This window comes from Nomascus leucogenys, chromosome 5 (genome assembly GCF_006542625.1).
Source record: "Nomascus leucogenys isolate Asia chromosome 5, Asia_NLE_v1, whole genome shotgun sequence".
Taxonomy (NCBI): domain Eukaryota; kingdom Metazoa; phylum Chordata; class Mammalia; order Primates; family Hylobatidae; genus Nomascus; species Nomascus leucogenys.
In genome coordinates, this window is record NC_044385.1 from 33,410 (window position 1) to 175,980 (window position 142,571).

Genomic DNA, 142,571 nt, shown 5'->3' on the forward strand with positions numbered 1-142,571 from the left:
CCATGCGTGGCCCACGAAAAATAAATGTTATGAAGACAAATATGCCCTCCACATGGACCCTTTTATGTGTATAAAAGAATTGGCAGTTTCAGCAGTCTGTAAACTGTATAGTTCAACAGTGACAAAAATACAAATAGCTCACATTTAATCTTAGCCTTTGTAATGGGATGCTAAGATGGAATTCAAGGTCTCAGACTGCAATGAGGTCACTAAAGGCAGAGAACCAATGTTCACAGAGAACCCCTCCTTAAAATGTTAGCACTCCTTTGCAGCACTTACAAAGGAAGGGGCTGGTGACTGTTTTTGAGAGAGTTGGCTCATTCCTTACCTAGATGATATAAGAAATTAAAGAGAGCCTGAGAGATTTATTTGGAGATGGTTATTGAAGAGCTGGGCATTGGCAGTAATTTCATTTTATTATTTTAAACAAGATCAAACCAAGAGAACCAAAAATGTTCTTGGGTCTCAAAGTGAAACCCAACATTCTAAAAGTAACCAAGAATTACAAGACCTTTCATTCCCTTGGATGAAATCACAAGGATTTTGCAGATATCTATTAAGGGACCATGAGGAAAGGATAAAGTTTGTTCTCGATGGAGTCCTGCTCTTTTGATGTAAAAGTTACACATTCATTAATGAGTAAAGTACCTGGGACACCTTCCTTCCTACCTTACACCAGTCAGACAAGTATGCTGAGTCACTGATACTACAAATCAAAAGGAATATGCACAGGACACACTGGGCTCATCCTAAGGGTGTTCATGTTTCGACACCATGCCATTCGAGATATTTAGGCTGCAGAGGAGAAGGCTGGGCTAGTCAACAATCATCGTATACCAATAACAAACACACAAACAAGTCCCTGAGATGATTTCAGAAAGTGCCATGAAGAAGATACAATAGGGCACAGTGAGGCAGAGCATGACTGAGGAAAGGGAGCTTTCTGAATGAGAGATTTTATAGCTGGGTGGGTGATCTTATAGCCGAGATTTACATGATGAGAAAGGAGCAAACATGAAGAACCGGGTGGTGGGCTGGGGGATGGGGCGGGGGCTGGGGGGAGAATTGAGTGCTCCAGAGACCAAAGAACTCCCTCCAGGATACTTGGCCCACTTGAGAAATAGCAAAAAAGGGGAGGACAAAGTGGGAAGGGTTGGGGGATGACGCCAGAGAAGAAGCCAAGGGCCCAGTTAAGTAGGGCCTTGAGGCCGTGATAAGGATTTTGGATTGTGCCACTCACAGATTTTAAGCAAAAGATTTGATCTTTGAGGAAATCTTCCCTGCTTTTTGAGGGTACAAGTTAAAGTAGGAGGCAGATCCATTGGAAGATGTAGCCATAGTCCAGGTGAGAGATGATAGTGGTATCGTGGGCTTAAAAATAGTCCTGGAAAAGATATCTCTGTCCCAATCCCCAAAACATGTGGAGATTACTTTATTTTATTTTTATTTTTATTTTATTTTAGATGGAGTCTTGCTCTGTCACTCGGGCTGGTGTGCAGTGGCGCAATTTCGGTTCACTGCAACCTCCTCCTCCCGGGTTCAAGCAATTCTCCTGCCTCAGCCTCCCGAGTAGCTGGGATTATAGCCCACGCCACCACGCCCAGCTAATTTTTTTTGTATTTTTAGTAGAGACAGGGTTTCACCATGTTGGCCAGGCACATCTCGAACTCCTGACCTCAAGTGATCCACCCGCCTTGGCCTCCCAAAGTGCTGGGATTACAGGCGTGAGCCACCGTGTGCAGCCGATTACTTTATATGGCAAATACTTTACAGAAGTAATTGTCTTAGGATACTGAGATGGAGAGATTATTTGGATTATAAGGATGGACTCTAAATGCATTCACAAACATCCTTGTAAGAGAGAAGCAGAGGGAGATTTGACACAGAAGGAGGCAATGTGACCTCAGAGACAGATTGGAGTGATGTGGCCACAAGTCAGGGAATGCTGGCCACCATTAGAAGCTAGAAGAAGCAAGGAAGGGATTCTCCCCTAGGGCCCTTATATGGCCTGTGGCCCTGCCAATGCCTTGATCTGGATTTTTGGCCTCCAGAACTGTGAGAAAATAAATTTGAGTAAAGGGAGCAAGTTTGTGGCTGAAAACAACACACAACACAATTTGTTACAACAATTACAGAAAATTAATACCAGTGGCTTGGAGTAGGGTTTTAGCAATTGAGAGGGTCAGAAGTGATTGGATTTAAGATAAATTTTTGGAGACAGGACCAACAAGATTTGCTGATGTATATGGTTTAGGTGTCATAAAAGGCAAAGAATCAAGGCTGATTCCCTTTTTTCTGAGCAAGTGGGTGGATGATGACATCATTTACTGACATGGGGGAGGGTACAGGCGTTATTGTTATATGTTTGCCATATTTATGTTGGAGAAAATATCAGCTATCATGTGCCAGTGCTCTCTACATGCCAGGCACTGTCCTAAATTCTTTACATGTGTTAGCTCAGTTAAGACAGGTAAGTCAAGTGGGCAGTAAGATGTATGACTGGAGTTGAAAGAGGGCTAGACTAGGAGCCATCAGTGTATTCAAAGCCATGGAACTAATTAGATCACCCAAGAGAACATATGCAGACAAGAGAAGATCTGGTTCAAGGCCTGAACCAGGGCACACTTCATCTTTTGGCAGAACAGAGGGAATGGATCCAAAAAAAAGGAAAGAAGGAGCCAATGAGGAGGGTGGAAAACCTGGAGCGTATGAAGTCACAGAGGTAAAACTGGGGCCAAAAAATGTAGAGGGAGCCATAAGGATGAGGAAGACGAGAGCTACACAGTCGCGCTCTTTCTAGGGCAGAGAGGCGGACAGAACTGACAGCTACTATGTAGCAATATGACCGTCCCAAGTGACCTTGTGAAGCGCCACTGCAGTGGCTGGGTGGGGAGGAAAGCTCCATCAGAGCCATTTGAAGAGAAGAGGATGGGAAGTGAGTGTCCACAGAGAATGTAGGCAACTTTTAGGAGGAATTCTGATGCTAACAGAAGTGGGCTGTAGCTGGTGGGACTCTGCGGTCCACAGAGGGCTCTAGCTGGCTTTCAAAGTGACTGATTCTGCATCATGTCTGCGGGTGGCAACTGTGAGGGGGAAATCGAAGGTGAATACAAAACGGGAACAAGTGAAGAGGCAACGTCCCCAGACAGGCCGGGTGGGCTGGGGTTGGAGCACAGGAGGCCTGACCCTGTCTCTTCCACTTTCCCTCAAACCTTTGGTCACCAAGCGCAGACGCTCACCACAGAAGCCACCCAACCACAACTGCAGCGGGGCTCCGCGACACGCGCGGGCGACTTGAGTCGGGGAACCACGATTCCCGGCGGGCGTTGCGCGGGGCACGCAGTGCGCAGGCGCACGCCGTCGGCCTCAGACTCGCCCCTCCCTCTGGGGCGCGGGCCTCAGTTCCGGGCTACAGCAGCCGTCACCGAGAGGCACCGTTTCTTCTTAAAAGAGAAACGCTGCGCGCGCGAGGTGGGCCCCTGTCTCCCAGCAGCTCCGGGCCTGCTCGCTAGGCCGGGGAGGCGCAGGCGCAGGCGCAGTGGGGGTGAGGGCGCGTGGGGGCGCACAGGTAAGGCGGGGGTGGGGGTGGGTCGCGACGGGGGCTCTGGGCAGCCTGGGAGCTGCCATTGGGATTGGTCTGCTCCACTCACTGTCAGCATTAACTGGGGGTGCCCAAGACAGGGTGGGGGGCCCTCTAGACCTCTGACCCCGGCCTCACCCCACTCGACCCAACTATGAAGAGCGCCCCCAGCTGCACGCCAGGACACGACCTTTCCTTCCCCTAGAAACCAGTAAAGGCCGCTGCCCTATTCAAGATGAAATGTGTGGACCCCCCCAGCCCAGTTGAAATTTCCCGTGAAAGTGTCTCACCCCTTCCCCACAGCTCCCCTTCAGTGGACTGGAGGGCGCAGGCCTTTGTTCTGACTGCTTCTGTCTGCCTGCCTCCCACCCGACGACACCCACGTGGTGGCGCTGAGCTTCAACACCCTGTATCATAGAAGGACGGGGTTTGGCTCCACACCTGCCACTGCTGTTGAAATAGTTTAGTTTTGCCCCAGTTCACTGATGAGGAAACTGAGGCCCTAACGACAGGTGGGGCCGGGTCCCCGACCCCCAAGATCGGCTGCGCGCTGAAGACGTCCTTTCCACCCTCCAGCCTCTGGTGCGCATGGCTTCCTCCCCGGCGGTGGACGTGTCCTGCAGGCGGCGGGAGAAGCGGCGGCAGCTGGACGCGCGCCGCAGCAAGTGCCGCATCCGCCTGGGCGGCCACATGGAGCAGTGGTGCCTCCTCAAGGAGCGGCTGGGCTTCTCCCTGCACTCGCAGCTCGCCAAGTTCCTGTTGGACCGGTTAGGGGCCGGGAGAAGGGCTTGGGGGAGGGTACCCAGGCAGCAGCCCCTAGCCTCCTCTCCAGGGCCTGTCCTGCTGCTCTTTTCCACCCTCAGGTTTCTCACTTTACCAGGACGGCCTGTGTGACTTGTGGCCTGCGAGGGTCCTGCTCCCCTCCTCATGGTCTCAGCGAATAGCGGCCCTTAGGGCTGGCCCCTTACATGTGTGAGTGCCCAGGGCTAAGGGTGGCTGGCCACCTGAGTCCTGACCTGCCTCTTCTCCTGCTGGCAGGTACACTTCTTCAGGCTGTGTCCTCTGTGCAGGTAGGTAGGGGATGGCAGGGGGTGAGAGCCAGAGGGAAGAGGGACCGCAGGGTGACCCAGAAACACCCTCCTTTCAAAGGGAGCCCTGAGTGAGTTTGGGAAGGGTGGGGTGAGTTGGGGAGCACAGGGTAGTTCGATGGCGGCAACCTCTGGGTGGGGAAGGGAGCAATGTCTCAGGATCTAGTGTGTCTAGGTTCTGAAGAATGATAAATTGGACTGGGGCTGAGGTTGCCCTGGGGTTTGAGGGAACAGGGCTCCCTGGGTATGGCTCTCCAGGGTGAGAGGAGGAGACTTCCCAGTTCAGCCTGACTGCTTCCCCCACCCCTCCAGGTCCTGAGCCTTTGCCTCCAAAAGGTCTGCAGTATCTGGTGCTCTTGTCTCATGCCCACAGCCGAGAGTGCAGCCTGGTGCCCGGGCTTCGGGGGCCTGGCGGCCAAGATGGGGGGCTTGTGTGGGAGTGCTCAGCAGGCCATACCTTCTCCTGGGGACCCTCTTTGAGCCCTACACCTTCAGAGGCACCCAAGCCAGCCTCCCTTCCACATACTACCCGGAGAAGTTGGTGTTCCGAGGCCACAAGCGGGCAGGAGCTTGCAGGTAGGCTGGAAAAAGCAGAGTCGTGGAGAAAAGGGAGGAAAAAGGTTTCCCATTTTCTATAGCTCAGAACCCTGTTCTCTAAAAATGGTCCTTTTTCAATGGAAAAACTCTATGTTGACAAAGAAATATATCATCAAATACATTGTTGGGCATGAAAAGCAAAACAAAATACAGTGTATGGTATGCTATCATTGGTGAAAAATACAAATAAGGGGAAAGTGAATGTGTGTATGCGTGTGTGTAAGTACTTGCGAATGTATAACATATCTCTGGAAGGCACATAGGAAACCACGTTGCCTGTGGGAAGAAGTAGGCGATGGGGGACAGTATTGGAAAGGAGATTTTTGATTGTATAGTTTTGTGAACTATGTGAATATCATCTCTGAAACAGAACAATCCCTCCTACTCCAATAGGCTCTGCTCCCTCCTCCTCCTTAAGAGTCTCTGCCTGGGTGTGGCGGTTCACGCCTATAATCCTAGCACGCTGGGAGGCTGAGGCAAGAGGATTGCTTGAGCCCAGGGTTTGAGACCAGCCTGGGCAACATAGTGAGACCCCGTCTCTATTTAAAAAAAAGAGGGGTCTCCCATCACTTCAGACCTTAGATCTTTACGTGTCTTCATCCCGTGAGTCCAGAGTTCCTCCTCTTTTGACTTTGCCTGTCCCACAGATTTGGAATCTGAGCATGATGAGAAGACTCAAGAGGCCAGGTTGCCCAGGTGAGGATGTGGGTAGGAGGGAAAAGGCAGAATTGCATAGGTGGGAGGATGAGGGAGCAGGACCTCAGGCCTGCCTTCTTTGGGCCTGCAGGAGGGTGGGACCCCCACCAGAGACCTTCCCACCTCCAGGAGAGGAAGAGGGTGAGGAAGAAGAGGACGATGATGAGGATGAAGAGGAGATGCTCAGTGATGCCAGCTTATGGACCTACAGCTCCTCCCCAGATGAGCAAGTTGGGGTTGAGGGAGAATGAGCAGAGCAAGAGAGGGAGGCAGCTGGCCTGGCAGTTCATGGCTTTGCAGACTAGAGGGAAGGGCTTGTTAGTGTGGAAGGAAGGGTGGGTTTTGGGGAAGGCAAAAAGAACTAGAGGCTTTGAACTGAGGGGGTGAAAAGGTGAAGTCAGGCGCAGGGAGATTGAGGGCTGAAAGCAGATATGAATGGGGAGCCTAGGGTGGGGGTAGGGTTGTTTCAAGTTTGAGATCTTTTCAATTTAGGGGCTAAGGTCGGGCAGGTGATGGCTGACTGCCCAGAAAGTTAATGCCATCTTCCTCTTTGTTCTCCTTTCAGTAGTGAGCCTGATGCCCCCAGACTACTCCCTTCCCCTGTCACCTGCACACCTAAAGAGGGGGAGACACCACCAGCCCCTGCAGCACTCTGCACTCCTCTTGCTGTGCCGTCCTTGTCAGCATCCTCATTGAGTTCCAGAGCCCCTCCACCTGCAGAAGTCAGGGTGCAGCCAGAGCTCAGCAGGACCCCTCAAGCGGCCCAGCAGACTGAGGCCCTGGCCAGGTAACCTGATGGCTGAGACAGAAAGGGCAGGGGCGTCCTGGGATGTGGCCCTCCCTCGAGGCCCTCTGCTCCCTCTTTGCTGCCCGTAGCACTGGGAGTCAGGCCCAGTCTGCTCCAAGCCCGGCCTGGGATGAGGACACTGCACAGATTGGCCCCAAGAGAATTAGGTAGGACTTGGGGAGATGGGGTTCTGGGGAGGGCCGAGAGGAGGGAGGCAGAGAAGGGCAGGCAGGAGTCTTCCTGCTCCTCTCTGTTCTCCTCAGGAAAGCTGCCAAAAGAGAGCTGATGCCTTGTGACTTCCCCGGCTGTGGAAGGATCTTCTCCAACCGGCAGTATTTGAATGTGAGGGGCACAGGTTGGGGCCTGTGTGGCTGCTGGGGTGGGGGAAAAGGGCTAAAAGAAAAACTGAGGAAAAGGATCTTAAGGCATGGGAGGATTCAGAACCAGGAAGCAGAGGGTACTTGACATGTATAAAGTCTTTTGGTCCTCACAATATCCCCATAGATTAGGTGCTGATATTATTCCCACTTTGCAGACAGAAAGGTTAGGCATTGCTCAAGGCTCTTCAGCTAGTGTGTGTTAGTGCTAGGGTTCTGAGCCTGGTGGCCTGGCTTCAGAGTCCATGCCTGGGCTGCCTCATATCCTGGCTTGAGAGGGTAGTCCTAGAGTGAAACGGGCTGGGAGATGGTCCTGTCCCCAGTCTCATTGCCTGAGAAATTTGAGGCACAGAAGGGGAAGGGTCCAATCCCTACAGTCAGCCAGAGCACTTGGCACAGCAGGTACCAAGGCTGGGGAGGGCCACAGACACTGGGATGGTGAGGTGAGGGTAGACAGACGGGAGAGTGCCGCCCACAGAAGATGACAGGAATCAAGTGAAAAGGGAAAACGACCCGGGATGATGGGGAAGCTCTAGGCTGAGAAGAGCATTCGGCAGGGCATGTCAGACATTCTGGAGTCTGTTATGGAGGAGATCAAAGCAGCCCCTGGAAATTTAACTGTGGAAAAATGGGATTCTAAAGAAGGGGACAGCCCATGCAATTTAATTTAGTGAGCCAGGATGCCAACTTAGGTCAGTGAAAAGAGAAATACTTTGATATTTACGAGTTAAGGTTGAAGAGCCTGTTACCCTTAATAGTGTTCTAGGTTGAGCGTGCGTGTGTGTGTGTGTGTGTGTGTGTGTGTGTGTGTGTGTGTTTCCAAAGCAGATTTAGAAGAAAATAATATATATATATATACCCATGGTGAACTATTAAAAAGCAAGCAGGTGGGGAGATACTGTTGTACGTGAATACTGACATCAAATAGGATAATCATACTTACCCAAACTGCTTTCCCCTCCGCAGCAGACAGTGCATTCATGATTAGGTGAATCAGGGGTGTCACCCAGAGTGATACTTTGTACAGGGAACATTGCAGGACATTGCAGGGTGAGAGTGTGACAAGGAGGTGAGATAATGGAAGTCAAGCACAGAATTGGGTGACAGGAGAGTTGAGTGGTCAGGTGGGATGGGTGTGGTGCTCATGGTGTAGGTGAGGACTGAGCCTCAAGGAAATGAGCAGGCCATGACAGGGAGAACTGCTGGGGCACAGGGGCCAGGAAGGGGACAGGAGCATGCTTGCTGGGTCAGCTCAGTTGATCTCTCTGTGGAAGGCGGCTATCCTTTTGCCCCTTCTCTCCCTACCACCCACTTCCTTCTCTAGCACCACAAAAAGTACCAGCACATCCACCAGAAGTCTTTCTCCTGCCCAGAGCCAGCCTGTGGGAAGTCCTTCAACTTTAAGAAACACCTGAAGGAGCACATGAAGCTGCACAGTGGTGAGTGGTGGAACTCCACCTTTCTCTGTGGGACCTTTTACCTTCCTCTGTGGGTCCCGTCACCCTGGGCTCTGTGGATTTCTTCACCTCCCCCTCTACAGGGTCCTGTCACCTCCCGCTCTGTAGGTTTCTTCACCTCCCTCCGAGGGATGACTCTCCCTCATCCTGTATGCCCTGTGTGTTGAGCACCTGCTTGTTTTAAACTGTTCTGGGTACTGGGTATAGCAATGAACAGAGCAGGCAGCGCTAACCCTCTTGAGACATCCACTTTAGTGATACAGGGCTATGAAGAAATGTGGAGGCAAGGGAAAGGAGGAGAGCATAAGGAGGAGTTGCTATTGTAGAAAGAGAAGATGCTTTGAGCAAAGACTTAAGTGAAGTGAGGAATGGAGACCTGTACCTTACAGACTACGGACAGCACCTGTGGAAGGGCCCTTAGGTGGTATCTGGGTGACATGTTCCAGGAATAGGGAAGAGGTCAGGAGCTGAGAAAGGAAGAGAAGTCACATAGTTGGTGGAGGCCTCTGAGACCATCCACAGGACAGTTTGATGTCTGCTTTAAGTGAGATGGGTGCCATCGCAGAGTCTTGAATGGCAGAGGGACATGGCTGACTTTTTGAAAGATCATTGTGGCTGCTGTGTGAACAGGGGGACCTCAGATGAGCAGAACCAGGCACTCAACTGTGACATGACTGCAGAGATGTGCAAGAGGGCAAGGTGGTGCCTGGATTTGCTGGTAGCAGCTGAGTCAGTGAGGAATGGATGGAGGCCAGTGTGTGTGCAGACGGAGCCAAATGGGCTGCTGTGGGAAGGATGGGTTGGCTACAGTCAAGTGGGCAGGGAGGAGTTGGGTAACTTGGAGAATTCCAGCCTCAGCAACTGGGCAGCAGGTGATGTGATCTTTCTGAAAACAAAGGAGAAATGGGCTTGGGAAGGGAAACTTGATTTGAGACATGCTAATTAAACATCCAGGAGATGTGAATGTGGAGATCAGGGGAGATGTCAGGCAAAAATATAAATATAAATGTGTGGGTCATGAGCATATGGGTGGTATTTAGAGCCATGAGGCCAGAGTGTCCCTACATAGAGGAAGTGAGTGTCATGGCACTCTAGCCATCAGAGGGCAGGCCAGGTGAGTAGTGAGGAAGATGAAGAGAGTGGTATTTGAGGAACTGAGTATAGAAAATGCTCCAGGGAGGAAGGGGGGATGATTGCCAGTGTGACAGGCCAAATGTGAGCTGAGAACAGGCGACCAGATGTGGCAGTGGTGAAGCCACCAGGTGACAAGATGGAACTGACAAGAGGGGCAGTGGAGCTGTGGGGATAGCCAGAACGGAGTGCATTCAAGGCAGAGTGGAGACAGCAAGTGTGGACAACTCTGTTTTGCTGTGAAGATAGGCAGAGAAATGGAGTCTTAGCTGGAAGGCTGTGGGCTCAGGGCACGGAGATGGGAATGATTCCATAGAGAAAGGCTTGCTGCTGATGCTGGAGTGGGGTGGGGGACCTCAAGTGAGAAGGGGTCGGTCTTGAGGGGCACAGTGGAGGCTGCCAGGGGGAACAGTTTGAGCGGTTGTTGACATAGGCACAGATGCAAGTTGAATAGTGGATTTGGTGGGCAGAAGATGTGGGTGTTCTAGTTTCTTGGCGACTTTAGAAACAAGAGCACTGCTGAATAAGGCTGGTAGGCTGGGGGTGTTGGAGGCTGGTGGAGAAAGGTGGTGGTGTGAAATGTCTTTTGTATTTCTAAAAAGTTGGAAAAGTGAACTGATGAGGGAAATGCAGACACAGTAGGGCAAGAAGGGGGCCTTAAGACTTGTGGTTTTAGATGAAAAGAGTGGCCAAGAGGCAGATTGTGCCCCCTACAGTACACACGTGCAGGGCTGGAGCAGACCAAAAGTTGTCTATCCTGACTTGGGCTTTAACCAAGCAAGTACAGTTGACGGAGAGAGGGACGGAAGATTGGTAGTGTGAATGAAAGAAGGCAACAAAGATGGCTGTGGAAATGCAGCTGAGCGGGGAAGGGGCTCAGAGGGAAGATGGTGGGGCCAGCGGACTGGCCTGGAATCATGGGATTATCATAGCAAGAGGACAAGGTAGGAGGCCCTGGCACGAACCAGGATGTTTGAAATCACCATTTCTTTTTTTCTCCTCCTAACCCACTGTATCTTAGAAGAAATAGCAATTTCTGAAGTGGTGCAGTGCATGGGTGTGACCTGAGACTGGTGGCTGAGGAGGGCGGGCGATGAGGTCAGTGAGGTCAGGGAACAGATGGCTGGAGTGCTGACTGACAGCAGGAATAGTGGCTGACAGGAGTAGAGGGGCTGAACTTAGTTGTGTGGATGGAGGGGGAGTGATGGGGCCAAAGGAGGAGGCTGCAGGTGTGTGTTCGTGTGGTCTGATGGTGGGGTCTTCGCAGAGGTGGTGATGTTAGAGGTGGTCTAAAGGGCACCATGAAAAGCAAAGACACCTTTTCTACTGTAGACCCTGGGGTTTGGTGGGTTAGAGAAACCACAGTAGCCTGTGAGAGCTGCTGACAACACAGTGACCATGGGCAACAGGCAGGTGCTACTGGAACAAGCAGGGAGTGTAGGCTCAGGGAAAAAGAGGAGAGGGGACTGGCTGCCTGCAGACAGGTAGTTCCACAGGGCACTGATAGGGTCTGGGACAGGTGGGATATGCAAGCCTGAATAGGTGGTAGATGATTCCAGGTGCCAGGGTCTGTCCTTGGGCCTTGAGCTTCAATCCTAATTCCCATCGCTGACTCCAAGCTTCTGCTTGGCTGCTGCCCAGTGCCTTCAATTCATACATAAGGACCCAGCTCTCCATTCCATGTGTCTCCTTTGAGAAAGAACCAGCCTAGAGGCTGAGGTGGGGTGGTGCACCTGCATCAGGAGTTCATTGGTTTGAGTGGGATTGGCGGGAAGGGGCTGGGGTGAACAATAATGAAGTCTTTTAGCTGGGTTCATATCTTACTTGGTTGTCATGACCCATCAGGTAAGGGAGGTCCAGACGGGCTCCATGATTTGGATAACAACTACTTAGAACCTGAGCCTCCTGACTTCCAATACTGGTGCACTCCGGTGAGGGATAGTGGGTGGGGTGGGCCAAGGAGGGGCCACAGGGTGGGGGCAGATGCTGGAGTGTCCCTCATATGCCTGCAGACACCCGGGACTACATCTGTGAGTTCTGCGCCCGGTCTTTCCGCACAAGCAGCAACCTTGTCATCCACAGACGTATCCACACTGGAGAAAAACCCCTGCAGTGAGTGCTGGGGTGGGGTCTGAGGGCCAGGGGCCAGAAGGGAGGAGGTGGAGTCTGGAAGCTAGGCATATAGGACACCTAGGCAGTGGGGAGCAGGAGGAACCCCCTAGGGAAGTCATGATGGCCTGAGGCCTGTTCCTACTCTCCTCTGTTCCTGACTCCAGGTGTGAGATATGTGGGTTTACCTGCCGCCAGAAGGCTTCCCTGAACTGGCACCAGCGCAAGCATGCAGAGACGGTGGCTGCCTTGCGCTTCCCCTGTGAATTCTGCGGCAAGCGCTTTGAGAAGCCAGACAGTGTTGCAGCCCACCGTAGCAAAAGTCACCCAGCCCTGCTCCTAGCCCCTCAAGAGTCACCCAGTGGTCCCCTAGAGCCCTGTCCCAGCATCTCTGCCCCTGGGCCTCTGGGATCCAGCGAGGGGCCCAGGCCCTCTGCATCTCCTCAGGCTCCAACCCTGCTTCCTCAGCAATGAGCTCTCCTCCAGCTTTGGCTTTGGGGAGCCAGACTCCAGGGACTGAAAAGGAGCAATGAGGAGAGGGTCTGCTTGAGAACGCCAGATGATTGGTCCCCAAGAACTAAGGTGACAGAGTGCAGCGTGGGGGCAAGACTGGGCTGTAGGGGAGCTGGACTACTTTAGTCTTCCTAAAGGACAAAATAAACAGAGTATTTTATGCAGGCATGTGTGGGCAGAGCAAGTGTTTTGGCACCTGAGGTGCAGAAATCCTAGATCCCTTTGAAACCATGTACCAGAATGCAGCTTAGGTGCAGGCCCTGTTTCTCTCTGCAGGCCCTCACCTCTGACCCTTTCCAGACTCACTTTGACAGTTTGCAGCCCTTTCCTGTGGACTAAGACACCCACCCTTACACTCAAATAGAGCAGGCGGAGATAATCTGGAGAGTGCTGGGTCACTCCTGGCTGACTGGCTGGAGTGGAAATACAGGCATTGATCCTGAGCCATCTTGTACTTGCCATTAACAGAGAAAACCCAATATGTAGGCCTTGAAGTCTCACCTTGTAGTGTGGAATCAAGTGGTCCTCCATACGAGATCACTGAGCTACCTTGGGAAGGTAAAAGAGACCTTGGAACTGAATGGACCTGCTCTTGGATCACTTCCAAACTCTGGTGAGCAGCCGTAGGTTTGACAAAGGGGGCGCTTGGCATCTAGTACTCAGACAACTTTATTTCACTAGCCATGAGCAAAAAGTTGTTGACCAGCTCCAGGGGATTTTCCACCCTGCCCTCTCCTTACTGGTGGCTCCCATGATTTGGAAATAACCTCATGTTCCACTTGGCAGTGCCTGGCTTTGTGGACCCACATGGTTTTGGCCTGGGTCCCAGTGAAAATGTTCCTCACCTGGCTGGGGAACATTGTTCTGAGAGGCCCCTTGATCTGCCCTGGAGACATCATGTGTGGCCATGTTTAGGCCCCTGCCCACCTTCACGTGACTGGCCACCTCTGCCAGGGTGCAGGCAGCTCCTAGCATGGAGACATCCTTCATGGAAGTGAGCTTTCCCACCTCTATACCCACATTTCTCAGAAGCAGAGTTAACAGGGAGCCAAGAGTCAAGAAGCCACAGGGCTGGTAACATGTGACTACAGCCAAATCTGTGACCATTACCTGAAGAGGCAGGACAACAAAGGTAATCAGGAAGGCAGAAGATGCGGGCTGGAATGAGATGGGACATGAGAAGACAGAACAAAGGCAGGAAAATCAGAAACACCAGAGAACACAGTCGCATTAAAGGGACACACCAACACCTGGGCTCTTGCACACAGGGGAGTCTAAGGGTTCCCTGACTCCCTGCACCTACACCTGAGGGGAGAATCCGAGTTATACGAGGACAGGATGGCAAAAGGGCCGACAGGGTAGTAGGTGTAGAGGCGAGGCAGGAGGCCAGGTGAAGGGCTGCCAAAAGAAACGGGAAAGGCAGGAGGCCACATAGTCTTTTCCCAAACCTCCATCTACGAGTTGCCTCAACTGTCCCCGTGATACTATATAGGTGCTTGCCCAACCACCTTTAGAGAAGCCTCAGCAAGCCTCCCTCAACTAGGACACAGAAAACTTTGGCTTTTCCTGTTCAGCCGGCCCCTCAAAGACGAGGGTAGTGCCCACTGCGGACTGGATGGCAACGGCGGCAGCGGTGCGGGCGCGCGTGTGGGCCCGCTGATGCTGCGACAGCGAGCGGCTGTGGCTGAAGCACTTGCCGCACTCTGCGCACTCCGCTGGCCGTTCGCCCAGGTGCGTCTTGCGGTGCAGTGCAAGCTTGGAGGCGACGCTGAAGGCCTTGCTGCACTCGGGGCATTTGTGTGGCTTGTGGCCGGCATGGTTGCGCCGATGCACGTTGAGATTGGACACGCACGTGAACCGCTTGCCGCACAGTTCGCAGCGGTAGGGCTTCTCGCCCGTGTGCGTTCGCCGGTGCTTGGTGAGGTCCGAGCGGTCGCTGAAGCGGCGGCCGCACTCGGGGCACGCGAAGGGCTTCTCGCCCGTGTGGATGCGCTGGTGCACCACCAGGTCGGAGCGCTGCCCGAAACCCTTGCCGCAAGTGGCGCACGCATGTGGCCGCTCGCCCTGATGGCTGCGCTGGTGGCGCAGCAGCGTGGAACTCTCGCTGAAGCAGCGTCCACAGTCGCCACATGCGTACGGCTTCTCGCCCGTGTGTGTGCGCTGGTGGCGCACCAGCGTGGCGCTCTCCAGGAAGCCCTTGCCGCACTCCGGGCACTTGAAGGGTTTCTCCCCCGAGTGCGTCTGCAGGTGTCGCGTCAGCGTAGAGCTCTTGCCGAAACACTTGCCGCACACGCCACACTGGTGGGCGTCTGAGGCACGGGGTCGCATGGGGCTCCGGGACACGTGGATGCGCGCGTGACTCCGCAGCCCGGCGCCGCTTCGGAAGGCTCGCGGGCACTGTGCGCAGCGGTGGGGTGGGGCAGCAGGGTCAGAGGTTGTCCCCGAGGGGTGCGCCCGCGCCTGGTGGAAGAGCAGCGCGCTCTGTCGGAAGGTGCGGGCGCACAGCGGGCAGCGGCGGGGCCGCTCTGGCAGATGCTGGCGGCGCCGGTGTAGCAGCAGCGCCGGGAGGTGCGGGAAGCGGCGGCCGCATGTGCGGCAGGGGCAAGTGCGGCATCGCTGCCGGTGTGCACCCAAGTGTAGGTCAAGGCGGCCGCTGTGGCGGAAGCTTTGTCCGCACTCACTGCAGATGTAGAGGGTCTGGCCAGCATGGGTGCGCCTGTGCGCTCGGAGGTCAGCAGCCCGTGCACAGCGCTCACCGCATTCTAGGCAACGGAAGCGGCCGTCACCGCCGTGAGCACGTTCATGTCGCAGCAGCACTGAGCTGTAGCGGAAGCTCTTGCCACACTCGCTGCACGAGTAAGGCTTCCCTGCTGCCACTGCCCCAGATGTGGCAAACATGGTGAGGACGGGTTCACAGGGAAGCGTGCCACTCACACTCTGGGGTCCACCTCCTGACGCTGCAGCTAAGTTTTACTTCTCTTAAGGCCTGGAAAGGGCACTGTAACAGAGAGGAAAGGGGGAGGCCGCAAAAACTGGTCTGATTTCAGGGTTCTTCTCTAAGGGGCAGACACTGCGGCTGTTCCAGAGGTGAGCTGTTGCCAGGTTCACCCTGCACCGTGAGCCTGTGGGGAGAAGGTCATTGTGAGCCTCTGCAGCAGCTCCTAAGGAATGGAGAGGGGAACACGAACTCCCTATTTGTTATAACTTCTTTAGGTAGTCCATCTCCAGGATTCCCTTCCCCAAGACAAAGCAAAGCCATGGGCATCCCGGAAATACGGAGGGGGTGTCCTTGAACCACTTGGAAGGGCAGGAGGGAAACTACAAGTGTCCTGGAGAACAAACAGGAATGGATTCAAAGGGGAGCTTCCATTTAGCCTGGGAACCATCAACACTGCTCTGAGGGAAGGGAATGCCAAGCCTGTTTGCTGGCCTTAGATGGGGATGCTTGTCTGGGGATGCATTAGGAAATGACCAAGGAAGGATGGGGCAGTGAGAAGTCCCCTGCGTTTAGACTACACCAACGCCTTCCTCCAAAACCCAGCTTTCCTGAGTCACTGACATGAACCCAGCCAGACTTGGGCTGGAAGAACAAAGCGGGTAATGTGATGAAGCACAAACAGGTCCAGCAGCAACAGCCTAGGCAAAGGGCTCAGACCCTGAAGTTACTGAAGGGGCTGGGGTCTGGCCAAGGGAAGGTATTTGAGAAACCCCAAAATATTGTTCCTTGGCTTTGGACAGCACTTGATAAACACACTACCCCATGCCAGTATACAGCCCCAAAGTTGAGAAAGCAACTCAGGACCGAGTAAAGGGGTAAAACGGGAGCATAGATAATTCACAAAATACATTATTAACAGTTGGTGGCATTATCCAAGAAACACTTTTCCCATTTTCAGGAAAGGCTGGGGAGAAGGAAGGGGCATCCATTCTGTAATAATTATCAGGACATCCAAGTTGTTTGTGAAGGTTTGAATATGATGAATCTGATCAAAAAAAACATATTGTTTATGAACGTTCTGCAGCATTTCCTCACTGTCTCAGCCACGGGAATCTGAGAATCTGGAGTAGCAGAAAAACTCCTTTATGGAGACCAAATCTGCTCTATTATCCTATTTGTCTCACATGATATTCCTGAATTCTTCTGACAGGTTGCTCCAGGCAGCTGTCTGGGAACAGGGTCAGCCTTTGTATTATGTGCACAGAACCTCACATGCCCTCTAGTCAAGAGCACAATGTGGCTGCCCTCCTTACCTGGCCTCAGCACTGACGACTTCTCTCAGGGGCCACGGGTCAGTCTCCAGCCTTATTGGAGATTAGGTCTAGTTGCTAGTACAGTATAGCCCCTTGTCACTCAACAGATGCAGGAGAGGACGCAAACAAAATGGTCAGCTGTCACTTTCTTCTTAGCAGATGAAAGTTCATCATAAATACTCAGAACTTTGGTTAAAATACCCCCATAGACAGGGTCCTTATGTTTTGGATACAAATGGGGGTAAAGTGAGAATAGCAAACCTGCAAGTCTGGGCTCTGGAGCTTCTGCTGCCCCACTACGCTGGGCAGGAGTAGCCGGCATGGGGTGTCCTCCTCTTGTGCCTCTGCAGTAGGGTGTGCTGTGCCCAGTCGACATGAAGTAAAAGGGAAAATGTGAGTTACAACGGAGCAGAGGAAGAAAGGGAGGGAAATGTTTTCTGGAGGAGGGTATTTATTTAATGGACATTTTAAAATACAAAAAACTGAATAGTGTCACAAATCAATTCCCATTTTACCATTCTTGTTTCATCCACACCCCCACTCCACTTTTTTGTTTTGGTGGGGGGAAGCTCTAGAGTATTTTAAATCCCAGACATCTTATACAAAGAGTATGATTAGTATGATTTTTAAACAAAAAATGCAAGCAGGAGCGCTGGAGTAGACTTTCTGACAGTCTCGCCCTGTCGCCCAGGCTAGAGATCAGTCACTCCATCTCGGCTCACTGCAACCTCTGCCTCCCGGATTCAAGGATTCTCCTTGCCTCAGCCTCCTGAGTAGCTGGGATTATAGGCACGTGACACTGTGTCTGGCTAATTTTTGTATTTTTAGTAGAGATGGGGTTTCACCATGTTGGCCAGGCTGGTTTTGAACTTCTGACCTCAGGTAATCCACCCGCTTCGGCCTCCCAAAGTGCTGGGATTACAGGCATGAGCCATCACGCCCAGGCTGGAGTAGACTTTAGAGAGAGTTCCTTGGTTCCTCCAGAGGGACTTTCAACCCAGACACGGGCTGCTGATTTTAGTTAGATGTCAGTTCAGAGGAATGTTTGCCCTCCTGAAAATAAAAACTTCCCTGGAGACTCAGTGGCTGATCCCAGATGCCAAAGAAAGCAATGCTCATGCCCCACTGAGTGCTCTGCCTCCTCCTTGGGTATCTGGAGACCATGGTACCTCTCAAACCATGTTTCTAGGAGCCCACCCTCTCCCAGGCCACTGCCTCCCAGGGCACATGCCCAAGGAAGGCAAATGCACAAATACCAACATGCACACTTAAACGGCATATAAACAACAATACCATTTCCTTCCATTATGGATATGGAGTAAGACACTTGCTAGGGTACAGGTTTGGCGCTTGAGTCCCAAGGCAGGCTCTTCAAGTCTCTCTTCTATACCTCACCCCATGCTGGAGCTCATCCCACAGGCAAAAGGGTCACGACTGAAGTGGAAACCTGAAAGAAAAATTATTACTGTGCCAAAAAAAAAAAGACTGACTTCTAGATCATCCTAATCTCCATTCTCCTGATTGAATGTGAGTTTTAAAGTTGCTATACCACCAAATTTCTTTCACTTTGGAAAAAAAGTACAGGAAAGTTTGGAAAGAGGGAAGGGGGAAATTACGTCTGAATTGGTGAAAATTCTCATTGTTGAATAAAGTATGTAAGTACCTTTCAAGCATTTAAAACAAATACTATACATGTAACTAAAAAAACCGAAACAAAACAGGTACTAAGAAGGAAGATAAGCTAATGGAAAAACCAATATTTACAATAGGGGCAAGATAAACTTCTGAGTTTCATATGTCATTTTGTTTCTTAATAATAATTGAATAATAATTGAAAATAATAATTCAAAATAAAATAATTGAAAATTCTTATTTTCAATCAGAATACAGATTTTTCTTCCCTGGTTATCTGTTCTGCCATGCCAGCATTTCTGGGGTGGGACAAAAGACCTCAAAAAGTCATGATTCACAAGAAACAAGTGGACATCTTGAGGTCAGAGTTGGTAAACCTGGTCTGGGCAGCAGGGAATAGGGCTGAGGGGAACTGTTCCCTGCTATGCTGTCTACTACAGTGGCCCAGAGCCACATGTGGTGAGCACTTGAAACATGGCTGGTTCAAACTGAGTTGATTTGTAAGAGCCAAATACTCTCCTCATTTCAAAGACTTAGTATTAAAAAAGAATGCAAAATACGTCATTAATAATGTTTAGCATTGATTATATGTTGAAATATTTTTGGATATATTAGGTTAAATGAAATATATCACAATATATTTTACCCATTTTTAAAGAAAATTTAAGATTATAAATGTGGCTTATATTTTATTTTTATTGAATAGTGCTTATCCAAATGGCCTTTCCAAATCCTGGAACATTTGAAGGGAGGCTGGCCCACCTCAGTCCTTAGAGGGCTTTAGTTGAGAAAAGGTCACTGACCCTGTCTGACCTTCAGAGCTTCAGTGAGCCCAGAGGAGAGCTGTTCCCCTCATTTTCCAAGGCCCTAGTTCCTAGCCACCTTCTCCAGAAAAGTCCACCTGCTGTTTTGGAAACTGGACACCTAGACCTGGTAGGGACCTGGGGTTGTGATTTACGCAAAACCTTCTCTCACTGTGACTCTCAGAAGGTGAAACCATACCAGTTGTTACTGGTATTAACACACAAGAACTCTCACGTTTGTACATGTGTTTCCCTTTCGTCCTCCCAATAGTCCTTTGAGGTGGGTGTTATTAGTAACCCCCATGTGACCTGGGCTTCCTATACAGGCTTGTCCAGTCATCCAGCACAAGTGTGCAGGTGGGTCTGGGGACAGGACTAAGTCAGCAGGCCATGTAGCCCATCTCTCAGTCTCCCTAGGGCAGCCCCGCCCCTTCCTAAAGGCCCCAGGAGGCTTGCAGCAGCTCAGTGAGCAGCAGGGACAGACCTGGCTGTGAAATTCACAGGTGAGCACCAGGCAGCCAGGGGACAAGGAGGTAAAATGCCAACCCCAAGAACCAGCACTTGGGGCCCCAGGGAATGCTCTGTGTGCGCTCTGTTAATCTTGGGCCCTGACCCAGGAATGGAATGGTCTCCATGAGAAGAGGGGCAGGAACTGGCGGTGGGAGGGTGGGAGTTGTAGCTGCATCAGGAGAGGTGATTCTTCTGCTGGCTTCTCCTTGTATTCTTACCCCTCAGGATCGAGTGATGCTGCTGTGTCCAGGATTCTGTGATACCCCTAGACTGCCCTGAAATCCAGATGAGATAGAAGCAAACTATCCATTCCCCAGTCTAGATAGGGTGTGGAGTAGAAGTTTCCCTGGCCTTCAGGAGGCAGTTTTGGGGCCTTGCCACTTACAGTTCCTTCTACCGGCAAAGCTCTCTCACTCCTTCATTCAGGACTCTCTACCCTTTCTCAGAGAGGCTCCCCCTGCACCCACACCTCCCTCCTACTCATTGCTCAGCTTTATTCTCCCTGATCTGAGGTGCCCTGGCCACTCTGGGCTTCAGTGTTGCCCATGTCTCAAAGGGACAGGATAAACTCCCACTATGTATGTTCTCTCCGTGTTCACATCCATACCTTCTCTACACTCCCCAGATTTCACAGGAAAATCTTTGTGAAACCAAAACTTTCAAAAGAATGTATTTGGATCATGATCAGACTTAGGCACTTGGGGTAGGAGCGAACTGTTATTCCTGTTTCCACCAGCTCCTTAGACATGTCAGACTGAATCTGAAGCTGGAAGGAGCATATATTAATCAGTGAATGTAACAGGAAGCAGGGATTCCTGTCCACTCTGGACAGATTTAAGCCCTATTCTAGGAGGTACGGATGGGGAATGGAATTCAGAGCACCAGAATTGCCACTCCTTGCTTCCTTCCCCCATAAAGAAACAAAATCCAATACTTCAAAAGAAGCTGCTCCTTCCAGCTTCAGATTCAGTCTATATCTAAGGAGCTGGTGGAAATAGGAATGACAGTTCGCTCTCAGCCCAAGTGCTCAAGTCTGATCATGAGCCAACACATTCTTTCTATTTTGGAGGCAGAGTCTCACTGTGTCTCTCAGGCTAAAGTGCAGTGGTGCCATCTCAGTGTGATCTCGGCTCACTGCAACCTCTGACTCTGAGGTTCAAGCGATTCTTGTGCTTCAGCCTCCCAAGCAGCTGGGATTACAGGCTCCAGCTGCCACAGCTAATTTTTGTATTTTTAGTAGACACAGGGTTTTGCCATGTTGCCCAGGCTGGCCTTGAACTCCTGGCCTCAGTTGATCCTCCTGCTTCAGCCTCCCAAAGTGCTGGCATTACAGGTGTGAGCCACCATGCCGAGCCCAAATACATTCTTTTGAAAGTTTCGGTTTCACAAAGATTTTCCTGTGAAATCTGGGAAGTATAGAGAAGGTATGGATGTAGGCAAGGAGAGAACATACATAGTGGGAGCTTGTCCTGTCCTTTTGAGACACAGGCAACACTGAAGCCCAGAGTGGCCAGAGCATCCCAGATCAGAGAAAATGGACTATAAGGTCTTTTGCACCTTCCCTGGGCCTAGCAAGGACTTGGGCACACAGAAGATATTCAGTGCTTTTTAAAAGTGATGTATTAGTCTGGAATCCAATTTTCCCAAATGTTAGGTCCCTGAAGGAAAGGGCCTGACTACAGTCATCATATCCTCCATAGCACTACCCACTGCATATACAAATACCCTGACTACAGTCATCGTATCCTCCACAGCACTACCCACTGCACATACAAATACTCTGACTACAGTCATCGCACCCTCCACAGCACTGCCCACTGCACATACAAATACCCTGACTAGTCATCGTATCCTCCACAGCACTGCCCACTGCACATACAAATACCCTGACTAGTCATCGTATCCTCCACAGCACTGCCCACTGCACATACAAATACCCTGACTAGTCATCGTATCCTCCACAGCACTGCCCACTGCACATACAAATACCCTGACTAGTCATCATATCCTCCACAGCACTACCCATTGCACATACAACTACCCTGACTAGTCATCATATCCTCCACAGCACTACCCATTGCACATACAAATACTCTGACTACAGTCATCATATCCTCCACAGCACTACCCACTGCACATACAAATACCCTGACTAGTCATCGTATCCTCCACAGCACTACCCACTGCATATACAAATACCCTGACTAGTCATCGTATCCTCCACAGCACTACCCACTGCACATACAATACCCTGACTAGTCATCGTATCCTCCACAGCACTGCCCACTGCACATACAAATACCCTGACTACAGTCATCGTATCCTCCACAGCACTACCCACTGCACATACAATAATCTGACTACAGTCATCATATCCTCCACAGCACTACCCACTGCACATACAAGTAATCTGACTACAGTCATCATATCCTCCACAGCACTACCCACTGCACATACAAGTAATCTGACTAGTCATCATATCCTCCACAGCACTACCCACTGCACATACAAGTAATCTGACTAGTCATCATACCTCCACAGCACTACCCACTGCACATACAATCTCTACAGTCATCATATCCTCCACGCACTGCCATCAATACATACAGTCATCGCACCCTCCACAGCACTGCCCACTGCACATACAAATACCCTGACTACAGTCATCGTATCCTCCACAGCACTGCCCACTGCACATACAAATACACTGACTACAGTCATCATACCCTCCACAGCACTGCCCACTGCACATACAAATACTCTGACTACAGTCATCATATCCTCCACAGCACTGCCCACTGCACATACAAATACCCTGACTAGTCATCATATCCTCCACAGCACTACCCACTGCACATACAAATACTCTGACTACAGTCATCATATCCTCCACAGCACTGCTCACTGCACATACAAATATTCTGCTTTGGTTTACTAGTTGAGCCTGCAACCTGTGTAGCAGAACCAGAGAGGCAGGCATCCAAATTCTGGTTCCTCCCATTACTAGTTGTCTGATCTTAGACAGTAGACTTGGAGTGTCTGATCCTCCTGGCTGGGAAAACTTTAGTAAAGAAAGTTGGCCAGGCACGGTGACTCACGCCTGTAATCCTAGCACTTTGGGAGGCTGGGGTGGGCAGATCACCTGAGGTCAGGAGTTTGAGACCAGCCTGGCCAACATGGTGAAACCCCGTCTCTACTAACAATACAAAAAATTAGCCAGGCGTGGTGGCACGCGCCTGTAGTACCGGCTAACTCGGGAGGCTGAGGCAGGAGAATCGCTTGAACCGGAGCAGCAGAGGTTGCAGTGAGCCGAGATCGTGCCACTGTACTCCAGCCTGGGCGACAGAGTGAGACTCCATCTCAAAAAATAAATTTAAAAAAAGCTATTATTACGGTGTTTCATATGGAAAGGTCCAAATATTGCTTAATCTTGCTGGGCATGGTGGCTCACGTCTGTAATCCCAGCACTTTTGGAGACCCAAACGGGCAGATCACTTGAGGTCGGGAGCTGGAGACCAGCCTGGCCAACATAGCGAAACCCCGTCTCTACGAAAAATACAAAAAACAGCCGGGTGTGGTGGCGCCCGTCTGTAGTCTCAGCTACTGGAGAGGGTGAGGTGGGAGGATCACTTGAGCCCAGGAGGCGGAGGTTGCAGCGAGCCGAGATCGCGCCACTGTACTCCAGCCTGGACAACAGAGCAAGACTCCGTTTCACAAAAAAAAAAAAATTGCTAACACTGAGAATTGCGGTTGCCCGGTACTTAGGATTTACTCTCCCTAGGACAGTCCTTCTTGTTGTTGTTGTTTGTTTGTTTTTTGAGACAGGGTCTTGCTGTCACCCAGCTTGGAATGCAGTGATTTGATCACTGTCTCACTGCAGCCTCGCCCTCCTGGACTCAAGCAACCCTCCAGCCTCAGCCTTCTGCGGAGCTGGGACTATGAGCAGGTGCTACCACACCCGGCTAATTATTATTATTATTATTATTATTATTATTATTATTATTTTTGTAGAGACGAGGGTTCTCACCATGTTGCCCAGGCTGGTCTTGAACTCCCGAGCTCAAGACAGCCTCCCACTTTGGCCTCCCAAAGTGCTAGGATAACAGGCATGAGCCACTGTGCCCGGCCCTGGACAGTTCTTAAGATGGACTCTGAGTAAGGGGCTTAACTCCTGTCTCCACTCCAGGCATCCTAAACGGTCTGCAGCCCTTTTCAGTCCTTCCCCCTCAACCCCTAAGAATCCCTCACATGATTAGAGCAGCACAGCATGGGCCTTCCATAGCTCCACTTGCGCGAAGTGTGGGCTCCAAGATGAAAGAAGGGAAGCTGGCTACTCATTTGGGGACTTGGTGCCTGGTACTTAAGAGCAGAGCACAACTATTCGCCGAATGCGGAACACGGCACCTGAAGAGGTCGCTTTCTGTGACCCACAGCAGCGCAGCCAATCCTGGGGCGCCTCGGTCGGCGCGCGTCACAAGTTGCTGGGCAAACTTTCTTTGCGCGAGCCCCTTCCCAACCCCGAGCGCCCCTTGCCCGCGGCGCCAGCCGACTTGGAGGGCGAGACCGGGCACCAAAAACGTAGTGGGGAGCGTTTAACGCTGCCAGAAGCCGGTGGCGGCCATTGCCCCCTTAAGCCGGCTCAGCCTGGCGATGTTTGTCGTGGTGACGCCAGCCCCGAAAAGGTCACCCGGGGAGGACCAGGGAGGACAGGCTAAGGGGAAGGCCTGGGAGGAGCAGGCCGCGCGAACGTGTCCGGCCAATCGCTCGCCCCGCAGTATCTCCGCGTCACTCGTAGCCCGGGCGGCGCTCGCGACCGCCGCAGACACCAGTCGCCCGAGGCAGATGGGAGAAGACTAGCCACAGCTGAGGACGGCTGCCCCGCGCCACCCTTGCCCTCCCTTGCCCTTCAGTCACCTCACCGGTCTCCGACTGGCTCCTCAGACACCGCGCGGTTCCCACTCAGCCAGCTGCCGACCCCCGCCTCCCGGACTGCGGGACTGGGGCCGGGGAGCGAGGAACGGGCTAACGGCGCGCGCGGCCTCCGAGTAGGGGAAGCGGGGAGGCGTCCGAGCGTCCGGCCCCTCGGGATGGGGAGGTCACGCTCCTGTCCCTCTCGCCCGCGTCGGCTAGTGGTCAGTGTCGCGCGGGCAGTGTCATCGGTTGCTGGGGAGACTGGGAGGCCAGCGAGCAGCGTACAGACCACGCAGCCTCTCGGGCCCCAGCTGGAGCCGGGAAGGAGGCGGGGCTAAGAGAGAAAGCCCGGGGGACTGCACTCCCGCCTCCCGCGCGGGCCAAGGCCCCGCCCTCTCTCCGGGCTTAACCAATTCCTGCCTCCCGCTTTGTCTGTCGGCCCACCCCTGGGCCTCGTCCCGCCCAATCAGAGCAAAGGGCGCCGAGCCCTGCGCACGCCTCAGCCCCCAGCCGCGGAGTCCCGGGAGCTAGGCGGTCCACAGTCTAGTCCTCCGGCAGCTCCTCCCGCGGCCGCTGGCGGGACACAGGCAGGTGTACCCTTCGGTGCTGCCGGCGCGGTAGACGGTGCCCGGCGCGGACGGGGCTGCGGCAGCCATCCCCGTAGTTAAGTTAGCGCCTTCTTATAAGTGAGGCCAGGCTGGATACCTATTATATCTCAATCCTCACCACAACCCTGTCAGGGGAAATATGAGCATTTATCCTGTATTTTAGGTGAGGACCCCACAAGTTAATGATACGCCCAAAGTCGCGATGCCAGGGATAGGGATTACTCCTGGTCGGCTTGCCAGCTGCCTCTCCATGAACTTCCTGGTTGAACTGCCTGTCCAAATGTTGACCCTAACGTCTTCTACTAGGAAATGCTACTAGTATTGTTTTCCGGAAATGCATTTTGGGGGCCTGGCCATCCTTTAGTGTGCCTATATCGTCAGAACAGACGCCCAGGGATGGCCCTCAACGTCCTTCTTCACTGCTCTCATCTTCCTTTGGAGGTCAATTAGTACCACTCTTCTGAGCTCTGCTCAGGGCGTCCCCTAATTAGTGTACTTAGACCTGTCATGCTTGGCCCGGAAAACTCTTACCCTCTTCTCTGTTTTAATTTGTAAAAGCTTAGTCAAATGCCATCTCCATAAACCTATGCTAGAATACCCTTCTCTGTCCTCAGTCCTGGGGACATATCCATGCTGCAGCGCAACCTCCCGCACGTTGTTATAGTCAGATGAATACTGTTCCCCCATAGCTTAAGGGACAGGCCTTGTCCTACTCATGAACAATTGATCCCTTGAAGCATGAGCACAGGGCCAGCACGCCACAGATGATCAGTGAGTGTTTGCTGACCTGCATATGACAACACGGATTAAGGAAGACAGATCTGGTAGCAGCAGGCAAGAAAGCTGAAAAGCAAGACACAGGATGCAGGTCTGGAGTGATCAGGGCCTGAACCAGGAAGGGATAACATTGAGAGAGACATGGAGAATGCGCTTGAAGTATGTATATTTTTATTGTAAAGAATCATACACAGATAAGGTAGTATTATATAGAGAATGATTAGTTGAGGATATTTCCAGAGTCTTTAAGCCAGAGAAATATACTAATTTAGACATTTCTGGACTCATTGCTCAGTATTGATGTCATGTTTTTAAGGACACTGACACACTTGGCTAATCCTAGAGACATGAAGAGGATGGTGACTAGGATGGTCACATAATTAAAGGGGCTGGGGATATTTAACCTAGAAACATTTTTTTGTGCACATAATGACTGTACACAAATTCTAACAAACTTTCATGTGAAAGAGGACTGGATTAGATGACTTTCTTCTGTGTAGCTTTGGAGGGAAAAACTCAAACAATGGGGGGAAGAACAGGAAGCTGGATTTAGGTTTCCTATGTTATGGAAGTCATCACAGTGGGGGATGATAATTGTAACAGGAAGACGGAGGGTAGTGAAAGAAAGGTCAAGAATGAAGTTATGTGTATATTTGTCAACTAAAAATATCACATCCAAATAGTCTTATTTCTCTACACATCTACATCAATAAATGACAACTCTTAATGTGGTTCTGTAAATATTCAAAATGTTTATGGAAGGTCTACTATATGCCAGGTAGTATTCTAGACGTTGGAGATAACAGCTGTGAACCTACTCGATCAATCTCCCCGTTCTGCTTGCATCACATTCCTGCTCAGTAACAGTCAAAAAAGTCTGTACAATCACCAAATGAAGTTTACGCTTCTGGCGTAATATTCAAGACCCTCTTTCACCTATTCCAACCTGTCTCTCCAGTCTGTTCTCTTAAACTCTCCATTAAACCGGATCACTCCCCACCTACCCTCTACATTTCTCTCAGCTTGGCATACACTTCTCCTGTTCCTCCACTTTTTCTTGTCTGCCAAAGTCCTACTTATCCTTCAGGCTTCTGTTCAAAGACCAACCCACTCTCAAAGTGAAAACTGTATCTTCTTTCTGAAGACCACTAGTATTGTTCATCCAGAAATTCCCTAAGTATTTATTGTCTTTGCAAGCCACAAGACGCATAAGACACTTTCTCTGTTATTTACATCCTTTACCATGTACTTTAAGATAGAGTCTTGCTCTGTCACGCAGGCTGGAGTGCAGTGGCATGATCTCAGCCCACTGAAGCCTCTTCCCAGGTTCAAGTGATTCTTGTGTGTCAGCCTCCCAAAGAGCTGGGACTACAGGCATGCACCAACATGCCTGGCTAATTTTTGTAATTTTGGTAGACATGGGGTTTCACCATGTTGCCCAGGCTGGTCTTGAACTCCTGGCCTCAAGTGATCTGCTGTGTTCGGCCTCCAAAAGTGCTAGGATTACAGGCAAGAGCCACCATGCCTGGCCACCATGTACTTCAGAATAATGTGGATACTTTATTTCTCCTACTAAATTATAAGCTGGAGGGCAGAGTCAGTCAGAGGCTGGATGCACATTTCTGAACACCTGCTATGTGCAAAGAAATGGGCTGAGTATTGGAGACAAAATGGAGACTGAGTCCTTTGAGGACATGCTGAGGGAAGGCACCTCCCCCCGACCCCGGCCCACAGACCTTGCCATCCCATCATGTGCAAAGTACAAAGTGGTATGAAGGTACAACAGGAAGAATAGAGTAATTCTGCAACAGGTCATCAGCAAACTCCATTGGCTCAGCATGTAGCCAAGATTTTGTATAGGGATCTGTGGATGGAGGTGACAATGATTTTCACCTCCCACCACACACCCCCACTGGCAGATTTCTGCAATATAAGTGACGGGATTGGGTCAGGCAGAGGGATTAGTTGAACAGGAAGGGAGTGAGCATGCACTCAATCCAGACTGAGTGAGTCAAGGAGGCTCGGAATCCTGTGGAAGATGCTGAGTGGGGTGGGACAGGAATTCAAGAAGGTAGAGTGGGTGAAGGTATTGGAAGAGGAAATGCAAATAAGTTTTGAGCTAAATCAAGGAATTTCTCCTTTCCACAAGCTTTTATTGAGGACCCACTAAGTCTGCACCTGGGTGGGTAATAGAAATACAGAGATGAATAAATTATGTTCCTTTACAGTATGGAATCTATCCCATACCCAAGGGTGTAGGCCTCCCTCAGTGAGAAGAGGAGGAGCCATGGTGTATCAGGATTTGTAAAGACTAGGAAGTTAGAGGTGAATACGTGAAGCCGTGGGCGTGGATGACATTTCTAAGAGGCTATAGGTGGATTAGTAGGGGCTGAAGGCACCGTACCTAGAGCACCAGCCTCCAAAAGGAAGCAGCTGCAGAAGGGGAAGCCAGTAAAGGCTTTGGGGAGGAAGAAGGTCAGGACACGGTCAGGTTTTAGATTCCCATGTGAGGAAGTGGTGGACAATGTCCAATGCTGAAGTAAGTCAAACAGCATCAAGGTGGTTGTGTTTGGCTAGAGGGCACTGTCAGTGGTTTATGAAGTAAGACAGAAAGGAAGGGAAGTAAAAGTTACAGGCATGCAGAGCAGGCACATAGTACATGGCTTACGTTGCTGTTGGGGGCAACTGAAAGGCAATAAGTCGGGCTAAGGTATAGACCACTATTTCAAATCCCTGTCTGAAGTGTGAGCCCAGTGGATATTCACAATGTCAAAAATCAGATGCTGAAGGCTCACTGTGTTACTGGGGGTATAAGGACTGAGAAGACTGTTTCAATTTCATTCATCTTGTTCCTATATTGCTAAATACAACGTTTTCCATTCTTCAAACATTCTAATTTCAGTTACAATAAAAACATTGGCTTCTAGAGCACAGTAGCTTCCAGTTCTTACCTGAATAACTCCACACATGTCAACTGACACAGCTTTCAAATAGAGGAAAGAACCAAGTACAGAAAAGTGAAATCTAACAATTTAGAATAATAAGAACTGGAAAGACTGGCTGACTAAATCCTGAAATGAAGATTTTATTTAGTGTTTAAGGAATAAGGGTTTGTATTAATTTCAAGTTGCAAACATATTGTAAAGCCACATCAAAATGGATTTCAGGAAACAAGAAGATAAGTGAAAACATAAATTGAATCAATAACACACATATTAATCTTAATGGCTTGACACAGAGGATTTAATGTCTTTTAAATTAAACAGTAACCTTAATAGAAAATTATTGGAGTTTGTGCTGCTTACAGTCTGTGGTCAACTTCAAGGACTCAAACACGATTCCATCAGAGAGATTGCTACTTTAATTATTTTTACATTTGTACAGGTAAACTAATTGTGAAGAGCTATAGTAAACGATAAAATTGGAATAGCACAAACGTAGAATATTTGTTGAGGGGATATCTGAAGATCAACTTCCTTTAAAATACAAATTGTTTCCTAGTCCTTAACGACAATTTTTTTTTAGTTATGTTATATAGAAATTATGTTCAAAGTTCACATCTAGGCTCCGTGGTTCACAAAATAAAATACAGAAAATGAGCTTAAAATCACAAAGCAGAACTTTCCGGGGAAAAATCAGTTTCAAAGTAAAATGCAAGGTAGGATAGAATCAGTTTTTATAATTGAAACCACTTTAAAGGTTAAGAACAGTAGTATAGGGGCCAGGCGCGGTGGCTCACGCCTGTCATCCCAGCACTTTGGGAGGCCGAGGCAGGTGGATCACAAGGTCAGGAGATCAAGACCATCCTGGCTAACACGGTGAAACCCCGTCTCTACTAAAAAATACAAAAAATTAGCCAGGCGTGGTGGTGGGTGCCTGTAGTCTCAGCTACTTGGGAAGCTGAGGCAGGCGAATGGCATGAACCCGGGAGGTGGGGCTTGCAGTGAGCCGAGAGAGCACCACTGCACTCCAGCCTGGGTGACAGAGTGAGACTCCGTCTCAAAAAAAAAAAATAATAATAAAAAATAAATAAAATAAAAAAGAACAGTAGTATAAATAATAATGGTATCACATGCAAACCTGTCCGATCTTTAGAAAGTATTTTGATTTTGGTTACTTTCACAAATTAGAGCATTTAAAATGTAAGTAGATACATTTATTTTATTTTATTTATTTATTTTATTTATTTATTTTTTTTTGAGAGGGAGTCTCACTCTTTCACCCAGGCTGGAGTGCAGTGGCGCTATCTCGGCTCACTGCAGGCTCCGCCCCCCGGGGTTCACGCCATTCTCCTGCCTCAGCCTCCCGCGTAGCTGGGACTACAGGCGCCTGCCACCTCGCCCGGCTAATTTTTTGTATTTTTAGTAGAGACGGGGTTTCACCGTGTTAGCCAGGATGGTCTCGATCTCCTGACCTCGTGATCCGCCCACCTCGGCCTCCCAAAGTGCTGGGATTACAGGCGTGAGCCACTGCGCCCGGCCGTAGATACATTTAATATATGATGTGTTGCTATAAATTATTTTTAAAAATCTTAAATACTTTTGTCTGTGTTTAAAGACTGGTTCCACCACTTAGCAGCAGTATGACCTTGGACAAGTTATTTAATCTCCTTATCTGTCAATTTCCTCAACTGTAAAATGAAGGTACAATTTACTGTAGTTGGTTTTTGTGAGGATCAAATGAATAAACCAGAACAGTGCCAGGTGCAAGGCATACACTGCATAAGTGTTTGCTGTTTTTATTATGACATGTGATGAGCAACTCGGGGAAGTAATTTACCTCTGGAAAACTCAGCAGATTTAACAAGGGTAAAAATAAAGATTTTTAGTAATACAGGTTTAGGGCAAGCGTGGGGGCTCACGTCTGTAATTCTAATGGTTTGGGAGGCTGAGGCAGGAGGACTGTTTGAGGACAGGAGTTCACAACCAGCCTGAGCAACATAGCAAGACCCAATCTTTACAAAAACAAAAATCAAAACATTATCCAGGCATAGTGGTGAAGGCCTGTAGTCTTTGCTACTTGGAGGCTGAGGCGAAAGGATTGCTTGAGCTCCGGGGTTTGAGGCTGCAGTGCATAGTGGTGAAGGCCTGTAGTCTTTGCTACTTGGGAGGCTGAGGCAAAAGGATTGCTTGAGCCCTGGAGTTTGAGGCTGCAGTGGGCTATTATCAGGCCACTGCACTCCAGCCTGGGTGACAGAACAGGACCCTGTCTCTAAAAAGTTAAATAAACAAATAAGCGTAATACAGGCTGTCCCTTTCATTAACATTTATTAGTAGATTTTACAGTATATATTTCTGGGAGCAAGTTTTCAACTGGATTTTAAAAAAAGTTTTAGGGAGGTATAATTGATACACAAATTACACACTGAAATGTACAGTTTGAAAAGTTCTGACATATATATATACCCTCAAGAAAGCCTCACTACAATCAAGATGGAGAACATATCCACTACCCACAAGTTGCTTCATGCCACTTTGTAATCTCTACCACCTCCCCACCAGGCAACCACTGATCTGCTTTCTGTTACTATATATTTGTCAACTAATATGTTTAATCAGCAATTAATGGTGGTATTTATTAAATATATAACTGATAGTAGGAAAAAAGTTAAGAACTATAAAAAGGTAGCTTATGTTGGTAGACAAAAAAACCTAAAAAAGGTAATTTTTAATGATGGAGGCAATTTAGGGTACTTATGTGAGAAAATCAGAAATAAAAGTTATGAGTAAAAATTTATGAAAAAATTATTTAAGAAGTTGATTTCTGATATTACATAGTAATTGACAGTGTTGCTAACATCTTTCTATGGCTTTCATATTTTTACATTTCACTCATTAAGTCAGTCTACAGGGGTTGGTTGGTTGTTTATTAGTGCCAGGAACTAGGAGGGATCCTTGTGGCAGGATCCATATGTGGCTATTTAAACCCGCTCAAGAGCTACACATGACTAGTAGCTACCATATTGGACAGTGCAAATATAGTAACTTCCATCATTGCTTAAGTGCTACTTTAACTGCTCATTTAGAAGACTTCTGAGGTATGTGATCTATGATGGAGATGAGGAGAGTCTAAGCTGAAGCTACGGTAATGAGAGGAACAGAAGGCATCTCTCTGAGATACTTAGTGTGATGAAAAGCAATGTGGGGGGTGCCTTCTAGGTTTTTCCCTGGGTTAAGAGCTGGACTGTAGAACTGTTTACCAACATTAAATGTCAGAAGAGCAGGATTTGGGAAAGGGGATGAAATCAGATTTGGATCCACTGAGAGAGAGGCAACTCTGGGACAGGCCAGCGGTATCTCAAAGGCTGACGGATCTCAGAATGTGATCTGTGGAAAGTCTGTGGAGACAGCTCTAAGGAAGGAACAGTAGCCCTGGGTAAGGACTACAGCCATGCACTAGGGTAAGGGCACTCAGGGAAAGTAGGCAGCATGAGATGGTCAGAAGCTAACATCAGGGCCTGGGACACAGTAACATTTAGGACAGGGTTTTCAACTGTGAACAGGTAATGAAATCAACAGACGAGATCTCCACCAGCATTTAAAAGTAGTATAAAATATTAATGTGCTTTACATATAATTTGGGTAAAGATCTTTTCCTGTACCTTTTTAATGAATATATTTACACACATATATGTATACTGGGTTGCAAGGTAAAACATGTATCTGGGTTGTCTTCCAATTAGTTTGAATCCCACCAGTTTATAAAATGAGCACCATCGGCTGGGCGTGGTGGATCACACTTGTAATCCCAGCACTTTAGGAGGCCGAGGCAGGTGGATCACTTGAGGTCAGGAGTTGGAGACCAGGCTCACCAACATGGTGAAACCCTGTCTCTACTAAAAATACAAAAAAATTAGCTGGGCGTGGTGGCATGCGCCTGTAGTCTCAGCTGCTCAGGAGGCTAAGGCAGGAGAATCACTTGAACCTGGGAGGCGGAGGTTGCAGCGAACTGAGATCGTGCCATTGCACTCCAGCCTGGCGACAGAGTGAGACTCCATCTCAAATAAATAAGTAAGTAAATAAATAAAGAAAAATAAAATGAGCACCATAGACTATCACCTACATGGGAAGTGAGATAGTGTCCTTTTTCTCATCATTGCCTGAAATTCTGGCACATAATAGGCACTCAGTAAAGACATATTGCATAAAGGAATGAATCAACAAGCCAGAGAAGAGGAAACCCAGTACAAGGGTGACTCAGAAGCTAAATGATAAGAAAAAAGAGAGAAATAACCCAGTGTCAGATGTCAGTGTTGTGGCAATATTGAGAGCATGGATGACCTTATCTTTGTAATTCCTACGAATTGGCAGCATCCGGAGCCAGACTGTAGGGGTGAATGGGAAGGGAGGAAGTGGAGAAAAGACAAACGATAGTGGAGACTGAGAGGCTGTTTGTTTTGTATTGAAGATGTGAAAGTTCAGTATGTATTCTGAAGAAATTATATAGAAAAGGCAGGTTCTAAAAACATGCTGTCCAGGAAAGGAGCCACTAGCTACACAGAGCTATTTAAATTAAAATAAAAAATACAATTTCTTAATCACACTAGCTCCATTTCAAGTTCTAAATGGCCACATGTGTCTAGAGACTACCATACTGTGCAGAGCTGATTAACATTTCCTTCTTTGCAGAAAGGTCTTTTGGACAGTGCTGCTCTAGACAAAAGTTTTAATTCATCATGTTTGTGCTGGCTTCAATAAACAAGTTTAGGTTAAATCAATGCACAGCATCGCCCAATCTCTTCCTACCCAAAACATTATCCAAACCCAGCAGAAAAACTATTGTGGGGTTATATCACAATCTATACATGATAGATTCACATGTTGTCTCAGTGGGTGAGAGTTAACCTTGGAAGAGGCCAGTGGAGACTTTAAAGGTGCTGCTAAAGCTCAGGATGTGATCTAGGGGTCTGGTCATTATATGTATTCGTAATGTTTTCCCACCAAAGATCTGTGACAAGTAGCAGCAGTTTGTGATTGCTAAGCATTACACAGAGAAAAGGAGCTATGGGATAGGGTATAAGAATGACAGGTATTGGAGCAGTGCTGAATAAGAAAGGTTGGATAATTCAGGCTAGGGTAGACAGAACATCTTGGGTAAAATGAGGTTATTACAGTGAAATTCTAGTTCTACAAAAGTAAAGTGACTGGTAGACAACAAATAAATCATGTTTATCACCTTATAATTAATTTTTATGGTTTTGTATGGCACCTTAATAATAAAAAGGACTGTGGTAGAAGACTGCGGCATTATTATCCATCAAAGCTGTCCACTTAGACAATGTTACTCAAGGTCCTGCTGACTTATTGAAATTAGAAAAATCAATTTTGTAATTTTAAAAACAAAACCTCCAATTTAATGGAAAAATCTGTTTTCAATCACCTCTTTTAAAGGAATATATTTTGCTCTGCTCAATTAAAAAAATCATTATTCATGGGATGAAGGGATAGAAGAAATGGACTGAGAACTGTAGAACTCTTGGCACATGACTCCAACCAAACCTCTGAGTTACTAAGAGACTAACTTTAGCATGCCTTCTAGCAGTGTAAGATCATGTCCCTAGGAGAACCCCAGCTCCCCCATGAAAATGCCTGCCTGAGAAAGCTCAATGCTACCAGGAGAATTTACTGTTTGTTCTAGCCAACACCTGATGATAGGCTCCTGACCTCCTTTTCTCAGGGCGTTTATTAAGGGCTTACAATTATGAATCCTTCCTTCTTCTCTTTAAGGTGTTTATGCGTCTGCTACAACTCAAGAGGTCCTTCTAAAGGACCTGAGAGCCATTCCTTTGAAATGGATCGTCAGGAAGGGCAGAGCCTCTACCTCCCAATCTCAGTGCAAGAACAGCACAATAGGCTGGGCGTGGTGGCTCACGCCTGTAATCCTAGCACTTTGGGATGCCCAGGCGGGTGGATCACCTGAGGTCAGGAGTTCGAGACCAGCCTGGCCAACGTGGCAAAACCCCGTCTCTACTAAAAATAGAAAAATTAGCCAGATGTGTTGGCATGCACCTGTAATCCCAGCTACTCGGGAGGCTGTGGCAGGAGAATCTCTTGTACTCGGGGGTGGGGTGGGGGCGGAGGTTGCTGTGAGCCAAGATCGCGCCATTGCACTCCAGCCTGGGCAACAAGACCGAAACTCCGTCTCAAAATAAATAAACAAATAAATAAATAAATAAATAAGCACTCTTCTATAGCTGCTAGCTAGCAGACACATCTGGCCTAATCACATCTATGCCAATCAAATCCGTAATTTTTCACTTCTCTGACACTATTGAGCCCTGATCACCTTCCTTCCCTCATTCTCCCTTTGAAATGCCCAATCACTTCTGTACAAATCGGAACAGAGGTCAGTTCTTTTCTTTTCTGTAAGCAGTTACTGAATAAAGTCTTTTTCACTGCTTCAATGTCTAGCTGGGTTGTCTCTGACAGGATCCAAAAAGGAGGGGAATTCAGCCCATTTGCCTTTTCCATCTGCAGGGCAAACTTTCAGTTGACTCTGAGGAAGTTACGCCTTTTGTGAAAACAAAACATCCAACCCTGAATGAAGCCCTTCCCCTTAGGCTTAGGCCCTCGCCTCACCAAGCGACACCTAGAGGTGTCAACCAGGCGCTCGTTCATGGACCTAGGTAACGATACACAATGCCATGTAACAAACTCCTGCTCATCGAGGGCATCTGACCTTGGGTGCACGAGTGAATTAATTGAGTTAATGTTGACTAAGTTCCTGATGAGTATTCACGGAGTAACTGCTGACCCCACCAAAATGTCGTTCAAGTGCGAGGTCCAGAGGCCTCGAGGACTGGGATTTACCCATCGGAGCCGTCCGCTCAGACGCCGTTGGTAAGGGTTCCACTGACTTCACTGGAGTGAGGAAAGTCACTTTTGGAAATCCACTTTGCCTTCGCCGGCGAAGCCCGCCAGTGCCCTTACTCGAGTTGCCCCAGGAGCCACTGCCGGAAGTTTACCAGCTCACCTTCAGCGTCGCGCCCGCCTTCGTGGACCAGGCCGGAAGTGGCTTTCGGGCAGCCGCCGCCGCAGCTCCGTAAAGCAAGATGGCACTACTCGCTCTGAGGCTATTATCTCCGTTTTATATCTAGTATTCCTCTTCTCACCAGTTACTCTCGATTTCCATCCCGCGCCCTAATTTTCTTCAGCACCACATTCTCATGTTTTTCTTTCATTCAGCCTTGGTGAGGATGGTCCGGAAGCAACCTACGGCCAGTCTGAGCAACGTGGGGCACCATTTTGTACGGAAACTGAAGGCAGGGCGGGGGCGTGTGAGGCCTCCCGAGGAGGCCCGGCTTGAGAGAGAGCGTGGGAGGGAGGGCGTTGTTCACCGATGATGTATTTCCGCTTCTGATCTGCCTGGTCGTTTTTGGTTGGATCGGCTTGTTGCGGAGAGGGAGGGGAGAAGATTGTTTGCAGCCTAGAAGCTCCGCGGACGGGAAGGTAAACTGAGGTAAGGCTGTGAGGGGGGCTTTTGCGCATGGCTGGGTAGAATAGACGGGAGTAGGGTCCTTGGGATTGCGGAAGAGTGTGGAATTGGAGACGGGAGGTTTAGATTGTCTCGGGTTGGACAGAGAAGGTGGGGTGGGGCTCGGGGTTACAAGGTGAATCGCAAAGCCGGGTGGGGGTGGAGTGGGACGAGCGGGAGACCACAGGAGATGGAGGAGAGCCTAGGGGTGCAGAGGAAAGTCTCGAAGGCGCTGGTTGAGGAGGGGCTGGGTCGAGAGGAGCTGGGACCGGGGAAGAGTAGAATCTAAAAGTCCTTGAGGGCTAAGGAGAGAAGTTGAGGTAGGGACTGGTCGGAATACATGGGTGGGGGCGTGGTGAAGAGTGTAGTTTTTGGGAGGCTATAGAGTTGGAAGGGGCTGGTGGCTGCGGTTTTGATGCTGACATGACCATATACTTGGCCTTTGTTTCTCTGCAGCTCCCCGGAGACGCTCATCCTACAGCCTCAGCTCGGGCCCAGCCTTCTCTCTTCAGCTGCCACCACAGCCTGGAGGCGCCTGCCTCCACCCTCCCGAATGGTGCTCCTCCTAGCAGGCCTCGGCCCAGGATCCAAGCCCCCTTTGCCCCCTGCCTTGGAGCTGTTGCTCCGGGTTTCTCATAGTGGACTCCCTGTGGCGGGAAGGGAAGAACTTTTGCACAGACAAGGCTTCAGCTCTAGGAACCCCACTGACAACTTGAATCTCAACCTCTAACCTAGTGTGAGGTTCTTCCTGTGCCCACCTTTTCTGCCTTTTGAGAAGAGAAACTCTTCTCCTGGCATCTAGAGCCCAGGAAGCCCCAAGCTGGGGCCCTGGTCCCAGCATGTCAGTCCTCTCTTGTGCATAGGGCTCTGCCCTCCTCCTGTTAGCATGGCTGAGCTCAGACAGGTTCCAGGAGGGCGGGAGACCCCACAGGGGGAGCTGCGGCCTGAAGTTGTAGAGGATGAAGTCCCTAGGAGCCCAGTTGCAGAAGAGCCTGGAGGAGGTGGAAGCAGCAGCAGTGAGGCCAAATTGTCCCCAAGAGAGGAGGAAGAACTGGATCCTAGAATACAGGTGAGAACGCTGAGAGCGGGGAGAGAAGGCAAGCCCAGATTCCAGCCTTCCTGAAGAGTGTTGGATGGATGAGGGCTTAGACTTACTCTGTCCCCATTCTGCTGGGGCAGGAGAGGAGAACAAGTTTGTCAACAAATCATTGCAGGGTAATGACAAATTCCAAAAGAGTTGTGTGTCTGAAATGCTGATGGAGTGCAGAGAAAGGCCTGGCCTTAGTGCTTGGGAGGCATTGCTGAAAGCTTCACTGAAGGAGCAAAGCGTCACTTGGCAGTAGATGGAGGAGGCACACTTTAGGTCTGTGGAGGGTAGGCGTGTTGTACTTCTTTCCAGATAAGCAGAGGGGCTGCCACCTTAGTTAGGGATGCTGTGTGAGAGGAGATGACTTTGATACTGGGAGACAGTTTTGAGGCTGAGTGAGAGCATCATTTCCCCTTTCTCACCTTCTCAGCAGTACCTTCCAGGGATGTGCAGCCCACATTGCTCTGATAATGTGTTTCACTCTTGTAAACAGTGAGACCTTTCCAGTGTTAGAAAGGTAGCATCAACTTTAGATCTATAAAGAAACCCCATATGTTCAAGGATTTGTAACTTTTGTTGTGGCCAATCCTTAGTAACATACATACCCAGCCCTCAGGATGGTGGGTCTCCTAAAGGAATGGAAGAGCAGTTTATTACCTTGGAGTGTCTACAGTCTAGTTGGTAGGACAGGCAGATCTTTGTGTAGGAGACCTGGGGGTAGTCAGTGAGGAAGACCAACTCCATGTGGAAGAGATGCCTGGCCAGTCAAAGCTGGGTTGCAGTGTTTCAGGGGATTGGCTGAGAATGACTTCCTGAGGAAGCTTCTTGGGCAGGTGAAGACGACCAGGATGCTCCTGCATGTTTGGGGCTTGAGTCTGCCATTTGTTCCGGTCACATCTCCAAGACTCTGATGTTGTGGAAGTGACTCTTCTATAGGTGAGCAAGAACATACGAAGGCTCAGATTCCTAGGCTTATCTGTCAGCAAACCTTTATTGGATTACTCCAGTGAGTTGGGAAGAAATCAAAGCCAGTCCTGGCATTCTTCCTTCACTCTCCATGTGGGTTCCTGGGATATGTGTGTGTGTGTGGGGGATCCTCTTCTACTGTGTCCATGCTTATAATGGAGCAGTGGTGAGCCATTCGTTTCTGGCATGAGTCAGTAATTTATTTCTGCTCTGCCTGACATTGCATTGAAAACAGCCAATTTCTCTTGCTATTTCTACAGATTTATTATCCTCTGAGGAAATCAGCTGTAGTGAAAAAAGCCTTGGGCTGAGTTTCATGCTACCTCCAACCCCATGATTTATGATTTTTATGGAGGTTTCTTTACATTTCTGAGCCTCAGTTTTTTCATCTGTAAAGTGAGCAGTTGGTCTAGCTGATTTGCACAACTCATTCTTGCACTGCTCTGACACAAGTCTACAGTTCTTTCTCAAACTGTTTTTGCTTGTTCCTTGGTGATAGTTTGTAGATGGCACTTTGGGAAAGAGCTGTCTCTGTTGCTTGCGGAGGAGGGCTGTGTAATGTGCATTATATGCCTCCCTGCAGCCTTCCTTGTCGTGCTCCAGAGGAGGTTTCTGCAGAGGAGAATCCACTGTGGTCTGTTTACTTGGCCTCTACTACTCCTATGTATTTTTCCAGTGTCCGCATAGGCAAATGGTAGTAGTAAGAAGAGTCATACTTGCACTGTGCTGTCTAAAAGGGTGGACTAGCTGCATGTGGCTACTTACAAACACAATCAATTAAAATTAACATGTAAAAATGCAGTTCCTCTGCTGGGCATGGTGGCTCACACCTGTAATCACAGCATGTTGGGAGGCCGAGGCAGGTGGATCACCTGAGGTCAGGAGTTCGAGACCAGCCTGGCCAACATGGTGAAACCCCATCTCTACTAAAAATAAAAAAAGCTAGCCAGGTGTTGTGGCGGGTGCCTGTAATCCCAGCTACTTGAGGGGTTGAGGCAGGAGAATTGCTTGAGCCCAGGAGGCGGAAGTTGCAGTGAGCTGAGATCGTGCCACTGCACTCCAGCCTGGGTGACAAGAGCGAAACTCCGTCTCAGGAAAAAAAAAAAAAAAAAAGCAGTTCCTCAATGTTATACTGACAGTGCAGAAATAGAACATTCTGTCATCACTGACTCTTCTATCAGATGAGCTCTATGAGAGTTGGAGTACACTGAGGTAGCATAAGATTTACTTTGCCTCCAGTGAACTTGTGATGTCACTGGTGCAGGAAGGGTAAACCAGACCCTAGTCCCTTGCTAAACTGCACAGCACGTTGTGGAATGTTGTGAACCAGACCCTAGTCTCTCTTGCTAAACTGCACAGCACGTTGTGGAATGTTGTGGGTTGTATAGGGAGGAAAGGTCTAGTAATAGCTTCCCTCATTTGATGACACAGGTGTGGGTAGGCCAGTGCTCTGACCTCAGCAGGGAGTTAGTGTCTTCTTGCTGTGTGAGAGAGGCAGCCTGGCTTGAGGGGCACCCTTCATGGAGGAGGCCGGTGGCATTTTGCCCTTCTGTGGTTGGGCTTTCAAGATGAGGAGGAGATTGGGGTGTTTGTCTTTCGAGGTCCTTTTTAGTGTTGACAGTTCACCAGACCATGCACATTGCTCTGATCATGTGTTTCAGTGCTTTAAGTGGGTGCTCATTTCTCTGGATTCTCAGTGCATTTACTGGGTTTCCATCCACAGTCCATAAAAAGTCACCAGGGAGCTTCAAAAATACCCTTACCTGAGCCTTTCCAGACACGTGGATTCTCTTAGTCTGGGTGGGGTGAGAAGGGATTCTAATGTTGCAGTCAGAGCCAAATCCACTGGGCCAGGTATATCCCAAAGGTAGAGCGCCTGTTTTGGTATTTTCTGAGGCTCCCAGAAATGGCTGTCCTTAGGGTGAGGCCCTTTTTGACCTGGGGCTGGGGTTCCTTCGCAGGCAGGCAGCTCCATGGCCATTTATGGTGGGATTCCTCTGGAAGTTGGAAGGAAGTCAGCTGGTGCCTACCTGGAGCGTGCTGTCCCTCCAGGGAAGGCTGCTGGCTGTGTCTCCATGTCACGATCTTAGTGGAGTTCTTTTGAGTCCTCCAGGCTCATCCTCAGCTTTCCGAGAGGGTTCCAGTGGAGGGAAGAGGAAAAGAGCGTGGATCTAGGATGGACCTGGGTCTGTTCTGTGACTTTCTCATCCTCCTCTTAGTGGTTGCATTCTTTCCTCAGATGTGAGTGCTCTCGTTTACCTGCTCCTTTCCAAACTCTCTAGGGTGACTTTGCAACCTCTGTGACCTCATCTAGAAGTATGGGTTTAGCTTTCACAGGACAGTCATCACCCTGGCCCCAGTTACTGTTAACTTGAGTCTTTTGATGGTCTGCACTAGGTGGGGTGGGAGCATCTGCAGCCTGAGTCCCCATGCCTTTGATTCAGTGTCCTGGCATCCTGGGAATTTGACTGCTGTGCCCTGGGAAGGTCACCCTCCCTGCTGGCTGCTGGCTCACTGATGGATGATGCATGTTGATTCAGACTTTGTCCTCCCCGAATTCCATTTCAGCTGAGTGCCAGGAGTCCCTAGTGAAGCAGGCCAAATGGAATGTGTTGCTGACTGCCGAAAACCGTCCCAGGTCCTTGGTGGATTCCTGCTCAGCCTTTCCCTGGGTATCCCCTAGTTGGGCTATCCCCCTCCCTCCCGTGCTGGCCTTGCCCTCCAGGCTGCTTTGCTCCCCAGGCATCTTCTTGTCCTGTTAGGGAGAGCTTTGTGACTCCGAGGGGACAGATCCCATCAGCAGATGGCTTTCTGTAAATTGCTGGAGGTGCCACTGGGATGCTAGTTCCCATATAGAAAGATAATGCCCACTCCTGCCACTTGCCAATAGCAACAGCTCTTCTTGTCCTTTTAACAGTAGTAACAACTTATGCTGAGCCATCCAATCCATTGATTATCTTGTCAGGAGCTGGAAGTTGATGACTGGAAGCATTTGAGGCCATGGAATCCAGTGAGGATCCAGTCTTGTACTTTGATTTGCCACATGAACATTGCAGGGTGGCCTTTACCAACTGACCCCTCACAATCAATGTTTGTTACATTTCCAATCCCTGTCCTTTTCCTACCTGGGCTGTGGTTTTCCTAGATTACAGCACTTCTTTCTTTACTGAGATGTCCTTCCAGTGGTGTCCTCAGTCCCAGGAGGCTGGTCACAGTGGAAGGAAAGTGAGATCAAAGGTCGGTCCTGGATCCAGACCCAAGTCTGTCACTAATTTTCTGCCTGGTTGTTTCTCATCTATCAAATGCAAAGGAGCTGAGAAAGAATATTCCAGCAGGAGGTGCTGAAAGAACTGGTCACTCGTCTTCCAGATAGCCTAAAAGCCCCTGTAGGCCACGTCAAGCCCCAGGAAGCTGGGCCCCCAGGGAGATAGGTTGCCTTTCACCTTGACAGACATTGCCTTTTTAGGGCCTGTTAGGGTGATCGTGTCCGTTGCTGGTGATGTCTCACTGTGAAACTTGGAGTTCTATGTGTCTGGTAGTGTTGGTGCTGACCCTATGCCTCCTCTGGGGCCCTGAGCTGTGTTGGCTGCCTGTTCTCCCAGAATGGTTGTTATTTTATGGACTCTGGATTGTGTGACACTGTAGATGCATCTACCCAAATACAACAACTTCTAGACTTTCACCATCCAACGCAGGAGCCACATGCCACTGTCTAGGTTGAGATGTGTCCTAAGAGTCAAGTGCATATGGATTTTGAAGACTTAGTTTAAAAAAGTAAAAGTATGGATAATAATCTTATTTTATGTTGATCACATGTTGAAATATATTTTGGATATATTGGGTTAAATGTATTTTTATAATTTCACTCTTTTTTTTGTTTTTTTACTTTTAAAAAATGTGGCTTCTAGAATTAAAAATTCCATGTGCAGCTCCTGTTAAGTTTCTGTTGAACAGGTCTCTTCAAGAAAGTTTAGAGCAAGCCTGTTCAACCCGTGGCCTACGGGCCACATGCAGCCCAGGCTTTGAACTTTGAACACGGCCCAATGCAAATTTGTAAACTTTTCTTAAAACATTATGAGGTTTTTTTTTGTTGGCCGGGCGCGGTGGCTCACGCTGGTAATCCCAGCACTTTGGGAGGCCGAGGCGGGCGGATCACGAGGTCAGGAGATCGAGACCACGGTGAAACCCCGTCTCTACTAAAAATACAAAAAATTAGCCGGGCGTGGTGGCGGGCGCCTGCAGTCCCAGCTACTCGGAGAGGCTGAGGCAGGAGAATGGCGTGAACCCGGGAGGCGGAGCTTGCAGTGAGCCGAGATTGCGCCACTGCACTCCAGCCTGGGCGACAGAGCGAGACTCCATCTCAAAAAAAAAAAAACATTATGAGGTTTTTTTTGCGATTTTTTTTTTTTTTTTTTTTTGAGACAGTCTTGCTCTCTCACCCAGGCTGGAGTACAGTGGCACAATCTCAGACCACTGCAACCTCCGCCTCCCAGATTGAGGTGATTCTTCTGCCTCAGCCATCCCAGCAGCTGGGACTACAGGTGCGTACCACCACACCCAGCTATTTTTTTGTATTTTAGTAGAGATGGGCTTTGCATCATGTTGCCCAGGCTGTTCTCAAACTCCTGAGCTCAGGCAGTCTGCCCACCTCGGCTTCCTGAAGTGCTAGGATTACAGGCGTGAGCCACTGCCCCTGGCCACGATTTTTTTTTTTTTTTTTTTTTTTTTAGCTCATCAGCTATAGTTAGTGTTAGTGTATTTTATGTGTGGCCCAGGACAGTTCTTCTTCCGGTGTGTCCCAGGGAAGCAAAAAGACTGGACACCCCTAGTTTAGAGCCAGATTTGTGGCCCTCCTTAGGCAGGGTCTACACTGTTGTAGGTGTGTGCATTTTCATATCCTCATTCCTCGTTCCATGACAGGTTTCTACCTTTGTGTTCTTCCTGTTACTGTAATTAACATGTCAAACCATTTCCTGTATTCTTACCTCCTGACCCAGATCTTTTCAGGATCAAGGCAGGGGATGGGGGGAGGATAGAAGGGATAGAAGGGACTGAAAGGAAGATTGTGCATGTCAGCCTGACTCCCTCACCGGGTTGCTGAAAGGCCCGAATGAGGTGAGTGGGGGCCACATGAATGGGAAGTGATTGTGGCGTCACTGCCAAGTGCAAGTCATGGGTCTGGGCAGCAGGCACATGCTGGGCTGGGTCCCTCTAGCCTCTTCAGCCTCCTGTCCAGAGACAGCAGGGGCTGGTGAAGGCAAATCCTATAGCTAGGCAGCAGGTGTTTCCTGGCACAAGGCCCTTGGCACAGACCAGCACTGCTCCCCAGTAGCGTCCTTAGCTCACCAGGGGCTCTGGGAACTTTTGTGTTTTCTCGGCCAAGGGAGGATGACTTGAGGCCAGTACCCCCTCAGCTGTCTGCCATGTCATGGAAAGCCCTGGATGGTTCTATTGCTTCTCTCTCCAGTCCTTCCAGGGGCCAGGAAGGCACTCAGACCAGCTTGTCCAGCGACTTCTCCCCAGGACTCTCCCTCCCTCCCACAGGATCTGCCCTGTAGGGACCTGCGGTGACCCATTGCCCAAGAAAGCCAAAAGGCTTCTTGGACTCTGTACACGTTCCTGATCTTGATCTTAGCCATCCACCAAGCCCCTGTGATTCTGTGTCCTGCATTTCCTTGGGATCTGCCCTCTCCTCTGCCACCTGCAATACTATAGACAGCCTCCACCTTTTTTTTTTTTTTTTTTTTTTTTGTGATGGAGTCTCACTGTGTCGCCTAGGCTGGAGTGCAGTGGCACGATCTGGGCTTACTGCAATCCCTGCCCCCCGGGTTCAAGCCATTTTCGTGCCTCGGCCTCCCAAGTAGCTGGGGTTATAGGTGTGTGCTACCACGCCCAGCTAATTTTTGTGTTTTTACTAGAGACAGGGCTTTACCATGTTGGCCAGGCCTGTCTCGAACTCCTGGCCTCAAGTGATCCGCCCACCTCTGCCTCCCAAAGTGCTGGGATTACAGGCGTGAGCCACCACGCCCGCCCCAGCTTCCACTTTTGTCTCCCTGGCTCCCCCAGGCTGTCGTTACATTGGCACCAGGCTCTGAGAGACCCTTTTGCCGCTGCAAAAAGTCCTGGTAGTGCCTCCCATAGTGCTGTGGCCTTACCAACCTTCTCACCTGCCAACTTGTCTGCCCAGGGTACCTGCTTCCCTTTGGTTCCTTGGCCTTTTGTTCTTCACTGGCACTTTATTTTTTTGAGACAGAGTCTCGCTATGTTGCCCAGGCTGGAGTGCAGTGGTGTGATCTTGGCTCACTGCAGGCTCTGCCTCCTGGGTTCAAGTGATTCTCCTGCCTCAGCCTCCCAAGTAGCTGGGACTATAGGTGCACGCTGCCACACCCGGCTAATTTTTGTATTTCTAATAGAGACAGGGTTTCACCATGTTGCCCAGGCTGGACTCGAACTCCTGACCTCAGGTGATTTGCCTGCCTCGGCCTCCCAAAGTGCTGGTATTACAGGCATGAGCCACCTTGCCCCGTCATTCACTGGCACTTTTGTGTCTATGAAGTCCTTCCAGCTGGGGAGCAAGTGTTCCAGGCATTCTACCCTGACCTTGCTGCCCAGAGGGCACCCACACCCACCCCTCACAAGGCTGCACATACTGCCCAGGACCTGCTGCTGACTTGCTGGGTTTCCGTACAGGCTGTAAGCTGCCACCTCTATGTCCTGAATTCTCAGGTCTCACGGTCCCGAGAGGTGATAAGTGTGCAGTAAACGTGTGCTGACTGAGTGGCCCTGCCCTGGCCCAGGTGGCCACCCTCTCGCATAGAGCGAGCCTTCAGGTCCAAGGAGACTCCCTCACTTTGAGGAAGTGTTGCAATCTCATGGAGAGAGTGAGGGCTCACCACAACTTCACGCTGTGCATATTAGTGTTGCATTCTCCAAACCTCAGTTTCTTCATCCTTGAAACTGGGGTTTTACTACCCAGTACAAGGTAGAGTTGTGAGGATTACATGAGATTGTATGTATCAGGTCCCTGAAAGACAAGAAAGCATTTGGCAATCTCCGTATCTTCGTTCCTTTCCTGAGCGTCTCACCTCCTTTCCCTGGGCAAGTGGGGCTCTCTCTCTCTGTGTTGCTCCTGCCTCGCATGGTTCACTCGAGGCTACTTCCTTCCACTGCACTAATTTGCCACCCCTCTCTGTGGCAGGAGGAGTTGGAGCACCTGAACCAGGCCAGCGAGGAGATCAATCAGGTGGAACTACAGCTGGATGTGAGTGTCCTCTTCCTTATGTGCTTGGGCTGGTCCTTGGAAGTATCTCCATCTGTCTCTTTCCCAGATGGAGGCAGTGGCAGTGGGAGGGGTGTGTCTGAGAAACAAGAGGGGCTGGGACCCAAACATGTGCCTTTCCTCTCCAGGAGGCCAGGACCACCTATCGGAGGATCCTTCAGGAGTCGGCGAGGAAACTGAATACACAGGGTTCCCACCTGGGGAGCTGCATCGAGAAAGCCCGGCCCTACTATGAGGCTCGGCGGCTGGCTAAGGAGGTATGGCCGGCTGACCATGTTTGAGGAAGGCTACATGCTGAGCCTGGCCTTGGATTCTTCTGTCTCTATATGGAGTGAGAGACAAAACCCCGGACCCTGAGGGCAGAGCCCTGGGCTAGACCTGGCTGGTCGGAACCAGCTCTGTGGGCTCAGGAGGTTCCTTTACCACCGTGGGCTCTGGGCTCATGGTCTATCAAACAGTGAGGGTGGGTGTGGGAGAACATTTAGTTCAGCCCTGCTAATGTTTAAGTGCCTTCTGGGTATCAGGAACCAGGCTTTAGGGTATATCAGATATGTCAGTTCTAACATCCTGTTGTTTTCATCTGCGCCCATTTCTTCTTCTCTTTGGTTCGTGTCTCTCTTCTGAATCTTTTCTTTGCTTACTCCTCACTCTTTTCCCTATCCCACATCCCTTTTTTCTGTAACAAATTATTTTTAACAAATAATATGTGTTCACCATTGGAAAAACATAATAAATCAAGAAAGAAACAAAAATCACCCAAAATCCTACCATGCACGTTTCATGCATTCTGTTTCCTGGGATTTGCTGTCATCCTGTATGGTGAGGTGATAGATACAGAGACAACTGCTTTGGAAGAAGAGTGTTCCCAAGAGGAGGGGACATACCATGCCATGCAGGGCCACACTGGGAAGCAACCAGGGTCCTTCAGGAGGCAGAAGAAGTGAAGGAGAAAGCAAAGCGCAGAGCCTTATTGTGGTTTTTGTGGAAAGGAGTAGGTGAGGCAGGGTGGGCAAGTTTGGATAAGTTTAGGAGTGGATGCTTGGAATAATTTTGCTAGGCCCTGGGCTCTAGGGGCGGCCTCTGATTGTCTAGTACCTGGCCCTGGGATGACTTAGGGCAAAGGAAGTAGTGGTTTGGTGGGGGAGAAGTAGGTAAAGGGGTTAGTTGGGGATCCAGGCTTTGGATTAGTTGGTTGGTTTGCATGTGAAAGGCACACTTAGAGGGGAGTTTACTGTCTCTAGGAATTAGCCCTGGAAGGGGCAGTTTGTCCTTGGCCAGCAAGGTCCCCCAAGACATGAAAGCATCATAAAGTATAGAAAATAAAAATATGATTAATACAGCACAGATAACCATGTGTGCTGTGTTAATCATATTTCGCGTCCGTGTATATCCAGCCAAAATGGGATTACACAGTATGTGCTATTTTGTTCTTTTAGTAGCATTATGACATGGTTCCATGTCAATAACTATATATCCAAGCCGTCATTTTAAAGGACTGATTAATATTTTATTTTTTTAAGAAATGGGGTCTTGCTCTGTTGCCCAGACTGGTGTGTAATGGTGTGATCACAGCTCACTGTAACCTCAAACTCCTAGGCTCAAGTAACCCTCCTCCCTCAGCCTCACAAGTAGATGGGCTCACAGGCAGAAGCCACTGCACCCAGCTTATTTTCTTAGATGTACTACTATTTATTTAACCAATGTCCTATCACTGAAAAGTTAGGTTTGTTTCGTTGTTTGCTTGGTTGATATGGCGGTGATGACTGGCTCTGTGCACTTGGCTGATTATTTCCTTCAGCTTGCCTGCTGAACATGGAATTGATGGTCCCAAGGTCATCTCTTCTGTAAGACTCTGCCTATGTTGCTAACCACCTTACACTGAAATGGTTTGTATTTTCCTTTGTTTTCCCTAGGGCAGAAGGCTGGCAGCCTTTGGGAGTGCTGGATTTCACACACCTGCCCTCCACTGGCAAAATTTTTATTTCTTCTAGTCCATATCCTTATGAAATATTCTTTATAGAGTGTTGCTTCCCTGGCATTTATCCTCAGCACAGTTTGGAAAATGAAGCCGACATTGCTAGTAGGCCTTCCTCCTTCTCTTATCCTCACATCTATTACGGGTCTCCATGGGCAGCTGGGGTCCCTCAGCGTTCCCCATCCTGATATCCCTTTTCCCCCAGGCTCAGCAGGAGACACAGAAGGCAGCGCTGCGGTACGAGCGGGCCGTAAGCATGCACAACGCTGCTCGGGAAATGGTGTTTGTGGCTGAGCAGGGCGTCATGGCTGACAAGAACCGACTGGACCCCACGTGGCAGGAGATGCTGAACCACGCTACCTGCAAGGTGAGCCGGGCGGTGCCGGCAGGTCCCCTTCGCTGGTTCTCATCCGTCCTTTGCTATGTCTTTATCACCTCACCTCCTCACTCTTTCCTCCATTCTAGCCTTCTTTCAACTTTGATTCTGTTTCAGGCAAAACCTGTTCCTGCTTTTCTGTTCTGTTTGGCCTCCAATGCTTCCCATATTCCATTTCCCTCTGACTTAGAATGTCATCCTGGGCTCTTCTTGAACGTTTGCCTCCAGGTGTGGGACTAACCCAAACAATTCATCCCTGGTGGATACTCAGGATTCCACATTCACATTTTGTTATATTTAGCTGTGTGACTCCTCGCTTCTGTTTTCGGAATCTGCTCCCTTTCCTGCTTTTGAGCTCTGACAATACACCTCAAGTTTTGAAGTATAATTTATGTATCATTTCCAAGCTCCTGAAAGGGGACTGGGGAGCGGAAGGATCTCTGCCATTGGCCCTGTCTGCCACCTTCAGCTTGCACAGGGCAGGTGTCAGCTCCTCGAGGGGGTGTTTGTGGCTTGTGATTCTCCATCTGCCCCTCGCACAGAACAGGCACCTCACTTCTACTCTAGAGCTCATGCAAATGAGAGCACAGAGCACTGGGGGAGGGGTTAGGGGATGGTGTACAGTCTAGAGCTACACCTGAACAGGAAGCAGGTGAGGGCTCCAGCCACGTTGTCTACCAGGACAAGTGGGCCAACTGTACAACACCCTGAGCAGAAGCACACCAGAGCCCCATCCAACCTTGGCCCACTTGTCCTGGACGGTGCCCACATAGGGTGTGGAAACCTGGAGAACCCAGTGTACGTCTGTGGCTCCCCACACAGGCTCTTCTCATTCCCAGATCCCTAACCATTGGCGCTGAGGGCTCCTTGAAGAGAATGGCTGTTGCAGATGTGTGATGTGCTGACAGACATTCCCTTGATGCTCTCAAGTGGTTGAGTGGGCACCAGCATCCCTTTCCTGGCAGCAGCAAAGCTGAGTAGCCAGTGGTGCAGGTGACAGGAGGCAAGAACATGGGGAAGAGGTGGCTCCGAGGCACTGTGCCTATGATGTGGTCCTCGACGGTCAGGCAGCAGATCCAAGAGAGACAGAAATAAGCTCTCTTGAGGCTCACAGACCCTGTGTTCCCCTGCGTGTCTCGGGCTCTGTACACAGTTGGGGGTTTGCAGAGGATGTTCCTGTTTGGGTTCCCCCCAGGGCATTGTTCAGATTGGCAGCCTGGGGCAGATGCCAGAGGCTGAAGCATGGGTCCTGGCTCAGTGATGTGTCCTCTGGGCCAGGTGAATGAGGCGGAGGAAGAGCGGCTTCGAGGTGAGCGGGAGCACCAGCGAGTGACTCGGCTGTGCCAACAGGCTGAGGCTCGGGTCCAAGCCCTGCAGAAGACCCTCCGGAGGGCCATCGGCAAGAGCCGCCCCTACTTTGAGCTCAAGGCCCAGTTCAGCCAGATCCTGGAGGTAGCTGAGTGGGTAAGGGGGAGGAGGAATGGGTAGGTGGGGGTGCAGGCTGGAGGGGATGCTGGTCAGCCTCTCTGGGCCATCTTGGTGAGGTGGCCAGGGTGAGGCCTCTGGCTGGTGGTGGGGAAGGGTGGTGGCACACATGTTCCAAATGACCTTGCGGGAGGGAGAGGCAGGGATGGGGGCTGGTGATGGCGAGAACGTAGTTGGAAGAAGGGAGGTAAACAAGAGGAAAAGAACTGGTGGAAATCCGGGATGGGGAAGAAGAACCAGCCATTGGGTGAAAGGGAACAGTGGGGAGAGGATGAGGAGCAGGAGCTGGTGGAGAGGAAGGCCTGAGAGGAAGGCTCTGGAAGGTGGGGCTCAGGTCAGGAGCAGGATTGCTGGGGAAGAACAACGCAGAGCGAGTGGAGCAGGGAAGGGTGTTGTGGGTCTGTGGTGGGTGTTGAGAGGAGCAGGGAAGGGTATTGTGGGTCTGTGGTGGGTGCTGAGAGGAGCAGGGGGGGTGTGGGTGTGGGGGGGGGGGGGGGGGGGGGGGGGGGGTGAGAGGAGCAGGGAAGGGTTTGTGGGTCTGTGGTGGGTGCTGAGAGGAGCAGGGAAGGGTGTTGTGGGTCTGTGGTGGGTGTTGAGAGGAGCAGGGAAGGGTGTTGTGGGTCTGTGGTGGGTGCTGAGAGGAGCAGGGAAGGGTGTTGTGGGTCTGTGGTGGGTGCTGAGAGGAGCAGGGAAGGGTGTTGTGGGTCTGTGGTGGGTGTTGAGAGGAGCAGGGAAGGGTGTTGTGGGTCTGTGGTGGGTGTGAGAGGGAGGGGGGGGGGGGGGGGGAGAGGGGAGGAGGGTTTGTGGGTCTGTGGTGGGTGTTGAGAGGAGCAGGGAAGGGTGTTGTGGGTCTGTGGTGGGTGTGAGAGGGAGAGGGAAGGGTTTGTGGGTCTGTGGTGGGTGCTGAGAGGGAGAGGGAAGGGTGTTGTGGGTCTGTGGTGGGTGCTGAGAGTGGAGAAGGGAAGGGTATTGTGGGTCTGTGGTGGGTGCCGAGCCAGCTGTCCAGGTATTCTGGAGAGCGGGCCCTCAGACCTCAGTGCAGAGTGCTGAGTAAGGTGGAGACGTGCCCCATGGGTCGCCTTGCTCTGTTCCTCCCTCTGCAGGAGCACAAGGCCAAGGTGACAGAACTGGAGCAGCAGGTAGCTCAGGCCAAGACGCGCTACTCCGTGGCCCTTCGCAACCTGGAGCAGATCAGCGAGCAGATTCACGCGCGGCGCCGCGGGGCTCTGCCTCCTCACCCCCTGGGCCCTCGGCGCTCCTCCCCTGTGGGGGCCGAAGCAGGACCTGAGGACATAGAGGACGGAGACAGCGGGATTGAGGGGGCCGAGGGTGCGGGGCTGGAGGAGGGCAGCAGCCTGGGGCCCGGCCCCGCCCCCGACACTGATACCCTGAGTCTGCTGAGCCTGCGCACGGTGGCTTCAGACCTGCAGAAATGCGACTCCGTGGAGCACCTGCGAGGCCTCTCGGACCACGTCAGTCTGGACGGCCAAGAGCTGGGAACCCGGAGTGGAGGGCGCCGGGGCAGCGACGGCGGAGTCCGTGGGGGTCGGCACCAGCGCAGCGTCAGCCTGTAGCCGAGGGGCCAGGGTTCCTGGCTTGAATCTGCTACCACGGGCCGGTTGGGGCCCAGTCTTCTCACGCCCTCTCCTCTGGGGCCTTGTCTTCCCGAAGGTCCCCTTCTCCAGTGCTTCCCTGGGAGAGGCCAGCTGTGTTCGAGTCCTCTGTGCCTGCCCTGGCGTTCTCACAGCCTCCCCCTTCCCCTCAGCAGGCAGCTCTCTTTGCCTTACCCATTCAGAAGGCTTGCCCTCGGCGCTCTGTCTGCCTCTGCCTGCTAGCTCATCCCAGTCTGCAGGGCATTGACCCTTTGCTTTCCCTTTCTGCGCCGTCTCTTTCCATCTGTTTGGCTTTTTCCCTCAGGGAACTTGGTCTAGAAGGCACTGGGAAGCTCATCAGAGAAAATGGGTGCTGGGCCTGAGTACTCCCGTCGGAGGGGATGGACAGTCACCCCTCCCGTTGGTTTCCGACCCCGCCCTCATTCCCAAGGCAACTCTGGAGGGCACCCTAGGTGTGCTGCTGAGCCCTGCACCCCTGTCCTGCTCCAGCCTGCCTGTGTGTAACCTGTAAGATGTACTGTGTGCCTCTGGAAGACACCACCTTTCCCTTCAGCGTTACCTTTCCTGACCTGAGGCACCCTGCGATGTGTGCCCCAAAGCAGAACTTACAGGACCTGCAGGAAGCTGGTGTCAGGGAGAGAAACCCAACCCCACTGTCAACATAGGGAGTGTCACCAACTCCAGACTGGCTCCTGTGGGTGTGGTGTTTCCACTGGGCTGGGTCCTCAACGTTGCCAAGGTGCTAGTGGGTCCCTACCAGGGCCCATGTTGGGGGTGAAGTCATGAGGTCCTGAAGGCGTAGGCCCCTGTCATTCCCACCCTCACTCTTGCTGCACAGTTGTGTTTACTTTTTCTGGGTAGAGGATGCTGAACTGACTCAGCACCCTCCTGCAGGGCAGGGTTAGGGAATTTGGTGCTCAATTGCTCTCCCTTGCTCTTCTCCAAACCGAACAATACCTACTGCAGGATCCCTCGGGGCACACTGAAGCTTGGCTGCCAACTCTCTTACTTCCTTTGTTACAGGGAGGGGTTGGCTTGGGGTGAAAATTTCTGCCCTCCGCAGGGAGCAGCTCCAGCTGCCTGGCAGTGCTCCCAGTTTGTAGGGAAGCCACACCAGATCTGGGTGCCTTGGGAGAACCGGTCCTTCCTTTCGACCCACCCCAGGATGATGGAGTGCTCTTGTCTAGGCCCACGTTCTGCCAGCGACCGGGATGAGTGGGCAACTGGACTCTGCACGGGGGTCTACAGGTGAGGGAGGTTGGTCACAATGAGAACCTCGGGGTTTGAGGTGGCCATGGGCAGAGAGCAGAAAGGGAGGGAGGGTGTGGGTGTGCGTGCGTGCATGTGCTGGTGTGTAAGGGGGAAAGGGTCTTTCCTGGTTTTATTTAAATAAAGTAGTTTATGTAACAGTTAACATCTACTGTCCTTGCTGGAGGAAGAGAAAGGGGCAGAGATGAGGCAAGGGTTGGGGGAGGGAAGAGCAGGGTTAGGCGGCAGGCTTTTTAGATGGTGTAGGGAGGTGAAGGACCAGATTGAGTGAGCCGCGCTATGCATGCTCTTGGGGGGTGCAAGGCCCCATGGCCAGGGTGGTCATGTACAGGGCAAGTGTAGAGAAGCAGGGGAGGAGTTGGTGCCTCATGGGGCCATGGTGTGTGAGGTGATGGGTGCCAGGAGAGGGTTTGGTAGAAAGGGGCCTGCAGGGTGGAGTGGGCTCTGTCTGAGCTAAGAGATGAGAGTGCCAGAGGGGTGGGATCTTAGATGTGTCTGGATGTGAGCATGAAGGTAGAGAAGGGACACAAGTAGTGATGCCAGATTTATCAATACAGTGAACCCACTGAAATTTCAGATAGGCAGTATTTTTGTCCGCTGCAGTGTTTAGGATGTACTTACATTATGAATTATCCATTGTTTCTCTGAAATTAAAACCTAGATAAAAGGTGACTTCCAAGTCAGGGCTTGACTGGCTAGGGGGTGGGAGGGGTCTGAGGGCACTTGAACTCACAGGTGGGAGATTGGATAGGGATGTGAACTCCAGGAGCTTTGAAGAAGAGCAAAAGGCTTTGTTTAGCCTGAGCTGCACTTGGGGTGTACCAGTATTTGGAGTTTTGTTGAGAAGAGGTCAGCCAAGGGAAGAAGAAGGTGCTGGCAGGGAGGAAGACCAGAAACCTTGGGGGTCAAGGGGCAGGGTGAAGGCCAAGAATTGGAGGCACACAATCAGAGCAGTGACCCTGGTGGCTGTGGACGCCATCTGAGGGGCCATCTGGGGCCACTGTGTGCTGAGCACTCACTGTGCCTTTGGACGGGTGCTGTCCAGGAGTTTGAGATTGCCTTCCCTGACTTGGCAGATGGGTGTCATAATATTTTATTACTAGAGAAGCTGCTATGAAAATGCATGGCTTATGTTTTTGGGTGAGTGGGCTTTAAATTTTTTAAATTGTATATATAGGAGGTGTACAACATGGTATTTTGATGCACATAATAGGTATCAAATTGGCCTATCATTTTGCACAGTTACCTCCCCCCCTTTTTTGTTGTAAAACCACCTAAAATCTACTCTCAGCAAATTTTCAGTCTGTAGTACAGTATTATAGTCCTAATGAGGGGCTTTCTGAGATGACACAGTGCTGGGCTTCCCTACCCAGTTACTGGCAGGCAGGACCTGTGAGGCTTCTGGTACAGAAGAGCCCCAGAAAAGAAGGGCTATGCCATGCACATGCTGTTTCTTCTTGCAAAATCACCTACAAGATAAGGCAGGCGGGAAGAGAGACCAGGAAGGTTAGAGCCAATGGTACTTCTAAGGAGAAGAAAACAGAAGCCACAGAGCTCCCTCCCTCCCACCCTAGTCATAGTAACTTGTACTCATCCAGTGCGTTTCACGTACCAGGAACACCCCGAATTAACCTCCACAACAATGTCATAGGACAGATAAACACTGTGATTTCCTTTCCACAATAAGAAAATAAGGCACTGTGGGGGTACTCAGCCTTGCTGAAGGTAACGGAGGCGGCTCCCACTAGGCACTTGGACTCTAAGTCCAGACACTTGAACCACTGAGCTCACGGGAAGAGATGAGAAGTGGGAATACTGTTTCTCAGCTCCTTCTCCCAGCAAAGAGGGTCGAGAAATTTTGTTTAAGGTGAGGAAGAGATGGTCAAGGTGTGGGGGACATAGGGCCCCAACCCCCATTCCTGTACCATGTCGTGTTACATGTTACATTGGCCTGTTGGTAATGAATTGTTCTGATCTTCATCTTCCTCAAGTGTGAGGCTGCGGCCTCAGTCTACCCAACACCTGACACAGGCTCTGCACCAACAGATGCTCAGGAAATCTGGTTTTGCTTCTTGCCCCTTCTCTTAGCCCACAGCTGTATGAGGTGAGTTTATCAGTACAGCAATTCGGAGGTCAGGACCTGGTGATGCACAATCCCAGGATCACATCTCCATGGGAATTCTCAAATTTCATGACGCTTCAATTTTATTGCCTATAAAATGGGAGCACGGAGGCATTTGTGGCATGCTGCTACATCAGTGGATCTGAGGTGCAGCGATTCTTGTTAGCACCTGTTCGCAGCCTCAGGGCTTCATCCCATCTTGCGCTAGGCAAGTGGACTCTATAAAAGGGTTGTGTTTCCCTCCTCGTCTGGATGTGATTTTTGACAAGCATGACAACGCCACTGCCTTTTTAAAAATTTAATTTTTAATTTTTATTTTATTATGAGACAGGGTTTTGCACTGTTGCTCAGACTGGAGTGCAGTGGTGCAATCATAACTCACTGTGGCGTGGGACTTCTGGGCTCAAGCAATCTTTCTGCTTCAGCTTCCCTAGTAGCTATGACCACAGATGCACACCACCATACCCTGCTAATTTTTAACTTAATTTTTTTTTTTTTTCTGTATTGCAGTGTTGCCCAAAATGGTTTTGAACTCTTGGACTTAAGCAGTCCTCCTGTCTTGACCTCCTAAAGTGACGGGATTACAGGCTTGAACCATTGCTCTTTGCCTTTTTTTTTTTTTTTTTTTGTAGCACTCGTTCTAGCCCAGGCTGGCGTGCAGTGACGTGATCTCGGCTCACTGCAACCTCGACCTTCCCGGCTCAAGAGATCCTCCCACCTCAGCCTACCAATAGCTGGGACTACAGGTGTGTCCCACCATGCCCAGCTAATTTTGGGATTCTTTTGGAGGCGGGGTTTCCCTGCGTTGCCCAGGGTGGTCTTAAACTCCTGGGCTCAAACGATCCCCCTACCTCGGCCTCCCAAATTACTGGGATTACAGGCATGAGCCACCATGCCTGGTTATGCTTCCAGCCTTTAGACGTCTTTTTAAATTGACATATTGTAATTGTACGTATTTATGGGGTGTGGAATGAACCCATCTGTAGATGCTCTTACTCTGCCTGGCAGGAAGAGCGGGGATGGCCTTCTTGGGCTGTCAAGGTCTTGCTATGTCAGCAGGGGGCAGCAGCTACCAGAAAGTGCGCAGAGCCTGTGCTCTGATTTTCCCTGTGCGCGCTGCGTGTTGACCCTCCAAGCCTGCGTGGTCAGCCTCATGGACACTTTGCAGAAGGGCCTGAAAAACTGCACATAGAAGGGTGGGGGTGTGTATACGTCAGAATGGAACCCCATCTGTACTTCTCATGGGCCTCTTGCATTCCCGTGTGTCCTCGGAATCGCCTACTGTGTGTGAGAGCTGGCTCAAGTCTGCAGCCAGCTGGTCTTACGAAGTAAGATGTTGGATATCTGTAGATGTGCCCTGTTCTCCTCAGAGCTCACCTCCTTCCTTGGCCTCCCTAGTGGCTTTTCCCTCTCCCTTTCCATAGCCTCTTTATAAATTTCTCCACCCATGCCTGCTCACCATTCCTGAGCCCCAGGCTGCACCACATTGCTCATGCCCTGGGATAAGGGAACCAGGAGACCATACGCTGGCTGGCAAATGGATATGTGTAGTTTACTAAGAAACGTTCACCAGGATCTTTCAGTGTACAAACACTGGTAGGCCTTGTTAGGAACACTATAAACTATAATGCCACTGGTGGGTCTTCCAGGTAAGGAGTGCAGATGTGCACAGGTGGTGCAGGACAGTAAAAAAATAGATAACCAGGCCAGGAGCAATGGCTCACAGCTGTAATCCCAATGCTTTGGAAGGCCAAGGTGGGAGGATCACTTGAGGACCAAGTTTGAGGCCAGCCTCAGCATCATAGTGAGAACCCGACTCTACAAAAAGTAAAAAAATTAGCCAGGCGTGGTGGCATGCACCTGTAGTCCTAGCTACTCCTGAGGCTGGTGGGAGGATCTCCTGAGCCCAGGAGTTTGAGGCTGCAGTGAGCTATGATCACACCACTATTTCAGAATGGGTGACAGAGGGACAACCTATTTGTAAAAATAAGTAAATAAATAACTAATGAGGGCTGCAGTCAAGGAAAAATCTGGGAGGTTACAACCGGGCATTGCTCTCCAAAGCTCTGAACCAGCCCCTTGGTCTCAGACTGGAGAGGTAGCCCCGGCTCCCAATCCTCACTCTTTCCAAATCTGTCTGGAGCTCCCAGGGCCTGTGTCTCACCCATCTTGGTGTTCTTGGGACCTGGAATGTGGAAATTTTCACCAAACAGCTGTCTACTGACTTACTTCTGCTTCTGCTACCCTTGGCACAAGCTTCCTCCCTTCCCAACCTGTCAAACTGCTGCCTGTGGTTTGAGGACCAGATCATGTGGTCAAAAGTCCACACGAGCTGGGATTCAACCACAGGCACCTCTCTAGCCAGTCTGAAATAATCTTCTCACTCTCAAGCTCCCCATGGCTCTTTTGACTTACTGAAGAATGGGCCGCATGTTGTAGACATGTCTCTTGTTGGTCCTAAGTCCTCAGAAGAAGGGTCAGTATCATCCCTGACTCCATCTCACTCAACACATAACACAATAGACATATGTACAGGGACCATACGTGATGTATAGTCTAAATTGGGACAGCTGAGTGTGAAAGGGGACAGGTGTAGCCTGGGACTGGCTTGGGTGATTTAGGACATATGGTCACCCTCATTCTAGGTACTCAGTAAACAGTTCATTTGAGAGTTTAGGTGTTAAAAACACTAACCACACTATTCAGAGAGGGTTCTTCTTGGCCTACCCCTGCCACGAGGGGTTATGTGCACAGGGACAGTTCACTCAGCTCCTCTGGGCCTCAGTGTTCCAATCTGGTGGAAGTGTGGACAGACTCAGTAGATAAACTCTAAGGTTATCTAAAGCACTAAAATTATACAGCTGGCAGTGGAGGCTGGGCCGTGCGAAGAATTTTGATGGATGATGTGAAATGGTGCATGTGTTTGCAGAAAGGGTTAGGGTTGGAGCGTGAGAAACCTGAGCAAGTCCAGAGCTGGTTAGGACCCAGCCCGGAGGCAGCAGAGGGCTGCTGGATATTTCTGCGTGGGTGTGAGATGATGGTCATCCCCTGAGGTCAAAGTGCTGAGTGCCGGGCAGTAGTTTCTTTTTCTCCAGGCAGGCAGGTGGCTCTCACTGCACAGTGCAGAAAAACTTGTTGATTTATTCAAACATAGGAGGAAGGGAGTATCAAAATGAGTTTCTTCCCCATTTAGAAAAGAGGAACCTTCTTGGTCTAGGATAGAGTGGAGGAGCAGAGCTGCCTTCTTCCTCAGCTGCTGCTTCATCTTACGTGCTCCTTCCAGGCCACCCCATCCTGTTTCCTCTCTATGATTTCTGCAATAATATGCAGAAGAGCTGGATCCTCTTCACACCGACACAAGGAAATCTCAGTTGTGCCAGGGCCTGCTTTTTTCCAGCAGGAATTCTTAAGGGCCTGGGGGCCTGGGGCAGCAATGAAGGCTGGAGGAGGCTCATGGAACTGTACAGTTTCTCAGGGGCTGCTGTGGTTTAGGGAAGAAGGAGAGGATGTTGCTTAATGTCACCTCCCTTGTGTGCTAACCTCAGTGTTGCTATGGTTTCAGCCTCCCACTCCACTTCGAAAGAGTGGCCAGGAGCCCACCAGCCTCTGCAGCCCACCTGCCTCTGCAGCCCACCAGCCTCTGCAGCCCACCAGCCTCTGCAGCCCACCTGCCTCGGCGGCCCACCTGCCTCTGCGGCCCACCAGCATCTGCAGCCCACCAGCCTCTGCAGCCCACCTGCCTCTGCAGCCCACCAGCCTCTGCGGCCCACCAGCCTCGGCGGCCCACCTGCCTCTGCGGCCCACCAGCCTCTGCAGCCCACCAGCCTCGGCGGCCCACCTGCCTCTGCGGCCCACCTGCCTCGGCAGCCCACCAGCCTCTGCAGCCCACCTGCCTCTGCAGCCCACCAGCATCTGCAGCCCACCTGCCTCTGCAGCCCAGGGTTGGAATGTAACAGTTCCTGCTGTACGATCTCCTCTTTCACTTTACAATTTCAGAAGCCTCAGATGACAACCTCTCCCTTCCCTCAAACAGTTGCATTTGGCAATAGTGACCATGGCTGCCCCATTGGAAGGGACTGTTAACAGAAAAGGGCATGAGGCCTTGGGATGGTCTCCCTTAGGAGGAGGGAGCTATGTCTTCGTGACACTAACAACAACAAACCCAAGGTTAAATAAAGTGAACCAGGTATTTAGTTCACCTGCCACCTGGGATATACTTTTTAATTTTTTCTGAGTTGGTTAAAAATATATTTAGGGCCAGGCATGGTGGCTCACGCCTGTAATCCCAGCACTTTGGGAGGCCAAGGCAGGCGGATTGCCTGAGCTCAGGAGTTGGCAACCAGCCTGGGCAACATGGCGAAACTCCTTCTCCACTAAAATACAAGAAATTAGCCGGGTGTGGCGGGCATCTGTAGTCCCAGCTACTCAGGAGGCTGAGGGAGGAGAATGGCATGAACCCAGGAGGCAGAGGTTGCAGTGAGCTGAGATTGCGCCACTGCACTCCAGCCTGGGAGACAGAGTGAGACTCCATCTCAAAAAAAAAAATATATATATATATTTAGTGACACATTCAGAGAGAATGTGACAGAGATAAAGGCTGAATAAGAATGACAGGAAAACTGATCTGGAAGCATAAATGATGAGGATGAGAGAAAACATCTGCAGCTAGACAAACCCAAAAGACTTGGAGAAAGTGACAAAAGTGAAGCAGCAGGGAAGAGGAGAGATGTGAAAATACACACCGGAGAGAGGGACATCAGAGACAAGAAGAGGAAAGCCTCAGAGGTGACTGGGACATCAGAGGCAAGCCTTGTAGGTGACAAGGCTGGTAGCACAAATGATACCCGTACGTGCCAGGACTCTAACTGAGCCCGAGTTAGATTTACAGCCCTCCTTATCTTGACCTATCTCCAAGTTCCTAGATGAAGTGGCTGTTCCAGCGCTGCCTGAACCCTTCAGCTGACTGCCGGCCAGAGGTTTATGGCTCCGATCAGGAAGATCACTGGTGAGTCTTGTTTCAGACACGTCCCACCCTCTGTTGGCTCCAACAGTGTTTGATATCCAACAATAGGAAACCAGATTCTGTGAGTGAACTCGAGCTATAGGCAGGACCCATGGAAGGCACAGGGAAAGGAGCTGTCTTCCCAGGAAATCTTGGATTTCTCCCTGGAAGTAGGTATCCGAGGTACCAGGTGGGAATGTGCCTTAGGACATGGCTGAGAGCCTCTCTACAGCTCTGCACCATTAATTCCGTGGGGATTTGTGTACCTGGAGCCCAGGGAAAACTAAAGCCACTCTAATCAAAATGGTGTTTCTTTCTTGAGGACCTGCTGGTTGTGAGAGATTTATGCTTCTGTGTGGGATATGTTCTTTCACCTATAAACATCAAAATCCCACAGTGAAACGGGAACAGAAAGATGTTTATTTCCCACCCAACCTTCATCTTAAACATGGTTCAATAGGAAGGTATCACTCAGAGACCCTGGCCCAGAGAGGACCCTTCTATGACTCTAGTTCCTAAAATGTGTTCTCTAGATCAACAATATAAACATCACCTGGAACTTGTTAAACATGCAAATTCTCAGCCCCTACCTCCACTCCTCTGCCCTCAGCAATACTGCATGAGAAATGCTGGGAGTGGACCCCAGCATCTTTTAACAAACCTTAGAGTGATTCTAGTGTACCCTGGAGTTTGAGAACCTCATCTTTCAGGCAGGTGGAAGGGATGGGGCAAACAGTGCACAGGGCCCCTAAGACTTGTCCCTTCACTCACCTTTCACTGGCCAAAGCAAGTCACCTGGCCTTGCTCCCCCATTGCCTTCTGCCGTGATTGGAAGCTTCCCGAGGCTCCCCAGAAGCAGAAACAACTATGCTTCCTGTACAGCCTGCAGAACTGTGAGCCAATTAAAACTCTTTTCTTTATAAATGACCCAGTCTCAGGTATTTCTTTATAGCAATGTGAGAACAGACTGGTACAATGTGCAAAAAAATTGAAAACAGGCTCTTGAAATATTTGCACACCTGTATTGAAGCAGTATTATTCACAATAGTTAAGAGGTAAAAGCAACCCAAATGTCAATTGACAGATAAATGGACAAACAAAATATGGTATATACGTACAATTGAATAGTATTTAATGTTAAAAAGGAAGGAAATTCTGACATATGCTGCAACATAGACTATCCTTGAGGACATTTTGCTATAAGTGAAACAAGCCAGTCACAAATGAACAAATACTGTATGATTCACTTACATAAGGTGTCTAGAATAGTCAAACTTACAAAAGCAGAAAGTAGAACATGGTAACTAGGGAATTTGGGGAGAGGAAAATGGGGTGTTGTTGTTTAATGGGTAAAAATTTCCAGTTCTACAAGATAAAACTTTTGGAGATTGGTTGCATAGCAATGTAAATATTTTTAGCAAAACTGAATGGTGGCTGGGTGCGGTGGCTCACACCTGTAATCCCAGCACTTTGGGAGGTCGAGGCAGGCAGATCACGAGGTCAAGAGTTTGAGACCAGCCTGACCAACATGATGAAACCCTGTCTCTACTAAAGATATAAAAATTAGCCGGGCGTGGTGGCGCATGCCTGTAATCCCAGCTACTTGGGAGGCTGAGGCAGGAGAATCGCTCGAACCCGGGAGGTGAAGGTTACAGTGAGCCGAGATCGTGCCACTTCACTACAGCTTGGGTGACAGAGCAAGACCCTGTCTCAAAAAAAAAAAAAAAAAAAACCAAAAAACAAAAAAACCCCAGAATGGTAAGCTTAAAAATGCTTAAGATGGTAAATTTTATGTTATCCACTTTTTTTACCATAATAAAAATAGTATCTTGACAAAATTAATAGAAATCATACAAAGTATGGGATTGAACCAGAAACCAATAACAGAAAGCTGGAAAATTACAACATATTTGGAAATGAAACAAAAACTGTTCTAAATACACAAGGAATCAAGAAGTCTAAAGAAAAATTTTTAAATATTTAGGACAAATGAAAATGAAAATGCCACTTGTCAAAATGTGTGGGATGCGGCCGGGCGCGGTGGCTCACGCTTGTAATCCCAGCACTTTGGGAGGCCGAGGCGGGCAGATCACGAGGTCAGGAGATCGACACCACGGTGAAACCCCGTCTCTACTAAAAATACAAAAAAAATTAGCCGGGCGTGGTGGCGGGCGCCTGTAGTCCCAGCTACTCGGTGAGGCTGAGGCAGGAGAATGGCGCGAACCCGGGAGGCAGAGCTTGCAGTGAGCTGAGATTGCGCCACTGCACTCCAGCCTGGGCGACAGAGCGAGACTCCGTCTCAAAAAAAAAAAAAAAAAAAAAAAAATGTGTGGGATGCAGCAAGAGTGCATAGAGGGAAATTTTTAGTAACATGCCTATATTAGAAAAGAAAATGAGTGAAAATCAATAACCCAGTGTTCCACCTTAGGAAACTAGAGAAAGACAAACAAATTAAGCCTAAAGGAAGCAGAAGAAAAGGGATAATAAAAATTAGGGCAGAAATGAATGAATTTGAAGACAAGAAACAATAGAGAAAAATTAATAAAATCAAAAGCTGGTTCTTTGAAAAGACTGGTAAAATGAATAATTTAGGCTAACCAAGAAAAACGGAGAGGAGACAAATGATCAGTTTTATAAATGAAAGAGTGTTAATTATCCCTTGTACATTAGAATGATAATAAAAAGATAATATGAATAAATCTATACTCACAAATTGGATGATTTTGATGAAAGGACTGATTCCTTGAAAAATATAAATTGCCAAAATTCACAAAGAAGAAATAGATCAGCTGAACAGTTCTATAGATTAAATAAATCATTAATTATCAACCATCCAAAAAAGAAAACATCAGGTCCAGGTGGTTTCACTGGTAAATTATACCAAACATTGAAGGAGTAACTGATACTAGTTTTCCACAATTTCTTCCATAACATAGAAGCAGTGGAACACTTCCTAGCATACTCTGTGAGGCCAGCCTTATCCTAGTCAAAATCAGATAAAGACGCCAAAGAAAGGAAAACAATGGACCAGTATTTTTCATCAGCATAAATGTAAAAATTATCAACAAAATATTAGCAAATCAAAGCAAACAGTGTGTAAAAAAATTTTACACCATGACCAAGTAGAATTTATTTCAGGTATGTAAGACTGATTTAACTTTCTTTCTTTTTTTTTTTTCTTGAAATGGAGTTTCGCTCTTGTCTCACCACAGCCTCTGCCTCACCTCACCTCATCTCATCTCACCACAACCTCCGCCTCCCAGGTTCAAGCAATTCTCCTGCCTCAGCCTCCCAAGTAGCTGGGATTACAGGCATGCACCACCACGCCCGGCTAATTTTGTATTTTTAGTAGAGACGGGGTTTCTCCATGTTGAGGCTGGTCTCGAACTCCTGACCTCAGGTGATCCGCCCGCCTTGGCCTCCCAAAGTGCTGGGATTACAGGCGTGAGCCACTGCACCCGGCCGACTGATTCAACTTTCTAAATTGAGCAATATAATTTAGCACATCAGCAAACTAAAGAAGAAAAACCATATGATGATTGATTCAGAAAAAAAGTTTGACAAAATCAAACACCCATTTGTGATAAAAATTCTCAGCACATTATGAATTAGCAAAACTTCTTTAACATAGAATTGCTACAGAAAACATACAGCTAACATCACACAGAATGATGAAAATGGCATGCTCTTCTGAGCTTGGAAACAAAGCAGGGTTGTTCTCTATTACCACTCCTATTCTACACTGTACTGGAAATCTTAGCTAGTGCAATAACACAGGAACGAGAAAAATGTTACAGGTTAGAAAGGAAAAAAATTAAACTCTATTTGCAGAAGATACAATTTTCTATGTAGAAAATCTCAAAGAATTGACAAACAAAACAAACCAATTTATGGAAGTAAGTTAGCATTGCAAGGTCATGGGATACAGGACTAACGTAAGAAGTCAATGACTAACTTGAGGAAATTATGCTAAGTGAAATGTGCCAGTCACAAAAGACAAATATTGTATGATTCAACTTACAGGAGATACCTAGAAGACAAATTCATAGAGGCAGAAAGTAGAATGATGGTTACCAGGGAAAAAAGGTGAAATGGGAAAGTCTTGTTTAGTGGGTATAAAATTTCAGTTTCACAAAATAAAAACATTCTCTAGTCTGGTTGCATGCTAATGAGAATATATTTAACACCACTTACTGAACACTTAAAAATAGCTAAGATGGTAAATTTGGTATAATGTGTATTTTGCCATAATTAAAAATAATTTTTAAAATGGAATACAGATTTTCCCTGGCTTTTTTCAATAGAGTCCCAATCAAAATCCCAGAAGGTTATTGTAGATAGCAACAAACTAATTCTAAACTTTATATGAAAAGGCAGAAGATCTAGAGTAGCCAACACAATATTAAAGAAGAAGAACAAATTTGGAGGAATGACACTGCCCAATTTCAAATCTTATTATACAGCTATAGTAATCAAGACAGCATATTATTAATTGAAGATAGTCACACAAATCAGTGAAACAGAACATAGAGAAGAGAGGTAGATCCACATAAATATAGTCAACTGAACTTTGATGACGGGGCAAAGACACTTATCAATAAAAAGAAATGAGATATCAAATTATGAAAATAAAAGAAACTTAAATGCATATTATGAAGTGAAAGAAGCCAGCCAGGAAAAAAGCTGTATAATATATGCTTCCAATTATATGACATTCTGGGAAAGATAAAACTTAAAAGACCTTAAACACATTAGTAGATGCCAGAGGTTTTGGGGAAGGAAGTGAAGGTTAAATAGGTGAGGCACAGAAAAATTTATAGGGCAGTGAAACGTCTGTGTGATAATATAATGGTGAATACAAAACATTAAGTATTTGTCAAATTCTATAGAGTTTTAGAGCACAAAGAATTACCTTAATGTATGCAAAATTTAAAAAGTCATTTATGAGGTGGGGAGAATCACAAGAAGAAATGAACACTGTGACAAAGTGATCTAAACGTTTAATGAGGCAACCTCACTCAAGGGGCTGGAGGAGTAAGATGCTGACCTACCTAAGCTATTTTTTGTTTTGTTTTTTTGAGACAGGGTCTCATTCTGTTGCTCAGGTTGGAGTGCGGTGGTGCAATCTCAGCTTACTGCAGCCTCAACCTCCTGGGCTCAACAAATTTTTTTTTCTTTTTTGAGATGAAGTCTTGCTTTGTCGCCAGGCTGGAGTGCAGTGGCGCGATCTTGGCTCACTGCAACCTCTACCTCCCGGGTTCAAGCAATTCTCCTGCCTCAGCCTCCCAAGTAGCTGGGATTACAGGCACACACCACCACACCCAGCTAATTTTTTTATTTTTAGTAGAGATGGGGTTTCACCATGTTGGCCAGGTTGGTCTCGATCTCTTGACCTCATAATTCGCCTGCCTTGGCCTCCCAAAGTGCTGAGATTACAGGCGTGAGCCACCGCGCCCATCCAGGCTCAACAAATTCTCCCACTTCAGCCTTTTGAGTGGCTGGGATTACAAGCATGTGCCACCATGTCTGGCTAATTTTTCTTGTATTTTTCTGTAGAGATGGGGTTTCACCAAGTGGCTGAAGCTGGTCTCAAATTCCTAGGCTCAAGCAATCCTCCTGCCTTGGCCTCTCAAAGTGCTGGGATTACAGGTGTGAGTCACTGCACCTGACCCCTAAGCAACTTTGGAAATTAGTAGAATCTATAAGACAAAAGGCAAAAGAAACTGTTCATAAGCACTGAACTCCAGTGAATAAAGTTGTTTCCCATGGAGGTAACAATTCTGATACTGCTATACGTGTATGCTAGAATTCAACAATTAAGTAAATGGATGGCAGATAGTGAAAGCCCGGTTTCTCTGTTGGACTGGGAGGTTACAGATAAGCAAGGGGAGGGGGCTAGAAGGACTCACATGTTAATGGATTAAAATTGGAGACAGTGGTATGAATTAATGTTTATCTTAATATGGATAGAGAGTTACGTATAAAAATATTTATAAATATGTGTATACATAAGTGTTAATACACACTCATATATCTCCTTGATCAGTAAGCTGAAAAGGTTTAGATGCAATGACACCCTGGTATCAGTAAAGCAGAGTTACTCATCAGTGAAACTCCAGACTTTGACGTTCAGCTTCTGATACATTGGCTACTCCTGGGGTATAGGATGTAGAACTTAACATATGCCTCCACAGAAGACCCCTTGTCACATCCTGTTTTCTCCTCCACCTTCCCTAGCAAGCTCTCTGCCCTCAAAGCCAGTCACATGTAGTGAACTTCTACGCCCATTGCTTCACAAGGGAAACTCCTGCTTAGATACCTGGTCATTAGCTTACAGAGAAATTCTGGGAAAAGGCAGTGAGAAAGGCCCTCTCACCAACTCACACAGTGCCACCCCAGTAGGAGAAGGGGACTACTCAATGAGAGTTTCTTTACTCATTTTCCCTGAAGCAACCATCGTAGCAGCTGTCACAGAACAAAGAACTTAGAAGTCTCAGGTTTGCTGATGCAGAAAACTTCTAATAGTATTTAAGTAACATTTTCTAACATCTACCAATTAAGGTTAGAGGAAATCTTAGGGTAAAGTTTTTGCAGGCTACCCATCATAAACATTCTGCAAAAAGCTCCAAACTATTGATTTTTTAAAAAATTTGTAATAATATTCCAAAGTCCAAAATGTGTAGGGTAGACCAGCAGTTTGGAAACCCAAGTAAGAGACAGTTTGTTGAGAGAGTTTCCTGTATATGTAATGTACAACAAATAAATTTTCAATAAATTTAGGAAGTTTTTAGTCGTTATTTCTTTTAATATTTTTTGCAGCTTCTTTCTCTTCCTTCTCTCTCTCTCTTTTTTTCTTTTGGTACTTACCCCCTGTTGCTCTGTTCATTTTTTTTATCCTTTATTCTGCCAGTTATTAAGATTATAAAATCTCTATCAGTCAATCTTCAAGTTTGTTCTTTCTTCTGCAAATTCAAGTCTACTGTTGAACTCCTCTGCTAAATTTTTTATTTCAGCTATTGTACTTTTCAACTCCAGAATTTACATTTAAAAATAATTTCTATCTATTGATATTCTCTATCTGATGTGATATTATCATCATACCTTCCTTTAATTGTTTAATCAAGTTTCCTTTAGTTCTTTGAACTACTTTGAAGACTTTTTTTTTTTTTTTTGAGATGGAGTTTCGCAATCTTTTCCCAAGCTGGAGTACAATGGCGTGATCTCGGCCTACCGCAACCTCTGCCTCCTGGGTTCAAGTGATTCTCCTGCCTCAGCCTCCTGAGTGGCTGGGATTACAAGCATGCGCCACCACGCCTGGCTAAATTTTGTATTTTTAATAGAGACAGGGTTTCTCCATGTTGGCCAGGCTGTTCTTGAACTCTCAACCTCAGGTGATCCACCCTCCTTGGCCTCCCAAAGTGTTGGGATTACAGGTATGAGCCATGAAGACTTTGTTAAATCTGACATCTGGTCACTTGTGAAGGTGAATCTTATGTGTCAACTTAGGCCACACAGTATCCAAATATTTTGTCAAATATTATTCTAGAAATTTCTGTGAAGTTATATATTGAATGATACTCATATTTAAATCTGTAGACTGAGTACAGCAGATTACCCATTATGATATGGGTGGGCCTCATCAAATCAGTCGAAAGCCTTTATAGAAAAAGACTAACCTCCTTGGAAGAAGGAAGAATTTTGCCAGAAGACTGCCTTTGGACTCAAATTACAAGTCTTCCCTGGGTTTTCAGCCCTGCCAGCCTACCCTGCACATTTGAACTTGCCAAGCCTCCACAACTGCATGAAGAAATCCTTTAAAATGAACCTCTGTCTCTCTCTCTCTCTGTCCCTAAACATCCTGTTGATTCTGTTTTCCTGGACAATCCTGATTAATATATCATTCATATAGGCAGTTTCTGTTTCCTGGTTTTTCTTTAGTTTATGGGCCATATTTTCTGTTTCTTTGCATGTCTCATAACGTTTGTTGGAAACTGGACGTTTTAGATCACGTACTGAAGCAACTCCGGGTACGCCCACCACCTCTGGTGGGCTTGTTATTGTTATTTGCCTGCTCATTTGTGTAGTGATTAGCGGGATTATTTTCCTGAAGCCTATTCTCCCACCACCACCCTCATTCTTCCCCACCCCCTGCAGTGGGAAGCCTGTAGTGTTGCTCCTCACAGGACACAGCCTTTGGTATGGCCACAGTCATTGTGAGATGATAGTGGTTTTGGCAGATTTCTTTTTGACTAACTATTCCTGACCTTACTCAGCTGTTAAGCTCTCTAATTGGAGGCTGATTACTCAGCTGTTTTCAACAGTGCTCTGGGCATACATTGCCTTATAGGCTTAGCTAATCAAATTCAGGCTCCTTTGAAGGGACAGTTACCAAAGTCATTGAAATATGTTCTGACTCCAGGAGGGCTCTTTGTAGTTGTCTTGTGTCTTGTTTCTCTCTGGCAAACTAGCCGGCCTACAGTTTAGCCTATATTTCTGTCTTAGCTTGGTGTGCTCTTACAAAATATTATAAACTAGGTGGCTTATAGACAAAAGAAATTTATTTCTCACGGTTCTGGACACTGAAAGTCCAAGATCAGGATGCCAGCATGGTTCTGGTGAAGGCCCTCTTCATGTTGCAGACTGTTGACTTCTCATTGTATCTTCACATGGTGGAAAGAAGGTGAGAGAGCTCTCTGGGGTCCCTTTTATAAGGTCACTAATTCCATTCATGAGGGCTCCACCCTCATGATCTAATGACCTTCCGAAGGCCCCATCTCCTAATATCATCACATTGGGGGTTATAATTTCAACATATGAATTTTGGGGGAACACAAGCATTCAGTCCATAGCAATCTTCAATGAATCTACTAATTGCTTCCCAATTGCCTTTCACCGCAACCGCCACTGTTTTATTCCCCCTATATTTAGAGGACTCTTAGACTTGAACTTCACACTCAGTTATAAGTGAGGTCTGTTCCTTTGAGTAGAAAGCTGGAGCTCTCTGTTCTATAGCCTGCTTCTGCCCCTGGGTAAAATCTGTGAGTCATGGCTCTGGAGACAATGGCATGCTTCTCCTGAGTGACGCCTCTACTTTAGGAGCTGAGCACTTACAGAATGGTGTGCAGCAGCCCTAGGATTTCTCAGGTTGGCCTTTATTGGCATGGGACTGCTGCCAGCGAACTAGGGCAATGGTGATTGGGGCCTCAGTATTTGCAGTATGTGTAGTATTCTCAAGGTCGAGCCTCTATCCCATGACTAGGAGCGGCGAGGAAGAAGGGAGTCTTCACCTGTCAGCCATACTCACCTGGAATTTATTATCCTCAGTCGGAAGAAACTGGGGGTAGGATGAGACATGCTAACTTTCTGCTCCAGAAAGCGTGAAAGTTATCAGAATCAAAACAAGTCCCTTGTTAACAAAGCTCCGACAAAAACAGCCAGAAAAGGCCGTGAACAGAGGGTTCTCATGCACAAATGCCTGATGACAAGAACTACCACAAAAAGCTCTGCAAAACCACAGCCTTGCACAAAGACCATCACAGCCTTACACAAAAATATAATTCTGCGAGGACATCTGCCCAGCAACTGCTTGTCCAACCTCAGACTGGCACCACATTTATTATTTGATTCTTATAGCCAAGGACAGTTATCTCAAAACAATTATGTAATCCTCCTCATTTTTCCTTTAAAAACCACTGTCTTCCATTACCTCCCTGGATACACACATAGTTTTCTATGGCACATATATTCCCATTGCAATTCTATTCCTAAATAAACATCATTTTCGTTAGTCTCTCTCTCTGTCAATGTAGGTTGAGAGAAGTTTGTCCCCTGACTGGGAGCACTGGGAGAGGAAGCTGTGTGTTCTTGGCTGTAACAGTCTAGAGTAGAGTTTCCATCTTGTGGAGTTGGGTGGGGTGCAGGACACGGATCTTGGCTCCCCTGAGGAGCCATTTCCCGGGAGGTTGCAAGGATGATGGCTGTCCTGAAAGAGCAGAGTCACCTGCAGGGATCCCTGCTGGACCACAGAATGCTCGGCACGTTTCTGAGCACTTCTTATACATCTGCCATTTTACCGATGCATTCACCATTCCAGGCCCAACTGAAATAATAAAGTTGCTAAGGCCCCTCTGCTGGCAGCTTAGATCAGAATCTCTGAGGATAAACTGGACACGGATATACGTGTAAAGATCCACAGATGATGATGTTAATTCATAGTGAGGGCTGATATCGACAGCTATGGCTCCAAACAGTTAATTCCCAATAACTCCTCTGTAAATCAGCTATACCAAGGATATGTCTTGGAGCCATTTGTGTTCTGCTAAACACATGGCACCAATAAATGAACTATTCTAAGATAAAAGGGTGCGCAGATTGCTCAGAAAAGGCTGTCTAAACCTCTCTTTCAGGTTTCAGGACCCAACACAAACCTTTGCCCCTGGGTCATTCTTTAACCAGAAGAGGCCCATCCAGTCTGAATACCCTTTATTGATCTTTCCCCTTGCCCAGTGTGAGGCCCTGCTGCCATCTAGGCCTTGGGGTTGGCAGAGATACCGGAGCCATTCCACACGTTCTCTTTATTTAACACACATTCCCTTTATTTAACTCCCATCGAATAAAATTGATAGGAGGCCATTGGTTTAGACTGAACCCCTGCCACTGAGCCCAACAGACCCAACCAAAGTGGAGTCACTCATGCTGAAGGTCCACAATTCCAAGCTCAAACTAAGCTGTTTATCTGACTTGCCAGGAAATCAAGAGACAGAGGTAATAGATCCTCAAACAAGCCAATTTTAGCTGACATGATGAGAAAGTACCCGTTGCTTTAACTTTTACAAGGAAACTAACTTTGAAACGACCAGTGCTCTTTTAGTTCTCTCTTCTGCTTTCTGGAGCCCTTTTCCGTTTATAAAGCTGTAAGCCAAAAATAAAATTCTAAGCCCCCAACCAACCGAACAGACCCCTCCTCTTGGATAAGGGCATTCTGAAGTTAACCTGAAAAACTAGTTCGGGCCATCATGGGAAGCGGAGGTTGGACATGCCTCATTATAACGTACTCTCTTTGGAATTCAGGCACAACTGACCAGCATTCACATTAAAACAGAGACCTGAAGACTGACATAGTAGCTCTTTATAGCAATAACATACCAACAAAACAGCAGGCCCTGAAAGAAATCACATTATTTTACCCCAAAATATGTATCTGTGACATATTTTTAAAAGGCCCTGTATGGCTGTTTTTTTTATAGGGAAAGTCTACATTCTGTTGAGAATCTCCTACCTGGAGATTTTATTTGTATGATAAAAATCTTGGTCTTCATAACCCCTTGGCTTTTTTTTTTTTTTTTTTTTTTTTGAGATGGTGTCTTGCCCTGTTGCCCAGGCTGGAGTGCAATGGCGTGATCTCGGCTCACTGAAGCCTCCGCCTCCCAGGTTCAAGTGATTCTCCTGCCTCAGCCTCCCGAGTAGCTGGGATTACAGGCATGCACCACCATGCCCGGCTAAGTTTTTGTATCTTTAGTAGAGGTGGGGTTTCACCATGTTGGCCAAGCTGGTCTTGAACTCCTGACCTCGTGACCCGCCCACCTCAGCCTTTCAAAGTGCTGGGATTATAGGTGTGAGCCATACGCCCGGACCATAACCCCTTGTCTTAGCCCAGACACTCCTTCCTGTTGATTCCAGGTCTTTAAACAACTTAACTCTTTCAACCAATTGCCAATCAGAAAATCTTTGAATCCATATATGACCTGTAAACTACTCCTTCCCCCACTCTTCTCCCCCAACCCCACCTCCTGCCCCACTTCGAGTTTTCCACCTTTCTGGACTAAACCAATGTACATCTTACATGTATTGATTGGTGTCTTATGTCTTCCTAAAACATAGAAAACCAAGTTGTAGCCCAACCACCTTGGGCAAATGTTCTCAGGACTCCCTGGGGCTGTGTCATGGGTTATATTTCTTGTATTTGACTCAGAATAAATCTTTTCAAATATTTTACAGAGTTTAACTCTTTTCATCAACAAAGCCCATCTCCCCTGCTCAGGTCATGGGAACATTCATTCTATTTTATAGAATGAGGTGTTGCCTATTTTAGAATCGCAAATAGGGTGAAGGGGGCAGCTCATGCCTATAATTCTAGGACTTTGGGAGGGTGAGGCGGGAGGATTGCTTGAGGCCAGGAGTTTGAGACCAGCTGAGCAACATAGCAAGAACCTGTCTGTACAACGACAACAACAAAATTAGCCAGGTGTGGTGGTGCACACCTATAGTCCCAACTACTCAGGAGACTGAGGTGGGAGAAATGCTTGAGCCCAAGGAGTTCAAGGCTGCAGTGAGCCATAATTGCACCACTGCGCTCCAGCCTGGGCAACAGAGTGAGACCCTGTCTCAATAAAATGAAATAAAATTATAATTGCAATTAATAGCCAATTGAGATCTTCAGCCTAATGTGTTGTAATTTTTGACACTTTCTCATTTCTGGGTAAGCAAATGTAGGCCTCAGGATGACACCTCATCCCTGGTCCTCCAAGTTGGGGCTGTTCAGTTCCTACCTCTTGAGCTAAACCAAAAAAAAGCTGGGACTCAGGTTTGAGATCCTCATGCTTGGTCTGGTGGCTTCTCCACACGCAACATCTGCCTCTTCCTTTTCCCTCTGGGCTCCTGGAAGAGGGAGTTCCATAGACCAGGGGCCCTTAGCCCCATCTGAGTTTCACTCATTTTTCAAGTCTCAGGTTTGGACTATCCCTAACGTGTCAGTGCTTCTGGCTACAAGCTCCATGGAAGTGATGGGTGGGAGCATTGCGGCGGCAGCAGCTGACACTTATTCAGAACCAGTCATGCCACATACTGTTCTAGGTGCTTAGAGCTCAGGCACTTTGGCTTTAGAATCTGCATAAGAAAACTGTAAGCGTTCATACTTCCCTTATGCACAAGTTGTTACAAGGAGCATAGCAGATATTGATGGGTCCATGAGGAACCTGAAGTCTGATGGGGAGCTGCGCAGCTGGTGCCTTTCTCTAGGATGGGCTCTACCATGGGTACCACTCTATGCTCAGCCTGATTCTCTCCCATCCAGTTTCCTTCCTGGCTGCCTGAGCTTTGACCTGTTATTTTGCACCCATTTTACGTGTCCAGGAAGGGCAGAATTTTGATGAATTGGTCAGCTGCCAGCTATATAAATGGGTGTCATAAATGGGGATTGAGTATGTTTGCAGAGTCTTTATTTCCTCCTTCACCTTTGCATGATACAGGTCTGTCCTTGAAAGACATGCAAACACCATCTGTCCCTGGCCAACATGGGCAAGAACCCTCGGACACTCCATGAGGCCCTGTTATCCTGGGTGGGTGGCTGCTAGGGGCTGAGAAAGCGCTGGGTGATCCCAGGCTGGGGGCTGGATGACTGACACCCTCACATCTCTTCATCTCCTTGACCTGCGTCTATCCATATGTTATTAAGGGTAGGTAGCAATAAAACTTCTTGCCTGGGATGATAGTGATTAAGGAACAGCTTTGCCCCTGCCCAGGCTTCTCTTCCTTCCTGCCATTTTCTTTAGAAGGAGAAAATTGGATGTGCCACCCTTCACCATTCTAACCTTTCTCAAGAGACCCTTCTGAAGAGAATTATCCATGAGCAGCCCAGAGGATTAGGCCATTTGAATGTGCCCCATGTCGACGAATGCACCTGCTCAGTTGTATTCCACATTTGTGTTTCAACTGTTTCCACTCCTGGTCTGTGTCCCACATCTTGAGGATTTAGAGAGTAGAAACATACCTTTTACTTTTGTGTAAGGTACATGCTGTGGCATAGAACCTTCACGGTCTTTAGCCAGCAGTGCCGATAGGAAGTGAGAGACAATAGCTGTGTCACATATATGAGTCAGGATAGGCTAGGTAATGGTGCTATCACAAGTGACGCCAAGGTGCCAGAAGCTAAAACATTAAATATTTATTTCTTGTTTATGTTATCTGAGTAAGCTGCATTTCTGCTCTGTGTCATCTCAACCTGGGACCCAGCTGGTGGAGAAGACTCTGCATGAAGAATCACTAGTTGTCATGTGGAGTGAAAAGGGAGCACGGCAACACACGCTATTCCTGAAAGCTTCTGCTACAAAGGGACACACATCACTGCTGCTCACGTTGCACTGATGGGAGCAAGTCATTTGACCATGTCTGACATCAATGAGGCAGGAGGGTATAATGTTCCCCAAGGAGGGTCAGTGTTTCTCTGGATATATTAATATCTTCTCCCAGATCCTGCGTGGATACCAGAGCACACTCCTGGATATTCATCTCAGAACTGGGGAGATGGCACAGTGGCCAGGGATAGCAGTTGGTGGGGGTGAGGGCAATAGGCATTAGAGAGAATTAGGAAACCCAGATCAATTGTCATTCAGCTTCAGCCAAATTTTGTATCTTTGCTGAGCCTCAGACTTCTTATCTGAAAAAGAGGGGATTGGATTAGACAAGTGTTAGTGTTGATGCTAGCAGGAGCTGATTACAAGTATGTGGGAAAACCCAGATCCGTTAGGAGGATAACTCAAGATAGCATAGCATAACTGAGAACTCTCAGAAACTCTTCTCCATGCCCTCGCCACACGTGACGTAGGAGTCCCTTCCCCTAGACCCTGGAATCTCAATCTGTCTTTATACCTCAGCTTATTCTTCACCCTAGCTTGGTGTCCCCTTTCTTCCTTTTCTGCTTCCTCAAAACCTGTTTGTATTCTTCCTCAGAGTTGCCACAGCAACAAGAATATCTTAGAGTTCTCTGCACTCATGTCTTATCTTCCCAAATGCCCGTATCCTTCTTGAAGGTTATGTCTACGTCTTTGACATTTTCTCTTGAGCCTCCTGGCCTATTCTTCCCCACCTCTTACCGTTCCTTTCACAGAGCTGAACTCAGTTGTAATTATTAAAGCAACAACTATTGTTTGCATACATTATCTTGTTTAGTTTTCATGACATTGCTGTTAAAATATATTATTTTCCTCATTTACCCTGTAAGTTTTCTGTCAATCCAGTGAAATGTCAAATGTTTAGTACACATCATAAGGGACCGATAAGCAGCAGCTACTATAATTTTTGTTACTATTACTGATAAGGAAACAGATTTGCAAAGCCCGAGCAATATGCACGTGTTGCACAGTTAGTAAGTGGGCACTGAGTTTGAATCCATCAGAGTAGTCAGTAGAGCTAGTCACTAAATATTTCTTTCTTTCCCCTCCTGAATGTATGTTGGATTGCACTTCCCCGCCCTCTGTGTGTCACAAAATGACTTTGACACTAGCTTTGGCAAGAAGTGACATTTGTCGCTTTTCAAGGGAAGCTTTAGAAGCCGCTTTAGGAGGTTCACCTCATCCTCTTTCTACTGCAGTTGTGAAAAAATGAACTCGTGTGGTAAAGGCAAAGCTCTACCAGACAGAGTTCCTGAGTCATAAGGATGAGCAGGGTGCTTCTGTCAATGCCAATCACACATGGAGCGTGGGGGAGACATTGTTAGGCCACTGAAACGTAGGGTATGGAGGTTTCTACGGCAACATAATCTAATCCATGTGACTGATACACCAAGACATGATTGTACAATTATTGACATGTTCTTTTGGAAATCTGTGGCTATTAACTCCCGTCTCATCCACCAATCAGAGCTGATGGATGCGTTCTTTTTTATTTCTGTCAATACTGACCTTTTCATAAACAAAACCCTTTAACAATCAGGTAGTTGTTGTCAACAGGGAGGTGCAATCCCCTGGGAAGTGTTTTGGTGATTTATGGAGGTGTTTTAGCATGATTACAATTATTATTAGTGGCAGTGGTGATTCATGCCATTTCATGGCCAGGAAATAGGGCTGCGAGACATCCTGTAACTTTGGGGATGGTCCTGAACAACAAAAGATTGTCTCAATCTCTCATAGACTGTAGAATGTCTAGGTGGACAAAAGTTATAATGATTGGGGCTTAGAACCTAAATCAGTCTTACATACGAATGCAAAGCATTTGGCAACATAGCTTTTGGGTTGAATTTTCCAAGAATGCAGCTATCACCTATGTACAGAGAGGATTGACTTTTTTTTTTTTGCTCTTGTTTGCTCTGCACAAGCTGCCAGCAGAAGGTGCATAATGCAGCTGCAGATGCAGTCGCCTGGCTCGGTGAGGGGTGTGCCCCAGACCGTGGTCAGGGGGCTGAACTGAGAACTGACGCCCTCTGCTTCCAGGGTCCTGGGCCATCCCTGTGTGTCTTGGTGTGTCCACCTCATGGAGCACTGCTATATGCTGGCCTGGATCAGCCTTACCTGGAGGTAGAAGAAGGCAGACCCTCCCCCCAGGAAACCCTGAAATTGGAAGTCCACAGTGACTGCTGAAGCATCACATGAGAAGGTCTCTCAGAGTACAATGGATTGATATGTGTAGACATGTGGAAAGACTAAATCAAGCTAATTAATATATCCATTACCTCATACACTTATTCTTTGTGGTGAGAACATTGGAAATCTACTTTTAGCAATTTTCTTTTTTCTCTTCTTCTTTTTTTTTTTGAGATGGAGTCTCGCTCCATCACCCAGGCTGGAGTACAGTGGCGCGATCTCCGCTCACTGCAAGCTCCGCCTCCCGGGTTCACGCCATTCTCCTGCCTCAGCCTCCTGAGTAGCTGGGACAACAGGCGCCCGCCACCACGCCCGGCTAATTTTTTGTATTGTTAGTAGAGACGGGGTTTCACTGTGTTAGCCAGGACGGTCTCGATCTCCTGAACTTGTGATCTGCCTGCCTTCGCCTCCCAAAGTGCTGGGATTACAGGCAACAGCCACCACACCCGGCCAAATTATGATAATTTATTTAAAATTAAAGACTTTTTTTTTTTTGAGACTGGACCTCACTCTGTTGCCCAGCCTGGCCTCAAACTCCTGGGCTCAAGGGATCCTCCCAGTTCAGCCTCCTGAGTAGCTGGAACTACAGGCACATGCCATTGTACCTGGACAAAGACTAATTTGCTTTTAGAGCAGTTTTAGGCTCATGGAAAATTTGAGAGGAAGGTATAGAGGTTTCCCATACACGCTGATACATGCATCGCAGTGCATTCGCTACAACTGATGAACTTCCATGTATATATCATTTTCACCCAAAGTCTGTAGTTCACCTTAGGGTTCACCCTGGTTTGAACAAATGTACGAGGATCTGCATCTACCATGATAGTTTCATACATTACATCTCTGAGTCCTTGTTAAACTGTCAGCCCTTCGAAGTTGCGGGCTGTGCGTTCTTACTCTGGGGGCTCCCTACATGAGTTCTGAATGAGGAGTGACATCTCAGAACATGTGCATCCCCTCCTCCCCGAGGAGCTAGAACTGTAAAGGTTGTGGGGATAATTGAGACCACCACTTTATTGTATAAACGAAGAGTCTGAGGTCCAGAGTGGACCAGTGGTAGTTCCAAGGCCGGATAGTGAGGCAGAGCCTGAGCCCGCGGGGAGAATGCCTTTCTTCAAGTTTTCCAGAGCGCCTGTAAATGACTGGAGAGTGGTCCACAGCAAGCCACCGAGTGGCATCCAGGCTGTGGGGCCCAGAGTTTGGCGTGGCGGAGAGTAGCCAGGTCTTCCTTAGACCACCGCTTTGTGAGAGAGATGCAGGACTGTCCTAACTGCCCTTAGTAAAGGGCTGGGGGTGGGCAGGAGTCACTTCTGCTTGCAGGCGTTATAAAGGGGCGTTGTCAGAGACTGAGCTCACTGCCACCGGGCAGAGTTAGGCAGGCTCTCTGGTGTCATTGCTGCCCCTCACTCAGCACTGCCCAGGACCCCTGACCTCTTCTCCGCTCCACTGCTTGACCTTTGAACGCTGATGTGGTGCTTTTGCTTTTCCTGCCCTGGGAAGAGCACATCTTTGAGAAGTTGCCAAGTGGAGATTCGAGTCAGTGGCAAGAAGGAGGGGCAGCACCTGGGACCTGTGAATCTCTCCCCACTGGCTTTGCCCAGAGAGAGATAAAACCGGTGTTCCACACCTCCTGCCCCGCCCTAGCGAGACTGATTCTGGTTCTGGGTCTGTCTCCACTCAGCCACAAGAGCCAGTGCTCGCAGGGTGCTGAGAACGGACAAGCCTCCCCCTCCATCTGTTCCCCGCAGGACTGTGGAGTCTCCCTTCCGGCTGTCCTGTCTCTCTCTCTGAGAAGGAGGAAGCAGAGCTGTGTATCACACCTTATAGCACCTAGAGTTTATCACCGGTGATGATTCTGTAATTCCTGAGGCCCGCATGTGCTATTTCATGCCATTTCACCAATCTTAGTAAACCATCAATGATCCTCTAAATATCTGCATATGGATTTAACAAATTACAATTCCCCAAATGTATACACACCTCTAAATATTTAATTAGAAGCCAAAGCCAAATGTATTAGTTTCTACTTAAATACTTTAAGCCCCTGTGCACACAGAGAAGACACACACAGTTTTACATGATTCCAAAGCCCAGCCTGCGTTGATGTTTCCTGGTGTAATGCCTACGTGTCATAGCTGAATTTCTACGCTTCCCTAACTCTGCTTACCTTTAAGAAATAAGATGCTTGCAGTGAAAATTTACCTTTGTAACCAGACCGGCTGAGACTGGCCAGTCACCTTTGTACAAAGAGAAGTCATGTTCAGTTCACACTTTACTCTTTCTCGATTGCAATCCTATGTTACCAATTAAAATTTGTGCTGACCCTGGCACAGTGGTGTGTGCATGTGGGGTCAGGTTCGTGCATGCACCCTGTCAGGTTCGTGACTATGTTACGCTTGGGGTCAGGTTCCACTCATGCTGAGGTCCGAAGGGAGAGGTGGATGAACAGAGAGCCGAAAGAACACTCGGGGGCCGTAGGCTGGTGAAAGGTAATTTTATTCAGCAGCTCTCTCATCAGCGGCTTACTCACACGCGCAGTCCCACACTGTTCGCCCTATCTCAGCTGCTTCATCCAGCAGATCCCACACACAGCTGCGTGGCCGGCCCTCCCTTCAGGGTCAGCAGCTTAACTCTTTCTCTTGGCTCGAGCGAACTGAGCTGTGCCTTGGCTCCGCCCGTCCGTCTGCAAAGATGAACCGCTCTGACTCTCTCTTTCTTGGGGCACGAGTGCGAGCGAGCGTGTAGTGTCAGCAGGGCAATTATACCTGTTACAGACAACAGTGGCTGAGAGCCAAATGATGGCCTTCCTGTGTGATGGGTACATACCTGTGATGTCAGTGGAGTTATACACCTGCACTGTAAACTCGCTGAATCATTCTGGATGTTTACCTCGGCCTACCCTTGACCAAAGCACAGCCATTACCTTACACGTCTCTTGTCTTCCTGTTAGCCCCGCTTTTTCTTAGGGTTTGCCTCTGTCAGGTCTCAGGAATCTTACTCCCTTTACTCTTCATAATTCTGTAAACCTTATGGATCTTTTAAAGTAGAAACAGCACCCTCCAGCCGTGGCCCTGGGGTCTGGGTGACTGAGCACTGAGTTCATGTTGGACCCTGACATAGGTGTGTGGTTCCAGGTGGTTTGTAGCTACCTCTTTGCTCCCTTTTCATAAATAATCTCCACCTACACTTCAATAAGATTTTAGTTTTTCATAGTGTTTTTTGTTGCTGTTTATTATAACACATTGTTTCTCCCTCATTCAGCATCTCACTAGGTCAGCATGGTGTAGCTGAAAGCCCGGTCAACATGATGTGGAGGCCTGATCTGCTAGCGGTGTTAAGTGCCCTGCAACTCTCCTATTTTGTAATCATGAGTCGGGGCCTTAGAAGGTCCGATTCCCAGGAGGGGTGGGGGTTTCAAAGAGAAACAGAGCTGGACACTAGTTAAGTTGTAGGAACATATTTATTTGTTTGTTTGCTTAGTATAGAGATGGGGATGGGAAGCGTGTATTGCTATGTTTCCTGGGCTCATCTCGAACTCTTAGGCTCAAGTGATCTTCCCACCTTAGCCCCCTGAGTATCTGGGACCATCTGCTCACACGGCTGTACAAGGGTCAGCACAAATTTTAACTAGTAACATATGATTGCATTAGGGAACGAGTAAAGTGTGAGCTGAACATGACCTCTCTTTGTACAAGGGTGACTGGCCATTTAAAAGGGAGAATACAGGACTAGGGAGGGGGAGTGAGCAGGGGTTCCACAGAGTAGAGAAGTGAAAAATTACGAAAAGAAGTAAGAAGGAGTTGGTCCATGTGAAACCCACCTGGGTTTGTTAACTGGTGCTTACTGAAGTTAGGCTCCTAGCTTCCCACAGAAGCTGGGAGACAGGGTCAGCTAGAACAAACAGTAAATTGTTTTCAGGTGTCAGCTAGAACAAACAGTAAATTATTCTGGCAGCCTTAGTTTTTTTCAGACAGGCTTTAAGGAAGCCTGGGGTTATCCTAGGGATGTAGACTTGGGCTCTTAGAAATGATGTGACTGTTTTGTTCAAGTCTTTATGGGTCAAGGTTGAGGTGTAGTAGAGAAGAGGGCTCAGAAGAGCCTGGCGAGTTTGGCTGGGGAGAGAATCTCTGTCAGGAGTGTGGAGCCTGGCTAGTAGGCTCTCCTTTTATAAGGACTTGGCTTATTCATCCCTGTTGAACATACTGCTAAACCCTTGTACTCTTCACATTCTATTTTTTTTCTGGTGTTTCTTGTTCTTTTCTTTTTCTTTTAGACAAGATCTCACTCTGTCACACAGGCTGGAATTCAGTGGTGTGAACATGGCTCACTGCAGCCTCGTCTTCCTGGGCTCCAGTGATCCTCCCACCTCAGCCTCCTCAGTAGCTGGGGCTACAGGCACATGCCACCATGCCTGGCTAATTTTATTATTATTTTTATTTTTTGTATAGATGAGGTCTTGCCATGTTGCCCATCTGGGCTCAAGTGATTCTCCTGCCTTGGCCTCCCAAAGTGCTGAGATTACAAAAATAGCCACTTTTCCTGTCCTCACATTCTTGTTTTATCAGCTATTATTTGGTACATTTAGCATTAGCTCCTAATGTTATTACTCCTTCCTTTTACTTACACAGAAAAAGTTGCATACTTTACAAACAGACACCAGTATTAGTAACAAAACATCCATTTTGTGTTAATACTTCCTGAATTAGCTTCCTGTGGCTGCTATAATAAATTACCATACAAGCTATTGGTAGCTTGAAGCAACATACATTTATTCTCTCACAGCCCTGGAGGTCGGCAGTCTGAAATCTGCTTCACTGGGCTGAAATCCAGGTGTCAGCCAGGCCACACTTTCTCTGCATGCTCTTGGGAGGAATCCATCCCTTGCCTCTTCCAGCCTCTGGTGGTTGCTGGCGTTCCTTGCTTTGTGGCCACATCACTCTAATCTCGGTCTCTGTGATTACACTGCCTTCTCCTCATCGTCTGTCTCAAATCTCCCTCCTGGTTCTTTGTTATAAGAATACATGCTGGGGGGAGGGGGGAGGGATAGCATTGGGAGATATACCTAATGCTAAATGACGAGTTAATGGGTGCAGCACACCAACATGGCACATGGATACATACGTAACAAAACTGCACGTTGTGCACATGTACCCTAAAACTTTAAGTATAATAATAAAAAAAAAACAATAACGACAAAAAAGAATACATGCGATGGCATTTAAGTTCCATCAGCATGATCCCGAATAATCTCCCTAACATAAAATTCTTTACTTAATCATGCTGTAAAGCCTTTGCCATATAAAGTACCATTCATAGGTTCCAGGGATTAGAAACTGGTATGTTTGGTGGGTTATTCAGGCTACCATATTTCCCTACTTGATAAAATCAATAAAAATAAAACATTTAATTATACTCACCCCTTGCCCAAGTTGGCTTGAAGTGGCGTTCATATCACCTTTTTTCCTTTAAGCTCATTCCATACTTCCCTACTTGATAAAATCAATAAAAATAAAACATTTAATTATACTCACCCCTCGCCCAAGTTGGCTTGAAGTGCGTTCACATTACCTTTTTTCCTTAAGCCCATTATTAACATGCTATCTTTCAAAGTCTTGCTAAAAGAAAATTTTTGATATTCAGATTGCCACATGGTGGCCAGTGGGCACTGTAGATCGGTTCCTTTGTCCTTTCTGTGTTGTTCCTGACATTTGGATTGAAAATCCCTGCTTTCCAGGACAACAGGTGATTTCAGACCCTTTGTGAATTTTCTTGCCTCAACCCATGGACTCAGCTACTGATATGGTGTGGCTCCTGGCTCTGTGTCCACACTGAAATCTCATCTTGAATTGTAATCCCCACGCATCAGAGGTGGGGCCTGGTGGGAAATGATCAGATCGTGGGGGTGGTTCCCCCATGATGTTCTCCTGATAGCGTGTGAGTTCTCATGAGAGCTGATGGTTTCTCCCCTCATTTTTCACTCTCTACTGCTACCATGTAGGACATGCCTTGCTTCCCCTTCATCTTCCGTCATGATTGTAAGTTTCCTGAAGCCTCCCCAGCAATGTGAAACTGTGAGTCAATTAAACCTCTTTTCTCTCTAAATTACCAGTCTCAAGTGGTCTTTATAGCAGTGTGAAAACAGACTAATACAGAAAATTGGTACCAGGACAGCAGGGCACTGCTGTAAAGATACCTGAAAATGTGGAAGCAACTTTGGAACTGGGTAATGGGCAGAGGTTGGAACAGTTTGGAGGACTCAGAAGACAAGAAGCTATAAAAAGTTTGGAACTCCCTAGAATGGAATTCCCTAGAAACTTGTTGAATGGCTATGACCAAAATGCTGAAAGTGATATGGACAATGAAGACCAGGCTGAGGAAGTCTTACGTGGAGATGAGGAACTTACTGGGAACTGGAGTAAAGGTCACTCTTGCAATGCTTCAGCAAAGAGACTGGCAGCATTTTGCCCCTGCCCTAGGGATCTATGGAACTTTGAATTTGAGAGAGATGATTTAGGGTATCTGGCAGAACAAATTTCTAAGCAGCAAAATGTTCAATATGTAGCCTGGCTCTTTCTGAAAGTGTATGCTTACATGCATTCACAAATAGATTGGTCTGAAATGGAAATTTATGTTTAAAAGGGAAGCAAAGAGTAAAGATATGGAAAATTTGCAGCCCTCATGGAGAAACTCTCCTAGGGCAGTGTGGAAGGGGATGTAGGGTCGGAGCACCCACACAGAGTTCCTACTGTGGCACTGCCTAGTGGAGCTGTGACGAGAGGGCCACCATCCTCCAGAACCTAGAATGGTAGATCCGCGGAGAGCTTGCACCATGCACCTGGAAAAGGTGCAGCACTCAACACCAGCTGTGAAAGCAGTCACAGGAGCTGACCGTGCAGAGCCACAGAGCCTGCTGAATGCCTTGAGAGCCCATCCCTTGCATCAGGTTCCCTAGATGCTTGATTTGGAGGGTCTTAATTGATCTTATCCTCCAAAACCCAGCCCTTGCAACCTCACAAACCCACCTTGTATTAGTCCATTTTTACACTATTATAAAGAAATACCTGAGATTGGTAATTTATAAAGGAAAGAGGTTTAACTACTCACAGTTCCACATGGCTGGGGAGGCCTCAGGAAACTTACGATCATGGCAGAAGGTGAAGTGGCATGTCTTACATGGTGGCATGAAAGAGAGAGAAATGAAAGTGCCACATACTTTCAAACAACCAGATCTCATGAGAACTCACTCACTATTATAAGAACAGCAAGAGGGAAGTACCCACTCCCCCCGCCACATGATTCAATTACCTCCCACCAGGCCCTCCCCAGACACATGAAGATTACAATTGGAGATGAGATTTTGGTGGGGAGACAGAGCCAAACCATATCATTCTGCCCCTGCCCCTCGAAATTTCATGTTCCTCTCATGCTTCAAAACACAATCAGGCCTTTCCAACAGTCTCCCAAAGTCTTAACTTATTCCAGCATTAACTCAAAAGTCTAAGTCCAAAGTCTCATCTGAGATGAGGCAAGTCCCTTCCACCTATGACCCTGTAAAATCAAAAAGCAAATTAGTTACTTCCAAGATACAATGGGAGTACAGCCATTGGGTAAATGTTCCTGTTCCAAATGGGAGATATTGGCCAAAACAAAGGGGCTACAGGCCCCACGGAAGTCTAAAACCCAGCAGGGCAGTCATTATATCTTAAAGCTCCAAAATGATCTCCTTTGACTCCACATCTCACATCCAGGGCCCACTGAAACAAGGGGTGGGCTCCCAAGGCATTGGGCAGCTCTGCCTCTGTGACTCCACAAGGTACAGCCCCCATGGCTGCTTTCACGTGCTGGTGTTGAATGCCTGTGGCTTTTCCAGGTTCATGGTGCAAGCTGTCAGTGGATTGACCACGGGTTCTGCAGGATGGTGCACCCCTTCCCACAACTCCGCTAGGCATGCCCTAGTGGGGACTCTGTGAGAAGGCCCCAACCCCACATTTTCCCTTTGCACTGCCCTAGTGGAGGTTCTCCATGAGGGTTTTACCCCTGCAGCAGACTTCTCTCTGGACATCTAGGCATTTCCATACATCCTGTGAAATGTAGGTGAAGATCCCCAAATCTCAACTCTTACCTTCTATGCACCCACAGGCCCAATACTACATGGAAGACACCAAGGCTTGGGCTTACAGCCTCTGAAGCCACAGCCCAGGCTATATTTTTGCCCCTTTTAGCCATGGCTGGAGCTGGAGTGGCTGGGATGCAGGCTGTCAAGTCCTGAGGCTACACAGAACAGCTGGGTCCTAGGCCTGGCCCACATAATCTTTTTTCCCTCCTAGGCCTTGGGCCTATGATGGGAGGGGCTGCCATGAAGATCTCCGAAATGCCCTGGAGACATTTTCCTTATTTTCGTGGCTATTAACATTTGGCTTCTTATTACTCATGCAAATTTCTGCAGCTGGCTTGGGCTTGAATTCCTCCCCAGAAAATGGGTGTTTCTTTTCTACCACATAACCAGGCTGCAAATTTTCCAAACGTTTATGCTCTGCTTCCTTTTAAACATTAAGTTCCAATTTCAGATCACTTCTTTGTGAGCACATATGACTATATGCTATTAGGAACATCCAGGTCATGTCTTGAATGTTTTACCGCTTAGAAATTTCTTCTGCCAGATGCCCTAAATCATCTCTCTCAGATTCAAAGTTCCACAGATCTCTAGGGCAGGGGCAAAATGCCATGGGTCTCTTTGCTGAAGCATAGCAAGACTGACTTTTAATCCGGTTCCCAGTAAGTTCCTCATCTCCATGTGAGACCTCCTCAGCCTGGATTCATTGCCCATATCACCGCCAGCATTTTGGTCACAACCATTCAACAAGTTTCTAGGAAGTTTCAAACTTCCCCACATCTTCCTGTCTTCTTCTGTGCCTTCCAAACTGTTCTAACCTCTGCCCATTACCCAGTTCCAAAGTCGCTTCCACATTTTCAGGTATCTTCATAGCAGTGCCCCACTCTCCTGGTACCAATTTTCTCAATCAGTCCATTTTCACACTGCCATAATGAACTACCTGAGACTGGATAATTTATAAAGAAAACAGTTTAATTGTCTCACAGTTCCACATGGGTGGGGAGGCCTCAGGAAACTTACAATCATAGTGGAAAGTGAAGGAGAAGCAAGACACATCTTACATGGTGGCAGGAGAGAGAGAGAAAGAGAGAGAGAGAAGAAGGAAGTGCCACGCACTTTAGAACAACCAAATAATCACAAGAACTCACTATCATGAGAATAGCAAGGGGGAAATCTGCGCCATGATTCAGTCACCTCCCACCCGCCCCCTCCTCTGACATGTGGGGATTACAAATCGAGATGAGATTGGGGTGAAGACACAGAGCCAAACTGTGTCACATCTCTTCTGTAACAGTCCCTGGGCCTGGAGGGATTGAATAGTTTTAGATTTTTAGAGGTGAAACAGAATATAAAGAATTAGCAAAGTTTTAAACCAAAATGTCATAAGCCCTGCCTAGTTCTGAGAATGGCAGAAAAGGAAGCTTATAGGTAATTAAACATTTAAATCATTTAGTATCAAGACATAGAACAAATTATATTATTTTAGATAAAGGCAAAATTATTAAATGAATCCTAATGATTTTGAATACTGGCCTGTCCCTGTGTCTCATAAAAGCAGTTTACTTTGGTTGTCACCTTTGATTGGGTCTGGAGACAAGGCTCTAATTAACTGGAGTTGAGGTGTCAGATACTGGCAGGAATCAATGTTTTCTTTGGATAAGATATGTGCACCCGCAAGTCAAAGCTGTATAATTTAATAGCACAAAGATTAGTCAATAGCACCTGATAAGGACCTTTTTAAGTGGTTGGAGATAGTGATACTGGAGTCCGTGACCTGACTGGAAGCTGCAAAAAGATCTTCTAATCTTATGGTGATTAATTTTTATAGCTTTGGGCAAAAGGTCAGACACAATTCTAGACTCAGTTTTAAAGACATCTGTCAAAGATGTTAAAATACTCAAACGATTTGATTAAAACAGAATCACAGGTCATTGTAAAATAATACTCATTTAACCAAAGTGATCATCAGAAGACATTAAAGGCAATATAGAAGGTTACAATGGATGTAAAAACCTTAACCCTTTTAGATCTGTTTTTCTAGGCAGTTGAAAACCCAGTAAAGACAACATAGCTTGCTTAGCCAACATAGTGAAACCTGGTCTCTACAAAAAATACACGAAGTAGCCAGGTATAGTGGCGTGCTCCTGTAGTCACAGCTACTCGGGAAGCTGAGGTGGGAAGATTGCTTGAGCCTGCGAGGTCGAGGCTGCAGTGAGCCGAGATTGTGCCACTGCACTCCAGCCTGGGCGACAGAGGGAGACCCTGTCTCAAAAACAAACAAACGAACAAACAGAAAAACAGCATAGGAATCATTTCGACAAAACATAACACGGTGTTCTCCTTATGGGAAACCCATTAGATAACCTGGAAGTTAAACCTGATGAAAGAAAGTGCTTCAATTTAATCAGGAAGAATGTGTTCAAGGCTATGAGTATAGCAAGGAAATACATAATTCTTAGTGACTGTATGACAAGTGTCCTGGTCACATTGCAAAATTTAGACACATCAAGAAAAGCCCAGAGCACAGAATCAAGTTATACTGGAGGAAAATATTGCTTTTCTGGACCTTTAAGATAAAACATTTTAGCATTAGGCCACAACAATAGTTATAACTGGAGGAAAAAAGTTACAGGAGCTGATGAAAAGGTAAAGGAGAGGTTTAGGCCTTCATTTTAAGCCTTCTCAAGTGGAGAACAAGCTGAAAGCAGTGAGACACAGCAAAAGTTGAAGTTCTGAGATATGAGTCTGAGGAATTAAAAAAAAGTTTATAAAGTTAAAAAGAAACATTCTTCTAATTCATTACGAGCAAATGAACCTTAAGAAAAGCTTGTTCTAACATAGGGGACTAATGCTAGAGAGATCATTATAAATAATTCCCTTTTAATTATAGTCAATCACATAGGAAATTCCCCTTGTAAATTCTCCTTCATGAACCTTATTACGACTTACATAGGCTGCCACACGCTTAGACTTTCTGACTTGTCTTACATTTCTCTTTCCTAAACAATCAGCTATTTTACTTTAGGGCAAAAAATTACCACACAAGATTTTCTTTCCATATAAAATTATTTTTGGCTGGGTGCGATGGCTCACACCTGTAAGCCCAGCACTTTGGGAGGCTGAGGTGGGTGGATCACCTGAGGTCAGGAGTTCAAGACCAGCCTCGCAAACATGGTGAAACCCCGTCTCTACTAAAAATACAAAAATTAGTCAGGCGTGGTGACACACACCTGTAGTCTCGGCTACTCGGTAGGCTGAGGCAGGAGAATCGCTTGAACCCCAGAGGCAGAGGTTGCAGTGAGCTGAGATCACAACGTTGCCCTCCAGCCTGGGTGACAGAGTGAAACTCTATCTAAAAAAAAATTATTTTATTTATAACATTTTTCATTAAAAATATGCCTTGAAGTGGGCAGGTCAGGTAGTGGGGGCATGATGGCTAGGAGTGGGCCAGGGTGGGGGAGTTCTGCCAGGCGGAGGGAGGGAAGCTCCAGGCTGCGAGGGAGTTGGAGGGGCGTCCTGTGCCCTGAGTGGACGAAGGCAGCTGAATAAGGACCAATTGCAGAGCTGCGTTAAAGAAAAATGCCAAAATCTTCAGAAAATAAGGAATCTGCCAAAGAAGAGAAAATCAGTGACATTCCAGTTTCTGAAGGTGCTCCAAGACGTCTGATTTCAAGGCTTTGCAAAGATTTTCACTGGCTGTCTTGCAGCAGTTACTAGTGGTATGATGTATGATCTCTACTTATCTGTATACCACGAACAGAAATTCTGGTTTTCTGACAGGCAGGAGCTTGACCAGGAAATCACATTTCAGGGTGACAATGGCATTTACCACTCATAAAGATGAGTTAAAGTCGCCTTCATTTGAAAGAGGTGTTTATGAACTGACACACAGTAACAAAACGGTATCTCTGAATAGCATAAATGCAGTGTAGCAGATGTTTCTATACCCAGAACTTATTGCCAGCGTTTTATATCAAGCCACTGGTAGCAATGAGATTATTGAGGTGGAGTATTTCTGTATTGGCATTGTTTTCGGAGTGTAAGGAATATATGTTATTGCTTTGTTTGTTACAAGCTAGCTTATGAATGGAACGTGGCTAGCAGGAATGCTTACTGTCGTGTGGATCATTATTAACAGGGTAGATATAATACAGGAATTGAATACTCCATTCCTTTAAGAGAAAACTGGGCACTACCATATTTTGCATGCCAAGTTACTGGACTTACAGGCTATGAGAAAGCAACTTCAATACTTATGGAGAGAGGTTTTGCTACTTGCCGATGAGTGCTTCAATTTACACGTTTATGATGATGGGGGGTATAGCCACTCTCCCGTTTCTTCGAGCCGTATCTCTGTTCCTGCTAGATATCTTTTCACTGGAGCAAAGTGATGAGGTTTATGAAGTTTATAAAATCTATGTATTTTCTCTCTTCCTGGGATATTTACTGCAGCTAGAGAATCAAGCTTTATTAGTATCTTGTTTATTAAGTTTGGTAGCAGTCTCAATGCTTGCTAACTGCCTTTGGCTGAATCTAAAGAAAGGAACCTTTGTAGCTAAAATAATGAAAGTGATTAATTTTTACTTGCTGTGTACTCTAACTGTGACATTGTATGTTATAATGGAGACGTTTGTCCCACACAAAGAAAATGGGCTCATGCTGAAATTCCTTGAAGTTAAGTTGGGACCAAATATGGCTAAGAATTTTACAATGATGGGCTCCTCTGTCAAGAATCTCTGCAGGGGCCATCTCAAGATTTGTGTGTGTGTGTGAGTGACACAGTCTTCTTTATTACCCGTTCATATTTTAGTGTTAATTATTTATTTTGTTCCTATGTTGCAAGTTATTTTTAGGAGGATTAATGGTAAATCCCTGAAAGAAGCTGTTACTCTTGAAGATGAACGAATTGGTGACATTATTGGAGAAATTATTTCATAATTCACACTATTTTATTGGATTCTCTTGCGATGGTTGTAGAAGGCTTGAAGTACATCTGGATTCCGTATGTCTGCACGCTAGCGGGATTTGGTGTACGCTCTTCTGAACTCTGAACGACACTTTTCAAGTGGTGCCGATTAAGAACTGTACACCCAACGTTGCTGGCTCTCCCTGAGCGTGGCTGTGCCTACGATAGTAGGTCTCAGTTTATGGAAAGAGCTTTTTTCCAAGATTAACGACACAATTAACGGAGCGACAGGAATTCTATGACCCAGGTACAGTGGAACTTATGATGTGGATAAAAAGGCCAGTTTCAGCTGCAACTGTGTTTGCAGGGAGTCCTCAGTTAATGGGTGCGATTAAGTTGTGCACTGGATGGCTGGTGACAAGTTTGCCTCTTTACAATGATGATCTTCTCAAGAGAAATGAAAATGTCTACCAAATATATCCAAAGCGATCTGCTGAGAATATTTATAACATACTGACAGCCAACAAAGCTAATTACCTAATCGTAGAGGATACTGTCTGCAACGAGGTGGGAACCAGAGAGGCTGTGGGGTTAAAGATTTATTAGACACTGAAAATGACCACACGGTTTGCGAAGACGGTGACAAGCTAACCTACTCAAAATATGGGCAATTTTTTCGTGAGGTCAGAATTAACTGTTCTCTATGTGTGAATTATTTCACTAGAGTCTACTGGAACAGATCGTACTTTGTACCCAAAATCAACACTGTGGGCCAGGCGTGGTGGCTCACGCCTGTAATCCCAGCACTTTGGGAGGCCGAGGCGGGCGGATCATGAGGTCAGGAGATCGAGACCACGGTGAAACCCCGTCTCTACTAAAAAAATACAAAATTAGCCGGGCGTGGTGGCGGGCGCCTGTAGTCCCAGCTACTCGGGAGGCTGAGGCAGGAGAATGGCATGAACCTGGGAGGCGGAGCTTGCAGTGAGCTGAGATCGCGCCACTGCACTCCAGCCTGGGGGACACAGCGAGACCCCACCTCAAAAAAAAAAAAAAATCAACACTGTGATGTCCTCCCAATCTTGAAAAATAACTGAACCTTAATTTCACAGACTACCTGAAGTAGAATGCAATTTTTTTCTACCTGCTCAGATCAAATAGGGACATTTGAAATATTGCCGCTGCTTCTCCCTACCTGCTGTTAACTGGATCCAGAGTTCTGTGGGAAACAAAAGATCAGACATTACTGTCCTTTGATAAAATGTGATATCTACCACTCTGCAATATTCCAGACAGGCGTCTTGTTTACTATTAGCCAATCTTTAAAGATTTTACTGATTGCAACATTTCCCCATAAATTTTCATTCTATTATAATAGTGATCTTGAATTTGATTATGTTCAAGGTCAGAATATATTTCTCAAACTTAATTTTATAAATATTTAATGTGATATAATTATATAATAGAAGGAAAGAATTATTTCTACCTTCAAGCAAGTTTCTGAAAATGTTTCGTGATTTATAACAACTGAAGTTTTACAACAAAAGACTAATTTAAATGTTAGCTGAAAATATGTGACATTTAAAGTAAAATCAAAATTACATAAAGGGATGTAAGTGATTTTTAAGGATATACATAAGGATATATCCAGAATTTTCGGGATGCTCTTCTCATCATCTGCTGCTTATCTGAATTACTTTCTTGGTAATATATAGTGAATGATATTATTGCATTTTTTATGACTAGTAAGTGATTAGTTTTTTCACTTATGCCTATTAATTTGATACCAATTTAATCATGATAAAACAACTGTTACCTATTATATATATATATAAAATTTTGATTTCCATGGGTTATTGGGGAACAGGTGGTATTTGGTTACATGAGTACATTCTTTTTTTTTTTTTTTGAGACAGAGTTTTGCTTTTGTTGCCCAGATTGGAGTGCAATGGTTCGATCTCGGCTCAACACAACCTCTGCCTCCTGGGTTCAAGCGATTCTCCTGCCTCAGCCTCCTGAGTAGCCAGGATTACAAGCGTGGGCCACCATGCCCGGCTAATTTTTTTGTATTTTTAGTAGAGACGGGGTTTCTCCTTGTTGGTAAGGCTGATCTTGAACTCCTGACCTCAGGTGATCTGCCCTCTGCAGCCTCCCAAAGTGCTGGGATTACAGGCGTGAGCCACCACACCTGGCCACATGAGTACATTCTTTAGTGGTGATCTGTGAGATTTTGGCGCACCCATCACCCGAGCAGTATACACTGCACCCAATTCGTAGTCTTTTATCCCTCACCCCTTTCCACCCTTTCCCCGAGTCCCCGAAGTCCACTGTGTCATTCTTATGCCTTTGCATCCTCATAGCTTAGCTCCCACTTATGAGTGAGAACATACAATGTTTGGTTTTCCATACCTGAGTTACTTCACTTAGAATCATAGTCTCTAATCTCATTCAGGTCACTGAAAATGCTATTAATTTATTTGTTTTTAAGGCTGAGTAGTATTCCATCATATATATATTTATCAGGTTCTTTATGCACTTATTGACTGATGCACATTTTGGTTGGTTCCACATTTTTGCAATTGTAAATTGTGCTGTTATAAACATACGTGTGCAAGTATCTTTTTTCCATAATAACAAATAATAATTTTTTTGTATAATAATAAATAATAAATAACTTCTTTTCCTCTGGGAAAGTAGTTGGATTGCTGGATCAGGTGGTACTTGTACTTTTAGTTCTTTAAGGAATCTCCACACTGTTTTCCATAGTGGTTGTACTAGTTTACATCCCCACCAGCAGTGTAGAAGTGTTCCCTGTTCAGCGCATCTACATCAACATCTATTATTTTTTAATTTTTTGATTATGGCCATTCTTGCAGGAGTGAGGTGGTATTGCCTTGTGGTTTTGATTTGCATTTCCCTGATCATTAGCAATGTTGAGCATTTTTTCATATGTTTGTTGGCCATTTGTATATCTTCTGTTGAGAATTGTCTATTTGTGTCCTTAGCCCACTTTTTGATGGGATTGTTTGTGTTTTCCTTGCTGATTTGTTTGAGTTTATTGTAGATTCTGGATATTAGTCCTTTGTCGGATGTATAGATTGTGAAAATTTTCTCCCACTCTGTGGGTTGTCTGTTAACTCTGCTGATTATTTCTTTGTCTGCAGAAGCTTTTTAGTTTAATGAAGCCCCATCTATTTATCTTTGTTTTTGTTGCATTTGCTTTTGGGTTCCTGGTCATGAAGTCTTTGACTAAGCCAATGTCTAAAAGGGTTTTTCCGACGTTATCATCTAGAATCTTTATGGTTTCAGGTCTTAGATGTAAGTCCTTGATCCATCATGAGTTGACTTTTGTATAAGATGAGAGATGAGGATCCAGTCTCATTCTTCCATATGTGGCTTGTCAATTATCCCGGCACTATTTGTTGGATAAGGTGTCCTTTCCCCACTTTATGTTTTTGTTTGCTTTGTCAAAGATCAGTTGGCTGTAAATATTTGGCTTTATTTCTTGGTTCTTTATTCTGTTCCATTGGCCTATATGCTTATTTTTTATACCAGTACCTTGCTGTTTTGGTGACTATGTCCTTACAGTATAGTTTGAAGTTGGGTAAAGTGATGCCTCCAGATTTGTTCTTTTTGCTTAATCTTGCTTTGGCTATGTGGGCTCTTTTTTGGTCCTATATGAATTTTAGGATTGTTTTTTCTAGTTCTGTGAAGAATGATGGTGGCGTTTTGATGAGAATTGCATTGAAATTGTGGATTGCTTTTGGCAGTATGGTCGTTTTCACAACATTGATTCTACCCATCTATGAGCATGGGATGTGTTTCCATTTGTTTGTGTCATCTATGATTTCTTTCAGCAATGTTTTGTAGTTTTCCTTGTAGAGGTCTTTCATGTCCTTGGTTAGGTATATTCCTAAGTATTTAATTTTTTTGTAGCTATTGTGAAAGGGACTGAGTTCTTGATTTGATTCTCAGCTTGGTCACTGTTGGTGTATAGCAGAGCTAATGATCTGTGTGCATTTTGTATCCTGAAACTTTGCTGAATTCATTTACCAGTTCTAGGAGCTTTCTGCATGAGTCTATATGGCTTTCTGGGTATACAATCATACCATCCACAAACAGTGACAGGTTTACTTCTTCTTTACCAATTTGGATGCCCTTTATTTATTTCTCTTGTCTGATTCCTCTGGCTAGGATTTCTAGTACTATGTTGAATAGACATGGTGAGAGTGAGCATCCTTCTCTTGCTGTAGTTCTCATGGGGAATGCTTTCAACTTTTCCCTATTCAGTATGATGTTGTCTGTGGGTTTGTCATAGATGGCTTTTCTAACCTTAAGGTATGCCCCTTCTATGTAGATTTTGTTGAGGGTATTAATCATAAAGGGATGCTGGATTTTGTTAAATGCTTTTTCTGCATCTCTTGATACGATTATGTGATTTGTGTTTTTAATTCTGTTTATGTGGTGTATCACATTTATTGACTTACATATGTTAAACCATCCTGCATCCCTGGTATGGAACCCACTTGATTGTGATGGATTATCTTTTTGATTTGCTGTTGGATTTGCTTAGCTAGTATTTTGTTGAGGATTTTTGCATTTATGTTCATCAGGGATATTGGTCTGTAGTTTTCTTTTTCGGTTACATCCTTTACTGGTTTTGGTATTAGGGTGATACTGGTTTCATAGAATGATTTAGGGAGGATTCGGTCTTTCTCTACTTTTTGTAATAGTGTCAATAAGATTGGTAGTACCATTTATTTATTTATTTATTTGAGACGGCGTCTCGCTCTGTCACCCAGGCTGGAGTGCAGTGGTGCAATCTCAGCTCACTGCAACCTCCACTCCCTGGGTTCAAGCAATTCTCTTGCCTTAGCCTCCCTAGTAGCTGGAGTTACAGGTGTGCACTACTATGCCCAGCCAATTTTTGTACTTTTAGTAGAGACGGGCTTTTGCCATGTTGGCCAGGCTGGTCTTGAACTCCTGGCCTCAAGTGATCCACTCGCCTTGGCCTCCCAAAGTGCTGGGATTACAGGTGTGAGCCACTGTGCCTGCCTCTTCTTTTAATGTCTAATAGCATTTAGCTGTGAGTTTGTCTGGTCCTGGACTTCTTTTATTGGCAACTTTTTAAAAAAATTACCATTTCAATCTCTCTGCTTGTTATTGGTTTGTTCAAATATTCTATTTCTTTCTGGTTTAATCTAGGAGGGTTGTATATTTCCAGAAATTTATTTATCTCCTCTAGGTTTTCTAGTTTATGCATGTAAAGATGTTCATAGTAGCCTTGAATGGTCTTTGTAATATCTCCTGTTTTGTTTCTAATTGAGCTTATTTAGATCCTCTGTTTTCTTATTTTGGTTAGTCTCACTGGTGGTCTATCAATTTTATTTATCTTTTCAAAAGAACCAGCTTTTTGTTTCACCTATCTTGCTACCAAATTGGCATATAAGTAAACAAGTACTCATAAATTAAGTCTAAACAGTTTTCAAGTTCATGTGAATCTTTGACAAATAAAACTGGCTTCAAAAATTATTAGTAAAATAATAAAAATGTCTTTAGAGTCATCAGCATACATTTCTGTCTAAATAAATAAATTTTATATTGACCTCTGTGGTTATTGGGGAAATAACTTTAAATAATGACTAACTTTATATAATACCTTGGTTTTCAAGAGTAATCTAAACTGTTAAAAAATAAATTAATTAAATACATATAAATGAGATAAATACCTATAAGTGGACTTTTTGTGTAATGTAAAATCTTAACATTATTTTAAATTAAATAACAAATGCTTATTGAATGTCTGGGTCATTTCCAATGTAAATAATTATTATATGAGAAAACATGGTTTTGAAATTGTGAAATAATTTTATCTATAAAATGCTTACATCTGACATACAGTTCAGATTTCTTGCTTCCCATTTTCACTAAATTTAAGATTACTAGAAATAAAAATTCTAATTAATATATAATTCTGTAAATTGCATTTTATAAAAAATAATTTTGTGTAATTTGGAAATCATTTTAAAATCATTTACTTGAAAACGTAAAAAGAAACCAGAAGTGGGGAAGAGATATGTGAAGAAAGTTATGGGTATAAAGGTGCACCCGTAACTTTCATATATATATATATACTCGTAAATTAAGTCTAATAATACTGCTATGATTATTCATGTACAAGTTTTTGTATAAACAGTTGTTTTCATTCAATTATATTGGGTTCATACCTAGGTGTGGAATTGCTGTGTCATGGGTAACTCTCTTAGAGGAACTGCCAAACTCTTTCCCCAGTAGCCGCACCATTTTACATTCCTACCAGTAGTGTATGAAGGTTCCAACTTCTCCATATCCTTCCTAACACTTGCAATTTTCCTTTCTTCCTTCTCTTTCTTTCTCTGTTTCTTTTTCTTTCTTTCTTTCTGATTTTATTCGTGTTAGTGCTCATGAGGTGGTATCTAATTGTGGTAGAAGTGTGTTCCAAGGCTGGACCTCACCTTAGACCATTGGCCTGTGCAGATGTGAATGTCCCTCTGGGCTGTGCAGTCACCGATATGAGCTCATAGAACAATGATAGCAGTAGTAGCCATTGTTTTTAGAGCCCTTTACGATGTGACAGTTTCATCCTCATCGTCTGCTTGTGTGACCTCCTTTAACCCTCAGAACAGCTTCTCAGGCAGTAGTGCTGTTTTTGCGACTTGAAATATGGGGAACCCAAGACTCAGGGGATCATCATCCTCCATAAGGCCATGGACTATTGGGGAAGTTTATCTTCCAGGATATGCTCATTTCCTCTGCAAGGTGACTGGGGCGCGGGAATGTTGGGGGCAATAATTCATTATTTTTAGCCTAAGCTGGAGGAATAAGCTAGTCAATGAAAGGCTCCCAGAAGCAAACACAGAGAGAAGGCGGGTCAGGGGTGGATGCTCTTGATCCTTTTGCTGAGTTTTTGGCTTGGACTCCTGTTGGGTATAATTCCTGCTCTGGCTTCCCTGACCTGACCCTACACACCCCCACATGCTTATTCCAAAATGGGGTGGACTCCTCTGGAAACTCACCTCCAAGCTTTGCTGGTCATCAAGGGAAACTGGGAAAAGACCATTTCCCAAAGTGGTTCCAGATTTACCACTGGATGACTCACTGGGACTCAGCTGAGCTCCAGGTTTGCCTCAGCTCAGCAGGTTGTAGGGACAGGCAACCTTGTCTCCTTCTAAGAAGATGATGGAACCAGGGTGCCTAAGGTGTGCCCAGGGCTTCTTACTTTACAAGTTGGGCTGCTTGTTGAGACTTAGCTTCTCCTGGGTGTCTGGACTTCTTGGCTAGTCAGGAGGAGTCTGCTTTAGAGGGGTGCTTTTTCATAATTCCTTGTGACTGATTCAGGTCCTTGGACCCCACATTGAAGACAGAGAGGTGAACCCCTGGGAGATGGAGGAGGGGAGTCAAGTCAATGTCTGCAGTCCTGTGGGTGGAGGCTGCGTCCCACCTGAGCCATGTTGAAATGGAAAGATTGCTGGCCCAGGTGTCCGAAGGCCTACAGTGAAGGCCTCCCTGGCCCTGTTTCCTTATCTGTCAAGGCAGCAGGGGATACCCTTGGCACACTGCCTGGGGCTTCAAAAGGATGAAGCCAGGACTGCTGTGAGCAGCCGTGTAGACTGCACAGCCTCGTTCAGGGGGCTTCCGATGTCTTCAGTGTCCTTACTGGTAAGTGGCCCAGTTAAAATCATTCATGCTATTAATAATAATTCCCACATGGTTAGACGTCCTCAGGACGTTATTGTTGGATAGATGGCCTTGGAAAAACACAGGGGAAGGCGGTGATGATTCCAGGAGTAAATAAATCATCAAGAGGCATTTCTTCAGGGCTTGATGATTCCATTTTAAAGACAAAGAGCTCTGGCCCCACGAGTGAGGTTAATAAGTAACTTATGTGATGTGAGGGACAAAGTCTGGATTCAGACTGAGATCTTTGTGGTCACTTTAAGTCCATTTGCCTGAGTATCTGGTGCCTTCTGAGAGGAATTAACATTGATCAGCCTGATTTTCCCATGCCAGTACTCAGCCTGACACCAGAGCTGTTATCTCAGAAGCGGTGTTCATGAGCTCTTCGGGTCGCCCATCGGTGGCTCAGGGAGGCCACATTCATGAAACCCGCAAACCCCCACACACCCCATTGGATATGACTGTGCTACTTCTCTTGTTGTGCCCTGCCAGGTGACTGACTAATGTGTGCTGGGAAGCAATATGGTTCTGTTTGTTGTGTTGCTATAATAGAGCTAAGTTGTGTCTTTATGCAGCAGCACTCTGGGTACCTGCGGTGGGATGTGGATGAGACCCCAGGGGTGGATGTGGAGATGAAGGAGCAATTGGGCCCCTGGACAGGATGTACTCTGGTGATGGCTCCACTCCCAAAATGGTGCCATGTTGCAGCCCTGGGTCCTGGGACATTGGAGGAATCCAGCATAAATTCTCTCTCTGGAGCAGTAAAGTCATGTGGACTCTAGGAAGTACCCTATACGAGACTAAGGGACTGTGAGGGCTGAGGGCTCTCCTGTAGCTATGACTGCAGGTGTCTGGTGGGAACATAGACTTCTGGGGACCTCCTGCTAACCTTTCCTCCACAATGGGGAGGGAGTCCCTCCTGGCTCTAAGCACATCTCGGTCGGCTGCATTGCTTACCTCTCTGTGCTGCCATCCTGAGTTTTTGTGCCTCAAAGTTTCTTTTCTTTGAATTTGAACACTATCTGCTGAATTCCAGTGTTCTTCCTTAGACATTCTAGTCAATGTGTGTTTATCTATTTGTTACTTTGGCTCTTCTTTGTGGAGAAGGTGAGTGCTAGGCACCCCTAGTTAGCCATTTGATCTCTCTGTCTTCTTTTGAGCTACTGACTCTTAAAAAATCTTTTTATTGTGGCAAAATATACATAGCATAAAATTTGCCATTGAAATCATTTTCAAGTGTATAATTTAGTATCATTAAGTACATTCACCACGTTGTGTAACCACCTCTACTATACATCTCTGAAACATTTTCACACTCTCAAACACAAACTCTACACATTAAATAATTGTACTTTTGCTTAATTTTCACTCAGTTATGTACACTTTTGATTCCCTATTTATATTTCCCTATTTATATCTTTATAAGATATAAAGATATAAATGAAGAGCAGCATGAAATTGCATCAACATTCAAGTTCGTTGTGTTCTTTTTCCAGCTTTTCTTCTACTGCCATACATAATTATCATTCTCTTTAAAATACATATGATGTTGCAATGGATTCATTTTTAGAAACTGGTTTTCAAACAGCAAAGCTTATGAAATCTCCATAACCGGCTGTGGATATTGCTGCCGTTGCTGGTTTTGAAATTACATTTTCTCATAACCAGTTGTGAAGTTCCTTCAGGACACTAGGCAGATGAAGCAAGCTGTCAGTAGGATGAAATATGTATTGTTTTAAACTTCCCTAAATAAGATAAAAACCACCCACCACAAAACTCAGTGTACAATGTGACCTAAACTAATAATTCTCATGTTTTTGCCTCTCATCATGTGGGGACTACAGGTCTTCATGAACACTGGCACTTCTGAGTGCAAAGAATAGAATCAGCAAAGGAGAGTTATCTGGACCATAGTTTCATTTAATTGTTGATGTATTATTTTAAGGTATTGCTTTCCTTAAATAGCTTAAAAAGGGAAAAGATTGTGTTTAGCCATTAAAAGTAAAAAGGAAAGGTAACAAAAGACGGTTAACGTTTCCAAAGAAAATATACAAATGGCCAGAAATCCCATGAAAATATGCTCAACATCATTAGCCACCACGGAAATGCAAATCAAAACCACGATGAGATTAGCCAGGAATGGTGGCATGTGTCTGTAGGCCCAGCTGTTTGGGAGGCTGAGGCAGGAGGACCGCTTGAACCCAAGAGATTGAGGTTACAGTGAGGTCTGATTGCACCACTGCACTCCAGCTTGGGTGACAGAGTGAGACCCTGTCTTAAAAAAAAAAAAAACCCACAACAAGATGATACTTTATACCTCACAGCCCAAGGTTGGTCACAGTCCCTAAGTGCAGTATACGGTGCTGCCTAGAGTCCATATGACTTTGTTATTCCAGAGAAAGAATTTATGCTGGGTTCCCCCAGTGGCCCAGGACCCAGGTTGCTGCAGCATGGCACGTTCAGGAGCGGGACTGGAGCCACCACCAGAGTACATCTTGTCCTGGGGCCCAATACTGGGATGGCTACAATAAAAAAGACAGTAACAAATGCTGGTGAGGGTGTGGATAAATGCAAAACCCCCTGCACACTAATGGAAATATAATATAGCGCAGCTACTTTGTAAAACTGGCAATTTTACAAAAAGTTAAACAGAGAGCTACCATCTTATTCAGTAGTTCCACTTCTAGGTATATACCCCAGATATCTGAAAACATGTAAACGCAAAAACTTGTACACAAACGTTTATGATGACAACATAACAACATTCATATTTTTTTTGTCGACATATTGAATTAGGGCCCACACTCATAACTTCACTGTAACTTAGTTACCCTGTGAAGACCCTATCTCCAAACGAGGCAGGAGAACAGGGTCTGGGGGCAGGAGAATAAATAAACAGGGTCTGGAGGCAGGGAACTTAAGGCCAATTCATGCCAAATCAAGGAAAAACTCCAAGGTCTGGGGGCAAGGAATCTGAGGCCAATTTGTGCTAACTTCCTAAAAAAGAAAACTCCAATTTGTGCCAACTTCCTAAAAGAGAAAACACCAATTTGTGCTAACTTCCTAAAAGAGAAAACCCCAAGGTCTGGGGGCAGGGAATCTGAGGCCAATTCGTGATAATTTCATAAAGTTGGATCAAAACGAAAACACCTGGTTCTGGGGGCAGGGACCCTAAGGTCAATTAACTCAAACTTCCTACAGCTAAACCCAAAGGAAAAGCCCCATCTTCCCACACCGATAACAAAGGCTCAAAGGCTACTCTCCTTACCACCTCCCCCTCCACCAAGGCTCACAGCGAAAGCGAGAGTGCCTTGAACTGCCTGAGGGCCAAGCAGGGACCATCCCTTCATCTGCACAGGTTGCCAGTTCACCTCAGCCTCAGCCACAGACCAAATCCTTCATCCAGACAAGGGGTAACCCATAGGAACCTCAAAAGAAGTACTTGAAGCCCAGAAAACCTTGTAACTGGGTCCTTGAATGGCTTGCTGGGACCCGCTTCCACCCTGAGGAGTGCTCTCGCTTTAATCCCTGCGTTTGCTACTTTGTTCCTGTGTTTCATTCCTTTGTTACTTTGTGCATTTTGTCCAATTCTTTGTTCAAAATGCCAAGGACCCGGACAACTCACTCAAGACCCTCCATCCAGTAACACAAGCACAGTCACATCTGGAGGTACTTGGGGTTAGGTCTTCAATATATACATTTTAAGGGGCAACATTCAGTCATAACAATGAATAATGCTTAGTTTACGTGCTTCTATTAGTCTATCCACATGTGTAAAATTTGGGTACATGAGCTGCCAAATATATTCTATTTCTACACAACCATCAGGAATGCTTAGAGGAGGTGAAAATTCAAAGACTGAGGACACCCAATTGGTGAAACTTCAGGTCAGAAAATGGAATTTTGAAAGTGCTTTTTTTGTGCTGAGTTTGGAACCACTGACTGAGGAGGAGTTGCAGAATAGTTGCCTATTGCTTTACATTTGGGAGGGTGATAATGAATAAAAAATAAGCCTGTAATCTCTTGTCTGCACACATTTCTAGGGACAGAAGATGCTCTAGAATTTGAGGAGATGAGGAGTGTGGCTGCTTCTACATGACCTGTTCATCTTCTCAGTAGTTGTAGCTGAAATAAAAACTTCACGTTGACTGTGGCACATTGCCTCATCAGTCTTTGGGGTTTGACAGGTGATTTCTTTCTTTCTGGTTTTTTTTTTTTAAGAGAAGGAGTTTCACGCTTGTCCAGGCTGGAGTGCAGTGATGCGACCTTGGGTCACTGCAACCTCTGCCTCCCAGGTTCAAGCGATTCTCAGCCTCTTGAGTAGCTCGGATTACAGGCATCCGCCACCATGCCCAGCTAATTTTTTGACAGCTGATTTCTATTAAAAGTCTAAAATCAATAAATGTCGCCCCTAAAGTTGAAATCTATCATCACACAGTACTCCATGTTTGAAGAGTTACATAGAAAGCCTCAAATAATAGAAAATTGCCATCTTAGATCAAGAATAAGAATCATTCACCAACAAAAATTACCAAGCACCAACTAAGTATCAGCATCACATGTGTTAAAGATGCAAGAGTGAACAAGCAGATGGAAATCTTACCCCATGCAGCGCACAGTAGGAAAAGCTACAAGATTTGCTTATATCAAAATTAATGGCATTTTAACCAGAAAAAAATCCCCCAAATTGAGCATTAAACGGTAGACGTTGAACCAATAACAATAAATACGACAAAATCGGCATCTTTATATAGAAGTTATGGTGTGTGTTTACATCCATGTTTTATATACATACTAAGTTCATATACATGAGTTGTAGATATGTATGACTGTCATAAAATGGGCATCTTTATGTGGAAGTTATATGTTTACATTCACGTTTTATACACATATGTAAGTTCATATACATCAGTTGTATATATGTATGACTGTCATAAAATGCTAAGAAGAAAACGTTAAGATGTTAATATATGAATGGTCAAAGGGCTAGACAAATAGTTCTTACAGAAGACTTGCAGTTGGTAAGTAAAAGTGAAACCTCTCCAGAGTGAGACTGCTTCCTGCCTTGGCCTGCCTGTGACCTGCTGATACTGCGGTTTCAGTTTACGAGAACTGGCCGTTGTTCAGACCTTCACATGAAGCCTCCTATGCTATGCCAGGGGTTATAACATAATAAAGGCTAGAATGGCAGGTTGGTGAGGACAGTGAAGGCAGGGCCACGCATTCTGCAGGCCCCCAGGGCACTCCACTCGGGCCTTGCTCTTCTGCCTCTACACTCCCAGCTCCTGCGTCCTGCTCTCAGTACCCTTCACCCACTCAGAATCGCAGGATTCTTGCTAAAATTGGACAAGGCAGAACCACAGGGAAGCCCCCAAATCAGGGCCTAGTTGAGAAGGGAGCTGAGAGAGCCTGAAGTAGAGTTTGGTCCAGAAGACAGTCTTTGTCTGCTGGGAGAACAGGGAGTGTGCCACTCTCAGAACTGAGCCCAGGAGCTGGGCTGACGGGAGGGTGGCCATGGTGCCCCCTGGGCAGTGCTTTTGTCTGGAACACGTTTCTGGCTCCAAGAATGATCTCAGCTGCCCTGAGAGGGCGGGATACCCACAAGGAGATCTGTGGGATGGTTCTGAAGCTGGAAGGTGGGGGAGGTGATGAAGACAGTGAATACCCGTGTGCCCGATAAGTGTCTTGGACTCTCTTCTGTTTTTCTGCACGAATGGCGTCCCCAGGTGGGCCACTGGCAGCTTTGCCACAGTAACAACTGGTAAGCCCAGGTCTGTGCTCACTGGGCCGCAGACAGTTTGCTGAGGACCTGTTTGGGGAAGTAGGAAGTTGGCACAGAGGTGGGCGGTCCCAAATTTAATATCTGTTCCACTCTATTCTCCATGTGACATGAGTGATGCAGACCCTGGCTTTCTACCAGCAGTGGCAAAACTTTTCCTTCTGCCTGACGATCCCTCCTCACTGACCCCAGCCTGCCCTTCAGGCTCCAGGCCGCACTGACAGCCAGCCCAGGTAGGCATCCAGCATCACTACGTTGCAGCGGGTAGTTGGATTTAACTAGCAAAATTTTAACCAAGGCTACACTGTAAGTTCAGCTTCCTGGCTTGAAATTCTGAAATTCCTCTGCCAGAAACTATCCTTATTTCTGGCCACCTCAGCTGGTCAGAGTTCATGAGTAAGTATTATCAGGAAGAAGGGGAGAGGTTTAATGGGCCAAGAAAAGAAAAGAATCATGAAATGCACAGCCTTGGAGCATGCTTTTTGCGTGGGCATGGGGACAGAGCACTGCTCTGGGAGGGAGATGCTGATTTTGCTGTTTTCAGAAGTGGGGTAGAAACCACGTCTGCCATGGGAATATGGCAGGCTGTGGACCCAAGAACCCCTTCTCTTAAAAAATCCAATCACACAGGATTATCACTGTATTAAAATATGGTCATAAATTTCCCTAACATGTGGAATAGTGCCAGATAGCAGGACCTGTCAATGGGACTGATAAGGAAACAGTCTAGAGCAGCTGATGAAGGCAAAGAATACTTTCAGGTATCTGCAGATGCCACGTCATAAGAAAACCTCAGTGATGACTCCTGGTGGGTGGATTTGCTGTGGTTTGTGGGCTCCATTTTTCATGGAAGGAAAGGCTACGTTTCAGATAGAGGTTAGGAAAAATGAAGATGCCATCCTTCTTTCTATACAACCATACAAAGGACTCTGTGGGGAGTCTCCGATCTGGGGGTCCAAGCCTCTGGGGGCTTCTGGACATCCAGTCACCCTGTGTGACGTCTCCTCGGTTGAGACGGTGGAGGAAAAACACAGGATGTGCACTTGTCTTATATTGCTGCACCCAGATGTTCACTTCCACGTTGGCATATGAGAGCATTTCAACAGGTCGACTGGCCCCACTGACCTTGTTCCACCAACCACAAAGTCTTGCCTATTTTTGCTCACATGTTGCTAATACGGACAAGGGAAGTCCGCTGCTATGTGCCTGCACTGCGACAGGCGTGTCATACACATACCATCTCCTTTCCATCCTGAGAAGTAGGCATTGCCATCTTCCCTGCACATTCCTGAAACCAGGGCTCACACTAGTGGAACAGTGCGTCTGGGTTCACACAGTGCTCTGTGACAGAACTAGAGACAGGACTCACTCCAACGCCTATTCTCACTGTGCTCAGCCAGCCCCTCTCTATGCAAAACGATCTTTTCCCTCTTTTTAAAGAAAGCAAGAGACAACATTTTTGTCTGTTATCTTGTGGTTATGATGGAGGCTGAACAGGAGAAAGCTGGAACGAGGTTGCAGGTTGTTCTTGGTTGGGTATCATATATATTTGTCTCTGCCTGGGTTGGCTTAAGGTTATAGAAAATGAAGCCTGAATTTCAGAGTATAAAATGAATCTTTGCCATTTCCTGAAAACCTGCCTTCAAGAAGGAACAGCAGTGGGGCTGTGACCCCTCCTCAGTTGCCACACCATGATATTGCAAGATTTTTGCAGGCTTTTCCTCCAACCCTTGGCAAGATGAGTTTCCAGGCAGGTGGAGTGGGACAGGCTGGTGGTGGGGGAGATGGCTCATGAAATTCCACAAGGCAGGGAGTCTGGGATCCCTTCCTAGGTTGGGGAAGTCTGTACATCTTCTTTGAAAGGATAATTGATGACAGAATGTTTAGAACGAATGCCCGAATCTGTCTAGCAGGTCCTGGCTCTGTCATTTTGTGGGGCCTGAGCAGAGTTCTGTCTGGAATGGAAGCTGGCATTTCCCACCCATTTTGAAGGGCATCTTCTACCCTAACCATGTCTGAGGGGTTAGTAGGTCCTCTGGCCTTCTCTGAGTGCATGTTTCTGTCTCCTCTGCAATTCTTTATCGACTTCGTTCAATAAACAAGAACCTGCTATATTTGCTGCCGCACTTCTCGGCATCATGCTGTGCCTTTGCAGAGATTCCAGCGAGGCCTGGCTGACCCCTACACCTGTCCTGGGCCTGTCCCTCTCCTGCTCCTCCATGCCTTGGCCTCTGAGGCACCTGGACAGCCCTGTTGCTTCTCTCCTGCAGGCCTGACACCTTCTTCTTCGACACTCAGCCGAAGGAGACCCCAGGAGGCTCCTTCCTGCCCACTGTAGAGAATAACCACAACATCCTGAACTTTCAGACTGTGCGATCAGGATTTCAGTGCCTGGCAGGAGGGTTTATTGCCTTTTATGGCTAGATATGTCAACTTGTCCATAGATACCAATGAAGAATGACATATGTTATAATAAGAAATTCTCAAAGTTTGCTTATAAAGGTGTTTATCTTATCTCCCTTGTCTCCCATTTCAAACAAGTAGCCGGGGATAGAGCTTATGCCCTAACAATAGATCAGCAAGAAAATAAAGACAGAGGGAGAAGGAAAATGGGGTAAAGGGAGATTCCCAGTTCCTCATCTGGAGAAATATAAGCAGATCATAAGAGTTGATTCTGGGAGAAGAAAGGAAGGGATGGATCTCATGAGAAGGAGATCTGGGAATTAGCATTGAGGAACAGCTGGACAATGATACCGGCTACAGGCCAGAGACACCGTCTCTGTAGTCCCCGCAGAACCCGGGGAGGGAGACTTGGGACTCTTCTTTACAGCTCACAAAACAGAGGCCCAGAGGTGTTGTGAAGTACTCCCCTCCACCCCCTGCCATGAGGACCACTGTCTCCTAGGTCATGTTCTTTCTTTCACAAGTGGGCTTCCCACTAACATCTCCACTGCCCCTTGAATGGTGACAAGCCGGCTTTAAAAAGATGAACGTAGCAACATACAAGAAGAACAGCAGGAAGCAATTACAGAAATCATGGTTTGGCATTAAATACAACTCTGAACTTCCTGGTGGCCAAAAACTCTTTTATATGAGAGTTCATACTTCATATTATTTGAAAAAGGAAGCAAGCTGTTTCTTGGAAAGAGAGGCAGTCTCCCACCTCTGACACTTAATTCTAGGAGAGATTTATTATTTGCAGTCTTCCACAGCAATGTCTAGTTCAGTCAACGATATCTCCGCTACAACTGCCTCGCATTTTGTGTCTGTTTCCGGAGCTGGATGCTTGATAAATGCCTATGCGAGACCCAGCATTAAAATTGTTGTTGAAGGACATGTGACTGGGGGGTTCTGAATTACAAGCTGTTCTTAATTCTTTTTCTTTTCAAACTTATTTGCTAAACTCACAAGAATCTTTTTCCCCAGAGAGTTTTCTACTGGGAGATCAGAGAGTCAGGAACAGTCGTTCTCACAGTGTCTTCCTAGAGACCAGTGCAATTTACTGCGCTTGGCTTTGTGTCAAGATGGTATTGATCTGCAGTGCTTAATTATTAGGCCACTTGAATTGGAGTGCTATAAAAGTAAGTGAAAGAAAGGGATAGGGAGAGATCGCATCTTCAGGATTTTCCTCCTTTTCTAAGTCGCCTTTCCTCTCCAGGTGAGAAGAGTTGCCTTCCTGTCCATCTCAGAGGCAGTCCCTTCACAAGAAGATCTGAAATACCTGAAGGTGAGCATTTCCAGTGTGGGTGGTAATACCCACGTCAGGGTGGCTGCCTCCTTGTGGGAAGGCGACTTCAAAACTGAGAAATTTGTGTCCTTAGCTAATGGGGTACTTGCTTTGAGAGGCAACAGCTCAGCTCTTTCCAGCACATGCTATAGTCGGAGCCTGGGCCTACATCCCTGACTCCTTCATTCTCACTTGGGTCTTCTGCAGTGTATCAAAGGAGCCATTATGTCCCTGTCCTCCAGCCTAAAGAGTCTCCTCACCATCTGTGTCCTCGCTGCTTTTGTTTCCAGCACTGTGGGTAAGAATGAACAAATGCCCCTTTCTCCCAAAGATCTGAGGGGTGAAGATAGCAATAGAGTCCCTTAGGGAGCAACTGTGGGCCGTGTGGACCTCCAAGGACCCATCCAGCCCCGCAGGGACCAGGTTTCGTGGGACTTTGATTCCCAGGGATCTCTGGCTATTGGAAACATCAACTATGACTTGACAGTTTTCATTCTTGAATTATTTTTTGAACAATATTTATTTCCTTTTAGTAGAGAGTTACAAATGTGCACAATGTGAACCTGAAGAGTGTAACAATGGCGTTGAGAAAACTTGTGATACCTCTCTCGGCTGCTTCAGTGAAAAGAAAGAACTTAATAAGACAGGTAGGCCCCAGCCACCCTGCCCGAGCTGCCAGATGCTCAGGGCAGACACAGGAGGTGCTTAGTGTGGGGGGTTACTTTGTTCAGAAACTTGATGTATCTCCTCATTCCTTTATGCATCGTCTCTTTTATCCTTTCTTCCTAAGATAATGTCCTGCCAGGATGGGGCCAGGAGAGTACGGGGGCAGGAGGTGGCAGGGATGGGGCACTGTGTGAACACAGGGTGTCCAGGGAAAGCTCTAGGTGGTCCTGGCTCCTACACCAATCTCGTGGGGACCGTTGAGGCCTGACACTCCCTTTTTAGCAAATTCTAACATACTGTCCCTCCGTTGGTTTATTCTATGAAATGGACCAATGCAAAAGCAGTCTTTCAGAGAAGAGGAAAGACTAAAGACGACACATGGAGTGGGGACCTGCAGTCCTTTAATACTGGCTGCCCATGGGGCATCACTGCCTCTGGCAGACAGAAAATTCTTGGGGTTTGGTTCTGTGCAGGGCAGCAGCAGCCACCGAACCAGCGTATCCTGAAGAAAGGCTGTTCTTTAGGCAAGTGTGATGCAAAGGCCTTCTCAGCCACACTGGGGAATGAGTACACATTTGGGTATGGCTATCGATGCTGCCACACTGAAAACTGCAACAAAGCGGACTTCCAAGGTGAGGACCAGCTCAGCTCTGTGCTCTCCCTCCCTTCCTGCTCCTACTCCCAGCCCATTGATTTTAGCCTCTGCCTTCTAAGAACCAGTCCACAACCCATCTTTCTGCTTCTGAGATACCCGCTGATGTTGCTTTGTCCTTCTTCCTGTGGAGCGTCATGGATAGATGCCAGTCCCTCCCCTGCATGGGAAACTGAGTGACAATGGGTGGCCGTGCTTCCTGTGGAGCATCACGGATAGATGCCAGTCCCTCTCTGCTTGGGAAACTGAGATAGACACACGTCTGGCCTCTGCATGGGAGACTGAGTGACACACCACGGATAGACACCAGTCACTCCCCTGCATGGGAGACTGAGTGACAGTGGGGGACACTGAGTGACAGTGGGGGAGACGGAGTGACAGTGGGGAGACTGAGTGACAGTGGGGGAGACTGAGTGACAGTGGGGAGACTGAGTGACAATGGGGGAGACTGAGTGATCCTTCTTCCTTAGAAACTAGCCCCTCTCTTGACAGTGGGGGAGACTGGGTGACAGTGGGGGAGACTGGGTGACAGTGGGGGAGACTGAGTGATCTTTCTTCCTTAGACACCAGTCCTTCTATTGAGTGACAGCAGGAGAGACTGAGTGACATTGGGGGAGACTGAGTGACAGTGGGGTAGACTGAGTGACAGTGGGAGAGACTGAACTGAGTGACAGTGGGGGGAGACTGAGTGACAGTGGGGGTAGACTGAGTGACAGTGGGGGAGACTGAGTGATCTGAGTGTCTTCCTTAGACACCAGTTCGTCTCCTGAGTGACAGTGGGTGGCAGGGATTGGTTCGGGGATTTTCTCTAAATGTGAGTCGGTCGATTTAAATAATTTTCTCTTCGATTCCCACTGAAAGACTTGTCCTTCCTCATCTATTTAATTCCTCAGTCCTTCAATCGTATCTTTTTAGACCACAGATTATCTTCTCTACCATTATTTAAATACTTGTCTCCAGTCAGGGCAGAGAGGGGGTGATTCATGAAAAGGGAAAATAACACTGAATTCCTAATACATGTTTTTTATTACTTTACATGGAAACAAGTAATACCTACAATCCTCTTCCCTCCCCCCATGCCATCCTGGTTGTAATTGTGCGTGTGTGTGTGTGTGTGTGTGTGTGTGTGTGTGTAGAAATCCTAGAATAACCATGATCTTGGGGATAAATAATGAACTCTTTTATTTTATCTGCCTATTCCTTAAGATACATTTTTTCTCTCTTCATTCAGTGGCTCGAAAGTCCTCAGATCCCAATGGCATTACCTGTCCTGCCTGCTACAGTGACCAGGGTTCAACCTGCCAACCAACCAACCTCGCCTGTAGAGGGGAAGAGACGAAGTGTCTTGTGTTTGTAGGCACAGGTATCGATACTTACCCAAGCATTTCGGTGATCATTTTCCTAAAGGGTGTAGTATATTAGCCAATTATTGCTGGATAACTAGTTACCCCAAAATTTAGAGCTGAAAACAACAAAGGGTTATTTTACAGTTTTTGTGTGTCAGGAATCTGGATGTGGCATAGCTGGATGGTTCTGGCCCAGGGTCCTCCATGAGGTGGAAGTTAAGGTGTTGGCAGGGGCGGTGGTCATTTGGATGAAGGGTCTGCTTTCAAGCTGGTTCACATGGTTGTTGGCAGGCCTCCGTTCTTCTCCTATGAGCCTCAGAGAGAGAGAGAGAGACAGACAGACAGACAGACAGGGATTCTGGGGCACTCTGCACACTCTTTTCTTCCACAGAGGATGCAGATAGGTTGACCTGAGGATGTGGGTGAGGAGGGGAGACAAGATGAGGGGCAAGACTAACCCCTGGATCTTTCTCTTTGCAGCTAGTGGTGTCCACCCAGTATTTGGTATGGGTTGTGCAACTGAAACTGCTTGCAACTTAAAGGATATGGAAGTGATAGACAATGTAAAAATCCATACTGGCTGTGCAGGCAGCAGTAGTGGAAGCCCCCACCTGACGTCCATCATCCCATCAATTCTGACTGCTCTCTTTCTGCTGAAAGTCTTGCTTTGATCTCTGAGGCACTTCCAAGCCCATCTACGAACATTTCCAAGCACTTCTATAAACCTGAAAAAGTTGGAGACCTTGAATGTCTCTTTCCCCCAACACTGCCTACCCACAACATCGGAGAATTAAAGAGCTGATATGTCCAGAAGTATGTGTGTGATTACTTGTTTGTACTTGAGGTTAAAAAAATCCTATTCATTCTTCTAATGGCTTCTTTCTTCAACCCAAGTAGCACACTGAAGTCTAAATGGCATCTATAAGAATCCCTGTGCTGCCATTTTGTGTGAATCAAACTATATCCTCAGCGACACATCCTGGAATGCACCTGTTTCTTGATATTCTCAATTCCCACCTTTGATCCTTAACTGCCCATTGCCAGGGAAATGTATTTTGAATGAACAAATCACATCTGTGGGAGGGTCCTTTCCCACAGATTGTAAAATCACAGGTGCAACGGACTCTCCCGACCTCAGGACGCTGTGTGTGAAATTCTTGCCATACACTCTGGATACCTCTGCTTTCAAGGATGGATGGGTATCAGGATAAAGGATGCAGGCAGAGGTGGTCTGTGAAGGTAGTTTTAAATGCTAAGTTTAAAAGACGGAGGTGCATGCATGGAGAGCCAAGAGGGCTGTGTCCTCACATGGCAGGGTTTGGAACCGTGGCAGCCACAGCATTTCACAAATGCCTGTGAACATGCAGGGAGTCCAAGAGAGGAAAAGCTTTTACAGGATTCAAACTTGCATGACGTTCTTGTGGTGCTGATCCCACAGCTAAGTAACCCCGTGGTAGGCTCAAATTGCCCCCTTGATTCTCCAAATTCCTGGCACACAGCTAGACCACATCTCGCAGCAATTTTCGAGCTATATGTGGGCCAAAGTGAGTACCCTTCTCCAGTATCCTGGAATGGAACCCTTTCAGACACGACCCTTTATGCTCTTTCTGCATGTTGACTGAGTGGGATGCACTTTGTGTCTGAGGAGGGCTAAGACCCAGTATAGGGAAGACTGGTCCTTAAGTTGCTAGTTAGAGGAGATCCACCTAATGTAACGTCCCAGCCACGAATGCCCAGTGTGCACCATTATGTGGGCAATGAAGAAACACTTCTATGTTAACTCTCTGAAATATGAGGGGTTAGGGTACACCTGTTAGCCTGTCCTGACTAATCCATCTGATTTGCAATGAGGGGAGTGCAGACTACAAGGTAGAGAGCAGCCAAAAGGGTTTTCTTGCCGGTTGCCATCTAAGAAGCACAGTCTCAAGTAACACCCTGAAACCCATGAGTTATTCCTTCCCTGTGCCTGAATGTGAAGATTTCTGCTTTCTTAAACTGGTCAGGGAGTTCAGAACAAACCCAGTTCGCTTGGGCTCTGAGCTAGATCAAAGGGGAACACTTATTTTAGCCTCCGTCCTCAAGGTCGCATGACCACCCCTGCTGGGAAGTGTTTTGACTGCTTTTGCTGATTTTTCCAAAACAGAAATTACAGATTCATGGTGACATCTAAATTCCAACTGTCTTAGCTCATTTGGGGGAGTGAGGCTGTTCTTCTTTAATGGAAATATTAGAAAGCAAGGAACGTGCATTTTGGACACAGAGCTTTCAAGTATTTGCATATTGTTTTCAGCTGTTGCATGTCCAGAGTTGATCCGGGAGGTGATATATGGGTCTTTGCAGTGCTCTGCCTATCAGTGAGTAAGAATTAATTTCTTCTGTTTCTCACGAGAAGAAAGTGGAATTTCCTAACATTTGTTGAGGGATTACTACATACCTGCCTCTGGTCTAAGTGCTTTACATGTATTAACTCAGTTGATCCTCACAAAAGCCCCATAATGCAAGTACTGTACTGTTTTATTCTCATTTTATAGATGAGGAAACTGAGGCACAAAGAGGTTACTAACTTGTCCATCTAGTAAATAGTGGAGTTGAGATTTGAATCCAATCTCTCTGGAGGTGAAATAATCAAGCTGCCCAGTTTATTCCTTGTAGAAATTGAGACTTTGGTAGCAATTCTTTGTTCACTTTTTAAATAACCTGTATCAGTTTTCAATTGCTGCCATAACAAATTACCACAAAAGTAGTGGCTTAGAAAGCAATTTCATTCCTTGTTCCGGAGGCTCGAGTCTGAAAAGAATTGCACTGAGCTGACGGGAACAGGGCTGCTTTCTCCGGAGACTCTGAGAGGAAAATCCATTTCCTTGTCTTTTTCGGCTTCTAGTGGCCACCCGCACTGCTCGGCTTGCACCTCCCTCCTCCATCTTCAAAGTACATCACTCCACTCTCTGCTTCCAATATCACATGACCCTAACTCCTCCTTCGTCTCTCTTATGAGAACTCTTGTGATTACACTGGGCCCACCCAGATCATCTGAGATAATTTTCCCATCTCAAGGTCCTTAATCCATCTGCAAAGTCTCTTTTTCGTTAGCGTGACAGTTCCGGTAGTCCTCATTTATAGATATCTTTTGTTGACAAAAAAAATATTTGAAGAGATTTTATTCTGAGTCAAATGTGAGGACCATGACTCATGATGCAACTTCAGGGGGTCCTGAGAACACGTGCCCAAGGTGCGTGGGTTACAGCTTCATTTTACATATTTTAAGGAGACCTAAGACATCAATCAATACATGTGATGTATACATTGGTTTGGTCCTAAATGGTGTGACTATTGGAACTGTCACGCTAAGGAAAATATTACAAAGCTGAGTTATACAATGGCTGAAGGGGAGGGTCACTGTACCAGGAAACTAATTTATGGCTGTGGCTGTCTTTGAGAGGGAATTAGCACACAGAAAGCACGTTAGATCATCAACAGAACAAACCTTTGAGAGAGATTTATTATAGGAATCTTTTTATATGGAACTCTGAACATTATGGATGATGTCCTACCGGATTTTTTTTTTTAAAGACAGGGTCTCACTCTGTTGCTTAGGCTGGAGTGCAGTGGTACAATCACAGCTCACTGTAAACTCAAATTCCTGGGCCCAAATGATCCTCCTGTCTCAGTCTCCCAAGTAGCTAGGATTTCAGGCACATGCCATGATGCCTGACTAATTTCTTAATTTTTTTTTTTTGGTAGAGACAGGGTGTCTCTATGTTGCCCAGGCTGGTCTCAAACTCCTGGCCTCAAGTGATCCTCCTGCCTCAGCCTCCCAAAGCATTGGGATAACAGGTGTGAGCCACGCTGTGCTTGGCCCTACAAGAAATTTGACAAAAATGCAGAACCAATCTTCTGTTGCCTCCTGCAGAAAAGAGTATGAAATATAATGTAGACCATTGCTCCAGGTAACTGAACATAATGCGGCATGCTTGAGGGGCGTAAATTGATGAAGGGAGGAACGATTTTCCCTGTCGTAATCTCAGGTAGAGGCTGTTCCTCACTTTCCACACACAGGCTGGTGACCGCAGCTCATTTCTGGCTCCTCATTGCTCTGGCTCTTGGATCCTGAGACAGAGCAGGGATGGACATAAAAGAAATTCTTGAGTACCTTCAAGGAAAATTCCAGGCACCTAGCTAGCTTGGAAAAGTAAATGAACAATTTGATAAGCAAGAAGGTAATAGTAGTTTAAAACAATAGCCAAAGAAACTAGAGCCAGAAGACATTTGTCTCCCTATAGAAATTAAAGATCATATCTTAACATATGTTCCTGGGCTATTTTTCAGAAACCTGGAGCCCCACAAAATGGAACTGCAGACACACAGACCTCAGATAAGGGAGAACTGAGGACTGAACTCTGATTGCCATTGGAAATTTCTTTCTGAGGGGCCTGGAGAAGGTCATATCCATGAGCCAGAGCTAATATTCTTTTTTGATTTTTAAGCAAAATTCTTTAACCATTATTGCAAATCAGAAAATCTTTGAATCTACCCCAACCTGTAAGCCCCACTTCAAGATATCCCACCCGTTTAGGTCAAAACCAACGTGTAACCTCCAGGATCGATGTACAACTTTGCCTGTAGCTTTCCTGAAATTTACCCCCGCTTTTTTTTTTTTTTTTTTTTTTTTTTAATGGTGTTTCACTCTTGTTGCCCAGGGTGGAGTGCAATGATGTGACCCTGGCTCACGGCAACCTCCGCTTCAATGGTGCGATCTCTGCTCACCACAACCTCTGCCTCCCAGGTTCAAGTGATTTCCTGCCTCAGCCTCCTGAGTAGCTGGGATTGCAGGTGCTGCCACCACAGCCGGCTCTGCCACCACACCCAGCTGATTTTGTATTTTTAGTAGGGATGGGGTTTCTCCATGGTGGTCAGGCTGGACTTGAACTCCTGGCCTCAGGTGATCTGCCCGCCTTGGTCTCCCAAAGTGCTGGGATTACAGGCGTGAGCCACCGCGCTGGCCTACCTCTGCTTTTAAAAACCATTACCTGCAAGCCACCTGGGAGGTCAGGATTTAAGCATTAGCTTCCTGGTCCTCTTCGCTTGGTGCTCTGCAAATAACTGCCTTCCTTTTTACTGCTGCAAACCTCGGTGTGTATATCTGGTCTTACCAGATGGGTGGGCAGACCCCAGTTTGGGTCAACGACGATCCTTCTCAGAGGTCAGGTCTCTAAGACAAAAGCATGGTGCTCTCCCAACCCCAGGCCTGCCCCCTTTCAAATCTGTGTAGATGACCCATCTGACACTCAGCCCCAAAGGTCCTTTGGTATCTGTGCCTCTTGCCTCCACTCCAGCAAATCCATGTCCAACTTTGACATGGGAACTGTGAAAGGAAAATAAATCTCAGGACTCCAGGCTCACTAAGCAAAAGCGAAAAGTCAAGCTGGGAACTGCGCCAGGGAAATTTGTTTCCCATTTTATTCCTAAATAAGATAGCCTCAAAGATTAAAAAAAGAAAAGAAAAGCTACATACCTCCTTCACAATTTGTACATGAGGAAATTCCTTTACCCTAAAATAGTTCTGCTGAATTTCACTCTGACAATGTAAAGTGATAGCGTACCTTCACAGGTATGGGACAAAGGGCGGAATTCAAAGTCATTCCTCTGCTCACCTGAGACAAATGCATATCAGATTTCTTCCTTTGTGTTGGGAAAAGCTGAGTGTTGGGAGAAGCTGAGGCAGGGCTTGCATGTCTGACATAATGTAAAAGAGTTTTGGAACACGTTCAGGGTCCAGGGTCTAAAACCCCTTGTGGTCTTTGGAACACCAAGCTCTGTGCTAAAGGGGGGAGTCTACCCTGATGCACCATAATCTAAGCCCAGGGCATAAAATCCCTCATGGCTTGGACAGAATCCAGGGCTCCTGGCTCTGGAATGGGTCTAGACTTGCTGGCTCCTTGCTCCTTGCTCTCCCAGGATCAACTGCACCTTGAGTTAAAAGAACCTGCTCTTCATTTTCTCAAGTAGCAGAGCAGATTCTAAACCATCACAGCTGTAAATGATGTGCTTAATGCAACACACTCTTTCCACCTCCACATTCTCACTACCTGTTTCTTTGTTGGATTACCAATAAATAGCACTGGGCTCCCAGAGCTTGGGGCCTTCAGAGCCTCGACAATCGTGATGGTCCCACTTTACTTCTCGAACTGTCTTTTTCTCAATCCTTTGACTCTGCCAGACTTTGTCACCCCCCTGACCTGGTGCTGGGTCTGATCACCCCAACATTCTGCCTTATGTTTAATTTATATTAGATAAAAATGCAGATTAATTGAGTCAGATGAATGCATAAGTGACTATTCCTGTACCTACTTCTCACAAGTGAAGGGCTTATCAAAGACTCGAAAGCATGCCACTGCTTGCCTCCTATTTACCCACACTTTAAAAAACTTTTTCCTCTTTCCCCAGTATCTGTCTTTTCCCCTTTAAATATCAAAGCCCTCACAATCATCTTTGGAGAAAAGTACAGACCTGTCTCCTGGATGCATTCTTAACTTTGGCAAAATAAATTTCCTTGCTAACTTTTATTTTGTATTGCCAAATGCAGACTACATGGACAGAGAAAGAAAAATATAACCAAGTCTATGAGAAATGACACAAAATAAAAAAGGGAAGAAAAGACACACACATGCCCCATACAGATATGAACAGATAGAGGGAAACAGGTAAACAAGACACACAAATACAGACAGGAAGGGGCAGATAAACAAAAAAATGGAGAGATAACATGTTATTAATGAATGTCTCCATCTTGTGGTCATTCATGATGTAGCCACTAATGAAGTCAAATTTCTTTTTCTTTTGTTTTTTTTAATTAAAGTTTTAGGGTACATGTGCACCATGTGCCGGTTGGTTACATATGTATACATGTACCATGTTGATTTCCTGCACCCATTAACTCGTCATTTACATTAGGTATATCTCCTAATGCTATCCCTCCCCCCTCCCCCACCCCACAACAGTCCCCTGTGTATGATGTTCCCCTTCCTGTGTCCATGAGTTCTCATTTTTCAATTCCCACCTATGAGTGAGAAAATGTGGTGTTTGGTTTTTTGTCCTTGCGATAGTTTGCTCAGAATGATGGTTTCCAGCTTCATCCATGTCCCTACAAAGGACATGAACTCATCATTTTTTATGGCTGCATAGTATTCCATGGTGTATATGTGCCACATTTTCTTAATCCAGTCTATCATTGTTGGACATTTGGGTTGGTTCCAAGTCTTTGCTATTGTGAATAGTGCCGCATAAACATACGTGTGCATGTGTCTTTACAGCATCATGATTTATATTCCTTTGGGTATATACCCAGTAATGGGATGGCCAGGTCAAATGGTATTTCTAGTTCTAGATCTCTGAGGAATCGCCACACTAACTTCCACAATGGTTGAACTAGTTTACAGTCCCACCAACAGTGTAAAAGTGTTCCTATTTCTCCACATCTTCTCCAGCACCTGTTGTTTCCTGACTTTTTAATGATTGCCATTCTAACTGGTGTGAGATGGTATCTCATTGTGGTTTTGATTTGCATTTCTCTGATGGCCAGTGATGATGAGCATTTTTTCATGTGTCTTTTGGCTGCATAGATGTCTTCTTTTGAGAAGTGTCTGTTCATATCCTTCACCCATTTGTTGATGGGATTGTTTGTTTTTTTCTTGTAAATTTGTTTGAGTTCATTGTTGATTCTGGATATTAGCCTTTTGTCAGATGAGTAGATTGCAAAAATTTTCTCTCATTCTGTAGGTTGCCTGTTCACTCTGATGGTAGTTTCTTTTGCTGTGCAGAAGCTCTTTAGTTTAATTAGATCTCATTTGTCAATTTTGGCTTTTGTTGCCTTTGTTTTTGGTGTTTTAGACATGAAGTCCTTGCCCATGCCTATGTCCTGAATGGTATTGCCTAGGTTTTCTTCTAGAGTTTTTATTGTTTTAGGTCTAACATTTAGGTCTTTAATCCATCTTGAATTAATTTTTGTATAAGGTGTAAGGAAGGGATCCAGTTTCAGCTTTCTACATATGGCTAGCCAGTTTTCCCAGCACCATTTGTTAAATAGGGAATCCCTTCCCCATTTCTTGTTTTTGTCAGGTTTGTCAAAGATCAGATAGTTGTAGATGTGTGGCATTATTTCTGAAGGCTCTGTTCTGTTCCATTGGTCTATATCTCTGTTTTGGTACCAGTTCCATGCTGTTTTGGTTACTGTAGCCTTGTAGTATAGTTTGAAGTCAGGTAGCATGATGCCTCCAGCTTTGTTCTTTTGGCTTAGGATTGACTTGGCAATGCAGGCTCTTTTTTGGTTCCATATGAACTTTAAAGTAGTTTTTTCCAATTCTGTGAAGAAAGTCATTGGTACCTTGAGGGGGATGGCATTGAATTTATAAATTACCTTGGGCAGTATGACCATTTTCAGGATATTGATTATTCCAACCCATGAGCATGGAATGTTCTTCCATTTGTTTGTATCCTCTTTTGTTTCGTTGAGCAGTGGTTTGTAGTTCTCCTTGAAGAGGTCCTTCACATCCCTTGTAAGTTGGATTCCTAGGTATTTTATTCTCTTTGAAGCAATTGTGAATGGGAGTCCACTCATGATTTGGCTCTCTGTTTGTCTGTGATTGGTGTATAAGAATGCTTGTGATTTTTGCACATTGATTTTGTATCCTGAGTCTTTGCTGAAGTTGCTTATCAGCTTGAGGAGATTTTGGGCTGAGACGATGGGGTTTTCTAGATATACAATCATGTCATCTGCAAACAGGGATGTGTCTTTACTTTCTAAAACTTCAATAATAGTTGATATTTTAACTCTCCTTTTGAACAGTGAAGGATTTAAAAAACCCTTTCCCATTAATTCTTCTCTTAACATATGCTATTGTGTATTTTAATTCTCCCCACGTGTACACTATGTTCTATGACACATATTTCTTTGATGAGAATTAGTTTACACATAATTGGTAAACAGAGGAATGACATCAATAGAATTCTGACATTATTATGGGTCATAACTACTTTCCCCCAGCACTTCAGTGTTTTGCACCAGCAAACAAGAATCATTGAATTCACCAACACAGCTGAACCCAGCAAACTATGGAGGAAGGCAGGACTGTGCATGATGTCATGATTCATCCTCTTGTTCTGTATGGTTACCTGTCCTTGAGCTTGAGCTCATGGAACTACAGGCATTTCTCTTAGAAGGACTTATTTTCTGGTCCTCCATAAACTTTGTACACTTTTTAAAAGGTAAAAGTCCTCTATTCACTGCAGTATTTTTGTTAATTAGAAATTTAACTTCGTTTTAACTTTGCTAAAAGTTTTGTATGGATTGTTCTCTTCTGTCACCGTTCTATTTTCAAGGCTGTTTATGTCTCTTTGTGTCTTGCTTTCTGTAGTTTTACTGTAAGGTGCTTATGTAAAGGTTTCTTTTTATTTTTTTGGGGGGTGGATTTGTTGAGATTCTTGGAACTCTGATTTACAGTTCTTCATCAGTTTTTGGAAAAGTTTGAGCCATTAGTTCTTCACATATTGCTTCTGTTCCATTTTCTCATTCTCAGGGACTCCAGCTAGATATACGTTAGAGCTTCTTGTTCTGTGTGTCTCTTCTCCTCTGTGTCTTTCTCTTTTTTCTTCTTCCATGCTTCTTTTGGGATTGTACGTATACATGTATGCCTGTGTGCATTCATTCATTCTTACTGTAATCCAGTTTATAAATTTTCTTTTCAGCCATCTCTTAACTGATAAGAAAAGCCATCAATTTGGTTGTTTATTTTAGTCATTTATCTTTCAATTCTAGAATTTTAGTTTGTTCTCTTTTCAAATCTGCTGTGCTACTTTCAGTTTCTTCTCAAGTTTTTTAGGTTTGGCTTTACCTCCTTCATCATAGTAAGGATGGGTATTTTACAGGCTGTGTTTGACAATTCCACTGTTTGGAGAACCCATGTGTTTGTTCCTGTGGTTCGTTATTTTTTTCTCCTGGTTCCTGTCCATTTTGTCTTGTCTTCTAGAGGCCTTATTTTAATTTTGTACTGGACAGTGTATTCAAAAACTTATTTGTAGAAACAATTTGAGGCCTAAGATGATAAATTCCCCTATAAAAGATTTTAAAATTTACTTCTTGCTAGCCCCTACTTGTACCAACCCAGTATCATGTTAGTACAATTTCAGGGTTTAAGATTTTTCTGAGCCATCCAGATGACTAAAAACCGGGCTACAGTCCATTTGGAGATTGGTTGATTTATATTTAATCCTAATTGCTGTGGTGCAGTCCTTTGGGATCCTAGCTTCAGGAGGGTGGTGACTCACCAGGGTTTCCCCTTCCTTGGTGGTGCTGGACTCCAGTTCTAGTAAACTCCACTTCTGCAAGGACTCAAAAAATGCAGCTCATTCTCTAGGCTGCCTATTCAAGATCACTAGACAGCCCTGGGGTAAAAGCAGCCCCAATGCTATACTTACTCTCACCTTCTCCCTGATTTTCATTCAGTAAGCTCTTTATGCTTTATAAAAAGATGTATGCCAGATTTTTAAAGATCTTGTCTGTAGGAAGCTTAGTACGAATTAACTAGCCTGCCATATGAGAAGCAGAAGTTTCTTTGTTGAGAGTTTGACTTAAGTTGCTTTGAATCTACAGATCAATTTGGGTTAACGGACAACTTTCTGAGGCTCTCCTATTTGTGAATTTGGAATACTTCTCCTTTATTTAGATCCTCTCCAATGTCTTTCAATATGTTTATAATTATCTGCATATAGTTCTTCATGTCTTTTGTTACATTTATCCTGGGTGCTATTGTAAACATCTTTTTAATTGTGATTTTACTGTTTGTTGCTGGTATGTAAAATGAAATGGACTTTTACGTATTGATCTTATAAAAGCTACCTTGACCTTTTAAATTATTTCTATTAATTTATGTGTAGATTCTTTTGCGTTTTCTATGTAAATAATCATAATGGCTGCAGACAATGATAGTTTTATTTTCTTTAAATTATTTTTATTGTTTTTTTTTTTTTATTTCCGTAGGTTTTTGGAGGAACAAGTGGCATTTGGTTACATAAATAAGTTCTTTAGTGGTGATTTGTGAGATTTTGGTGTACCAATCACCCAAGCAGTGTGCACTGCATCCAATTTGTAGTCTTTTATTTCTCACCGCCTCCCACCCTTTCCCCAAGTCCCCAAAGTCCATTGTGTCATTCTTATGCCTTTGCATCCTCATAGCTTAGCTCCCACTTATGAGTGAGAACATATGATGTTTGGTTTTCCATTCCTGAGTTACTTCACTTAGAATCATAGTCTCCAAATCCTTCCAGGTTGCTGTGAATGCTATTATTTTGTTCCTTTTTTATAGCTGAACAGTATTCCATGGTGCATATATATATATATATATCACAATTTCTTTATCCACTCATTGATTGATGGGCACTTAGGTTGGTTCCATATTTTTGCAACTGTGAATTGTGCTGTTATAAACATGCGTGTGCAAGTATCTTTTTCGTAGAGTGACTTCTTTTCCTCTGGGTAGATGCCCAGTAGTGAGATTGCTGGATCAAATGGTAGTTGTACTTTTAGTTCTTTAAGAAATCTCTACATTGTTTTCAATAGTGGTTGTACCAGTTTACATTCCCACCAGCAGCATAAAAGTGTTCCCTTTTCACCACCACCATCTATTATTATTATTGTTATTTTTGATTATGGCCATTCTTGCAGGAGTAAGGTGGTATCGCATTGTGGTTTTGATTTGCATTTCCCTGATCATTAGTGATGTTGAGCATTTTTGCATATATTTATTGGGCCTTTGTATATCTTCTTTTGAGAATTGTCTATTCATGATCTGTAGCCCATTTTTTGATGTGATTGTCTGTTTTTTTTCTTGCTAATTTGTTTGAGTTCCTCGTAGATTCTGAATATTAGTCCTTTGTTGGATGTATAGATTGTGAAGATTTTCTTCCAGTCTGTGGGTTGTCTGTTTACTCTGCTGATTGTTTCTTTTGCTGTGAAGAAACTTTTTGGTTTAATCAAGTCTCACCTGTTTATCATCGTTTTTGTTGCATTTGCTTTTGGGTTCTTGGTCATGTAGTCTTTGCCTAAGCTAATGTCTAGAAGGGTTTTTCCTATGTTATCATCTAGAATTTTCATGGCTTCAGGTCTCAGATTGATTTAATCTCTATAAATTATACAAACGTATTAAATTGTCACGTGTACCCCCCAAATATATACATCTATTATGTATTAATTTAAAAATGTATGCAGGAAACTTCTGATGAGGGTAAAATTAAATGAAGAGCAAGTTTGTAATATGTTAGGGATAAGGTAATTTAGTCTTGGGAAGGCTTTTGTAATTGTTCAAGAATTTGTCATTTTTTCCCAATTTGTCACTGTCCCTCCCTCATTTTCTCCTCAGGCAAAAGTATATTCCCCTGAGTATATTCCCCTGAGTATATTCCCCTGAGCATATCCCCCTGAGCATATTCCCCTGAGTATATTCCCCTGAGTATATTCCCCTGAGAATATTCCCCTGAATATATCCCCTGAGTATATCCCCTGAATGTATTCCCCTGAGTATATTCCCCTGAGTATATTCCCCTGAGTATATCCCCGAGTATATCCCCGAGTATATCCCCGAGTATATTCCCGAGTATATTCCCGAGTATATCCCCGAGTATATTCCCCTGAGTATATCCCCTGAGTATATCCCCTGAGTATATCCCCTGAGTATATCCCCTGAATATATTCCCCTGAGTATATCCCCTGAGTATATCCCCTGAGTATGTCCCCTGAGTATATTCCCCTGAATATATTCCCCTGAGTAGATCCCCTGAATATATTCCCCTGAGTAGATCCCCTGAGTATATTCCCCTGAGTATATCCCCTGAGTATATTCCCTTGAGTATATTCCCCTAGTATATTCCCGAGTATATCCCCGAGTATGTCCCCTGAATATATTCCCTTGAGTATATCCCCTGAATATATTCCCCTGAGTATATTCCCGAGTATATTCCCCTGAGTATATCCCCTGAATATATTCCCCTGAGTATATCCCCTGAATATATTCCCCTGAGTATATCCCCTGAGTATATCCCCTGAATATATTCCCCTGAGTATATCCCGAGTATATTCCCCTGAATATATTCCCCTGAGTATATTCCCCTGAGTATATTCCCCTGAGTATATCCCCTGAGTATATTCGCCTGTATATATTCCCCTGAGCCTGAGGTCTGTCCTTAAGTTTTTCCTGAAATTTAGTTTTGTGCTTCCACACTTTACCTTGAAATGTTCCATGTCCAAGAGAGCTAGGCTTCATCATGTCACCTGGCAAATATCACCTAATTACTTGGTTTTTAAATCTTTCCATTTTCATGTTCTATTAAAAGAAAAAAAGCAAATGGCCTACATGATAAATTGTATAAACTGGAAATACTATGACGTGTTCCTTAAGTGAGGGTCAGGTCTAATCAGGGCTGGCCGTTTTTTCCATGTGGAAATCAAATTCTCACAGCTACTGATCTTCTTATAGTCCCCACACTGTTTTCTGATGTGTGCTTTCCTAGTGTGGTTCATCTGCTTTTCAGCAAGGTTTTTCTTGGCATTTTACTGCATGGATGATATAGTTATTCTTCCCATGCCTTGAAAGGGGGTCTGCTCTCTATTCATCACTTTTTGGTGTGAAAAGATGTAGTTAAAATTAGGTTCACTGCAAATGCCCAGCAAGGCAAGTGACTGTAATTTACTCCACGGTTTCAGAAGCTCAGGTTCCTTTTATATTTTCTCCACATTCTCATTTCCTGGCTTCTACCTCATATTGCAAGATGTCTGCTGAAGCTCCAGCCACCATGACTACACATCAGCCAGCAAGAAAGGCGAGTGATGTCGAGAGGCATGTGATATTACCCTGGCTTCTGAGGAACTGCTGGAAAGCACAAACCTTTATACCTGTGGTCCACTGGCCAGAGCTTACCTAGCTGCAAGAGCTACTGGGAAACCTGTTCTTTTTTTTTTTTCATTTTAAAATCTAAATTTTACTTTGTTTTTAAATGTATTTTTAATTGACATAAAATTATATGGATTCATCTACATGCATGATGTTTTGAGGTATATTAAAATATACATACATTGTGGCATGATTAAATCAAGCTATTTAACAAATGCATTACCTCGCATAGTTATCATTGTTATGATGAAAACACAATGTCTACTCTCTTAGCATTTTCAAGAATACAATATATTATCAGTAATGGAAATATATTCTTTATTCCAGGCAGTTTCTGCTCAGTTGAAATTGGAGGGTAAAGAAGATGAGGAATATAAATTATTCTACCGTAAAGACACATGCACGTATATGTTCATTGCAGCACTATTCACAACAGCAAAGACATGGAATCAACTAAATGCCCATCAACAGTAGACTAAACAAAACGCGATACACCATGGAATACTATGCAGCCATAAAAGAGAATAAGATCATATCCTTTGCAGCAACATGGATGGAGCTGGAGGCCATTATCCTAAGCAAACTAACACAGAAACAGAAAACTAAATACTGCACATTCTCACTTATAAGTGGAAGCTAACCTTTGAATACATATGGATGCAAAGAAGGGAACATGAGTGTGGAGGGTGGAGGAGCAAGCAGCATCTCAACTAGCAGAATAGCTCCAGAATGGGAAGCAGGAAGGAGCAGGAGTAGAGTATTAAGGAGGAGAGTGAAATGAGTCCAAGAATGTTGGACTTTGAAGGACTTTGTAGGCAATGAAAAAGTTTGTTTTATCCAAAGAACATTCATGTAGTTATTCAATATTTAACAAATGTCTACTATGTGCCAAGTGCAAGGACAAAAACACCTGCCCTCATGGAGCTTAATTTGTGGTAGGAGAAGACACAGAGTAAGCACCGTAAGTTATTAAAATATATCATATGTTAGATGGTGATATGTGTTAACAGCATTTAATATGTGTATTGAGAATTGCTAAGGGGATTCCAGGGGACTTTCAGGAGTGGGGTTGGTGCATGTATTTAGATTTGTGTTTAGAGACCCCTTTGGCTACATCTTGGAAAATAAGTTGTGAATGTATATGTGGTGGTGGGCAAGAAAGGGGACAGGGAGGTCTATTTGAAAATTCCTGCATCATCCAGGTAAGAATAACTTAGGTATTTTTGGACCACAGTAGTGGTGGCCGTGGTGACCCAGAGGCCATCCTGTGGAGAGGTAAAGCAGGAACTGGTGAGGGATTGGGTATGGGTGGTGATAAAGACTCATTGATCTTGTGTGACAACACTCGGTTACCAGCCCAGGAAGAAGCTCAGGCTTGAGGATGAGATTATGACTTTGTTTCCTGACATGATGAATTTGAGGTGCCTTTGAAACATCCAGTGGGAGTGCTGAGGTGGCCTTGGGTATGTGGTGAGGAGCTTGGAAGAGACATCTGAGTGGCCTATAGTTATGTATCTCAGGCTTTGGTGTCAAGTGGTAACTGAAGCCATGAATGGGAGTGACTAGGGAGTGTAGATCGAGAAGAGAAGGATCTAGCCACACTGGGTTTTGAGGGCCTTCATCACTTAGTGGGGAAAAGTGCACCAGAAGCAGGAGGAAAACCAGGAACATGGTATTATTGCCAAGGGAAGGAAGATTTTCAAGAAGGAGGAACTAGAAAAGGGACCAACACTGTTGTGATTAGACAAGAAAATATTTAATTGTTCATCCAAAAGTTATTTTTTGATTGGCTCTATGTGCCAGGAACTAACACCCAAAAATACAACAATGTGAACATATACAAGTAAAAATAATAACAATATTAGTGACTATATAATCTATAGGAAATATATTAACTTCAGTTGTATGGACCTCTTCATTGAGAATATAAATATTTCATTCCCATTCTAGATGGGGAATCAGATTCACAATCTAATGTGCTGTCTCTTTTTCATGCAAATTCACAGTTGATGTTGGAAATGAACTCTGATTTTTACACTGATTTTTAAAAGTTAAAGTGAAGCAAACATACTATTATGTGGTGCACACATGATTATAAATAACAAAGTTTACTTTTGTCCTCCAGGTAAAGCCACTTCAACCGATCATACAGCGTGTGGCTGGCCAACCAGACCCTGGGTGGTGACTTTTTCCTGTTGGGAATCTTCAGCCAGATCCCTCACCCTGGCCTCCTCTGCTTGCTTATCTCCAGTATATTTTTGATGGCTGTGTCTTGGAATATTACACTGATATTTCTGATCCACATTGACTCCTCTCTGCATACTCCCATGTACTTCTTTATAAACCAGCTCTCACTCATAGACTTGACATATATTTCTGTCACTGTCCCCAAAATGCTGGTGAACCAGCTGGCCAAAGACAAGACCATCTCGGTCCTTGGGTGTGGGACCCAGATGTACTTCTACCTGCAGCTGGGAGGTGCAGAGTACTGCCTTCTAGCCACCATGGCCTATGACCGCTATGTGGCCATCTGCCATCCTCTCCGTTACTCTGTACTCATGAGCCATAGGGTATGTCTCCTCCTGGCATCAGGTTGCTGGTTTGTAGGCTCAGTGGATGCCTTCATGCTCACTCCCATCACCATGAGCTTCCCCTTCTGCAGATCCCATGAGATTCAGCACTTCTTCTGTGAGGTCCCTGCTGTTTTGAAGCTCTCTTGCTCAGACACCTCACTTTACAAGATTTTCATGTACTTGTGCTGTGTCATCATGCTCCTGATCCCTGTGACAGTCATTTCAGTGTCTTACTACTTTATCATCCTCACCATCCATAAGATGAACTCAGCTGAGGGTCGGAAAAAGGCCTTCACCACCTGCTCCTCCCACATTACAGTGGTCAGCCTCTTCTATGGAGCTGCTATTTACAGCTACATGCTCCCCAGCTCCTACCACACTCCTGAGAAAGATATGATGATGTCCTTTTTCCACACTATCCTTACACCTGTCTTGAATCCTATCATTTACAGTTTCAGGAATAAGGATGTCACAGGGGCTTTGAAAAAAATGCTAAGAATGCAGAAAGCTCCATATTAAAGTGTGAAAGAACTTAAGTTGGTCCTCTCAGAGTCTCTCTCCTCACTTTAGGTGTCCTTCCACCAATTGGTGGTGTCTGACTCCCTGAGTTGCCATTAGGGGGTTTCCGCCCACTGTTCTTCTCTCCTATAATCACGCTTGAGATGATGTTCACTTATCCCCACCTTCCCTCCTCGCATTGATCTCTAGTCCAGTCCTCTGAGCCAACAGTCCTTTTTTACAGTTGAGAAATATGAAAATAAATCTGTGTTTATGACCCTTGAGCACCTTCTACCACATAGAAAATTTATATTTTGATAGGCTCAGTGATGAGTATGAAATAACACCATATTCAGATTGTTCCTCAGCAACCACTCTGTGCCTAATGCTTTTCATTCATCACCTCATTCGACGCTGAGAGTGCTCCTCAGCATCCACTCTGTGCCTAACGCTTTCCATTCATCACCTCATTCGACCCTCACCCTCTGTGGCTGAGGCTAAGGTCATCCACATTTCACAAGTGACAAAACAGCCTTTGAGTCTTCCCATGACTTGCTCCAAGCAGGAGGAGGTGGTTCATTCATCCATAGGCATTTGGGGCTAAACACATTCAAGACCTCAGAGATCCTAAATGTACATTTGAGATTTTTCTTCCATCAGAGTTTCTAGAATGTGTTCTCAATCTGGTTCCTATTTTCTATGAGCATATAAGAAGTCAAACCTCCCAAAATTAGACCAGAGACATGGGCTATCCAGAACACATTTGTTTTGGGTAGAATTGTTTTATTCACAGACTTTCTTAACCAGAGAAATATGGAAGTTTCTCACACTTCTCCCTGTTGAAGCCAATGGTGATACATACTTAGAATATAATTTCAAATCACGGTTTTATGAATTTGCATGGTTGCATTCTTATTAATTTAATAATATAATAATTATAACATCTTGTGTGATTATCATCATCTTGCACCATTTTTAGTGTGTGACATGTATGGAACACTTTTATTTTCACAGCCTATTAGCTTTCTTCTACAGTTGATTAACTGAGATTTAACTAAGTTTGAGTAACTTGAACAAGGGTATGCAGCTTATAAAGTGCTCAACAGGGATTTAAGCCCAGGCAGGCAGGCTGGCGTTCCTGCACCTGACCACTGCATGTGCTACCTCTTGTGGAGTCTGTGGCCTTTTCCACTCTGCATTGCCTCTCCATCTGGGAGGGCCATACTCTAATCCTGGAAACGCTGTAGCTCTTTCCATACCCAAGGTCTTCACACAGCTTCCCCTCTCTGTGAAATGGTCTTTTACACCTTTAAGTAGGAGAATACAGAGATAATTTTTCATGATTATGTTACTTACCCTTGGGCCCCAACTCATTCATTCATTCTACAAATAACTACTGAGTACCTATGGTGTGCCAGGCCCTGTTCTACAAAGTGAGGGTACATCAATGAGCAAAACAGATAAAAATCTTCATCTTTTTAGCACTTAAAGGGTGTAAACAGAAAATAAATTTGGTAATTGAGAAGAAGATATGGAGTATTATCAGAAGAAAAGTGTTGGAAAATCCTGAGCAGGACAGGGGTCTTGGAGTGTAGGGCCACAGTTTATATAGGGAGTTAAGCTGGTTCTCACTGTGGTTATAGCTGAGCAAAGATGTGGAGGATCCAAGTCAATCAGCCACATTGATACTGGGAGAAATGCTTTCAGGACTGAAGATAGAGACATCTACCAGCCTCTCAATCAAGAGCCCAGTAGGGTCATTTCTCAGTAATAGCAGTGAACTAGATGTAGATTGAGTCTAACTAAAATTACAAAAGATGATAGTAAGATAAGTGATTTTTCCAAAAAACAAAAGTGGACAAAATTCTTCAGCCATAGAAAAATTATCTCAAAAGGAAACAGAAATATAAGTGAGAATGACAAACATTAACCCCAAAGGATAATATGTAAATGAGTCATAATCTATATTGACTTAGCAATAATTTTAATGTACTATACAGTTTAGACTTATGCAAAACTTAAATGATGAAAAATAATGCTGAAGATAAAGTTTTATCAATATTGATGAAGTAGTAACTTGTGTTACACTTTAGTAAATCAAGAGTACATGCTGTAATGTTTATAGTGACCACTAAAACAAGTTTATAAAATGAAAACGTAAATGATAAAGATTATTTGATATTTGTAAAAGAAGGAACGAGAGAATGAAAAAGAGACGCGAAACAGATGGGCCAAATAGAATATGGTTAGAAGTTACAGCTCACATAGAACCCCAATTATATCAGTAATTATTACACATTGCATGCATGTATCAAAATATCACATGTGCCCCATAAATATGTACAAATATTATGTATCAATAAGATATGTAATTTACTAAATGTTCCAAGTAAAATACTGAGATTATCAGATTATACAATATCATGATTACAGACACTTTTGTGTTTTTTTTGAGACGGAGTCTCGCTCTGTCGCCCAGGCTGGAGTGCAGTGGCGCGATCTCAGCTCACTGCAAGCTCCGCCTCCCGGGTTCACGCCATTCTCCTGCCTCAGCTTCCGAGTAGCTGGGACTACAGGCGCCCGCCACCGCGCCCGGCTAATTTTTTTTGTATTTTTAGTAGAGACGGGGTTTCACTGTGTTAGTCACGTTGGTCTTGATCTCCTGACCTCGTGATCTGCCCGCCTCGGCCTCCCAAAGTGCTGGGATTACAGGCGTGAGCCACCGCGCCCGGCCTACGGACACCTTTAAGTATAAGGATGCAGAGAGACCGAGGCCGTAAGAATGAAAGATGTGGCTCCTCCCGCCAATCGCAGCTCCTGGGCCAGCGTAGCTCGTCTGTCCTCCGCCTCTCCACGGCTTCCTACAGCCATCGCCAAACGTCGGGCACACTGTCCTACGGGTGCCTGGGCGGAGGCTCCGGAAGGAAGGGCTCTTCCCCTGACCTGCCAATAAAATTTTATGGCACAAGAGAAAAAAAAAAGAATGAAAGATGTAGCAGGCAATAAATAACCAAAGAATAAAAAATGTTTTAAAAAGCCAGCATAATTAATGTGAAATAATGCAGCATGTGAGACAACAGGCACTAGTAGAGATAGTGATTACTGGAATCAACACACCAGGAAAATATTGCAAGTCTAATCTTGCGTACAACTAATATCAGATCTTCAACATACATAAAAAATGAAAAAATGGAAATAAATCCATAATCACAATGGCAGATTTTTTTTGGTATGTATTTCACCTGGCTTATTCTCAACCTGATTGAGGTACAGTTGACAAATAGAAATTGTGTATATGAAAGCTGTACACATTGATAATTTTATATATGTGTACATCATGAAATCATGACCACCATCAAGCTAGTTAACATTTCCATCACCTCACAGTTACTTTTTTTTTTTTGGTGTGATCAACACACTTAAGATTTACCCTCTTAACAAATGTCAAGTATACAAGACAATATTGCTAACTGTAGTCACCATGTGTACATTAGCCCTCTAGAAATTATTCAGTTTTGTATGACTGAACTTCCTACCATTTGACCAATCTTTTTTTATTTCCCCATACTCCTAATCCCCGGGGACCGACATGCTACTGTTTCTATGAGCTAGTCTACTATTTTATGTAAGTGAGAATATATGATATTTGTCTTTCTGTCTTTTTCACTTAGCATAACATGGTTCAGGTTCATTCATGTTGTCCCAAATGGCAGGATTTCTTTTGTTTGGGGCAAAAAATAAAGAATATTTCATTATGCATGTATGTGTGTATATATATAATGTATATTTTCATTACATTTTCATTATTCATTCGTTTAGAGTTATTTTTCTATTTTGGCGATGGTGAATAATGCTACAATAAACACAGGAGTGCAGTTACCTCTTTGAGATCCTGATTTCACTTCTTTGGGTATATACCTAGAAGCATGGTTGCTGGATCATATGAGATAGTAATATTTTTAACTTTTTGAAGAAACTCTATACTGTTCACTTGTAATTGCTGTGCCAATTTTCATTATCACCAACAATGTTCAAAGGTTCTTTTTCTCTCCACTTTCCCTCTAACTCTTTTGTTTCATCTGTAATGACGGCTAGTCTAACAGGTGTGAGGTGATACCTCATTGTGGTTTTAGTTTGCATTTGCCTGATGCTTAGTGATGTTTAGCTCTTTTTATTTCCCTGGTGGCCATTTTTATGTCATCTTTTGAGAAGTGCCTACCCAGGCCCTTTGCTTACTTTTAATCAAGGTATTTGTTTTTTTGCTATTGAGTTGTTTGAGCTCCTTATAAGTTTTGGATATTACCCCCTTTACAGATACATGGTTTGCAGATATTTTCTCCCATTCTGTAGGTTGCCTTTTCATTTTGTTGATCAGTTGGCCAAATGTGCTCGGGTTGCTTTCTGTTCTCCCTATTTTGTTTCATTGGTCTATATGTTTGTTTATCTTTTTTATGACAGTTCCTTACTGTGATAATTACCATACCTTTGTAATATATTTTGAAATAAAGAAATGTGATGCCTCTAGTTTTGTTGTTGTTCAAGATTGCTTTGGCTATTTGAGATTTTTTATGGTTCTAGATATATTTTCTTATTGATTTTTTATTTCTGTAAAGAAATACCACTGATATTTTATAGAAATTGCAATGAATCTATAGATTGTTTTGCTCAACAAGGACATTTTTAACAATGTTATTCTTCAAATCTACAAATTTGAAGATTTGTTAATTCTTCAAATCCATGAATACAGTCTTTCCATTTATCTGTGTCTCCTTCACTATCTTTGTCTAAGGTATTACGATTTTTAGTGTAGAAGTCTTCTGCCCCACTGGATAAATATTCCTAAATATATTATTATTTTTTACTATTGTAAATGGGATTGCTTTCTTATTTTCCTTCCAAATAATTCATTGTTTCTGTGTAGAAATGTCACTGATTTTTGTGTGGTATTTTTTATCCTGCAACTTTAGCAAATTTGTTTATTAGTTCGAATAGTTTTTTTGGTGTAGTCTTAGGGTTTTTATATATGAGGCCATGTCATCTGCAAATAGAGATGATTTTAATTTTTTTTCTAATTTTGATGCTTTTTGTCAAATTGGTTTGGCTGGGACTTTCAGTACCATGTTAAATAGAAGTGACAATGGACATCCTTGTTTTGTACCAGATCATAGGGGAAACATTTTCATTTCTTATTATTATGTTAACTGTGGGCTTTTCATATATGATATTTGTTGTGTTGAAGTAAGTTCCTTCTATACCTGTTTTTCAGAGTTTTGACATGAATTGATGTTTATTATTGTCAAGTGCTTTTTCTGCATTTGTCGAAGTGATATAAATTTTACTTTTTATTCTCTTAATGTGTTATATCACATTGATTGATTTGCCTATGTTGAAGCATTCTTGCAACCCAGAGATACATTTCAGCTGGCCATGGATTATTATCTTTTTAATGGGCTGTTGAATTTGGTTTGTTAGTATTTTGTTGAAGATTTTTGTACGTATGTTTATCAGTGATATTGACCTGTAGTTTTATTTTCTTGTGATATCTTTGTCTGGCTTTGATATCAGTGTATCATGGCCTCATAAAATGAGTTTGGAGTGTTCTTTTCTGGTTTTTGAAAGAGTTTAAGAAGGATTGCTATTAGTTCTTCTTTGAATGTTTAGTAGAATTCATCCACAAAGCCATTTGGTTCTGGCCTTTTCTTTGGGAATTTTGATTCCTAATTCAATGTTATTTGTTATTGGTCTGTTCAGGCTTTCTATTTCCTCTTGATTTAGTTTTGGTAGGTTGTATAAATCAAGAAATTTATGGATTTCTTGTAGATTGTCTCATTTATTACTGCATAATTTTCATAACAGTCTTTTATAATCCTTTTCACTTTGAGGCATTTGTTCTAATAACTCCTTTTATTTCTCATTTTAGTTATTTGAAGATACTCTTTTTTTTTTTTAGTCTAGCTAAGGTTTATCGCCTTTTAATTTTTTTAAAAAAAACAATTCTTAGTTTTGCTGATTTTTTCTGTAGTTTTTCTAGTCTCTATTTATTTCTGCTTTAATATTATTATTTTCCTCTGTATGCTAACTTTAGACTTAGGCTTTTCTATTTCTAGTTTCTTGAGGTACAAAGTTAGCTGGTTAACTTGAATTCTTTTTTTAATGTAGCTATTCATTGGAATCAACTTTCCTCTTAGTACTGGATTTGATGCATCTCATAAGTTTTAGTATATTGTATTTTTTCTTTGTCTTGAGATTTTATTTAAATTCTCTTTTGATTTTTCCTTTTACCATTGCTCAATTTAATGGTATATACGTTAACACACCAATATGTGATAGAGCACGTGAACCTCCAAATCACTAAAGATATAGATTTATACAACATACTTAATAATGGCAACAAAATTTTCACGTATGGAACAATGCTCACACCAATAACAAAAGTCACGTTCTTTTCAAATTCACATGGGATACTTACCAAAATCAAACACAGGTGGGCCTGTATTTTGACAGAACAATAATACAAACATGACATAAAATGTGTAGGATACAGCTAAACCATCTGTTACAGAGAAATTTATCCCTGTAGATATTTTCATTAAGAAAGAAGAAAGGCTAAATATTGACTAATCTCCTATTTCAAGAAGATATAATTTAAAAATCCCAAGTTATATCTACAAAATATTGAAAGAAAGAAATAGTAAAGGATGGAGCAGACACCAATGAAGTAAAAAATAGATACAATAGAGAAAAATCAATAAAGACCACAATTCCCATCTTCAATGATGTCAAGAAATTGATAAATTCCTAACTGATGGAAAGAGAGAACATACAAATATCCAGTATCAAAGATGAAAAGAAGACAGCAGAAGAGAATTCACAGACATCTAAAATACAATAATAATATGTTAAGAACCACTTTATGCCCTTATTTTTGTCTATTTGAATAAAAAGAACAAATTGTTTGAAGCACAGCTTAATGAAACTGAACCTAGGATATCTAAGTGTCCCAGTTTTATTGAAAAAATGGAAACTGATATCAAAATTCTTAGAGAAATACCCCTAAGATCTTATGGCCTCAACATTGAATTTTTCCAAATATTAAAGGAAGAAATAGCACCAGTCTTAAATAAACTCTTCTAGAAAACAGAAAAAGAATAATAATTCATATTTTTCTGAGTCTAGCATAATCTCGATTTCAAAGTTTGAAAACAGCATTATAAGAAAGGAATATTACAGACCAATCTTTCTCAGTAGCATACATGCAATAACTCTTTAAAAATCAAAACAGAATACAGTATTACTTAAAAGGATAATTCATGACAAACAACTGCAATTTACTACAGGAAAACACAACTGGTTCCTTTTTAGTGAATGGTATGTGGAAACCAAGATTCAGGCACTAGGCTTATTCATTGCTACTGTGGTGTTACTGCTTGTTTTTCAGTGAACTGAGATAAACACATATGTATATAGACTTCTGTAACTGTTTTGATACCTATCCATCTGTTTATGTTTATTTATAAATATATAGGTATGAATCATAGGTTCATACTAGTATTTCTGATTTCAGTTCCACATCAAAAGGTCCATAATCATTTTTCCACTTTCCTGTTATAATTATAATTCTGATAAATACAACAATACACAACATTGACACAAACGAACAAGAATTTCTTCTATTTAAAGGCTGAATTATATTTCACTGTGGATATATGCCTTGTATCTATGCATCCGCTGATGGATACTGAGGTTGATTCCATAACTTGGCTGTTGTGAATAATGTTGCAGTGAACACGGGAGTGCAGATATCTCTTTGACACACTCATTTAAATTGGACATATCCTTAGTAATGGAATTCCTGAATCACATGGGGTTCATACTATTAATGCCTACGTCAAAAAGTCTGAAAGAGCACAAATAGGCAATCTAAGGTCACACCTCAAAGAACTAGAGAAACAAGAACAAACCAAACCCAAACCCAGCAGAAGAAAAGAAATAACAAAGATCAGCACAGAACTAAATGAAATTGAAACAAAAAGTACAAAAGCTACATGAAACAATAAGCTGGTTCTTTGAAAAAATAGGTAAAATTGATAGACTGTTAGCAAGATTAGTGAAGAAAAGAGAGAAGAGCCAAATAAGCTCAATTAAAAATGAAACAGGTGATATTACAACTGATACCACAGAGATACAAATGATTATTCAGGGCGACTATGAACACCTTTATGTGTATAAAGTAGAAAACCTACAGGAGATGGATAAATTTCTGGAAGTATACAATGCTCCTAGATTAAACCAGGAAGAAATAGAAACTGTGAGGAGACCAGTAACAAGCAGCAAGATTGGAATGGTAATTAAAAAATGCCAATAAAAAAAGTCTGGGACCAGATGGATCCACAGCTGAATTAATTGGCATCAATCCTACTGACACTATTCCACAAGACAGAGAGGAAAATCTTCCTAATCATTCTATGAAGCCAGTATCACCCTAATACCAAACCCAGGAAAGGTCATAACAAAAAAAAAAGAAAACTACAGACCAATATCCCTGATGAACATACATGCAAAAATTCTCACCAAAATACTAGCTAACAGAATTCAACAGCATATCAAAAAGATAAGTCAACATGATCAAGTGGGTTTCATAACAGGGATGCAGGGATGGTTTAACATATATGAGTCAATGCATGTGATACATCACAAACAAAATTAAAAGCAAAAGTCACATGACTATCTCAATAGATTCAGAAAAAGCATTTGACAAAATCCATCATCCCTTTATGATTAAAACGGTCAGCAAAATCAGCATACAAGGGACATACTGTAAGGTAATAAAAGCTACCTATGACAAACCCACAGCCCACATTATACTGAACAGGCAAAAGGAAAAGTTGAAAGCATTCCCCCTGAGAAGTGGAACAAGACAAGGACGCCCATTTTTGCCACTTCTATTCAATAGAGTTCTGGAAGTCCTAGCCAGAGCAATCAGACAAGAGAAAGAAATAAGGATATCCAAATCAGTAAAGAGGAAGTTACATTGTCACTGTTTGTTGATGATATGATCATATACCTAGAAAACCCTAAAGACTCATCCAAAAAGCTCCTAGAACTGGTAAACACATTCAGCAAAGTTTCAGGACACAAAATTAATGTACACAAACCAGTAGCTCTGGTATACAGCAATAGCTACCAAGCTGAGATTCAAATCAAGAACTTAACCCAACTTACAATAGCTGCAAAATAAAATAAAATACTTAGGAATACCTAACCAAGGAGGTGAAAGACCTCCACAAGGAAAACTACAAAATACTGCTGAAAGAGATCATAGATGACACAGACAAATTGAAACACATCCCATGCTCATGGGTGGGTAGAATCAATAGGGTGAAAATGACCATATTGCCAAAAGCGATTGACAAAATTCAATGCAATTTCCATGAAAATACTACGATCATTCTTCACAGAACTAGATAAAACAATCCTAAAATTCATATGGAACCAAAAAAGAGCCCACATAGCCAAAGCAAGACTAAGAAAAAAGAACAAATCCACATTCATCACATTACCCGACTTCAAACTATACTATAAGATTATAGTCTCCAAAATAGCATGGTAGTGGTATAAAAAATATGTGTATAGACCAATGGAACAGAATAGGGAACCCAGAAATAAAACCAAATATACAGCCAACTGATCTTCAACAAAGCAAATAAAAACATAAAAGTGGGGAAAGGACACCCTGTTCAACAAATGGTGCTGAGAAAATTGGCGAGCCACATGAAGAAGAATGCAACTGGATCCTCATCTTTAACCTTATAGAAAAATCAACTCAAGATGGATCAAAGACTTAAACCTAAGACCTGAAATTATTAAAATTCTGGAAGATAACATCAGAAAATGTTATCTTGTAGACATTGGCTTAGGCAAAGACTTCATGACCAAGAACCAAAAAGCAAATGCAACAAAAACAAAGATAAATAAATGGGACTTAGTTAAACTAAAAAGCTTCTGCACAGCAAAAGACATAATCATCAGAGTAAACAGACAACCCACAGAGTGGGAGTAAATCTTCACAGTGTATACATCCAACAAAGGGCGAATATCCAGAATCTAAAAGGAACTCAAACAAATCAGCAAGAACAAAACAAACAATCCCATCAAAAAGTGGGCCAAGGATATAAATAGACAATTCTCAAGAGAAAATATACAGATGGCCAAAAAACATGAAAAAATGCTCAACCTCACTAATTATCAGGGAAATGAAATTCAAAATCTCATTCCTGCAAGAATGGCCATCAAAAAATTTAAAAGAATAGATGTTGGTGTGGATATGCTTAAAATGGGAACACTTTTACACTGTTAGTGCAAATATAAACTAGTACAACCACTATGGAAAACAGTGTGGAGATTCCTTAAAGATCTAAAAGTAGATCTACCATTTGATCCAGCAATCCAACCACTGGGTATCTACCCAGAGGAAAATAAGTCATTATACGAAAAAGATACTTGCACACACATGTTTACAGCACCACACTTCACAATTGCAAAATATGGAAGCAGACCAAATGATCATCAATCAATGAGTGGATAAAGAAAGTTATATATTTATTATATATAAGTATATATATACATATATAAAAATATATTTGTGTATATATGGGATTGCTGGATAATATGTTAGCTCTATTCTTAGTTTTTTGAGGAACCTCCAAATGGTCCTCTGTTGCACCTTTAAATGCAACTTTACATTCCCACAAAGAGTTTACGCGGGTTCCCTTTTCTCCATGTCCTCACCAGCATTTGTTATTGCATGTCTATTGTGTAAGAGCCATTTTAACTGGGGTGAGATGATATCTCATTGTAGCTTCGATTTGCATTTCTCTGATCAATGTTGAGCACCTTTTTATGTGCCTGTTTTCCATTTGTATGTCTTCTTTTGAGAAATGTTTATTCAATATTTTACAAATATTTAAATCAGATGATTAGATTTTTTCCTATAGATTTGTTTGGGCTTCCTATGTATTGTGGTTTTTAATTCCTTGCCAGGTGGGTAGTTTGCAAACATTTTCTTCCATTCTGTGGGATGTCTCTCTGTTGATTTATTTCCTTCACTGTGCAGCAGCTTTTTAACATAATGTGACCCCATTTGTCCATTTTTGCTTTGGTTACCTGTGTTACGGAGTATTACTCAAGAAATCTTTGCCTAGACCAACGTCCTGGAGATTTTCTCCAATGTTTTCTTGTAGTAGTTTCACAGTTTGAGGTCTTAGATTGAAGTCTTTAGTCCACTTTGACTATATCTTTGTATATGGTGAGAGCTAGGGGACTAGTTTCAATTTTCTTCATATAGATACCCACTTTTCTCAGTACTGCTTATTGAAGAAATGATCTTTTCCCCAGTGTATGTTCTTTGCACCTTTGTAGAAAATGAGTTCACTGTAGGTGTGTGGATTTGTTTCTGAGTTCTCTATTCTGTTTCATTGGTCTATGTGTCTGTTTTTATGCCAGAACCATGCTGTTTTGGTTATTGTAGATTTGTAGTATGATTTGAAGTCAGGCAATGGGATTCCTCCAGTTTTGGTGGCTTTTTGGTTTGTTTGTTGTGCTTAGGATAATTTTGGCTATTCAGGGTGTTTTGTGGTTTCATACAAATGTTAGGATAGTTTCTTCTATATCTGTAAGAAATGTCATTGGTATTTTGATAAGGATTGCATTGAATTTATAGATTGGTTTGAGCACTATGGATATTTTAACAATATTGATTCTTTTGCTCCATGAACCTGGAATATCTTTTCATTTTTTTATTAGTGTTTTATAGTTATCATTATAGAACTCTCACTTCTTTAAGTTAATTCCTAGGGATTTAATTTTATTTGCAGCTATTGTGAATGGGATTACACTTTAAATTTCTTTTAAGTCTATTCACTATTGACATATAGAAATCTACTGCTTTTTGCATGTTGATTTTGTATCCTGCAACTTTCTGGAATTTGTTTATTAGCTCTAATAGGTTTGGGGGGAGAATTTGGGTTTTTCCAAGTATAAGGTCATATCATCTGTGAACAAAGATAATTTGACTTTTTTCTTTCAAGTTTGATGCCCTATATATGTATTTCTTTTGTCTGATTGCTCTAGCTAGAACTTCCAGTAATATGTTGAGTAACTGTGGTGACAATTCACTAAGATGTCAGACAAAGTCTCCTTTAATCTTCTGTCCACTTTTCTAAAGCGGAAGGAGTCTTGCCCCATAGCCACCACAGCTGGTAATCTGCTGAGTCTCACCTGAAGCTAGCATGTTTCAGAGTCTCACCCAAGGCCCTTGATGTAGTACCTGGGAATCAACTACTGGTTATTCAGAGCCCAAGAGCTCTTCAGTTAGCAGGTGATGAATCCAGTCAGGACTGTGTCCTTCCCTTTAAGGCAGTATTACTCAAGCAATCTTTGCTCTGAGCCACGTATGTCTAGAAATGTAGTGGGAGTTAGGACCTGGAAAGGGGGCCTCATGACTCTGGCTGGTATCCAACCCCAATGTGGCTGAGCTGGTATCCAAGATGCAAGACAAAGTCCTCCTCACTCTTCCCTCTCCTCTCTTCAAGCAGAAGAAAGAGGCCTCTTTTGGAGCCACAAGCTGTGAAGCCTGAGGTTAGGGGATGAGGTTAGCTTCCCTGGCTGGTGTCTTAACAGGTCATGTGTCCCTCCAGTCCACTGGCTCTGGGTCCAGTTTAGCACTAGGACTTGCAGCTCTTGTGGCCTAGACTGCCCTTCAGGTTTGTCTGTGGCTCCAGAGCACTTCAGCCCTTCATGGTGAGGCTTGGGTAACTCAAGTAAGTTCCAAACACTGGGATTGGCAATTCCCCTCCAGCAATGGCTGGTTTAAATGCGCCCTTCATGGTGAGTGTCAGCTGAATTTGGTCTGGGTTTTGTTTCTGCTATAACAAGGGCATCGCTGAGTTCAGTGTCTTAGAATTGCTGGCTCTCCCTCTCCCCAGTGCACAGAGAAGCCTCCATACCCCACCACCACTGCTGGGGGATGAAGGAGTTGTAGTGTCAGTGATGCAATACTGTTTCTGACTTCTTCAGTGCCTCATTCAGAAATATGAATTTAACTCCATGTACTGTGAGTGCTCACCCGATTTTTGGTTCTTGTAAAGGTGTTTTTTGTGTAGGTAGTTTTTAAATTGGTGTTCTTGCAGGGGGATGATCAGTGGAACCTTCTATTCTGTCATCTTGCTCCATCCTCCAGGCTTTTTTTCCTTGTCATTATTTCCTAAAAAATATCGTATAACCACTATTTACATAGCATTCATATTGCATTAGTTGTTATAAGTAATCTAGACATGATTTCAAGCATATGGGAAGATTTGTGTAGGTTATATAGAAATACTCTGCCATTTCATATTAGGGGCTTTAGCATCATGGATTTTGGTATTTTCAGGATGTCCTGGATACTGAGGACAGATAGTGAGGAATGACTGTGCACAGGGATGAATATACTACTCAGTACTTGTACGTTTGACATGCTAGGACTCAGCACAGCCTTGGAACCTTGCAGGCACTGAGAAAAGTGGCTCCCTTTCCCCATTCTTTTTCATTCCCAAATTATATAATCTAAATTCGATGAGACTAATATTTCAAGGGAAGTCTCTGAGCCTTTAAGGATAGGGGCGATGTGGGAGAAGGTCACCCTGTCATGGAGAAATCTTAGACCACGTTCAGTCATCAGATTCATAGATGTCTTAAGATTCACAGAAGCATAGCAAGTATGTAACACTCCTTTTATTTCATTCTGAGGAAGTGACACTCAGAGCCTTTAGTGTCTTGACTAAATCAATTAATTGGAAGCAAATATAATACTTGAACAGTAGTTCTGGATCTTTAAGCCCATTTTTTTCTCTTATAATATTCTACTTCCTTGCTTTTAGCTTCTGCCATGTAGTTCTAGCCACATTAGGAAGGGCATTCCAGTGGAAATAAGGAAGTGAGCAGAGTCAGAGAGCTGGCTTCCTGGAAACATTTCAGATATATATTTCTTTGAGTTCTGGAGCTAAGGAATGAACTTAGATACACAATTCAATGACAATTATGTAGGAAAATAAGTGTTTCATATCAGTTTGCTAATACAACGGACTTTTGAATCTACCCAATGTCCTGGAGAAGATATAAGAACTGAAGATATTGCAGTGAGCCGAGATCGCGCCACTGCACTCCAGCCTGGGGGACAGAGAAAGAGTCCGTTTCAAAAAAAAAAAAAAAAAAAAAAAACTGAAGATATAGTTTCTATTTTTACGTGTTAATATATTGCTTGTATAATAAAATAAGTAAAGCAATTACTAGACAGTGAAATACAAACTGTATTCAGTTATAGCCTATAGTATCAGAGAAATAACATAGGATTTAAAATCAGTTCTGGAGTCAAGTTGTTAATGAAAAAGCCCAAACTCTGTCAAATATTTAAAGAGGTTTCCTGAATTTGAATGTTGGCCTGCCTTGCTAGATTGCAGGATATTATCCAGGAGAACTTCCCCAGAGTGTTTTCCAACTGGTTCCATTCTCCCTGTCACTTTCAGGTACACCAATCAGACGTAGATTTGGTCTTTTCACATAGTCCCATGTTTCTTGGAGGCTTTGTTTGTTTCTTTTTATTCTTTTTTCTCTAAACTTCTCTTCTCGCTTCATTTCATTCATTTGATCTCCCATCACTGATACCCTTTCTTCCAGTTGATCAAATCGGCTACTGAGGCTTGTGCATTCGTCACGTAGTTCTCGTGCTTTGGTTTTCAGCTCCATCAGGTCGTTTAAGGACTTCTCTGCATTAGTTATTCTAGTTAGCCATTCGCCTAATTTTTTTTCAAGATTTTTAACTTCTTTGCCATGGGTTTGAACTTCCTCCTTTAGCTCTTAGTAGTTTGATCGTCTGAAGCCTTCTTCTCTCAACTCGTCAAAGTCATTCTCTGTCCAGCTTTGTTCCATTGCTCGTGAGGAGCTGTGTTCCTTTGGGGAGGAGGAGAGGCGCTCTGATTTTTAGAGTTTCCAGTTTTTCTGCTGTTTTTTTCCCCATCTTTGTCATTTTATCTACCTTTGGTCTTTGATGATGGTGACGTACAGATGGGGTTTTGGTGTTTGTTAGTTTTCCTTCTAACAGTCAGAACCCTCAGCTGCAGGTCTGTTGGAGCAAAAACGGGAAGCATTCCCTTTGAAAACTGGCACAAGACAGGGATGCCCTCTCTCACCACTCCTATTCAACATAATGTTGGAAGTTCTGGCCAGGGCAATCAGGCAGGAGAAGGAAATATAGGGTATTCAATTAGGAAAGGAGGAAGTCAAATTGTCCCTGTTTGTAGATAACATGATTGTGTATCTAGAAAACCCCATCGTCTCAGCCCAAAATCTCCTTAAGCTGATAGGCAACTTCAGCAAAGTCTCAGGATACAAAAGCAATCTGCAAAAATCACAAGCATTCTTGTACACCAATCACAGACAAACAGAGAGCCAAATCATGAGTGAACTCCCATTCACAATTGCTTCGAAGAGATTCAAGTACCCAGGAATCCAATTTACATGGGATGTGAAAGACCTCTTCAAGGAGAACCACCTGTTTCCCAGGTTTTTTTTTTTAAATGGAGGAGCCAGACTGTAGCGTGGGTTTCAGTGCAGTGGGGCTCAGAAGGTGTCTCTCATTCATTTACACAAAAGCCAGATTTTTCAAGCAAATGCACAGATGAACCAATTGAGACTAATTTTTGGAGAAAAAAGCAATGGAAAAGACTCTAGAATGAACCTGTGAATCCAAAATTAGAATCTGAAACAAGTTCCCAAGAAAAGGACCAGCTCAGAATAAACCAAAGTACTATTAACCACATAAGGGATCTGTGGCTCAGGAAGACTGACTTACCACTTCCACCTATGGAAAAGCTCAAAGTCAGGAGGCTTTCAGTGAGCCTGCAGCAGGAGAATATGGTCTGGAGACCTGGAGACAGGGAACTTAAGGCCAATTTATGCTAACTTCCTAAAAGAGAAAACACCGAGGTCTGGGAGCAGGACCTGGACAACTTGTAGTCAAGACCCTCCACTGGCAACAAGCCCATATTGGTAGCTTATTTCCAAGTTCACATGACTCCTTTTGGGGAGGAGGGTCCTTATCTTCTCTGAGGTCCTGCAGTGGGCACCAAATAATGTTGATGAAGAAAAGTGAAACTCTAAAATATTTGAAGAAGTTTATTTTGAGCCATGAGTAACCATGGCCCAGGACACAGCCCCAGATTGTCCTGAGAATATGTGCCCAATGTGGTTGGGTTATAGCTTGGTTTGATACATTATAGGGAGATAAAAGTTACAGTCAAAGAGATAAATCAATACACGAAGGGTATACATTGGTTCCAGAAAATTTTGACATCTTAAAGTCAAGGCTTACACGTCAGAAATAGATTCAAAGGTTTTCTGATTGGCAATTGGTTGAGTTAAGCTTTGTCTAAAGACTTAAAACATCAGTAGAAAGGAGTGCTTAAGATTACATAGTTGTGGAAGCCAAGGTTTTTGTTATAGAAAGAAATACTTGAGTTAAGATAACAGGGGTTGTGGAAGCCAACGTTCTTGTTACATAGATGAAGCTTCCATGTAGCAGGCTTTAGAAGGAATAGTTGGCAAATGTCTCTCTTGCACCTTAGAAGATGTCAGAGTCTTATTTACTCTCTCCTGGATCTGGAAAAGGCTTAGCTGCATTAATAAAGTTTCTCTACAGATGCAAAATTTCCCCCACAAAGGATAGCTTTGCAGGGCCATTTCAAAATTTGTCAAATAAATATGTTTCAGGGTAAAGTATTTTTATATACTTCATGGTT

The 142,571-nt window shown here is 45.1% G+C and overlaps 5 protein-coding genes and 1 pseudogene across 10 annotated transcripts; 5 read left to right on the top strand and 1 right to left on the bottom strand.

The window, feature by feature from the left end:
- Nucleotides 1-3,382: 3,382 nt before the first annotated feature.
- Nucleotides 3,383-12,503, top strand: ZNF692 (zinc finger protein 692). Of its 4 annotated transcripts, XM_030812545.1 has the most exons (13): nucleotides 3,383-3,568; nucleotides 4,157-4,347; nucleotides 4,619-4,650; nucleotides 4,981-5,244; nucleotides 5,913-5,961; nucleotides 6,053-6,187; nucleotides 6,527-6,748; nucleotides 6,838-6,915; nucleotides 7,012-7,090; nucleotides 8,450-8,564; nucleotides 11,559-11,644; nucleotides 11,726-11,825; nucleotides 11,990-12,503. In XM_030812545.1, exons 2-13 carry the CDS (start codon nucleotides 4,169-4,171, stop codon nucleotides 12,031-12,033), a joined length of 1,383 nt encoding a protein of 460 aa, XP_030668405.1. In that variant the 5' UTR covers nucleotides 3,383-3,568; nucleotides 4,157-4,168; the 3' UTR covers nucleotides 12,034-12,503. The 4 variants fall into 4 exon arrangements, with proteins under 4 accessions (XP_030668405.1, XP_030668402.1, XP_030668404.1 ...); XM_030812542.1 differs by lacking the exon at nucleotides 11,559-11,644; XM_030812544.1 differs by lacking the exon at nucleotides 11,559-11,644 and having other exon boundaries at nucleotides 6,530-6,748.
- A 483-nt stretch (nucleotides 12,504-12,986) lies between these two features.
- Nucleotides 12,987-24,821, bottom strand: ZNF672 (zinc finger protein 672). Of its 2 annotated transcripts, none has more exons than XM_003267366.4 (4): nucleotides 24,451-24,821; nucleotides 17,880-18,033; nucleotides 16,848-16,945; nucleotides 12,987-15,457 (listed from the first exon to the last, which is right to left on the bottom strand). In XM_003267366.4, the coding sequence occupies exon 4, from the start codon at nucleotides 15,231-15,233 to the stop codon at nucleotides 13,875-13,877; it is 1,359 nt and encodes a 452-aa protein (XP_003267414.1). In that variant the 5' UTR covers nucleotides 15,234-15,457; nucleotides 16,848-16,945; nucleotides 17,880-18,033; nucleotides 24,451-24,821; the 3' UTR covers nucleotides 12,987-13,874. The 2 variants fall into 2 exon arrangements, with proteins under 2 accessions (XP_003267414.1, XP_030668407.1); XM_030812547.1 differs by having other exon boundaries at nucleotides 24,446-24,764.
- Nucleotides 24,822-35,489: 10,668 nt separating this feature from the next.
- SH3BP5L (SH3 binding domain protein 5 like) lies at nucleotides 35,490-52,495 on the top strand. 2 transcript variants are annotated; one of them, XM_030812548.1, is made up of 7 exons: nucleotides 35,490-36,285; nucleotides 36,757-37,369; nucleotides 45,552-45,614; nucleotides 45,761-45,889; nucleotides 47,813-47,974; nucleotides 49,262-49,435; nucleotides 50,572-52,495. In XM_030812548.1, the coding sequence occupies exons 2-7, from the start codon at nucleotides 37,187-37,189 to the stop codon at nucleotides 51,040-51,042; spliced, it is 1,182 nt and encodes a 393-aa protein (XP_030668408.1). In that variant the 5' UTR covers nucleotides 35,490-36,285; nucleotides 36,757-37,186; the 3' UTR covers nucleotides 51,043-52,495. The 2 variants fall into 2 exon arrangements, with proteins under 2 accessions (XP_030668408.1, XP_030668409.1); XM_030812549.1 differs by lacking the exons at nucleotides 35,490-36,285; nucleotides 36,757-37,369; nucleotides 45,552-45,614; nucleotides 45,761-45,889 and adding an exon at nucleotides 47,253-47,712.
- Nucleotides 52,496-55,491: 2,996 nt separating this feature from the next.
- LOC100603780 lies at nucleotides 55,492-96,339 on the top strand (annotated as a pseudogene).
- Nucleotides 96,340-106,292: 9,953 nt separating this feature from the next.
- LYPD8 (LY6/PLAUR domain containing 8) lies at nucleotides 106,293-109,500 on the top strand. Its single transcript, XM_030812863.1, has 5 exons — nucleotides 106,293-106,365; nucleotides 106,601-106,714; nucleotides 107,207-107,365; nucleotides 108,617-108,748; nucleotides 109,212-109,500. Exons 1-5 carry the CDS (start codon nucleotides 106,293-106,295, stop codon nucleotides 109,400-109,402), a joined length of 669 nt encoding a protein of 222 aa, XP_030668723.1. The 3' UTR covers nucleotides 109,403-109,500.
- Nucleotides 109,501-124,796: 15,296 nt separating this feature from the next.
- LOC100590869 (olfactory receptor 2T10) lies at nucleotides 124,797-125,820 on the top strand. Its single transcript, XM_003267364.3, has one exon. It carries the CDS (start codon nucleotides 124,930-124,932, stop codon nucleotides 125,758-125,760), a length of 831 nt encoding a protein of 276 aa, XP_003267412.1. The 5' UTR covers nucleotides 124,797-124,929; the 3' UTR covers nucleotides 125,761-125,820.
- Nucleotides 125,821-142,571: the final 16,751 nt, after the last annotated feature.

Bases quoted from the DNA above. Each gene is read 5' to 3' on its own strand.
- ZNF692 (XM_030812542.1), top strand. From the start codon at position 4,169: ATGGCTTCCTCCCCGGCGGTGGACGTGTCCTGCAGGCGGCGGGAGAAG. The intron at 4,348-4,618 runs GTTAGGGGCCGG...TCCTGCTGGCAG, and splicing joins GCCAAGTTCCTGTTGGACCG to GTACACTTCTTCAGGCTGTG. The intron at 11,826-11,989 runs GTGAGTGCTGGG...TCCTGACTCCAG, and splicing joins ACTGGAGAAAAACCCCTGCA to GTGTGAGATATGTGGGTTTA.
- ZNF672 (XM_003267366.4), bottom strand. From the start codon at position 15,233: ATGTTTGCCACATCTGGGGCAGTGGCAGCAGGGAAGCCTTACTCGTGC.
- SH3BP5L (XM_030812548.1), top strand. From the start codon at position 37,187: ATGGCTGAGCTCAGACAGGTTCCAGGAGGGCGGGAGACCCCACAGGGG. The intron at 37,370-45,551 runs GTGAGAACGCTG...TCTCTGTGGCAG, and splicing joins AACTGGATCCTAGAATACAG to GAGGAGTTGGAGCACCTGAA. The intron at 47,975-49,261 runs GTGAGCCGGGCG...CCTCTGGGCCAG, and splicing joins TGAACCACGCTACCTGCAAG to GTGAATGAGGCGGAGGAAGA.
- LYPD8 (XM_030812863.1), top strand. From the start codon at position 106,293: ATGTCCCTGTCCTCCAGCCTAAAGAGTCTCCTCACCATCTGTGTCCTC. The intron at 106,366-106,600 runs GTAAGAATGAAC...ATTTCCTTTTAG, and splicing joins TTTTGTTTCCAGCACTGTGG to TAGAGAGTTACAAATGTGCA. The intron at 108,749-109,211 runs GTATCGATACTT...TTCTCTTTGCAG, and splicing joins TCTTGTGTTTGTAGGCACAG to CTAGTGGTGTCCACCCAGTA.
- LOC100590869 (XM_003267364.3), top strand. From the start codon at position 124,930: ATGGCTGTGTCTTGGAATATTACACTGATATTTCTGATCCACATTGAC.